Source organism: Nicotiana sylvestris, chromosome 3, assembly GCF_000393655.2.
Source record: "Nicotiana sylvestris chromosome 3, ASM39365v2, whole genome shotgun sequence".
Taxonomy (NCBI): domain Eukaryota; kingdom Viridiplantae; phylum Streptophyta; class Magnoliopsida; order Solanales; family Solanaceae; genus Nicotiana; species Nicotiana sylvestris.
This window is the reverse complement of record NC_091059.1, coordinates 6517562-6653414: the sequence shown is the minus strand read 5'-3', so window position 1 is coordinate 6653414 and position 135853 is coordinate 6517562. Positions and strand designations below refer to the sequence as shown.

Below are 135853 nucleotides of genomic sequence, written 5' to 3'. Positions count from 1 at the left end.
ATACCACTAAGAAAAGAAAGGATGGATTGAATCTCTGAAGATTGCTCTGTTTTTGGGGTGTTTTTCGATTGAGAATCTTTTCTATAGCTGGAAATATAGATTTTGTGTGTTATAATTGAGTTTGTTGAGTTATATTAGGAGTCTATCGCGTTAATTGATTCAATTACCGTTTTTAAATAGCTAAAGATCTTTTTTTCGCAAATTTCCGTTATTGTATTCACGAATACATATGAATACAGTCTATACGTTAGCTGTAATTCCCTTTTTTTCGCCGACTTTTCCTATTGTATTCATGAATACATTTAAATACATCGAATACACTCTATAACAAGTTAAAATATAGCTATAGAAAATAATTTAGTAAATAGTAACTATAGTAAGCTAATAATCACTAAAACATAGTGATTTTTGAAAATTTCTCGTGAAGGTTACAAAGGTAACCAATCCAAGTAACAGAAAATTTCGCAGTGACAATTGGCTACAAAATTTTACGAGATTTATTAGTTATATCTGATGCCGCTTTATTTTATGCGCTCTATACTTGGTATACTCTGCATACATTAGTTTCTTCTTAACTCGATATCTTCTTAGAAAAATTAAAGGAAATCTTACGAAAATGTACGAAAAAAGGATATTATTTATCATCAACTAACCATTTTAACCATGCTACCCAAAATAGCAAAAAATTTGAAATACAATATTGAAAAAAATTAGGCAAAAAGATTTTTTTTTCAATGAGTATGGTTAAAATTTGTTGAAAACATATAGACGAGGCATTATGCAAAATTTTTGCAAGATTGGAGGTGATTTGAACTAGTTTACTATCAAAATACGTAGTTAATATCGAGTTTAAAAAAATTATTCTGCAACAGATATATCAAACATATATTACGCGTGTATCTCACACACGAATATACATGTTATACACATTTGATACATATGTGATACACAAATGATATGTGTGTTACACATATTATCTTTTTCCATGTTCATCTTCTATTTCGAATTTTCAATTCAAACCACCTCAAACTCCACCAAATCATCCCAAAACTGAGATTCTAACTTCTTAATATGTACCCAATCTATTCCAACAACATCCACTCAAAAGAAAGCAAAAATTTGATATTTTCTTGGCTACTAATAGCTAATTGGCTAATATTGGTACATTTGATTAATATTGGTAATATTTTATGAAATAACTAATTTTTGTACTAATTTACTTATGAACTGACATAACTGATAATTTCCCAAAATTAAATTCATTTAGAATTTGCAAGAAAATAGGCGTCTGTCTATTTTGACTATTGCGGTTTAAGAAAACAAACAAAAAGATTGTACCTTTAAACCTCTGAGTTTTGAGAGTTCGCTATGTGTAAAGTTCGATTTCTCTCCCCCCCCCCCCCCCCCTCTTTCCACCCGAGTTTTGCCGGCACTTAACGGGAGAACATCTACTAATCTAAAAACAAAAAATAATTGGTCTAATCCTGTTTGGGAATCGCTAACTATTTTTTCCATCCCAACAAACCAGATATGTTTTGACCTGCAATGTTATTAAAAGTAAATTGGCGAATATTGTTTAACCAAAAAATGAAATTTTAGTCAAAGCTAGAATTTAGAAGAACACAGGTTACTGATAATCGAAAGAATATGTAAAAGAGAGTAATTTGGGTAGCACGAATATAATCAGGAGAAAAACAAGTAAACCAAAGTATATTCCAATAGTATTTCGTGTCCTTACAATTGATCAGATATCTCCCTTTTATAGATATCTTGGAGATATGCGTTTTGCCCAAATCATAATGAGGCTATTATGAATAATTAAAGACATTGAATGCTACGTTACATAATCATTATATTCAATACAAATTCTCTAACGTATTCAGCATTTAATGCCTATTAAATACCGTATCTGCACTCTTTTCTATCGTCAGATCCATTCCTTTTGATTCTTGGATATAAATGACTTAAATAGGTACGGGCACTGAATCCTTCGAATAACTACTCGTGCCTCTTCCTTTGCCTTTGCTCGTTTCCGTTGCTGCTCGTGCCTCTTGGCTAATTGTAATTCTTTGACCATTTGACCAGTCCACGTGTCTTGACACGTCACCTTTATACATAAATATAATTTTTCCCAATACAGATAGTCCCCCCACTTTTCATTTATTCATCAGTTGAATATTTGGGAAGTGGATTTCATTAAAAGAGAATTTTTGTCACCATTAATGCTATGACAAAATTGACTCTTCAATTGTCGCTTCCATTTAATGCTCCGTACACGTGTCATTTTTCCATTGATTCTGCAGTTTTGCAGCCTTTTTCAAGGTTTTTTTATGGCTCCACTATTCACGAAGTGCCAGTTGTCATTATTATGGTCCTTCCATCACTGCATTTTTACCTTTGGCGGTTGCTTATCGATATAAATATAACTTCTTTCCTTGTCTTTTACCACATAAAGCTTATTGAATACTTAATTCTCCAAATCTCTGTTTACTTCTTCCTCACATCATTCTTCTTCGCTATGTCTTCACCAAATCCTAACCCTAGTAGAGTTCCCATTGTTGATACCTTCCCCAATGCCCCCATTAGGCATAGAAGGGGAGGTAGGCTTCGTAGCTTAGGATCTACTCGTGGTGGTTCGTCTATGCCTTCTCCTAGTTCTGGTCCTTCTTCTAGAACTAGAGGTTCCCTTTCTCACAAATCTTCTTCTAGGGATAAAGAACCTTCTGAACCATTACGTGAGCCTTTAGTAAAGGCGATAGTCCCTACAGAACTATCTTTTTACCATGATAGAGAATCTCTTAGAAATCAGGTTTCCGCTTTAGATCGTGCTGATGCTTCCTCACTCAAATTACAGAAGTTTTGACTCTTGTAGTTCATAAAGACTGCCATTGGAGTAACGATTTTCCCATTATTATCCCTAATCCAAATCAGAGAGTTACTTCTTATTTGACTGGGTTCTCTTTTGTTTACACATACCCTTTCACTTTAGGGTTCAAACCAGCTATTGACCCAGTCATTCTTGAATTTTTCCGTTTCTTCAATGTCTGTTTGGGTCAAATTGGCCCAATCATATGGAGGGTTGTTGCCTGTTTAAGGCATTTAACTACTAAAGTTGAAGTTCCTTTTACTTTCCCTCACCTGATTTATCTTTACTCTCCTAGGCTTTTTCGCAATGGTGTTTTTACACTAGTAGCCATGAGCAAGAGGGTTTTGGTGAGCCCTGAAGATGACAAGGACCGTGGATGGTATGCCTAGTTTGTTGCTACCCCCACTGTTGGCTTAGTGGGTGAGGATGACGTTCCCTTCCCTGAGAAGTGAAATTTTGCACGTGAGTCTTTTATCCTTCTCGTATCTTTTCCCTTCAAGTTTATCAATTTCTCTAATTTTGCTTCTTTTTTTAGTAACCATGGGAGTTGTGGAGGATGTTCCCGATTTCCGTGGTTGGGTAGATAAATTGCTGAAGACCGCACCAATGGATGGTAGGTCTTGGAAAATACTTTCTAACCATTTCGGTTGGAAAGTAAAGACTCATGGTAAGAGTTTATATTTTGTTCTTTCAAGCCTATATTTTCCTTTATTGTTCTAACTTCCATCCTTCTTTTTATCAGGATTTGCTATTTGAGGAGTTACTGCAGAAGCAGTTGCGGCCTCTCGTGTCTCTTCGGGACCCCGTACTCCTTCGGGAACCCGTATCTCTTTAGAAAGAGCCCGAGAAATAGTCTTGGGTTCTTCTTCTGCGAAAAGGAAAGCTGTTGAAGAAGAAGACTCTAAAGAAGAGGAAGATGGGGGCTCCCTGGTGACTAGGACTCGAGCTAGGAGACGCATCGTCTCTGATGACGAAGCTGAAGTTTTCCCTCGTCTTTCTGTTTCTCTTACCGAACCTGTTGAAACCCAGTAATAATTCCTGACGATGATGTCACTCCCCATGATACTCGCGAGTCTATTGATCAACTTTTTATCAGTGGATTTGGCCGTGAAGGTTTAGGGCCTGTTTTAGATGAAATACCCGTATCTTCTTTTTCAAATCCCGTGCCTGTGATTCCTTCCTTACCAGCCCCAGCTATTTCTGTTCCTTCCTCTACTGTTTTCACCTCTTCTACTGCCCCTCCTTTGACAATTCCTCCTATCATTCATCATACGGAAGTGGGCTCTTCAAGTAGAAGTGCCGCTATGAGGAGGGTAATTATTGAAGTTCCTGCTGAGAGCAGCCTTTTGAGAAAGTCAGGTCAGGCAGATGTATGGTTGGAGCCTTTAATTGGCCCAATTGAAAAGCCAAGTTGGAGAGTCATAGTTCCCTGACTTTAATAAATGATATCGTGCATGCTACTTTGAAGGTATTTTCCTTCTCTTCCTTTTTTGCTTTATAATTTGACTATCTTTGGTATTCTTATTTTCCCCACCTTTTTAGGCCAATCTTATTGGCACAGAAATGATGAACAAAATCCCCCTATTGGAGAAGATAACACGTGATTCTCAGTTGGAGGCGATCAATTGGAAGGAACAATTCGAGAGTGCACAAATTTGATGTGGAAGACTTACAAGAGAGCAAGAGTACCTTAGAGTCTATGCTGATAAAGTGCGTGATTTGGAGAGCTCCCATGCCTCTCTTCAAGCTTCTTACAACTCCGCCTTGGCTGAAAATAAAGAGCTAAAGAATGAGATTGCTGATTGGGAAAAGGATTATGAGATCCTTGAAGAAAAATCTGTTGTTGAGGTAAGTTGGGCATTTTTGAATTCACGTCGTGATCCCCTAATTGAAGCTGGCCAAGAAAACTTCAACCTGGAGTCGGAGTTAGCTAAGATCAATGAAACCATTGAAAAAGCTCAGTAACTCAGGACTTCTCTTCTCCCGTGGTTGAAGCTCCCGTGAATGTTGAAGCTGATACGGGTATCCCAACTCTTTCAAGCCCAATCGAGCCTGTTGCTGCAAGCAGGTTGAAACCGCATCTGTTGATACACCTGCCCAAATTGAGCCCGCTGCTATTGATGCTCCTGCTTCAGTTCCACAAACTTCTCAGTCACCAGTTTTAATCATTTGAATGATTTTGTTTTGTTTTTATTTTCGAAAATTGTAATCAAACCCTTAGCTTCATTTGAGGGTTGATTTACAAGTCCCCAAGTCTTTTATGGGGCAATCTGTATAAACAATTTCATAATTTATGACTAAGTTCGAACTAGTCTTAGATTTTTTACATATTAAGAAGTTTTTCATGTTATTATCTTAAACTTCTGTTTGCTTTATTCTTGCCTTTATTTTTAAGGACTTACAGAATAATTTGCATTTTTGTTTTTCGAAAATGCTTCTATTTACCTCATGACTAATTAATTTAAACATGAATTTTATAAAAGAGGGCCCTTTTATATTTCGACATTTAATGAAGAAGACGTCTCAACTTCATAATGGTATTATCATACGATAAAAGAAATAGAAACACATGTTTCTTTGAAATAACTTTGACAAGTTTTTATTTTTGAACCTTGTCGAGTTCCAAATAAAACTTTACATGTATTTGAATTACATCTATAACTTTCTCGTAAATATTTTTCTTGTAACAGATTTTTACAAAAGAAGAATAATAGACACGATGTTTTTCCTTATAACCCGTTTTAGTACATAGCCTTTACCCTAACTATAGTGAGGTTTTTCTTTGGCCTTAGCTCGTGGCTCCATCTCGTGACTTTGTAACTTTTACTCTGCACTTAACTCTTTTAGGATTGTTTTTTCCTCAATCTTCTTTGCCTTATTTATACACATGTCTGTGTATATTATGTAGTCCCCCAAGTGTTTGAGTGTTGAAGTATGAAGTCTCGAACACTTGATAGTTTCTCTCATTTGTTCCTTTTCCTGAAAAGGAAAAACAAACGGGACTCGGAGGTGCGATTATAGATAAAGACTGCTTAACCCATTTGAATTTCTATCAGAATAATTGTAACCCTAGTCCAGGATTTTTAGGTTATTCCATGTGCCTTACAGGTCGTGACTCATCATTTAGTACGGGTTAGATTTTTGCCTATCATCTAAAATCGTTAGTAAAATTGTAACAATTCAAAAATTAAATTTAAAATAGTGATACCTGACCGTGGGTATTCCTTAGAAATAGTATCTCTTCAAATGAACAACATTCCAATGTGAAGGTAGTATCTTGCCATCCATTGTCTCCAGTTCATATGCTCCCTTTCCTGCAATATCACGAACTCTATAGGGTCCTTCCCATGTTGGACTTAATTTACCCGTGTTAGCTATCTTTGTAGATGGAAAAACCTTTTTAAGCACGAAGTCCCCAACTTTGAAGAATCTGAGGCGTGCTTTTCGGTTATAATATCACTATATGACTTGCTTTTGTGCTGCCATTCTTATTAATGCAACTTCTCTCCTCCCTTCGAGTAAATCTAGATTGACCCGCATCTCCTCGTTATTAGATTCTTGTGTCGCCTGTCTGAATCGTGTACTCGATTCTCCTATCTCAACTGGAATTAAAGGCAGCTCCATAAACCAATGAAAACGGTGTTTCTCCCGTGCTTGTTTTTGAAGTTGTGCGATATGCACATAAAACTCCAGGTAACACTTCAGGCTAGTTACCTTTTGATTCCTCCAATCGCTTCTTTAAATTGTTGATAATAACCGTGTTTGTTGATTCTGCTTGCCCATTACCCACCGAGTGATAAGGTGTAGACGTAATCCTTTTAATTTGCCACCTTTGAAAGAATTTCGTGATTTGAGCTCCAATAAATTGAGGGCCATTATCACATACGATATCCTTTGGTACACTGAACCGGCATATGATATTCCGCCAAATAAAATCTTTGACTTCCTTTCTCGCACCTGTTTGAATGCTCCTGCCTCTACCCATTTAGTAAAATAATCAGTGAGAACAAGCAAAAACTTTACCTATCCTTTTGTTTGTGGTAATGGACCCACGATATCCATTCCCCATTTCATAAATGGCCACGGCGCAATGGTCGGATGTAATAACTCCGCAGGTCTATGCATATTGTTACCGTACCTTTGACATTTATCACATTTTGCCACGAAACTTTCTGCTTCTTCTTCCATTTTAGGCCAGTAATAACCTGCCCTAATTAAGGTTCATACCAGTGACCTTCCTCCTGCGTGATTCCCGCAATGTCCCTCGTGTATTTCTCTCATTACATACTCCGTTTGCGAAGGTCTGAGACATCTTACTAAGGGACCATTGAACATTTTACGATATAGATTGCCTAGCTTTAAGCAGTACCGAGCAGCCTTTTTTCGAAGCGCATGAGCTTTTTTCTTATCATCAGGGACGGTACCATAATGCAAAAAAGCAACAATCTCGTTCCTCCAATCCCAAGTTAAATTATTAAAATTTACCTCATTCTTATCAGGATCGAGAACTGAATGAAATAAATGTATAACTGAGGTGTTTGCATCACTTGCCACATCAGCTGCATATGCAAGATTAGCTACGGCGTCCGCTTTAACATTTTCATCCCTTGATATTTGTATAACTTTCCAGGTCTAAAATTGCTTTATTAATTCTCGTACCTTTTCTAAGTACTGTTGCATCCTTGCTTCCCTATCTGTATAAGTCCCCAGCATTTGATTAACCACGAGTTGCGAATCACTCTTGATTATAATCTGATTTATGCCAAGTTCTCGTGCCAATTCTAGACCTGCAATCACAGCCTCATACTCCGCTTCATTGTTAGTTATAGAGTGACATTTAATAGCTAGTCGAATGGTTTTACCCGTAGGTGGTACCAAAACAATCCCTAAACCTGCACCTTTTACGTTAGATGAACCATCAGTGAATAAAGTCCAAGTTCCTGGGTTAGCTCCATTGAACACCTGTAATTCCTTCTTTGCTTCTAATTGCATCCCTTGGCTAAAATTAACCACGAAATCAGCTAATACTTGTGATTTTATAGCAGTTCTAGGTTGGTACGTGATTTCGTATTCACTTAACTCTATAGCCCACTTAGCCAACCTACCTGATAACTCATGTTTATGTAATATATTACGTAAAGTGTAGGCAGTTACTACAACAATAGGATGATACTGAAAGTAAGGTCTTAACTTCCTAGATGCCATGATTAATGCAAGTGCAAGTTTTTCTAACTGAGGATACCGCATCTCCGCATCTAACAAAGATTTACTAACATAATAGATGGGGGATTATTTACCTTGTTCTTCTTGGACCAAAATAGCGCTTACCGCTACTTCTAAAATAGCAAGGTAAATGAGTAGTCTTTCCCCAACCTTTGGTTTTGCCAGCAAAGGTGGATTTGATAAGTACATTTTCAAATTCCTGAGTGCCTGTTGACATTCCTCATTCCATTCAAAATGATCCTGCTTTTTAAGGGCTGAGAAGAATTTAAAACACTTCTCTGATGATTTTGAAATGAATCTTCCCAAGGCTGCAATTCTCCCTGTTAATCTTTGAACTTCTTTCTTGTTTGAAAGTATATCGGGGATTTCTTCAATGGCCTTAATCTGTGCAGGATTCACTTCAATACCACGGTTAGAAACAAGAAAACCCAAAAACTTACCTGATGCAACGCCAAATGCACATTTCTCAGGATTTAACTTCATATTAAATTTGCGCAAAATTGAAAAAGTGTCAGATAAGTGTGATATGTGATCTTTTGAATACTGAGTTTTAACAAGCATATCATCTATATATACTTCCATAGTTTTTCCTAAATGCTCTTGAAACATTTTGGTAACTAACCTCTAATACGTTGCACCTGCATTCTTTAGACCAAAGGGCATTACTTTATAACAGTAAGTCCCCCTGTCTGTTATGAATGAAGTTTTTTCTTTATCTCCCGGATCCATTTTAATCTGATTATAACCTGAATATGCATCTAAAAAACTTAATAGCTCATGACCTGCAGTTGCATCAATCAATTGATCTATGTGTGGTAGTAGAAAAGAATCTTTAGGGCAGGCTTTATTAAGATGTGTGTAATCTACACAAACCCGCCCTTTACCGTTCTTCTTTGGAACCACAACAGTATTAGCTAACCAGTTAGGATACTTTACCTCATGAATGGAACCGATTGTAAGCAATTTTTGGACTTTTTCTTGAATCATCTGATTCTTGAAAGTTCCTTGCTTTCTTTTCTTTTGTTTAACAGGAGGGTATGATGGATCTTCATTTAGTTTATGAGTCATCACCTCTGGTGGTATGCCTGTCATGTCATAGTGGGACCAAGCAAAGCAATCCACGTTATTTTTCAGAAATTCAATTAACTTACCTCTCATACCTTGGCTAAGATTGGCCCCAACGTAGACTTTCTTATCAGGCCATTGAGCAAATAACACGATAGGCTATAATTCCTCTATTGTTGTTTTGATATTTTCATTCTCTTCTAGTTCTTGAATGGTATCAGGCCTTGAATCTACATTTGTTTGCCCTTGTTCAGTTGAGGTTTGTGTTGTGGTGTCCTCAACTGCCTTCTGTGATTGCTATTTACCTTCACTTCTCATGCTTGTATCTGCAATGGAGTTGATAGCCCTGGATGTATGTTGATCTCCACGAATTTGACAGATTCCCCGTGGCGATGGAAATTTAATAACCTGATGCAAGGTTGAAGGAACAACATCCATTTCGTGGATCCATGGTCTCCCAAGAATTATGTTGTAAGCCATCTCCATGTCTACTACCTGGAACTTTGTATCTTTGATGACTCCTTCAGTAAATGTGGTAAGTGTTACCTCTCCTTTCGTGACAACACTGGAATTATCAAATCCAGATAGAGTATGCGCCTTTGGTATTACTCTATCTTCAGGTTGCATCTCACGTAATACTCTTAGCAAAATAATATTCACGGAACTACCTGGATCAATCAAAACTCGTTTTACATTAGTATCATATACAATTAAAGATATTACCAGTGCATTGTTATGAGGGGTTAATACGACATCTGCATCTGCATCATTGAATGTAATGTTGTCTTCCTCTAAGACATGCCGCACCCATTTTCCTTGGGTAATTTTCACTTTGGAAATTTTGCTAGCTGCAGTATATGATATACCATTGATGTCTTCACCCCCACTCATAACGTTGACAGTTCTTTTGGGGAAGGTGGTTTTGGAGGCTCCTGTCTGTTCTTCATGTAAGCTTGATTGCCTTTCTTACTGAACAACTTAGTAAGATATCCTTGTTTTAATAAATGATCAACTTCACTTTGTAAAAATCTGCAATCTGCTATTTTATGTCTGTGGTCATTATGAAACTCGCACCAATGATCAGGGTTGTGCCTGTTTGGATTCGATCTCATTTCCTTTGGCCATCGAACCTTATCCCCCATGCTTCTCAAAACAGCCACGTGCTCAGAGTGCTGACGTTGAAGTTGTAACCACCGAATCTCGCTTTTAAATTTCTATCATCATCTCGTGACTCATAGTTGTTTCGCTCGTTCCTGAATCTTGATGAAGAACCTGATTCTCTATTTCTTGATCTGTGATCGTACCTTTGATTGTCCTGCTTTGATCGTGAGTCCTTTCCCACAGGTCCCATATACGGCTCGTACCTGTTTTTACCAAATTTGTTTCGGTCTCCGCACGTCTTGAACTTACATTTTCTTCTTTTTTGAAATTGCAGAACAGTATCTTCTTCGATCCTCAGCTTCGTTCTATACCTGTTATAAACATCATTCCACGTTGTATCTGGGAATTCACGAAGGTTTTCCTTGAGTTTCCTCGTAGCTTCCGAGATTTTCTCATTCAAGTTGCTTGTGAAAGCTATAGCTGCCCAATTATCAGGTACACGGGGTAAGGTCATTCTTTCACGTCGGAACCTATCCACGAATTCTCTAAGCAATTCTGAGTTCCCTTGCTTGATCTTGAAAATATCTTCCATTCTTTTTTCGACTTTTTGAGCTCCCGAGTGTGGTTTAATGAAAGAATCTGCAAGCTCAGCAAAAGAGTTTATAGAATTTTCGGGTAAAAGAGAATACCATGTTAATGCACCCTTGGTGAGTGTTTCACCGAATTTTTTGACTAATACTGATTCAATCTCCTACTTAGTCAAATCGTTGCCTTTTACGCCTATTGTGAATGTAATCACGTGATCTCGTGGGTCTGTTGTTCCATTGTATTTTGGAATATCAGGCATTTTGAATTTCTTTGGAATTGGAAGGGGAGCAGCATTTGGCTTCCAAGGTTGTTGAGAATATTTATCCATATCTACCCCTTTGATTACGGGCGGCACCCCGGGTATTTGCTCTATGCGGTCACTTTGCTCCTTGAGCTGTTTCTGCAATGTTATCTGAATTAACTAAATTACCTGGTTCTCCCTCTTGCGATTCACTGGGAGTTCCACCGCTTCCTGAATTAACAAGCCCGGGACGAGGGTTCTCTAGAGTGTTGTTATTTGGAGTAGGTGTGGGTGGTGCAGCAGGTAACTGGCTAACCAAGGCCTGAACGACTTTATTGACCTGTGCGGTAATAAGTTTTTGCAAAGCCTTATACATAGCTTCAACATTTTCGAATTGAGCCTGTCCATCTGTATGAGATCCCTCAGGAGTTCCTTCACGAAATCGCCGAGGAGAGCCTCGTGGAGAAATAATCAGTGTGTTATTATCCTGAGGGTCTCTCTGAAGTTGTTGGTTTGTATGGTCTTGGTTTTCTTGAATATTGTCATTGTTGTTCGACATAGTTGATGCAACAAGGAAAGTTAAACGAAAAGAAAATAGATTATCAGATTTTCGGTAACGGAACCAATTTGTTTAACCAAAAATGGAATTTTAGTCAAAGCTAGAATTTAGAAGAACACGGGTTACTAATAATCGAAAGAATATGTAAAAGAGAGTAATTTGGGTAGCAAGAATATAATCAGGAGAAAAACAAGTAAACCAAAGTATATTCCAATAGTATTTCGTGTCCTTACAATTGATCAGATATCTCCCTTTTATAGATATCTTGGAGATATGCGTTTTTCCCAAATCATAATGAGGCTATTATGAATAATTAAAGACATTAAATGCTACGTTACATAATCATAATATTTAATACAAATTCTCTAACGTATTCAACATTTAATGCCTATTAAATACCGTATCTGCACTCTTTTCTATCGTCAGATCCATTCCTTTTGATTCTTGGATATAAATGACTTAAATAGGTACGGGCACTGAATCCTTCGAATAACCTCCTGTGCCTCTTCCTTTGCCTTTGCTCGTTTCCGTTGCTGCTCGTGCCTCTTGGCTAATTGTAATTCTTTGACCATTTGACCAGTATGCGTGTCTTGACACGTCACCTTTATACATAAATACAATTTTTTCCAATATAAATATGTCATTATTTTATTGAATTTGATTAAAAAACCATTTAACATAATGGTTTGCAATGTGAAAAAGATAAAGTAACTAGTTGGTCAGGTGCTAAGTGCCAAAAGTTTCCACATAGGGAAAAAATATGCCTCTTAATATAAAAACTTTTCATTCATGATTTTCCAAAAAAAAAATGTTATCCAAGTGAAGAAGGGTAGAGGGGCGGATCCATTATCCATCAAATTTTGAACTATGCATCGGGATTTCGGCTACAAAAAAACAAGATTAGCCAATCTAATCTATACCAACAAAACTGATATCTTTATCGTCAATTATTAAGAATATAGCAACAAGCACATCTAGAAAAATCAATTAGCAGGAAAAACTTTTGCAGGTTTGAAAAACATAAACAACAATGGGAGAGTGAAAAATCACCAAAACTAATCCAGGAAAGAGGGTTCATATTGTAGTAATTGAGAGCAAAAATTTCAATAACACTATTTCAATATTCTTTGTAAGCAGTTACACGAATTAGCGTGAGTCGTGCTGGGTACTATCCTAAAAAATTATTTCAGCAGTGCAAAATATTTCTTCAGGATTAAACTAGCTTACCTCTATTTTATTTAGAGGATACATGAATCAGCAAAATTAAATATTACAAACCCTACTAGCAAGTAGAAAAAGTAAATAAGAAAGGAAACAATTAATGTTTAATATTGGACAACAAAAGAAGAAGGTAGGCGTGAAAGGAAAGGAGAGGAATGATGTTTTTTTGCTGATGGTCACTTCCTTGGCAAGTGACAGCCTATTTATAGTTGTAATTGCATGAAGCTTGAATTTTGCATGGCAAAAACGTGGCTGAACATTTGCCACTTTTTAATCTTCTTTTGCCACTAATCATAACCTTCTAGAAGGGCTAAAACACTTATCCAAAGGGCATTAAAATATTGCCACAGTTCCCCACTATTTAAAGGTCTTTTGAAATAAACTTGCTGGATTTGTATGGTCTAAATGTAATAGGTTTGGTGTCTTCTAGAATATGAACCAAACTTAAATCAATAAAAATTTAACTCACAGAATTACTGGTGAAATTTAATATTTCTATGAACCAATAACTCTCATTTTAAGTCAGAGATTTTATCAATCACACTTCGACCCTCAATATTTTGTTGTTCAACGCGGTTTTCCGCCACTAGGCCATGCGCATGCCTGGTGATTCATGAGAGCTCTAAAGATTTGACCAAAATCTCATAGGAGCGGCCCACTCCACTCTCATATAGGTGAATTCATCAAGTGTATACTGCTTTTAAATACACCATTCATAAGGTCTATGAATTTCATTAATAGTTATAAATCAGCCTCTCAATTAGTAGCAGTCAAACACTCTCTTTTAGTGGTTCAGTTCCAATATCGACTTGTTATTACCCATATGAACCCACTTCATGGGATCTCTAATCACATAGGTTGGGTTACCATTTCTATTGACAACATGTCGGCATTAACCCCATCTCTTTTGAGGTTTGAAGAATTAATTTTCTTCCTATGAGTTTAGTCAGAGGATCAGCCAAATTTATCTCTGACTTCACATAGTCAATGAAAATTATTCCATCTCTCAACAACTGTTTTATGACATCATGTCTCAATTTAATGTGTCTACTTTTACAATTATAAGATTTATTCTTTGCTATATCTATTGTTGCCTGGTAATCACAATGTATAGACACATGAGGCAATACGTCCTTTATTAAAGGGATATTAACTAAGAAGTTTCTTAGCCACTTAGCCTCAAAACCAGCTAACTCTAGAGCTACAAACTCTGATTCCATAGTCAATCTAGCAATGATCGTCTGTTTAGCTGTTTTCAAGATATTGCACCACCACCAAGGGTGAATACATATTCACTCGTGGATTTTGTCTCATCTGAATTAGAGATCCAGTTTGCATCACTGTACCCTTCTAAAGTAGAAGGAAATCCACAATATAGGATACCATAATTCATGGTTCCTCTCAAATATTTCATTAGTCTATCTAATGCAGACCAATGCTCTCTGTTGGGATTATGAGTATATCTGCTCAGTCTGCATACTGCATAGGCTATATCAGGTCTTGTAAAATTCATTAAATACATCAGACTCCCAATAATTTGAGCATATTTAGACTGAGCAACTAGGTCCCCATTATTCTTTTTCAACTTAGAGTTAGCATCAAAAGGAGTGCTCACAGATGTGACATTAAAATATTCAAACTTCTTAAGAAGTCTCTCAACATAATGTTCTTGAGACAATATTATGTCATATTTACTCCTTATAACTTTAACTCCCAATATCATATTTACTTCACCCAGATCTTTCATATCAAAATTAGCAGATAAAAATAATTTATTACTTTGTACAATATTTAAACTTGTACAAAATATAAGCATGTCATCAACATACAGATATATTATCACATAATCATTGTCTACCACTTTAGTATAAACACATTTATCCACCTCAACTGAAGAAAAATTGTCTCTCAGTAAGACTTATTCAAATTTCTCATACCACTGCTTAGGAGCTTGTTTAAGGCTATAAAGAGATTTAATTAATTTACAAACTTTATTTTCTAGTCCAGGAATGACACAGCCTTCAGGTTGAACCATATAAATCTCTTCTTCTAAATCACCATTTAGAAAAGCAGTTTTCACATCCATTTGGTGGATAAAAAGCTTACGGATTAAAGCTAAGGCAATTAAAATTCGAATAGAAGAAATTCTAGTCACTCGTGCAAATGTATCAAAATAATCTATATTTTGTTTTTGAGAAGAACCTTTTGCTACTAACTGAGCTTTATATTTATCTAAAGATCCATCAGGATTAAATTTTCTTTTGAAAATCCATTTACAACCAATAGGCTTTGCACCAGGAGGTAAATCAGTTAAAATCCATGTATTATTTTTCTTAATAAAATCAATTTCAACTTTTATTGTCTCTTTCTAATATTTAGCATCAGAAGAAGATATAGATTCAAAATAATTTGATGGTTCATTATCGACAAGAAAAGTTTGAAAATTATTTCCATATGAAAAATATTATTTCCTAGGCCTTTTACTCCTTCACAATTCCTCATTAGAGGTAATTTCATTATTTGTTTCAACAGGTATATTATAAATTTTATCAGATAGTGGAAAAATATGCTCAAAGAATTTTGCATTCTTTGTCTCAATTATACTATTGCAATCAAGCACATCACTTTTTAAAATAATAAATCTATATGCAGCACTATGTTCAACATATCCAATAAACATGCAATCGGCAGTTTTAGAACCTATTTTTCTCTTTTTAGGTTCAGGCAAAAGAACTTTAGCAAGGCACCCCCACACTTTTAAATATTTCAAATTAGGTTTATAACCCTTCCATAATTCATAAGGAGTTTTGCATGTTTTCTATATGGTATTCTATTTTATAAGTGACATGCAGATAAAATAGCTTCACCCCACAAGTTATCAGGAGCATTAGAACTAACTAACATAGAGTTCATCATTTCTTTCAATGTTCTATTTTTTCTTTCAGCTACTCCATTCGACTCAGGTGAATAAGGCGGAGTTACTTCATGAATAATTCCATTATTTTCACAAAATTTATTTAAAGATAAATATTCTCCACCTTTATCTAATCTAATTCTCTTGATTTTTTTACTAAGTTGATTTTCAACATCAGTATTATAAGAAATAAAAGCATTAAATGCATCATCTTTGTTCCTAAGCAAATACAATTTAGTATATCTAGAAAAATCATCAATAAAAGTCACATAATATCTTTTACCACCTCTAGTCATAGTCTGCTTCAAGTCCGCCTAAATCAGTGTGAATTAAAGATAACAATTCAGTTTCTCTATTTACGAAAAAATAAGTCTAGTACTTTTAGCTTCAACACATATTTCACACTTGTTAATATTATTTGAGTCTAAACTAGATATTAATCCTAGTGACTGCATTTTCTTTATATATGTGACATTAACATGTCCTAGTCTAGCATGTCATAGAGAAATAGATTAAACCATATACGTAGAAGTAGATACATTTCCATTGATAACATCAGAAATATTAAGTACAAAGAGTCCTTGATTATAATAGCCCTTTCCCACAAATACATTATTTATTGTCATTATAGTCTTATCAGATTCAAATGACACTTTCACTCCGGCTCTTCCCAACAAGGATACAGAGATCAAGTTTGCCCTCATAGTAGGAACATGCAATACATCAATAAGGGCTAAAGGTTTTCCCGAAGTGAGTTTCAGGAGAACTTTACCCTTGCCCAAGACTTTGGTAGTACTTGAGTCTCCAAGGTAGACCTCTTCTCTATCATCCTCTAGAGGAGTATAAGAGGAAAATGCTTCTCGATTTGCACAAATGTGCCGAGTAGCCCCAGAGTCTATCACTCATTCTTTTGCATGTGCTGCAATGTTTACTTGAGAAATGGCAGATGCAATAATATCACCTCCTTCAGCTAAGTTAGCCTTAGGAGTATTTAGTTTTTCCTTTGTCATTTCCTGATTTGTACCTGCACTGTGAGGCATGATGGCCCGGTTTTCCACAAACAAAACAAGAGCCTTTTTTTCTTTTAAGGTTAGGATTTTTAGGCTTGCAACCTTAAGACTTATTCTCGTACCTTTTGCGATTGTTCTTGCTGCTTTGCACTAAGTTTGCTTTAAGAGCGGTCATCCTAGCTTTGGCAAATTCTTTTCTATTGGAATCTTTAATTAGGATGTGGGTCACAATTTCCTCAATGGTGAAATTTTTCTGTTTGTGCTTTAAGTTATTTTTGTAGTCACTCCATGAGTCAGGCAGCTTCTCAATTAGCACTCCAGCAGCAAACTTTCTGGTAAAGACATTCCCTCGGCCTTCAAGTCTTCTAACAATTTTTGAAATTCATTGATTTATACGTTCATCTCTTTATCATCTCTCATCTGCCACTGATAAAATTTTCCTACTACAAATTTTTGTTTTGTAGCATCTTCAGTAGCAAATTTTTTAATTAAGGCTTCCCATATAGCTTTTGCTTCTTTATAACTGCAATACACGTCAAACAGTTCATTAGAAATAGTTTGCAATATGGTATGACAGCATACCTTGTTGGCGTGTTGCCATGATTCCACTATTTTATTATCAGCGTTTGCACTAGGTTGTGGATGTAACAGTGCATGTGAAACACCATGGACATCAAGCAGTGAGAAAATACGTTCTTGCCAATGCTTGAAATTTTCATTGGCGAAAAATTCGATATTTGACACATCTGGAAATGGCTTGGCATATGGTAGTGCAACTGGGGCTGGAGCAACGGACGTAATGCCAATATTGGCAGTATCAGTAGTATTTTCAGCATCAATGTTATTTGCCATAGTTTCTTAGATTGTAGTAATTGAAAGCAAAAATTTCAATAACACTATTTCAATATTCTCTGTAAGCAGTTACACGAATTAGCTTGAGTCGTGTTGGGTACTGTCCTAAGAAACTATTTCAGCTGTGTAAAATGTTTCTCCAATTAAACAAGCTTACCTCTATTTTATTTAGAGGATACAGGAATCAACAAAATTAAATATTACAAATCCAGCTAGCAAGTAGAAAAAGTAAATAAGAAAGGAAACAACTAATGTTTAATATTGGACAACAAAAGAAGAAGGTAGGCGTGAAAGGAAAGGGGAGTAGTGATGTTTTTTTGCTAATGGTCATTTCCTTGTCAAGTGAGAGCCTATTTATAGTTGTAATTGCATGAAACTTGGATTTTGCATGGCAAAAACGTGGCTGAACATTTACCACTTTTTAGTCTTCTTTTGCCACTAATAATAACCTTCTAGAAGGGCTAAAACACTTGTCCAAAGGGCATTAAAATATTGCCACACATATCACTTAGAACTAGGACCAATGAACTACCTCTAAATTAGCAAAACTTCCCCAAATCTTCTAGCTCAGGAATAAAAGTTCCAGTATTAGATGGACGAGCCTTGCCATATAATCGTCAACTCTATCTATGCTACCAGCAGTAGGATGTCTTGACTTCAGAATGCAATTTCTGATCTAACTAAAGCTAATGCCACAAGGAGCTGAGCCTTGACGCAAGTTTTGCACTCTTGTAATCGTCGCGAAGTTGAATAAACCTGAGTTTGCAGACACAAGAAATGTTATCCTAGGATGAAAAACAGGCTAGAAATAGAGTAAAAAAGAGCTCAAAAAACTGTTCCTTATGCGAACTTGTACAGGCTGACAAGCATAACGGAATAGAAGTCATTCAACCTTTTTAGTGTTTACTAGGAGTACTAATAAAACAGAATTTTGGTTATTAAAAACTGTGGTGGACATTTCACTTAAACACATGCATAACATGACAAAGAGCAGATCTTTTTTCTTTTTTGGAAAACTCCGGGAAACCCGTAGCCGCTACCTTTCGAGTGTGCACTGGGTAACCTGCTCACTATGCAATAGCTCGCAAACCACATAGAAGATTTAAACCGCACTAGGCAATGCGACGAGCTCTGACTGAGGAGGTTGCTGGTGAGAGGAATCGATCCCAGGTCTCCCATGTGGGACACCACTCCCCCAACCAACTTAGCAACCCCTTGCGGATGTGCACTGGGTAACCTGCTCACTATGCAATAGCTCGCAAACCACACAAGAGATGTAAACGACACTAAGCAAGCCCGGAGCGACGAGCTTTGACTGAGGGGGTTAGTGGTGAGGGGAATCGATCTCAGGTCTCCGTGTCGGAAACCAATCACCCACCCCTTGTGGGCGACAAAGAACATATATTATAGAAGTAATCACGTGAGAATCTGCAGGAAGCACAATGTAGATTTCTGCACACAGTGCACAAGAATATGTATTTTAGTTACCTCTGAGCATCTTTCTTAATGCTTGGAGTTCCCTCAAACAGTGGGCCAAGACTTTCAGGAGCAACAATAAACACATTTGCGATGCTGAAGCAAAAGTTAAAACAGGAAACATTAGGGGAGAATATATTTAGTATAAGGCCTACAATTTTCAGAACACTTGCTACTTACATCCCGAGCTGTTCAAATTTCTCATCAATCTGAGGGGCATTGAAACTACGAACAAACTCCCCATATTCTGTTATATCACGCTTCAAACGCAATCCTCCACTGCACAAGCCAGAGAGAAATTATGTCAATTAGAAGTAACATGATAAGTAGATGAAGCAGCTTTGAGCAAATGCAAATCGTAATTTGAACTGTGCTATGAATTGGCACAAAAAGAACATCAACATCACCCTTCTCTTTCGCTACACTATCATCAGAAGAATCTTTGATTATTTTTTGGCCTTCTTTTTTCTTTTTTCTCTAGTCTTCTTTATTTTATCACAATTTCTGGGGATCAATCTTGATTCACCACAATTCATTCCTCTTGCATAAAGATATGTGCCTGATTACATTACATTGCCTAATTATATCATGGTTAACCTTTTATTTGGCTCCCAAAGCCGATTTAACTATGAAATATTTACATACAACAACAACAACAATAAAGCTTTATCTTAATTATTAATTATGATCTCTGAATTTCGTTAATCCATGATTACAGGTTCAACACGTCAATGAGAGGAAGTCTCTATAGTTTCTTTTTGCACCCATAATTCTACAACCCAAGCAACACTAAATGCACAAGAGAAAGGAATTACCTAGGATTAAAAGTGAGCTTTTGCCAATGGTTAAGCAATGCTTTGTGCAAGCGATTCCCCTATAACAGATTTAAAACATAGAAAAACACAGCGTCAATACTAGAAAGTCTGATACAAAGACTACTAAATACAGCATCAAAAACAGTTGCAGATAATTTAAAGATGGGTTAATTGTCAGACTCAACAGAAACACATAGAACTAAAAGGGATGCAGGGAGCCAAAATCTTAATTTCATCCCAGCATTCATATAACAAATGTATGGAGGCACAAACCAACCCTGCATATCTACTTAGCAGATCAATTTACTCGGTTCCGCTAATTGGTGAATCTGAGAGCTACAAGCTAGGTCATGTGTAATGCCATTAAAGTAGATTATGCCAATTCAAAAGAGCTACTGAACAATTTCCAAAAACAGAATTCCTTGAAACTACAAAAAAAGCCGATTGGGATTTGGGGCAAGGATCAATTGCCATACGTCTAGAAACATCATTGGACCGGGCAATCTCAAGAACATAATTTTACTTGATAGATGATTAAGAGAATAGTTTGAACATCAAGGGGTTGGAAAAAAATAAGAGCATTAGAAGCAAGAAGAATATTAGCATACCAATTCAGTCAGGAACGCTTGTTTGTTAAGCCCTTCCAATCCAGTGAATGCCGACTCAAGCACACGAGAAAGATATGCAACAACACTGGTCAATCGAGAATTATCAGCATATGATAAATGAGGAAATTAAATATATGCATCTTGTAACTAATATATATGAAGCTTCACCATGCACAAGCACTTGTTGGCCGATGGTCGGGGATAATGCCATCATCAGGTGATCGATAATCTGTTGCTTTTTGCTCGGTTGACAGTAGCCTTTCCACCTGATAACAGTCAAAGAAGGGGAAACACAGTATCAAATAAAATGCTTGGTTCGAGAGCACATACACAAAACAACAACAACCCAGTATAATCTCACTAGTGGGGTCTGGGGAGGGTAGTGTGTACGCAGACCTTACCCCTACCCTGGGGTAGAGAGGCTGTTTCCGATAGACCCTCGGCATCCTTCCTCCAAGAATTCCCCACCTTGCTCTTGGGGTGACTCGAACTCAGAACCTCTTGGTTGGAAGTGGAGGTCGAGAGCACATACACAAGAACAGGAAAATTTAAAATAGTTGGTAAAAGTGATCAATAGGATCTTTTGCCTAGGGAAGATAAGGTGTCCACATATACCACATATCAAGCCTATAGTCCTATACAGCAGAGCAGATATTATGAAGCACCAACCTCAGCCATGACAGTTTCAATGCACTGTTGAAGTCCCTTACAGGCAACATTCTCTGCACGCGACATAGCTGTTGCCATTTCTTCACTGGAAGCAGCATGAGCACCATCCACAGGAAGCAAAAGCCGCGATAAGGAGTTCACAAAATACTGAAGAAAAGCAAGACTTTAGTTGCAATTGAGTGTTTCAAGAAGCATAAAAAAAAATCTAATTACAGTTCAAACCAACCCACTTGCTGCAAAATAGCCACACTGCTTCCACAACGTTGCACAGCGAGCATGAAAGATCTGAAACTGCTTTCGCCAGCAGCAGCTGCATTTTCCGCCTATATACCACCAAACATATCATAAGCCAGCTGGTCATTCTCTACCATTTAGATGTTGTACAAAGTACAAACTTTGGATCATAAAAAAGACAGAATAATTACGGCAGAAGCAGCAGCTGCAGCAACTCTTCGGCTAACACTAGTTCCCAGCAAGTGCTTTTCCCTTAAGGCAGCAGCTTCAGTAAGACCATCTCGGGCTCTTTCAAGACCTCCTGTTATGTATTGACTTACCTGCAAAAGGCTAGAGTAAGGCAAACAATTGTATCACAACAGCTACAAGTGCCTTAATCACAAACTAGTTGGGGCTGGTTATATGAATCCTCAATAACCATTTCTATTTGGCTTGTTTCATTCTATACTCAATAATTCGTTCTTTAGCACAAATTAGGTATTATCCGAAACTAGCCATCCCTAAATTTAAATAATATATATACCTGAACTAAAAGGACTCTTGTCAAACACCAGACTTAATGTAAGTGTAACAAGGATGAGGACCTAATGTAAGTGTACATACACAGGACGGGGACCTAATGTAAGTGTACAAATAACAAGGGTAGTCATTATGTGGACATGTTGTGCCTTGCAATCCAACATTTATTTCCATATAATATTGCAGGTTTCAGGAGAATTTTATAGAACTTACCTTTTACTTTGGTAGCTATACTCTTATTGCATAGCTTTGTTGTAGCATTTTTCCATCCCAGTCAATCCTTTTTTAACTCTGCATTACAACTTCATCTATTTGAATTGACTGCATTTAGGCAACACAATGCATCTAATTTCACCTTATATCATTCTTCATATGCTGGCTAAATTTAGGTGTATATTTATTTTTTTGTTACTTCTACTTATCCTAAATCCATTGCTCTCTAGAGTGCTTCTCTATAGTTCAAGATTTTGGTTGACTTCTTTGCTAGTTTCGTCTCTTAACACAATACTGTCTGCAGCTAATATACCATAGAGTCCTATCTTGTATACTATTGATTAGCTTATCAATAACTAGGGTAAATGAGTATGATGCAACCCATGATTATGGGAAAAAATCTTTTATATCTCCACTCTTTTAACACTTGTTAAAGCTCCTTTCTACCACAATAAAGCAAAAAGATATTACAAAAATTGAATGGGACTCTTGCCTTCATCATCAAATATGTTTCTATACAAATTCAAGATAATTTCCGCAGTTAATGACAAGTAAAGAGAACAAAATAAAAATGTAACTCCTTAATTCTTCACTAGAGGAATTTCTTACATGAATTCTCAATCTGAGAGAAATGCAGATTAAAAATCAGCTACAGAAAATTTGGATCTATCATATAAGACGTATATTTTACTATCTATGAAATTCCAATTCAATTCTTCAATACTTCCCAATAACATGATGAAAGAATTATAAGATGGCGTCAACAGGAACAAACTCTAAACATAAACAAAGGTGATGAACTTACTTGGTCCAGAAGACATGTGAAAACAACTTTAACACTAGCAGCAAGTGTCGCAGGCTGTGCACAAAACGTACTGATCAATTAGTTTCTCCCTGTAGGTTTCTAACTGAGAAATAAAACAGTTGAAAAATAGATCAACATGTTAGGAGAATGGATATCTAAAGACGTGTACCAGTGGATGACAAATTAAAAAGATAAGTAACTACGGCTTATTTAATTACTACAAAAATTAATGCTCTAAATTGTCTTTATATTCATATTGCAAATTGAGGACGTGACATCGTGAAGCTTAAATTGAAGACATTGAAAATTTAGCACCGCTCTCCTCAATTTTACATGGATAACTAGCATATGCATCAATGCAAATCCAGCTAGAGTTATGAGGCTGGGCATCAAAGGAGAAACATGATAAAAGTGTGAGATAATAGTCCTTCATGTACTTGTTTACTAATTAATTGAATTCATTCTTCTCAAAAGATGAAGTAACATGCAAGCGGTAATTAGTAAAATTGACAAGACTACTGACAAGGTGTTATTGTCACAAAAGGTAACACTAGTAGTACATTTGTATCCTGTTTGCATAATAATGTTTAACAATAATCACCTTATGCTGAAATAAAACACAGGACACAGTCTTCTACTAAATACGGTGAAGCACTGATGCAACGTATATATAGGAAACTGTATCCAACATTTTTGCTTTTTGGTATCCAGACTCCAGCTGAGATGCACATACTATGCACCTAGGATACGATTATCTGAAGTGTATTTTGCTCTTCATTACTTTTATATCTTTGAATACGGCATCCTAAAAATGGGTACATAAGGGATAGGGAAATAGTCCAAAAATAGAAGAAAAAAGAATATGACTCTAGGACTTGGGAGTTAAAGCAAATAGAAGGTCTAAAATTCTGACCGACAGAGGGATTCATACAAGCAACATTTGGCGACAAATTCTAGAGTGTTGTTCAAAAATTCAAAAAGAAATTGATGGTTGGAAGATACAATTGGGGAGAAACTTTAATGAATGGGAGACTTATAGGGTCAATATGCGACTGCAATTGATGGAGAAGCTGGCATTGGATGTAAGCACAAAAGGCTCCTTTGGTAAAAAGCTAAAGAGGACGGCAGATGCTCACTTAAATCTTGTTATCAAGCTCCTTAGAAAAATTAAACCAGTGAGATTGGGATGTTTAGCTCTACATGAGGCATATCAAGCTGATGACAATTTGCAAAGAAGAGTATTTAACCTATATAGTGGTGATTTATTAATTGAGGATTTGGCTGAATCCGCAAAATGTACTGCCACACTGTAAATTTACTTCGCAATTTCGTATTTTTTTTATTTTTAAATTTTAACTGAATCCAGTGCCGATGCCTTCAGTTTAAAACAAACAGTAATCAGTTGGCTAGGAAAAAAGCTAAGGATCAGATGCTGGCATGGAGAAGAATTCCTTTATATGGATTTTGGACAGTTTTGCTAGAAAGAAACCATGTGTTTCAAGAGTAATCAGATTACTCTCTTGTAAAGTTTAGTTTTTTTTAGAATTAAGAATTTGGTGTAAGATAATGGTTGCAAATGACATATATACAATGCTGGATTTTATAGATTGCCGACAAACTTAAAGGGACAAATCCAGCTCTTTTGCATATAACCAGCGAAATCTTTGTGCTGAGGTCCTTTGAATAAAATGTATTTTTCTTACAAAAGAAAGCATGGAAAAGCCTGTCACTCCCTATGTATGTATAAGTCAAGTATTGGTTTTCGCTATTCTACCGACCTCTCTATGAACTAAATAATTTATTGGTATGATATGGAAATCTGCGCATACAAGATGTCCGACATAGGGAATCTTGCGCTTTCACTATCAGCAGTTATTATACTGCCTAAAATCTTTTCAATCCATATTCTAATCTGACTAGCCCACGGCATCTTTTTTAAGAGAAGAGGTTAAGAACTCGATTGGACTTGCAATGGATATGGTGTCAACAAAATCTACTCAGACAATTCAACAAGCCTAATGCAATAAATAGTTCCGTTTAGTCTGCCAAGCAAAGGCAAAATATTAAGAGATGATGAAGGTGCGGCTTCAGCAAGATCTTGAAACATGTCATATATACCTGTAATGAAAACAAACTGCATCTGGATGTTGCTTCTTCATTCCAACGAACAAACTCTGTCACCACAGCGACAGAAATTTCAGGGTTAGAAAGTGCCATTGAAGCACCTTTTGAGCGTCCAATTGTCCCGGACGACTCTGAGGACAGCTGGTTTTCAGTACGCAGTTCGTCCATCTGCAAATTAAAGCAAGAAGTCCGTTCAATATTGTTCAAGAGCAGGGTTCAGTAGAATGATATGCTATAGGTGGAAAACTTTTATAAACATCTAATAAGTTCAGAAGTGTCTATTATTACAATGACATTGTGGAGTTTCAAGATTGTTTAATGCTCTCCAGAGACAGGTAGCCTTGTCAGCTACCGTGCAAAAATTTCATGCAAACTATGTTTAAATTGGCGGGAGCTTATGTGGAGTAAATCTTTTGCAATTTATATGGAACCTACTTGGTGCTTTGGATCGGAAATATCTCAAGGTTCCCAAGAGCCAGTTTATACCGGAAAATCGACAACCAATAAATTCTTTCTTTTATTTGTTATGATAGATTTTACTTCAGGAGTTTTGATTATTTATATCATGAAAATATCTTCTTTCAAAATTTTCTTCTTCTACCTAAGCAAAAGAGAGAAAAATGGATTCCTTAAACAAAAACTAGAGTGATAGACTGTTCAAAGAGAGAAACTGCCACAAACCTTAGCTTTGTAAAGTTGCTTAAGAGAGGCTTGCTCGCACTCCACGTATATGTCTTTGTGTGGTAGAAACAAAGACTCAGTCAAACCTGAACCAGAAGAAAAATGGAGATGACAAATATAATCAACATAAACAAAGTCAGTCAAAGAAATTAGAAAAGGAAAGAGTCTGTGATCAGGACAATCTAGATTGGCCTTGTGGTTAAAAAATACGGAGTTGCTTCAAAGAATCCAAAGACAGCGGCAGGCCACAGTAAGCGATGTTACAGGACTAGAGCTTTTCTGGAGTTTTTGAAAATGAAGCAAATGTAAAAACTATCTTAGCGTACTACAAGAAGCATTACACTTTCGATTTGATATAAGTTGTCATGTATTTACCATTTTAGTTTATTTCTCTTAAACAGGTAAAACAAAAAAAGGATTCTACAATGTTAATCAATCAATAAATGTCTAAAGCAGTACATGTTTCAAAGGACAGAAAAGAACAGAAGTTGGGTATCCAAGACTTCTCTTTATTAAGAACCAGGCATCCTAGCAATACCTACAACCCAAGTTTCTTCAAGAATCTGTTTTTTCCTTCCACTATGCTGAACACCATGTTCTTCTTTCATCTTGTTAACGTCTTCCAACGGACCCGTGCAATGCAGGGAATGCCTAATAACTCAATCTTTATTTCTTCTAGCATTTAGGAAATCTTACTCTTTCTTTGGACTTACTTGTCGTATTCTATTTGCTAATATTATTCCTTAACGCCATAAGAAAAAAGAAGAACTCTTTCATTTTTCTTCATAACTCGGTAGAATAAGCTGATTAAGTTATCTGCTACTCATACTAATTTATGGTCCCTCTGCCATCTCTGCACACTTTTTGACTAGAAAATGATCTGTCTGCAAGGAAATAACTCCCCTATTATACATCCTATTTGTGTCGCGTCTGCTATATTACCTCTTAAAGGTTCTTCAGAACCTTTCACTAGCTGTCCAAATTGACAGAGATTTCAGAACGAAGACTCAAAGGCTTAATTCATCCATTTACAAGTGTCTTTGTAAGGTAAATCCTTAAAGTACCATTCTGAAGCAGCACGTTCTCTAAATTAAAAGCAGCCATATGATGATTTTGGCACTCGGCACCTCTGTTAAAGGTTATAGCACATGTTATTCAATTTCAACAGCTACATTCAAGCAGCAACAAGATGGTAAATGGTTATTTTTCATTTGTACCTTCAACATCCAAGTCACCACATCCTACACTTCGTAAGTCCTTAGAAAACTCTTGTGTCTTCTCATATGCAACGGCCAGCAATCTGAGATACTTAACAAGGCAAGAAAAGAGTCAAAGCCCTTAGTTTCCCTTTTTGATAAGTACAAAGGAAAAAACAATCTCCGTGACATCACTTACTAATACAAGTCCACCTTCTTCCATGGGAGGTGGGTTAACAAGAGATGGTTTCTGCAAGAGCTTCTCTAGAAGTTTTGGAACACGATCCTCCAAGACACGCTGTTCATAACCTCAATCAATTAGTCATCAGTTCCATAACTGCACTTTCTTTTTGTGGCAATACTCATTCAGAAAACACTTTGCTGGAATGGAAACCATCAGAATATATAAAATACAGCAGACAAATTGGAGGAAGCTCAAGAAACTCATGAGTAGAAATTGCCTGCTTCTAAAATAACTAATGCAATTTCAAAGCACGTATATTACTCCTTTTACGCATATATTGCCAAAGCTCCTTTAACGACATAGCGCATTTTTACTTCATAAATGAAAAACTTGAATCCCCGTTCGATTCACAGGTTAAATTTGGAGAAAAAATAGGCCTATTTCAAAAGAGACTAGTAATTAATCCCTTTCATATCATTTGACCAAATTGTAACTTCTTGAATTCAATAGTTGAAGTATTTAACAAAGACCCAGAATAAGTAAGAATAGAAAATTGAGTTGGCTTAATTTTTGCTGATACAGCACCATCATACAAAAAGAAGATAAAACTAGGACTTAAACTGCCGCAAAAAGTATTAATCAACCATACCTGAACTAATATCGACATTACATCCTTAGGGGAAGGGAAAACTGCTGCTATGGTGGCAGCTTCTTTTCGCACCGTGTCTGGAAGAAAACACAATGTGCTAAAATTTAAAAGGAACATATTTAGAAGAGAAACACCTTTCTTCTAAACTCCAATCAGATTAACCTGTAATCTCTTTAAACATTGAAGAAAGTCCCTTAGCAACATTGCTAGGGCTGGGTTGGGCACCCTCATCACCAAGAACCAATTTGGCATCTGCATTCATCACCTCAACATCAAACATTGGACGTAATCCCACATAGTGTTGCATGGCACTGGTACCCCTGTTAAACTGTTTCGATGAACGAACATGTCAGAAGTTCTTTTTGATATTTGGTACATAATTCAGAGAAAGAGTAAACTGTTTCAGATGTTTCCAATGGAGAACAACCAAAAATTTATGAGACTCTGCCTTGTCCAGAATATGTGCGCAAAGAAAAAGTAATCCCTTTAAGTTATTCATACATTTTGATCAGCTGCACCTTATACCATATTTCCAGTAAGTTTCATGAAGTAATAATCTGATGAAAGAACTTTTGACAGGTCTACAGAAACTGCTTGATTTACCTGTGACAAAATTTTAGCATATTCACCCATCCTAGTCAAATCGCGCTTCTGTGTGGCCGCATCAAATCGAGCTAATAATCTGTTTTCCAACTCTACAGGTTACAAAATAAGAAGATGACTTAGAATGTCCTTCAAGATGAAAATGTGAATGCGACATTAGAGGAAACACACACACACACACAAAAGGGAAAAAAAGAAGAATAGAAATAGATACTTTAGCTAGCAAAAACCATCACAAGTAGAGAAAAAAAGCTAGACATTCATACAGCAAATGTAGAACTCGAGAACCCCACTTAGTTTTACACTTTAGATCTTAAAATGCAGTACTGTCTGTCAATCTCGTAAAATCCATTTGAAACTAAAGAGACAATACCCCAAGTAATCGTTGACAAAATTAATTTTTACAAGTTTAAGCAGATCCACAGATCTTCACAAATGTAGCTACTTCTCCAGATGAAACTTTTTGAAATAAAAACCAGTAACCTGAGCATGAATAAAAGGCATTGGTAACTCAGATGCCCTTTTAATGTACGCTACCCTTCTATGATATGTCAAATTTATGTTTATTGTAAAAAATATTCAGGACTGTCACAAGTTGAGTAAATTCAAGTTAATGGCTTCTAACTCAGAGCTTCAAACTGGACCATCCAATACAAAGATCAGTACAAGTTCAGATTCAGAGCAGTATGATCTTTGAAAGAGCTAGAACATAATATTCTAGCATGCATTATTCCCTTACTTTAAAAACAAATGTTTGATTGACCTCTTTCCTTGTTCTTTTCTCTTCTTAGGGATACAGATGGACTAAACAAAAGTCCCAAAATCCTTATATGAAATGACCTTACATCTTCCAAAAAAAAAGGTCAAGAGACGTGAAAAAGGGTAACACATCGATGATATGAGTTTCATAGTTATTGTGCATGTTCATTGGTCCTGAACATGCTTCGTGCTGGACTACCCAAAGGATAAGAACCTTCTGGCTTAGTTATAATTGTAAAGTCTGTGACTTTAAGTCTTAAGCACTTCCATTGGTGTCAAATATGTTCCATGCCAGACAAGAAAAGCATTGTGTCAAACAACAATGTTATGGTCTAAAATTTGATAAAAATTATTTAGGTGACATAGTTATTGTTTAGTGCCTCCATCATCAATATAGAACCCATTGCGCGATTAGACGCAGGTCTTATTGCCTTGGTGCCTGGGACTTAAGCACTACCTAAGCGAGGTGAATCACTTAACCTGTTTTGAACCTATGTTTAGGGCCTAAAACGCCTTTTTGCGAGCCATTGACGACACTGCCACTTGCTTCCAGAAAAGAATAAAGTAACCGTAGAAGCTAATCAAATGAGGAAGCACAATGTGAGAATGCGCATGTTCTAAGAAGTATCTTAAAAAGGTTCATCTAAGAGTTGTCAAAAGGTTTTTAGAATTCCACATCTCGTGTACTGCTAAATAACCTACTTCTGCTCTCCTTTTTTATCAGCGCGAGTTCAATAAAAAATTCTGCTCCTTTAACATAAAAGCGAAGTTCCAGCTGCGGATTTAGATTCTCCATTTCTCCTTGAGCTAGTTTGTGAATTACTAGCTTGTCAACGAGAACAGCAGTTGCAAAGTTAGCAGTATACAAAGCCATTTTACAGCTCTTGAAGAAATTCATGAGGAGCACTGAACCACAAGTAGTTAAAGAAAAGAATTTTTCACTGTTGTACCATTGCAGTACTCTTGAAGGTTTGAGATAGCAACTTCCAATCCTTTACTTGAAGTTGCATTGCCAACAGCAGAGGAGACAGTTGTTTTTTGTCTTCCAATATCTTCATCAGCAAATGATCCTGAAAACAAATGAAATGTGATTATATCCAGGGGAAAAAATCTTAGTGTTACATATCAAAGAAATTCTCTGTTGTTACTGTGAGAAGGCACGGGAGAAAATATGATATATTGATATTGTGTGTGATGCAATACAAGAGGTGCTATATATAGCTACTCTATACAAAGGGGATACTACTCCTATTCCAATGTGGGACAATTACATAGCTATCTCTAACATTTACATAGCTATCTCTAACACTCCCCCTCAAGCCGGAGCATATAAATCATATGTACCGAGCTTGTTACATATATAATCAATGCGAGGACTAGTGAGGGACTTGGTGAAAATATCTGCAAGTTGATCATTCGATCTCACAAACTTCGTAGTAATATCTCCTGAGAGTATCTTTTCTCTGACGAAGTGACAATCAATCTCAATGTGTTTAGTTCTCTCATGAAACACCGGATTTGATGCAATATGAAGTGCAGCTTGATTATCGCACACAAGTTCCATCCGACTGATTTCACCAAATTTCAACTCCTTGAGCAATTGTTTGGTCCAGACTAGTTCACATGTTGCCATAGCCATTGCTCGGTATTCTGCTTCTGCACTAGACCGAGCAACTACATTCTGTTTCTTACTTTTCCAGGACACCAAATTTCCTCCTACTAAAACACAATATCCAGACGTAGAACGTCTATCAGAAGGTGATCCTGCCCAATCAGCATCCGAGTACCCAACGATCTGCTCATGACCTCGATCCTCAAACAGTAATCCTTTACCTGGAGCCGATTTTATATACCGGATAATGCGGACAACTGCATCCCAATGACTATCACAGGGAGAATTCATAAACTGACTTACAACACTCACAGGATAAGAAATGTCGGGCCTAGTCACTGTGAGATAATTTAATTTACCAACCAGCCGCCTATAGCTTGCAGGATCGCTAAGCGGCTCCCCCTGTCCAGGCAGAAGTTTAGAATTCGGATCCATCGGCGTGTCAACAGGTCTGCAACCTGTCATCCCTGTTTCCTCAAGAATGTCTAACACATATTTCCTTTGAGAAATAACAATACCTGAGCTAGATTGAGCAACCTCAATACCTAGAAAGTACTTCAATCTGCCTAGATCCTTAGTTTGAAAGTGCTGGAAGAGATGCTGCTTCAGATTAGTAATACCATCCTGATCATTGCCCGTAATAACAATATCATCAACATAGACTACCAGATAAATACATAGACTTGAAGCAGAGTGGCAATAAAACACAGAGTGATCAGCTTCACTACGAGTCATGCCAAACTCCTGGATAACCGTGCTGAACTTACCAAACCAGGCTCGAGGAGACTGCTTTAGACCATAAAGTGACCGACGCAAGCGACATACAAGGCCACGAGACTCCCCCTGAGCAATAAAACCAGGTGGTTGCTCCATATAAACCTCATCCTCAAGATCACCATGAAGAAAGGCATTCTTAATGTCCAACTGATAGAGGGGCCAATGACGAACTGCAGCCATGGATAGAAAAAGGCGAACTGATGCCACTTTAGCCACTGGAGAGAAGGTATCACTGTAATCTAGCCCAAATATTTGAGTGTATCCTTTGGCAACAAGACGTGCCTTAAGTCGATCAATCTGGCCATCGGGACCAACTTTGACTGCATAAACCCAACGACAACCAACGGTAGATTTACCTGAAGGAAGAGGAACAAGCTCCCATGTACCACTTGTATGTAAAGCAGACATCTCGTCACTCATAGCCTGTCGCCATCCTGGATGAGACAATGCTTCACCTGTAGACTTAGGGATGGAAACCGAGGACAATGAAGATATAAAAGCATAATGGGGAGATGACAGACGATGATAACTCAAACCAACATAATGAGGATTAGGGTTTAGTGTGGTCCGTATACCTTTTCGAAGTGCAATCGGTGTACTAGGAGTAGGATCCGCAGTAGGAGCCGTGTCAGGTGCAGGACGAGAACCAGATGGGCCTGATGTAGGGCGCGAACGACGATGATAAGTCAAGAGTGGTGTTCCTGTGGCTGGGGAACTAGGAGGGATAACACTGGACTCCTCAAAAGTTGGTATGGGTGAAACCTCTGTGGTTGAAGGTGGAGGAGGATTACTAAACTCCTCAAAAGTCGGTATAGGTAAGACCTCAGATATGTCATGGTGGTCAGCAGAAGTGACATCAGTTGTGAAGAAAGGTTTAGACTCGAAAAATGTGACGTCAGCTGACATAAGGTACCTATGAAGATCAGGTGAATAACAACGATATCCCTTCTGAACACGAGAATAACCAAGGAAGACACACTTGAGAGCACGAGGAGCTAACTTATCTTTCCCCGGGGCTAAGTTATGAACAAAACATGTGCTCCCAAAAACCCGAGGTGGAAGAGGGTATAAGGCTGACTGGGGAAACAATATTGAATGTGGAATCTGACCCTTGATGGGAGATGAAGGCATCCTATTAATCAAATAACAAGCTGTGAGAACTGCATCGCCCCAAAAACGCAGCGGAACACGAGACTCAATTAGAAGTGTGCGAGCAGTCTCAATAAGGTGCCTATTCTTTCTTTCTGCAACCCCATTTTGCTGAGGGGTATAAGGACAAGATGTCTGATGAATAATTCCATGAGAAGACATAAACTGCTGAAACTGAGAAGATACATATTCTAAGGCATTATCACTGCGAAAAATGCGGATAGAGACACCAAATTGGTTTTTGATTTCAGCACAAAAACTCTGGAATATAGAGAATAACTCAGAACGATCTTTCATTAAGAAAAGCCAAGTACATCTTGAGTAATCATCAATAAAGCTAACAAAATAACGAAATCCCAAGGTTGAACTGACTCTACTAGGACCCCATATATCAGAATGAACCAAGGAGAAAACAGACTCTGCATGACTCTCAACACTACGCGTAAAGGAAGCTCGGGTATGTTTCCCAAGCTGACACGACTCACAATCTAATCTAGACAAACTGGATAAACTAGGCACCATCTTTTGAAGTTTGGATAAACTCGGATGTCCTAAACGTCTGTGGATTAGATCTGGAGGATCTGTAACTAGACATGTTGTGGAAGGACTGAGCGAGTTAAGGTAGTAAAGACCTTCTGATTCACGACCTGTACCAATTGTCCGTCCCGTACTGCGGTCCTGCATAATAAAAGAATCATCAATAAAATATATACCACAATTGAGGGCACGAGTCAAACGACTAACAGATGCAAGACTAAAAGGACAACCAGGAACATAAAGAACGGAATCTAGGGTGATAGAAGACAATGGGTTGGCTTGTCCAACTCCTTGTGCCTTAGTTTGACATCCATTGGCTAAAGTAACAGTAGGAAGAGACTGTGAATATACAATATTCGACAAAAGTGATTTATTACCAGAGATATGATCAGAAGCGCCTGAGTCCATGACCCATGGTCCAAGAGTACTAGACTGGGAAACACAAGCAAAAGAATTACCAGCAATAGGAGTGTCAGTCTGGGCAACTGAGGCTACTTGTGGAGATGTTTGCTTACTTGCTCGATACTGAAGGAGCTCATTATATTCTTCTTTAGATACAGAAAAGCCCTGGTTACCTGTAGTCTCGCTCTGAGCAACGTAGGCATTTTTGGGTGGACGGCCATTTAAGGAATAACACATTTCGCGAGTGTGTCCAAGTTTGTGACAATAAGAACACTTGGGTCTAGATCTCCCAAAACGACCGCCTCCTCGTCTATTCTCCATAGCTTGAGATGCCCGAACATCCACTGTCTGGGATGCAAGAATAGAGAAATCAAGTATCTGTGATGAAATCACTAGGTGACTTGGTGCTGCAGCAAGGCGAAGTAATCGAGAGAATAATTCATCAACTGTAGGGACAGTCGGACTCGCCAAAATCTGGTCTCGTACTGAATCAAGATCATGAGGAAGTCCAGCGAGTGTAAGAACTAGAAACATTTTCTGTCGCTGCTCTTGTTGTTTTGACACACTAGCAGAAACTGGCATCAATGTCTCAAATTCCTCCATGACTGCCTGTACCTGACCCAAGTAAGTAGACATATCTAATTCTTGCTTCTTTAAGTTTGTCATCCGTGATATCACATCATAGAAGCGAGATATATCATTAGTGTATAACGTACGAGCCTTTGCCCAAACCAAATAACATGTCTGGAATGGCCGAAACAAAGGCATCAACTTAGAATCAATAGAACGCCACAAGATGCTACATAATTGAGCATCAATTTTTGCCCAAAGCGCTATCGCCTTTTCATCTCCTTCGCTAGACTGTTTAATCAGATGATCTTGCACACCTTGACCTTTACACCACAACTCGACAGATGAAGCCCAAGCTAAGTAGTTTGAACCTCCCATTAAAGGTTCCGAGGTAATCATAACATTAGAGTTTCCAGAACTCATGCTTTTAGACCCAAAAACATCAATTCCCAAAGACATCTTGTAAATTATTACCAAATAAGAGAAATAATCAACTGTAATCCACTGAAAATAGAGTAAGGAACACTGAACCAGAATAGTAAACAACTGTAGCAGTTGGAAAGTTACTGTTGTAGCCGAAAAATATTCAAAGTGGTCGGAATGAAATAAAAACAGTAGGGGTAGGATCGGAATTACCAGAAGACCCAACTGTTCTGAAGGAACTTTTTCAAAAATGGCCGGAAATCAACTTTTTGAAATCACTATTCACGCCGGAAAAATAAAAAACTGGTCGGAATTTGGTGTAACCTGGATGGGTAGGCTCGGAATTGCAAGGGAAACAATCTGTCCTGAAGAGTCGTCGCCAAAAAATGGCTGGAAGGTGGCCCACGCAATGTTGGAACTTCGCCGGAAAATTTTCTTTGGACAACTACAGTACCGCCGGAGATTTTCCCTGGGATTTGGTCGCCGGACAGTGACTACTCTTGTGGTAGTGTTGGATTTTGTGCACAACACTGACCGAGACAAAGCAGACGCAAAACAACTTTGAAAGTCGCCGGAAAAAAAGGGTTCCGGTGACTGATTTTACTTTCCGGAATCGCTGGAATTTATGCACAGCGATAAATCTCTCACGATAGCTCTGATACCATGTGAGAAGGCACGGGAGAAAATATGATATATTGATATTGTGTGTGATGCAATACAAGAGGTGCTATTTATAGCTACTCTATACAAAGGGGATACTACTCCTATTCCAATGTGGGACAATTACATAGCTATCTCTAACATTTACATAGCTATCTCTAACAGTTACAATCCTCAATCCCAAGTATTGAATCAGGGATCAAGACATTGCTTTTAGTTGTACAAAAAGAAGAAGCTAAACAAGTGGACGACAAAAATCCTCTAATATCCTCACATATTAAGGACATGTTGCAAAGTAAATATATTAGTGTTTTTACTGATAATTAAAAACAAAACCTAAAGCAACATCACCAATGGGAGAACAGGCAATTATTAAGAGAATTAAGTCAAACCTAAACCAAAGGGCTATTAAGTTTCTCCAGCGCCACTCTGAAGTGAACTCTCAGGTAGTCCCACCACCTAACCCCAAAAGTAAAAGGACATAGAGCACCCAACCATTTGTGTCAAGTATTCTCATATGTGATGGCACTCCACAGAAAGAGGACTAGTGAACCATTACATTGTTATCACAAAACCAAAACCTGGTATTTGAGATATAAGTTGTCTGAGAGTCAGAAACACTGAGCTTTCTCTGGTAAAAGTAATTAGAGGAAGCAGAATATTGCTAATTGATTTCCAATGAAGGTATCTAAACAACAACATACCCAGTATAATCCCACAAGTGGGGTCTGGGGAGGGTAGTATGTACGCAGGCCTGACCCCTACCTGGGGAGGTAGAGAGGCTGTTTTTGATAGACCCTCGGCTCAAGAAAAGTTGAAAAGAGAGAGAAAGGAAGAAGACGAAGAAGAAAGAGGAAGAAGAAAGAAAGAATAGGGGGACAAAGGACGATAAATGAAGGCATCTAAAGTCACTTTTATTTTTTGTAGGCAAAGGAAAACCAGATGGAAATGCCCCATACAGCCAAGCACTTTAACTATCCAAAACAGGAAAGCTGAAGTAAAAGAAAAAAAAAATGAAGAGGCATAAGCAGCCAAGCAGGGCATTTCCTTAATAGTAGCTACTAGTTACAACCAGTTACCAAGTTTGTCCCTAAGAAGGTGAGCTCAACTGAAGATTGTAAAACAAATTTTGGTGAGGAAACTTCACATTTACAGCTTTGAGAATATCCAGAGAAGGGTAATAATATTACTTAATTTCTGTGCAATTGAAGCAGCTTCAGCAACACGGTTATCATCGGTAAATAAAGGAGAAAGTGCTGTCAGGTCTCCTGGACTTCTATTGAACTCCATCAAGTACTGTTGAATGCAAGTCAATGTAATACCGTCAATTTTTTTTTGTGTAAAAATAAACCAAAAAAAGAGATTCTTAAGCAAAGGATGAGTTTATGCATTGTGCACCATGAATGAGATGACTTTCAGATGGTTATTCATCAAAATGTTACCTTTATGAGCTCTATCGTCTGACTAGCAGATTCTCTCTGCGTATCTGCACTCTGACCGGAAACAAAGGTTCATTAATACCAACTTAGTCTCAACTAACTTAGGAAACAAATTGATATAGGGAAAATTAAAAAATTTAGAAGAAATGTTTTTCTTTTTGTCCTCGGAAAAAGTGGTTGTAACGACCCGACCGGTTGTTTTGAGCTTTTGCACTTTGCTCGCCAGTTCTCGGGCATGACTTGCCCCGCGTGATGTATTATGACTTATGTAAATCCTTGGTTTTGGTTTTCAGGGTAATCGGAATGATTGGAAGAACAGTTCTCACCTTGAAGCTTGAAATTTGAAAGGTTTGACCAAGATTTGACTTGTTGGTATATGATCTCGGATCGGAATTTTTATGATTCGATTAGCTCCGTTAGGTGATTTGGGACTTAGGAGCGTGATCAGAATGCATTTTGGAGGTCCGTAGAAGGTTTAGGCTTAAGTTGGCGAAATTGAGATTTTGGCGTTTTCCGGTTGATAGGTGAGATTTTGATATAGGTGTCGGAATGGAATTCAAGAAGTTTCGGTAGTTCCGTTGTGTCATTTGGGATGTGTGTGCAAGATTTCAGGTCATTCGGACGTGGTTTGGTTGGGTTTTTGATCAAAAGCGGAATTCGGAAGATTTTAGAAAGTTTGGCTTGAATCCGAAGTGTTTTGGGTGATTTGATGTTGTTTGAGGTGTTTTGATAATTTGAACAAGTTTGGACAAGGTATTAGGATATGTTTGTGCTTTTGGTTGAGGTCCCGGGGGCCTCGGGGTGATTTCGGATGGTTAACGGAGAAGTTTGGATTGTGTTGCAGCTGCTGAATTTGCTGCTTCTGGTATTTTCGCACCTGCGGATTGGGGACCGCAAGTGCGGCGCCACATAAGAGGAAGAGTGACCGCAGAAGCGGAAGCTGAGAGGTAGGCTGGAAACCGCAGAAGCAGTGAGATGGCCGCATCTGCGAAGTCGCAGATGCGGATGAGGGATCGCAGATGCGGAGGATCGTAAGTTAAGTGATTTCCGCAGAAGTGGAGGAATAACCGCAAATGCGGTACCGCAGAAGCGGGTATGGGACCGCAGATGCGAAAATGCCTGGGTCAGAATGCATATATTGCACCCTTCGCGATTTTGAGAGGGTTTTCACCATATTTCATTCGGGAAAAAGCTTGGGAGAGCTAATTGAAGAGGGAATTCAAGAGGATTTCACGAAGGAAAGATTTTTGGACCCTAAACTTGTTTCTATGATGAATTTTAACATTGTAAGCTTGAATCCATGGAAAAATCAGTAGCAAAAATGGGTAATTAGGGCTTGAGATTAAGAGATCTTTGAGTGGGGATTTGAGGGGCTATTTGAGGTCCGATTTTGATGTTCTTGATATGTATGAACTCGTGATAGGATGAGGATTCCATTGATGTTAATTTTATCGGATTCCGAGACGTGGGCCCAGGGGCCGGGTTTGAGCAATTTTGGGATTTTGATGTTAAATTGGATATTTTCGAGTGGGCTTCGTTCCGTTAGCATATTTTAATTATTATGTAGTGATTGTGGCTAGATTTGGAGCATTCAGAGGTCGATTCGTGCAGGCAAAGCATCGCAAGCTAGAGTTTGGACCGGATCGAGGTGAGTAATGATTGTAAATGATGTTCTGAGGGTTTGAAACCCCGAATTGCACATCGTAGTGCTATATTGAGGTGTGGCACACGATTGATGACGAGCATGGGGTCGTGCACTATTAGGGATTGTGACTTAGTCCGTCCCGATTGAAGATTTTACTGTGTATTTGACTGAAAACTATTTGATATCATCATTATTTAGACTGAATGCCATATTTGGGCTTCGTGCCAACTATTTGAACCCTTCAGGGATTTTTGTTGATATTTCCTCACTGTTTTGACTTTATACTTGAACTCAGTCATGTTATTTTTCACTATTTTCAAAACTCAGCCATGTTTACTTTGCTTTAACACTTGAAATGATATTTCAAATAATATTTTCGGGTTGAGCATCATGTTTTACTGTTGCCCGAGTGGCTTATGTGATTTTTGACTGAGTAAGGCCGAGCGCCTGTGTTGTGAGGATATCTTATGGGTCGGGCTGCACGCCGTAACGGTGATACACTGATTGTGATTATGAGGCCGAGGGCCTGAGATATGTACGCCACGAGGTGGCTTGTTGATATGAGGCCCAGAGCCTAGAGATGATGCCACGAGATGGCTTGATATTGCGCTTGGGCCGTAAGGGGCCCCTCCCGGAGTCTGCACACCCCCAGTGAGTGCGGGTACCCATTGTGATGTGAGATATAGCCCGAGGGGCTGGTATTGTTCTATGCGATTGGCCGAGGGGCTGGTATTGTTCTGAGATATTGCCCGAGGGGCGGATTTGTTGACATTGTGCCCGAGGAGCGAACCTTATGTGTTTATCTTTCTTATTTGCCTGTCATTTACCTGTTTAATTGTGTATTTGTGCCCGAGGGGCGGATTTTCTGTGCTTATCTGCACTAATTGTTTTGCATTCATTTGTGCAACTGTTGAAAAAGTCATTTTTTTAAAGAAGTTTAAACTGAGGTAAGATGTTTTAAGAGATTTCACAGCTTTATTGCTTTCTTACTGGTTTTTGTACTACTTCTATACAGCATGTTGATGCACTTTTCCTGATTTCTTACCACTCAGACTTTAGTTATGATTATTACTTACTGAGTTGGAGTACTCACTTTACTCTCTGCACCTTGTGTGCAGATTCAGGTATTTCTGCACTCGATAGCAGGTATTGACTGAGCTGAGGCAGAGTCATTGCAGTTTTAGCGAGGTAGTTGCCCGACGTCCGCAGCACAGCTTTACTCCCTCTTGATGTCATTAGACTATTTTGAGTATATTTCCAGAATCCCGTTGTATTTTAGACCTTAGTAGATGCTCGTGACTTGTGACACCCCGGTTAGGGCTGTGTTGGGTTGTACTTCCACATTTTTATCGATATTATCTGCTACTCCGTATTATTAATCATGTCTTAAACTGTTTTACTGCTGTTTTAACTGTTTAACGTCGAATTGGGAATAGTTGGCTAGTCTTGTCTTCACGAGAGGCGTCATCATGACCGAGTCCGGGTTAGGGTCGTGACAGTGGCATTCTTTTAATGGAGGAAGAACACTTAAGTTTTTCTGGGAGTAATCAAATCTTACTTTCTTACTTATGTATTAGATAAATGTAACCCAAGTCATGCATCAAATCAATTTCTTGCAACACTAGCAAAGAACAAAATAGCCGAGTTAATTAAGCAAAGATAATATTTACCTGCAAGTGATCTCCTATTTTGGCTGCAGTATGACCCACACTGGATATACGTGAATCTAGACGTGCAAAGCTACCAAACAATCCATCTACACCTTTTTCCAGCTGCACAATTTAATACTAATCAAAGCTAAGCTCTAGGCTTTCGTTAGATCAATGTGTATATAAAGAAGCTCCATGTACCACCAAAGATAATGAACATGATTAGGTGTTCAACGTAAATAATAGATGATCTGAGAGGCAAATGAAGAACCAAATGGTTCACATCAAGTACATCAAGAAAGAAATATCGTAAGCACATCAAGTAATGTTTCACATCATAGTGTCATTTAACATGTTTACTCGGACACAACTTCGTTCTTTAATTAGTCAAGTCTAGTTCCATGAATCCCATGTTCTTCCTCTCAAAGAAAGAGAAGGATTCCATTCAAGGTGAGATAACGTTTCCAAGCAATAAACGGAAAGGTTTTCCATTATCAAGCTAATGATTTTATCTCGTAACGCCAGAACTATACATATGCGTGAATTTCCTGGTCTTACTGACCTCAGCAAGTGTCTTACGGTGCTTCAAGTCTTGGACAGCAACTTCTTTTTTGAGATTGTTTAGTTTACCATCAACCTTACACCAAAGATAAGGGCTTTAGATAAAAACTATTCAGAAAGAATATACCTCAGTGGATCAGCACAATGTCCTTTATGAATACCTGTCTTTTGAGATCAACCAATTGGGTGCTTGAATTCTTAAATAAAGATAATAAAGCATCAACTTCAGGGAACAATGGGCTTGATAGTCCTTGAGCCGATTTTCCTGCATTTGACCGCAAATTCCCATTTGATAGTGCATCAATTCCAACGATGTTCCCATGACTTTCTGATGAGTCTGCTTCTTTTTCCAGATAAGAAGGCAATAGCTCAGTCACCAAGTTACCAAACAAATCATCAAATGAAAAGTTTCCCTGCATAATCCAACATAGCACATTGCTAACAATTAACAATTGAATATTTTAAATTAAGTTTGGATTATTTTCCGCTCTAAATGATGACTGAGACATCACCTTGAAATCATCAACATCAAGAACTAGTGGATTAGAGTCAGAAGATGCAGATTTTGACATATGATTAGCCTGCGATCCATCTCTAATCTCTTTCATCTAGTCCACATGAAACATGATCATTTGACAAACAGCAAAAGTGAGTAAAAATTAGTACAAATATGGTGCATCAGAGAGAAAGCATCATTATTCTCATTGGCACCAGAAAATTCATTACTAAGTGATATTAGGGCATGATTGACAGCCAGTAGGAACTTAACAATAAAGATAAAACAAATGCCACAAAAATTGAAGAAAATATTGAATCTGCCCAAATACTTCTTATGTCGGGTAAAAGTCGATCGGGTGATTGTAGATGTAGATCTATTTTATGTCAATTTCATCTCTTATTTCACATATTCTTTGGAATAATGCATTTTCATTTGAAATCTTCCCTTTTTTGCTTAACCTTATCATGCTTGTCCAAGTAGCTGGTATTACACAAAAGTTGAACATCATAAGGGCTTATAACAACATTGTTAAGAAAATGGATCCCGCACTTAACTCAACTCCAATAGCTAGCTTAAGCAGTGAGAGTTGTTCAAAAACCACATAAGAAGACACTTAACCGATGTAGGATTCTAACACCCCACATAGTCAAGACTGGACAAGTGGAGTATGTACTCTTAATTGATGTAAAACTCTAGCATACATGAATTGGAGGGTCCCACTGCTCTCATAGGCTTGAATTGGCTTTAATGATAGAGTGTAGTAGAATAATGGCTTGCATCCTTTGCCTGGACTACTTTGGTTACCAACGGTTCAATTGAAGATTCTTCTACTCACTCTCCTTTGAGATAAAAGACCCTTTCGTTCATGTATTGCTTACACCATGTTGAAAGGGAGCCTTGGCGTAACCGGTAAAGTTGCTGTCATGTGACCAGAAGGTTACGGGTTCGAGTCGTGGAAATAGCCTCTTGCACAAATGTAGGGTAAAGTTGTATACAATAGACCCTTGTGGTTCAGCCCTTCCCCGAACTACGCGGATAGCGGGAGCTTAATGCACCGGGCTGCCCTTTTATTGCTTATAACCATGTCATAAACTGTGAGATCCTGTTAAGAAAATACACATTGGGTCTAACTCAACAGTAAAAGCTAACTCATAAAGTGAGAAATTTCCTAAAACTATATAAGGAGACAATGGCCCATTCCCCCAATCAATATGGGACATATAACACCCTGCATACCCAGATTGGACATTTGAAGCATGGACAACACAACATGAGGGTCCCATATTGAGTAAACCAAGAATGGAGTAGGGTCTAGCTCTGATATCATTGAGAAATAGAACACGAGAAATAGTTTATGGGAATGCATACGCACAGAGTAATAGAGAAACCAGACCCAAAAAAGTGAACTACTTAACTTGATACTTATATTATACTCCTGAGAATTTCAACCAAGAGCTGGTAAAGCATATTCTCAACAACCATGAACTACATTGTATTTGGAGACGGACATGTAATCATTATAACCCGACTACCCACGTATAATTAGCCTTGTTTCGTACTAGATGTGGCAAAATGGTTCAAAGAAAATAGTTAACCACCCCTATTATCCACTAAAAAATGGGTTGGATAATGAACTTTTCTAAAATGGGTCAAATATGGATAAGAACCAGATTATCCATTTAGAAAATGGATAACCAATGGGTAACCAATGGATAACCAATGAGTCTAACTTTTTCATTTGTAAAACCTCAAATTGGGGGTTCCTCAAGTGAGGAGACTAAGAATTCTCCCAAAAGTGATCAATATGCAAGAAGTCATGATCCGCCGGTTAGCCCGTTTTTTATCCGTATTAAATATGGTGGGGTCGGATAATTTATTCATTTTTTCATTACCCGTTTTCGACCCGAACCATATCTGACCTGACCCGCCCGTTTGCCACTCCTATTTCGTACATAGAGTAAAGTCCTTATATGCATTGAATCACAGGTTTTATAAAAATTGATGCTACAGCATAGCCCATTAAAATTGTAAATTTGGAGATAGCAAAATCACCATCAAGAAGTGCATTTTCTATGGTAATTGCCTGGCGAAATCATTTGTATTTTGATTTTTGAACAAATACAAAGCTTATTTAACTTGTCCATCTAAAATATAAATACATAAACAATAATGCATAGGAACTTTTTAAACTTAAATTTGTATTCTCACCGTACGTTATGCAATTCTTGATTCTTCTTAAATTGCTGCAGTGTTAATCTCTACTTAGCAATGATGAAGAAAAAGGGACGATGAGAGGGTGCAACATGATGACATATTGAATCTGCAAAGTACGAAAGTTTCGCGGAATCGTAATACTATTTCAAACCCATTAAAAATGTCCCACGTGTTATATATGTGAAGCTAGCTAGGTTTAATTTATACTTCTACAGAAGAAACTTTATTTGTATTTTGCATAACAAACAAAAGTTACGCTAGGCATCTCATTATTTGACAAGTAAAGATACTAATACATGAAAAAAATCAATTAAGAAAAATAAGGGTTGATGAGGTTCTTCAACTTTTAGCTTTTAAATTTTATCCATTTTTTTAATTATAATTTCAACCTTGCTTTTATGATAAAACGATTTGTCACCCTTTATATATTGAAGCTCCTTTAATAAAAATGGATTTTATTGGTGATGAATTTTAAAAAGGGGCAAGTGCAAAAATAACCATTCTTATGGATGTTCTTTAGAAATTAACCAGTACTTATTTTGTCCTGAAATCTTAAACTAAAAATCTTAACTTCAGGATAACTCAGGACATTTTAGTCCTGAAAATTTGAACTGAAAAACTGAAATTTAGGACGCAGGGTAATTCTTAAATAGCAACCTTTTAAAGTGGCTACCTAGTGTCATTTCTACTTCTTTTTTTAAAAATAAGGTAAAAGAAATTTCAAAATTAACAAAAAAAGAAAAGCTAATAAATGTGTGAGACACAAAATAAAAAAAGTTTTCTAATCCTCAAGTTATACTACATCCATAACTCAAGTTGCTTCTAACTTTAGTGTAAGGTCTACAACTAGTACATGCATTTTACACAACACTTGTTCTATAGTAGCTATAGCCTATAAGATCCGGAGAAGTACAAGTGGAGTATACAGCAGGGAGAAACTTTCATAAACCACTATATTTTAGTAGTTATTAGTTAGTTGTAGCTATCATTTACTATATTACTTCCTATAGCTATGTTTTCAGAGTTTTTAGAGTGTATTTGATGTATTTAAGCTATTGTATTCATGAATACAGTAGTATTTCTAGGCGTGAAACAGGGGATTACAGTTAGACAGATTTTTGTATTCGACTGTATTCACGACATGAAATAGGGGATTACAACTGTTTTTAAACAAAAAGTGAATCAATTAACATAATAGACTCCTAATATAACTCAACAAACTCAATTATAACACACAAAATTTGTATTTCCAGTTATAAAAAAGATTCTCAACCGAAAAACACCTCAAACACATAGCAATCTTCAGAGAAAATATGCTGAATATTTTTCCCAGCCGATAAATACAACAATAACAGAGCAATTTGAATACATATATACATTTGAATACATAAATTATATTAATTAAAAAAAACATATGAATATATTCATGGAATACAACGAGACAGTAAAAGTTCTTCTCATTACTTCTTTTTTGTATTCGGTAAGTGAAAGTTCTAAGTACTAATATAATGAGTGCAAGACATAACAATACAAGGAACTCCAAACCAAGAGAAAATTTCAAATGGATAAAAGAAACATGACATCAACAAATGGGCAAAAGCAAAGTAGAGCATTTTTTATAACTGAACTTTTCATTATAAACAACAAGAATGAACTTAAAAAACATCATCTAAACATCCTAGTTTATACTCCTAACATAAGTCAATGTCAGAATCATGCTCCTAAATTCCTAAGATCTCACAGATATACCAATTAAAAGTACCCTAATTTAATTTTAAAAAAATCTTGGATTTCAAAGAAACTCCAAAATGAAAAATACCCTTTTCAAAAACATCATTAAGGTCCAATTTTCCAGAATTAGTAAACCAAGTCATTCTGCATAAAACCATGATTATCAAAATCCAAAACAGAATCCCAATCAAATTCTTCCAAGAAACCTTCCTGATAATAGCATTCTTGATTTTCCACGTTCACCATTCCAAAGAATTCATCAGAATCAGTCTGAACCAGCATTCCATTATTTTGTTCTAATTGTCCCATAGAGAAAACATTAGAGGAAGTGCTCTCCAACATCATAGGACTGTTCTTAGAGAAAATCATAATACTCTGTTGTGAGGGTTCTGAGTGTTGCGGAAGCCAAATATATATAGTGTGAATGAGTCACAATTACTATACCAAAAATTATGGCAGCCATCAAATAATAAATAAGACAATAAAGCAACAATAAAAAGAATACTAGAATTTACGAGGTTCGGACAATTTTGCCTACTTCCTCGGATACAACAAATATTTTATTCCACTCCAAAAATACAAGTGAAATAATACTAAAAGATAGAAGATTCAAATACCTTAAGAAGATAAGAAAGCAAATGAGAGGTGTGTTTTAATCCTAAACATTAGGCCTCCTTTTATAGGTGAAATTTCCATAAACATTTTGCCCACAACCGATGTGGGACTTTGGCAATCAACAAATCTCCACCTTGCAAAATTCCACATCTTCAATTTTCTCTCAGTAACAAATTTTGGTTGTGTCTTCATCTTCAATCTTCAGTGTTCAACAATGTTGATCAAATCCAAACAATATTGAAACTTGACCGCAGTCACCACTTTTGTCAGCATATCAGCAGGATTCTCTGTAGTATGAATTTTCTTCACCGTGACTCCACCTTCTTCAATGATTTCTCGTACGAAATGATATCGAACATCAATGTGCTTCATCCTTGCATGATAAACTTGGTTCTTCGCTAATTGAATAGCACTTTGACTATCACAAAAAATTGTGATACCTTTTTGTTCAACACCAAGCTCCTTTAGCAATCCTTGAAGCCAAATTGCCTCTTTCACAGCATCTGTAATAGCCATGTATTCTGCCTCTGTTGTAGACAAAGCAACTGTTGACTGCAAAGTAGACTTCCAACTAACTGGTGCCTTTGCAAAAGTAAACACATAACCAGTAGTTGATCTTCGTTTGTCCAGATCACCCGCAAAATCTGAGTCACAATATCCAACTATAGACTGATTGCCTTCTTGCTCAAAAACTAACCCAACATCTACAGTATTATGAACATACCGTAGAATCCACTTCACAGCTTGCCAATGCTCCTTTCTCGGATTATGCATATATCTACTAATAACTCCAACAACTTGTGAAATGTCAGGTCTCGTGCAGACCATTGCATACATCAAGCTACCAACAACATTTGCGTATGGTACCTTTGACATATACTCTCGTTCAGCTTCATCTTTTGGCGACATAGTAGTACTTAGCTTAAAATGGGGAGCAAGTGGAGTACTAACTCGCTTAGTATTTTCATCTATGCCAAAACGTGTAGTACTCTTTTCAAATATTCTTTCTGAGATAAACAGAGTTTCTTTGAACGTCTATCTCTTATTATCTCCATGCCAAGAATTTTCTTTGCCTCACCCAGATCCTTCATCTCGAACTCCTTCTTTAGTTGAATCTTCAACTTATCAATTTCTTCCGAATTCTTAGAAGCTATCAACATATCATTAACATATAGGAGAAGATATACAAAAGAACCATCTTTGAGCTTACGCAAATACACACAATGATCGTACTTGCTTCTCTTGTACCCTTGCCGCAACATAAACTTGTCAAATCTTTTGTACCATTGTCTAGAAGATTGTTTCAATCCGTACAACGATTTTTCAAGTTTGCACACCATATTTTCCTTTCCAGCAACTTTGAATCCTTCTGGCTGAGTCATGTAGATTTCCTCCTCCAAGTTTCCATGTAAAAACGCAGTTTTTACATCCATCTGAACTAGTTCCAAATCCAACTGTGCTACCAAAGCCAACATAATTCTAATGGAGGAATGTTTTACAACTGGAGAAAATACTTCATTGTAATCAATTCCCTCCTTTTGAGCATATCCTTTGGCCACCAATCTTGCTTTGTAGCGAACATCTTCTTGGTTAGGAAATCCTTCTTTCTTTGCAAATACCCATTTGCACCCAATTGCTTTCTTTCCCTTCGGGAGATTGGCCAATCTCCATGTATGATTCTGATGAAGGGACTGTATTTCATCATTCATGGCAATCCTCCACTTATCTTCTTCTGAACTTTGGACAGCATCTTTATAAGTGGTAGGAACATCATCAGCTACAATTGAGGTTGCACAAGCAACTGTCTCTATGAGACGAACAGGTTTCGTTATTGTTCTTTTTGGCCTGCTGGTTGCTATTGATTCAAGTTGTTGTTGAGGTTCCTGAGTTGGAATCTCCTCTACTGGCTCTCCTTCCAGAGGGTAATCTTCATTTGTTTCCTCCTCTGCTTCTTGTGTAGGAAAAATAAATTTTCCCTCAAACTCCACCTGCTTAGAAGCACCCTTCATTTTGTTTGGTATCTTCTGTTACCTTATTTACCATAGCAGATTCATCAAAGGTAACATCCCTGCTGAATATTACTTTCTTTGTCATAGGACACCATAAGCGATATCCTTTGACTCCAGAAGTAATTCCCATAAAAATAGCCTTCTTTGCCCTTGGATCCAATTTTGACTCTGTCACATGATAATATGCAGTTGAGCCAAACACGTGCAAAGAGTCATAATCTACAGCAGGCTTTCCATACCATTTTTCAAATGGTGTCTTGCCATCAATAGCAGCAGATGGTAGACGATTAATGAGGTGGCATGCATATGTAATTGCCTCAGCCCAAAATTCTTTGCCCAAGCCAGCATTGGACAACATACACCGTACCTTCTCCAGCAAGGTCCGGTTCATACGTTCTGCCACTCCATTCTGTTGTGGTGTATGTCTAACAGTGAAGTGTCGGACGATGCCATCATTTTCACAGACCTTATTGAAATGATCATTTTTGTATTCACCTCCATTGTCTGTGCGAATACACTTGATCCTCCTGCCTGTTTGATTCTCCACCATCGTCTTCCATTTGAGAAAAATTCCCAGCACTTCATCTTTGTTTTTCATTGTATACACCCACACTCTTCGAGAAAAATCATCAACAAAGGTTACAAAATAGTGCTTCCCACCCAATGAAGGTGTTTTGGAAGGACCCCAAACATCAGAGTGTACATAATCCAAAATGCCTTTAGTATTATGGATCGCTGTACCAAATTTAACCCTTGTCTGTTTCCCTTTGACACAATGCTCACAAAACTCCAAGTTGCAAGTCTTTACTCCTTTTAACAATCCTTGATCTGATAGAGTTTTCAAGGATTTTCCTCCAGCATGTCCCAAGCGCATGTGTCATAGCCTGGTTGCTTCTGCCTCTTTGTCGTCATTGGACGTCACTGTCGTTGTCCCAATAACTGTACTACCACGATAGTGGTACATGTTATTGTTCTTCCGATTAGCCTTCATTACCACTAGTGCACCAGAGCATACTCTCATCACTCCATTTTCTGCAATGATTTTGAACCCTTTTGATTCTAGGGCTCCCACAGAGATGAGATTCTTCTTCAAATCCGGTACATATCGAACATCTGTTAATGTTCTGATCATTCCATCATGGTTCCTTAATCGTATTGAACCAATGCCATATGAGGTAAGAGGGCTGTTATCCGCTGTGTGGATGACTCCATATTCTCCTTCTTGAAATTCCACGAACCAGTCCCTGTTGGGACACATATGATAGCTACAAGCCGAGTCCATCAACCATATGTCTGATGATGTTGATGACTCTATTGTAACTAATGAGAAGTCTGAATCATCACAATCAGCTACATTTGAATCCATAATGGCCTTTCCATTGTTATGTTTGGCCTTATTCTTCAACTTCAGACAGTCTTTCTTCCAGTGCCCCTTTTCTCGACAAAAGGCACATTCATCTTTGCTGGGTTTAGATCTTGACTTGGATCTTCCCTTCTTTGTCCTCATTTGATTTTGAGGACGACCCCTCACAACCAGTGCTTCTCCTTCTCCGCCCTTTTGTTTTTCTCCCTTTCTTTGTTCATAGCTGTACAAAGCCGAATAAACTTCTCTGAGAGAAATTTCGTCATTCCCATGGAGTAGAGTAGTTTCAAGGTATTCGTACTCATCAGGAAGTGACCCCAATAACATCAAGGTCAAGTCACCATCATCAAATGTTGCATCCATATTTTGTAAGTCTGTGACCAACTTATTGAAACTGGTGATATGTTCGTTCATTGTGGTACTAGGAACATAGGTGAAGCGAAACAGTCTCTTCTTCATGCACAATTTATTTTGACTGTTTTCTTCAAAAATTTATCCTCCAGTGCTTTCCATAATTTACTTGCAGAAGTTTCCTTTGTGTATGGATATTTCTGCTCACTAGAAAGGTAGGATCGAATGGTACCGCACGCAACACGGTTGATAATTCTCCAATCTTCTTCTCCAATAACATCTGGTCTTTTTTCTTCAATGGCAAGATCTAGCCCTTGTTAAAAAAGGACATCTAGAACCCCGCCTTGCCACATCCCAAAATGTCCTGATCCGTCAAATATTTCTACCGCAAATTTCGCATTTGACACAATTCTTGTCATAAGAGAAGATGTCAACGATGACGTATTATTGACACTTGATGTAGATTCTTCTTGTTTATTGTCTCCCATTTTGACACGAATATTATTTAATAGCTGACGACACGAATCAAGATTATTTCCTTTCTGGTGTGGAAGATCAGACTAAGCTGCAACCACAGAGCATACTAAGACATAACCTTGACACAGTTACCAAGATAAATTTTTTTTGATGTGGAAGATCAGACTATGCTGCAACCATAGAGCATACTTAGACAGTACCTTGGCTCTGATACCAATTGTTGCGGAAGCCAAATATATATAGTGTGAATGAGTCACAATTACTATACCAAAAATTATGGCAGCCACCAAATAATAAATAAGACAATAAAGCAACAATAAAAAGAACACTAGAATTTACGAGGTTCGGACAATTTTGCCTACTTCCTCGGACACAACCAATATTTATTCCACTCCAAAAATACAAGTGAAATAATACTAAAAGAGAGAAGATTCAAATGCCTTAAGAAGATAAGAAAACAAATGAGAGGTGTGTTTTAATCCTAAACATTAGGCCTCCTTTTATAGGTGAAATTTCCATAAATATTTTGCCCACAACCGATGTGGGACTTTGGCAATCAATACTGAGGTTTGGAGATGAACCCCTTCTTGCATGACACGATCAATTAACCTCTTATACTCTGAAATAGTAGCATTGGTGTTTCCTCTGATTTTTGATCCGGGGTTCTTCTTAATCGCACATATTACAAACATTTTTGCTTCCTCATATTTCAATTCCTGAAGAAGAGAGTCAGCCAAGAAATACTCCATCATCAACCAACGGCCATTCAAAGAGGAGTCTTTCTTGTTCTTGTAACTCAAGCTTCTTTTATACCTAATAATCAGACTTCCATCTTCAACAAGAATTTTCTTGCCTTTATTCTGCTGTGCCCAACTCCCATATTTTATTGTTTCCATATTTTTATTTCATTCAAGAACTTAATTGATTTGATTAAAAAAGTTATTATTATTAGGCCAATTCTAAATCATCTAAATATTTTCTAGTGATGAAATTTAAATCATATTACTTGTTACAAAATCAAACAATTTACACTTGTTACATGCACAAATTCATATTAACTACCATAGATCAATTGTGAAGTGATAAAACTTACGTAAAAATATATGGCATACATTTATTGATTTAATAAATGCAACAATGCAACTAATTAAATCTTATTATTAATAAAAATCAATAGAAACAAAAAAGATATTGATATAATGTTTTTATTTTATTTTTTTACTATTATTAAAAATTGATTCCAATCGCGCTATGAATACGAGCATAAAGAGAATTAAACTTCCATATAGTTCCTCTTGTGGATTATGCGTTAAATTGCTTTTTGTTTTTGTTTTTAGACTACACACAAATTAGCCCCGGTTCTCTCTTTAGTGTTCGCATATTAGGCGTGCATTCACTAGTTTAGCTTCTAAGATTGGTATGCTCTACATCTATAAAATAAACTCTCGAATATTGTTTTGTCTTTACTGACACCAAGCTTGGTGAAGTGAATGTGTTAGTTTATATGAATCCACCAAACTATAGAGTACCTGATGCTCTATGAGTTTTCACTGAGAATACTAATTAAAACAGTAAGTAAAATGAGACACGGGATTTTTACGTAAAAAAATCCCAAGTCAAGGGGACAAAAACTACGACCTACACTTGTAGGCTTTCAACTTCACTTACTTGTAAACACACTATTACAAGCTACTTTGTAATGACTCTATTACAAAGACTTCAACTCAACTGACTTGTGATACACTTATCACAAGCCACTTTATCACTCACTAGTTATAAAGACTTTAACTTATGACTAACTCTATTCACAACACAAACTCAGAAGATTTATGATTTTGAGTTTTCTAAAACAATGCTTCTAAGAAAGCAAGATAGGAGATACAATGAAGAACAAACAACAAGATTACAACTCAATTACGAACGCACATAGACTCATTGTGGAACTGATCCTTAGTGAAGTTGTCTTCTTGTTCTTGACACACTGGTGACTTCAATGTTGGATGCGATCTTTAATGCTTGAGAGAATATCACTAAATGCTCAAGTGAATATCTTGTGCCTTGCACCATATTGTTATACTACTAAAGACATCCCAAGGATGATGTCAATTCTTGGTTGGTACACGCCTCTTCCTAATGGGAAGTGACTGCTGCACTGTCGCGTGTACAGTTGCAGGCAGTCACTTCTGCAGTTGCTTTCCAGCTGTATAGTTGACTTGTACTTCCCGTCAGAGAATCACCAAGGGATCAGGTCTCTATCTTGTTCCTCTATTCTCTATACTTGTAGTAGTAACTATAGCTGGAGTTTAGGCTGGAATGTGTACCAAGTGTGTAAGGTTCCCTATCTGGTTCTTGACAGTAAGTTTGTTAGATCATCAAAACATAAGGCAAAGACATTGAAAACCCATCAATTTCCCCCTTTTTGATGATGACAAACTTAGACATTGATAACATATATTTAGAGCAGAGATAACCAGATGAGGTAACATGAACTTCACAAGTTCCCCCTGACTTTATGCTTCCTTCTTAATCAGATCCCCTGTTTCAATTCCAATTATACTTCCCCATTTTGGTATCATTAAAAATACACAAGCAGGCAAACATCATAAAGAAGTCTAACATAGCCAACTCATGCCATATATGTGCACACAACATGACAGAAAAGAGAAGCAAAAGGAAAACAACATTGTACAAGTAAAAGGAAGAGTTGTTTTATTGATATGAAAATGGACTAATTAAACATGAGCAATAGCGGTGAAATCCAACATGCCATCACAAAAAAAAAACAAAAAAAAAACAATAACCACAAATCATTATAACAGAAGACATCTGGTCACTGAGAGGTTTCTAATTGGCACTAGAAGAGGGAGACTTGGAGAAGGAGGTAGCAAGGGTTTTGAGAACCAGGTCCATACGGGCATTTGCAGATAGCCGCTCTTCAAGAAATTTTGTGTGAATCTCATCATTTTCCTTGGTCAAGCGTGCTACTTCTTCATAGGAAGAATTAACAGAACCAGGTTCCCCAACAACTTGACTAAGCTGAGTTTCCAGTATGGCATTCTAAGCCCTCAACCTCTTGATCTCTTCGGTAGCAGCATTTTGAGCATTGATTAGTTGAGAAATAGCCAAGGTGCTGCCACCAACCTTTTCTACACACACACACTCTTCCAGAGTAGTTTTAGAGAAGGTTTGCTTGCGGGTGCCCACTTTGGGATTGGCCAAAGGAACCTTGTAGAACTGAAACACTCGAGTGAGAAGAAAGCCATATGGAAGCCCGAGATTGCCACCTTTAAAATTTGCCACCTTTTGCATGTGTTCTATCATGATTGCTGGCATATTGATTGGGGCAAACTCCTCAAGAGCCTCCATTAAGACTAGATCAGACTTTGAAGCAATAGACCGTCTCTCAACACGAGGTAAGAGCACCTTATTAACCAACTTAAAGAGAAGCTGATACTTAGGAAGTAGTGCCTTCTTATGCACCCGTTCCCCCTGCTGAATAGCTTTCTCTTTCATAATAGCTCTCCTAAAGTTAGCTCCATAAACACCCTTGACTGAGGACATCCCTTCACATGGAACTTGGAGAACTTTCCCCAAAGCTGAAGCGTCAAGCACAATGTGTATTCCATTTACTAGAACACAGATGTAGTACCCCTCAACTATGAAAAGAGATGCGTAAAAGTTTTGTACCGCATATTCGTACACTTTAGGCACATCCTCTTGAAACAAAAGATCCCATTGTTGAAATTCCACCATCTCCAGAACTTGCCTCATACCTGCCATCTCTGAGATTGTAGGGTCAAACATACAACCCCACAAGACTTTCTGAGTTCTCAATCTCTCCTGCCACAGACCACTGTCACTGGGTATGGTCTTCGTAGAACCACGTCCTCCTACAGTTTCCCATTTTCATTTTCTAGACCCTTCATCAGACTTCCCTTTCCAGCTTGCAACCCCCACAGTATCTCCTTCAGACATAGCTTGCTCAACTAACACCTTCTTAGACTTACTGCTACCCTTCACAGATGTTCCACTTTGTTTCGCAATAGCTTCATCGGAAGCTCCAACCATAAACTTCTGGAATTTTATAGATCGTTTCACTAAGGAACTAGGTTCCTCTACAACATCTTTATCAACCTCAACCACTGGAATGCTTTTGTCAGTCACAAATTCCCCCTATTTCATCAACCTCTTCTTCTTTTTCTTGATACTCCTCTTACTTTTCTGCAAGGCAGACTCGAAAGCCTTTTTCTACTGTAACCTGGTAGTGGGTCGCTTGGAAGAGGATTCAGGAGTCACTGCTGGTTTACGTATCTTAAACCACACACTGAGAAATCATCAACATGGACCTCACTGGGTGGAATGGATTCCAAGGGCTTAGGATAAACAAGAGGTTCCTAGGTTGTTTCAACTAGAAGAGAATTAGGTTCTCCAACAGGTTTTTCTGTGACTGTTTCATGGACTGGAGACTCGAAGAGTACCAAAGTTCTTTCATGCCCTAGGAATGGAGTTTCTCCCCCCTGAGACTCAGACAAAAGGGAGGCTCCTTCATTCAAAAGACTCTCAACAGTGATAGCCATGATATTGTGTGCTACTTCCTTTTCTGGTGACTCCATAGGAGCCAATGAGTCCAAAATGGAGGAGTTCAAATACTGATCAGGATCATCCTCAGAGACCTCTGACACCTGAGGTGTAACACTTTCTAAGCATTCTTTGGTGAGATCAGAAGAAGGGGAAGACATGGGGTTTTCAACACATGGAAGGGTGACAGAGTTTGACGGAGAAAGAAATATGATAGGAGATGATGAGGAAACATATGTGGGTGTAGTGGTATTGGGGATAGTAGAAGAGTGGGTTTCCGGGGGTGGCGAAGTGGAAATGGTATTGATGGCAGGAGAAGGAAAAGACTGTTCGTTTGCCATTGTAAGAGGATTTGGTAGAGAAATTTGAGTGAGAGAGAAAGGAAGAGGGCATCACAGAGATACAGAGAAGATGAAGGTTCAGGACTACTGAGAGAGAGAGAGAGGGTTTTATGGGAAGAAGGGCTAATAATAGGAGGGGAGAGGAACGATTCTGAAAGATTTTAAAATGGCGGTAGATTTGTGGGAATACGTAATGTGCAGAGGAGGTGAAAGGATTTGAAAGATAAGACGTAATATGCAAACTCTAAAAAGTTGGATGATGTGGAAGTTGAATTAATTTTGTCAACCTTTTTGAAAAAGCATGTGAAACACACATTACTACTAACCTGTGGTAGAGGAACCTAGTTCCTGACCGGTTTTTGTAAAAGATTTTTGCAGCTCTCTTTCATAGTTCAACATTACACCTTTAGCTTCTATGATCGTCATGCGTGTTTACCTACAACGGTATAGATGTGAGTTAGGCCTAGTCAGAAAACACTTTAGCCAATTTTACCTGAATGAGACTTTCATGGTCATGTGAGCAGAACCAGGTTCTCACGTAGGTTTAATTAACTCAAGTGCCACCCTATTTCTCTCAAAGTGTTCCTTGCTCACAACTTTTGTGAAGGTGTCTGCAATTTGATCTTCTGTGCAGCAAAATCTCATACAAATAGTCACCTTTTTCACATTATCTTTGAGACAATGGTATCTGACATCAATATGTTTGGTTCTGTTGTGCTGGACTGAGTTCTTTGCCATGTTAAGAGTGTCTGCTTTAGCTGTTGAGAAAGCCGCTGGGTTGTGTTTCCTTGTACCCCATAAGATTAAGCATGATCTAATAGAATGAGCCATTCCAGATGTGCTCTTCTTAACCACCAGATAACTTTGTTTCTTTCAAATTGATGCAGTTCCTCTTGCATTACTGTAATCCAGTCAACATCATTCAAGGCTTCCTTAATATTTTTGGGTTCTATCTGGGATAGAAATACAGAGAAGACTAGGGAATTTTTGGCTTTTGGTCTTGTCTGAATCCAGAATCAAAGGGGTGATTATGTTATCAAGTAGATGGGAGCTTTTGTGTTTCCAATTGGGGACTGATGTTTGATTAGTAGAGGAACTGGGTAAATTAGGTGGATTTTTCTGCACTCCTTGTTCTGCTACTTGTGGAGTGCCTTGCACTACATCTCCAACTCTTTCTTCAGCTTCAGTGATAGTAATTGAAGTACCAGGTTCCTCTTGAGAAGTGGAAGAGGATGTTGCATTGTCTTTACCTGTCTCCTTCACTTGACTCATCATATCAACCTTGCCATTTGAAACATCAGATATTTCTCCAGGAACCAAAAGTGGTTCATTATCTTGATCATCATTGTTCCTCCTTTGTTAGAGGAGGGTGTCTCGTTGAATAGCACATGAACACTTTCTTCCACACATTGTATCCTTTTGTTGTAGACTTTGTAAGCTTTGCTTTGAGAGGAGTATCCTAGAAAGATTCTTTCATCACTTTTTGTATCAAACTTCCCAAGCTGGTCCTTCCCGTTTTTGAGAACATAGCATTTGCATCCTTTAGTTCTCAGATAAGTTATATTTGGTTTTGTTTAGGAGGGACCTGATCATACACCTGTCCACCAAGTAGCAAGCAGTGTTTATTGCTTCTACCCATAATTTTTTTTGGTGATTCCACTGTCAATGAGCATTGTCCGTGCCATGCCTTCCCGAGTTCTATTCTTCTTTCAACAACACTATTCTATTATGGAGTCCTTGGTACTGAGAAGTTGTGAGTGATCCCATTTTCATTACAAAACTCATCAAATTTGGTGTTGTCAAATTTTGTCCCGTGGTTAGATCCGATGTATGCTTCCTTCAATTCCATTTTTACTTGGTCTTCTTGACAAAGGCCACAAATACCTCGAAAGTACTTGCTTTCTTCGGAAGAGTGTAGAATGCCGGTTATGGATCTTCGGGGCGAGGTGAGTCTCCTTTCTAACCTTGTAAGAGGGAATTATCCCCATAGGTGAATTAATTGGATTTGTGCTTCTATTTGTGGGGGCACGAGGTGACGAGAGTCTGTGCGTAGCTACTATTATGTTTAAGTCCGGGTAGTTTAGGACCCAAAAGCATGCTATACTTGGAATATTTGTAATCTTATGGACAGTTTGAATTGCTTAAACCACATCGAATTAGTAAATGAATTTCTAAAAAGGATTAAACTTCATTTTCTTAAATTGTTAAAAGAGAATTGGCTTTTCTTTAGATAATCATTCCCTGTTGACTTCTTGATTGACTGTCTATGTGTGTTTAGTTTCGGAGAGCCGAACGCCTCGGTAAATTAAAGAGATGCATCTATGGTTCGCGCCATTTGACCCTCTGGCAGTGCACAGTTTAAATATTGTTGGATCGGGCCGTACGACCTCGGCATGATTTGTGCATGCTTGTATTGCTTGCCTTGAGATTTATAGAAATTGATATTTTCTCTCCCTGACTCGAGATAAATTGATAATTAATAGATTATGAATTCGGAGACTTTTAATATAAAAAGGAACGTTTACCTGTTTCGTGACTTATTTAATTTACTGCCATTTTTAATAAATCCATGATTATTCGCATTAGTAATATACTTCTATTGGACCACTAGTAAGTGTCGAAGTCGACCTCTCGTCTCTATTTCTTTGAGATTAGATGAGATACTCACTGGGTACACGTTATTTTCGTACTCATACTACACTTGCTATGCATTTTGTTGCACATGTTCATGTGTAGCTAGTGGCTTAGTAGCATAGCAGTATGGTTGATACGGGGATTTAGGTGAGCTGCATTTGTCGAGACGACCCGCAGCCAGCAGAGTCCCCTTCAGAGTATTGTACTGTATTTTCATTTCTATCCACTTTGTATTCCGGACGGTTACTGTATTTTATTTTATTCCTAGTAAATGCTCATGCACTTGTGACACCGGGTTCTGGGATGATTATTGGGTATCTTGTATTTACTTCTAAACATTCTTTTATTTACTTTGTAAAAATTATCTTTTACTAGTAAAATTGAAGGAAAATCATAATTTTCAAAATTATTAAAACAAGAATTTAATTAGGTATTTTTGTTGGCTTGCGTGACAACGGTGTTCAGCGCCATCACGACCTTTAGTGGAATTTGGGTCGTGACAACATGGTATCAAAGCACTATGTTCCCTTAGGTCTCACGAGTCGTGAGCGAGTCCAATAGAGTCTTGCGGATCAGTACGAAGACGTCTGTACTTATCTTAGGGAGGCTACAGGGCTGTTAGGAGCACTTCCCTTCTTGATTCCTTATCGTTCGTTTTGATTCCTTTGAGGTTTATGCCCTTATTTCCTTCCTATTCAATCTTACGCGACGTGAAGCGCTTGCTATCAACTGGGAATTGAAGAAATGTAATGATACTATAGATGTGGTGCAGAATGTTTCTCCCTACATAGTTGATTGGGATATTGTCGTCGCCTTGCAGAAGGATACCTTATCATTTCAGCTTAGTAGTTGTACTTCTAAGAGCTTTAAGTTTATGCATAGGTTGCTATGATGCTCATGAATGTTTATTGCACGGTAATGATGTGATGGTAGGATGATTGTCCATGCATGGAAGCAGTGTATGACTTGGAAGGAAGTTCTCTCAGTGCATGGTTTCGAGATTCAGTATCTTATTTTTGGTGGAGGAAAAGCAATTGGCCTATGAATGTCCAGAGTTGGGTAGGGGAAGTAACGAGACTTGGTATTTTCGAGCATGGTGGAATTTTCATCTGTGATGTGGTGTCATCATCCTCGATTAAATGTGTTAAGTTTGCCGGTGTTATGGTCTTCTGCATTTCGCCTTTGGGGCAAGATATTGTGAAATAATATTGGAGAAACGACTGTCAGAGATCGCAGGGTGCGGTGGTTCAGGATTGAATCGGTGTTTCTAATGTTGACGTCTCGAGAAAGATGATCTTCGGAAAGGTTTAAAGTTAGTAGCGATTTGTGGGTTCAAGTGCTACGGAGATAGATTTTATTTAAGGTAACAACTGAGCAGCAAAGGATGAGGAAGGACATGTGGGGAGTGTCAGGCGGTGGTTAAAATTTCTAAAAGGCCAGGTATAAGAAGCGAATGTGGAGTAGTTGTTTAAAGGAGTGAGTTTGACCAAAGTGGGAGAGTGGCGAAGTCGCATATGGGTTTTGTGATAGGATGACAACACACCTTAAGAAAAGTTTGGAATGATTTGGGGATTTTAGCTGACGATGATTAGGTCTACAGATTTAATTTGAAGTATTAGCTATTATGCGGCGGGACATTAGATATGACAGAAAGGAGTTGCTTGATATGGAGAAGGATACAACATAACTTTGAATCAGAAGATATTGTCGCACATTTGGTTGATGTCCACGAGGAAGGAATGGACTTGTTCAGCTGGTGAATGAGCACAGGCTCAGGTGGGTTATTTCCTGTGAGCAGGTCAGCGGTTGCGTGGTTGGCGAAGCGTCTGCGAAGGATTTTATAGGCTATCGGCAAGAGGTCTCGAGTGTGTTAAGGTTGCTAGCGATTCATAGTGTTCATGAGATTCTAAAGGAAGGATTCCGAGGAATCTGGCAGTTTAATTGCACAAGGTCATGCCAATAAGAAATAAAGAATCTTGGTGGGTTTTAGAGTTGTGTAATAGTGGCTTGAAGCTAAGTGGGAGAGTCTCACCGCCTACGGTTGGATTGCATGGTCGTCTATTTATGAGATTTCTGGTTATTAGCATATTGATGGATTATTTCAGCTAAGGGAGAGGAACATAAGAGATGATTTGAGCAAAGGAATTGTTAAAGGTGTGCTATGGTTGGCCTTATTGGCTCATGTTCAGACTTGGGGAAGGATTCCGGAATTTATGCCTTGTATAGATGCGGGTTCAAGGGAAGTGATTCGGCCGGGTGCTTCGTCGAGAGGGTACTCATGTGGTAGAAGATTTAGGGAGTTGATTATATTCGGGGCCAAGTCAGAGCGGGTGGCTCACAACAATGGTCCTAGTGGATCCAAAGGTATAAGTGTGGTGTCTAAGGAGTTCGAGTACATAAGTATGGTTAAGAATTGAGCTTTTGCAGTGGATCATGATAAGAGAATCGAAATGCTCTATGAAACTTTCAGCTTGCAGTGTAGCATTTGGAGGAATGGGAGGAAATAGACTTCAGATCTAGTGGGATCATCGGAATGGGTATACCGATTGAGGATGCAGATATGTGCACAAGGAAGGTAAGAGATGGTTCATGGGTTTGAGATAACATGGTCTCGTGATTCAAGGTCACTCGGGGTGAGAGCGAACAGAGTGTGTTATGTGTTGAATTGAGATATTATTAATTCTGAGGCAGTTGAGGATAAATTAGAAGAGGTTGGATTGGTTAGCCATGGTTGAATTGGCATACTGATGGCAGTGATTAGTTCCTTCAGTGTGATTTAGTTATGTATATGAATTGTGACAGTACGTGTGAGACTTGACGGTCTCCGTGATTGATCTTATTTGGAAGTATTCAACTATTATGGCCTGTTATGGGTAGGCATATCTCGGAAGGGCTATGGTGGCTTAGACCATTACTTGATGATTTGCATGTTCTACATTTATGAGGATTCACTCGCGCGATGCTATGGTTCTCCTGAATGAGCTAAGTGAAAAGTTTTATATGATGAGGCACTAATCTATCAATGGTCCAGGAGTTATGATGAAATTCTACGGCTATCGCATATTGGCGTGTTAGGTGCGGGGAGTGGTATGAATTTGAAATTGAGGATCAAGGTTGCGGTTCGGTGTTGACAAGGATGTCGCAAGCTCGGATGAGTAGGAAAGGAGTTTGGAAGTTTAAAGTAAGTTGGTATTATTTTCAGCGTCATCTGAGATCAGTGCCTTGTACAAGAGGCTTTGTGTATTGATTTGCGGATTCTTGTTTTACTTTGTAGCATGGTATGATCGGTGGTGAGGATGTGCAGATTTGTTATCTGGTGTGCAAGGTCGTGGGAGCGTGTCCCATGGGAAGATTGTAAAAGTGTGGCATGTAGTCACATAATTGATTGAAGAATTAAACCAAATATGAAGATAGTGGTGATATCATTAATTTGAGAATTTATGCCTGGAGGACACTTGGTTTATTGTGTTGTGGACTATGGAGGATTGCTCCGGTTATGATGGTTGATCTTGTGTGTTATGGGAAAAAGGGGTTATTATGGACCCATGAAAGGTTATTAGCCTAGTTCTGTGCGATCAAAATCGGCTTGAGGTCTGTGGATGGATTTAAATATAAATATGGGCTCTATACTAGGCCGAAGGTGTCCATATCAGCATAGCTCTCCTTATGAAGGAGTATTCGGACGTTGGGTACTATTTTGTCGTCAGCTATTTCTGCTAATGCTACATTGTGTCGTGTGAGTTGTGAAACGGCTTGATAAATTTCTTATGCATTGAAGTTTCGTGTAGCGATGGTGTCACATGAGCAGGATGGCTCTTGAGATTCATATCATATATCGCACCTCAGTTGTACTTGAGTTTTGTAGCTTATGGCGCTATACGTCTCTCCAGGTTTGGTATTATGCACTTCGCGTACTTATGACCAATATTCGGTATTTTGTTATAATGAGTAATTTAGCTCGATGTGTATCTCCTTATGTGAATTTTATGTGTGGTCGGGTGGCACGTCGCCACGGGTATGTTATTTGGATCGGGTTGCACGCCGCAACAGTGTGATGTTGAATACAGCTTTCTATATCCTATTTTTGTGTGTCTTGTTTCCCATTTTCTGAGGGAAGTTCATATTAGTGTGTGAGTCGAGTAGTCCCTTCCAGAGTTCGTTTCTCTTTTGTATTACGTTCGAGTTGGTAGCCTATTGGCATTGTGGCATCATATGGGACTTTTGGTCATGTCTGAGTGGCTTATTTGCTGAGCAGTTTGTACTGGGTAAGACGAGATTATTGGATCTAAGATCAGTACAATCGGATTATATGAAGAATATTAAAGGGCAAATACCATTATTTGGTTCAGAATGAGGTGACGGTTCTTGTCAGGGGTATAGACTCAATGAATTATTAACTCGACAGTTGGTTATGAATTTCTACGCGCATCTTCCGTCATGGTGGTATTGTAAGAGTTAGAGCAAGATGTATATGGTCGTGAGATGCATTGGGAGTGTCAGATTCATGGAATTTCGACTAATTATGATCAGAGGATATTATTATGGTTATGTGAGTTGTGCACAACATAGTGTGAATTCAGCAAAGGTATGCAATCTTGTATCGGTGCATCATGTGGTGATTGATGTGGTGTTCATATGTTGGAAGCAGGCCTGGCAGAGAGTTCCGGATGTTGGAACTGGGCTATAAGCTTATTTGCTTGAATAAAAGAGAACATCTTCAGATTTGCTCGAGCTAATGCGCTCAACCGAGTTGTGGTAGCACGGGTAGGTGCACAAGGTGTTAAGAAATGATTTCAGACAACTCCAATGCAGTTCTTAGCATGTTCGAGGATGAACGTATGTTTAAGTAGGAGAGAATGTAACGACCCGACCGGTCATTTTGAGCTCTAGTACGTTGTTCAGCAGTTTGAGGCCATAAACAACTTCACTTCAGGTATTATGACTTGTACACATGGTTGGAATTGAATTTTGGAAAGTTCGAAGTTGATTTGGGAAGAGAATTCCCATTTTGAATGCCTTAAGTTGGAAGAATTGACTAAGATTGGATTTTTGAGTAAACGGCCTTAGAATCTGGAATTTGAAGGTTCCAGCAGGTTCATATGATGGTTTTAGACTTGGGCGTATGTTTGGATCGGGTTTTGGAAGACCCGAGAAGGTTTCAACACCTATTGTAGAAGTTAGCATTTTTGGAAGAATTTCATAAGTTTGGGTTGAAGTGCATTTCAGTGTTGTCGATGTCCGTTTGGGATTCCGAGTCTGGGATTAGCTCCGTATGGTGATTCTGGTGTTCAGAGTGCGATTGGAAGTGAATTCGGAGGTCCACATGTCATTTTGGAGTCATTTGGCTAAAGATAAAAATTTGAAGGTTTTTGAGAAGTTTGACCGGAAGTGGACTTTTTGATATCGGGGTAAGATTCCGATTCTGGAAGTTGGAGTAGGTTCGTAATGTCAAATGTGTCTTGTGTGCAAAATTTGAGTTCAATCGGACGTGATTTGATATGTTTTGGCATCGAATGTAGAAGTTTGAAATTCTAAAGTTCATTAAGCTTGGATTGGAGGTCGATTCATGATTTTAGCATTATTTGATATGATTTGAGGCCTCGAGCAAGTCCGTAATGTATTTTGGGACTGGTTGGTGTGATTGGACGGGGTCCGAGGGGCCTCGGGTGGATTTCGGATAGTCAACGGATTGAAAATGGAATTGGAGGAAGGGATGAAGCAGTTGGGCTTCTGGTGTAACCGCACCTGTGTGAGGAGCACCGCAGGTGCGGGGGTGACCTGCAGAAGTGGCTGGAAGTGGATGTGTTAGAAACCGTAGGTGCGATGGATTTCCCGCACCTGCGAGGTCGCAGATGAGGTCTGGGCAGCGCAGAAGCGGTTTGGGGCAGCTAGAGGAGGACCGCAGAAGTGGTATTGGAACCACAACTGCGGAATTGCAGAAGCGGTCAAGTGACTACAGGTGCGAGAGGTCAGGCTGGGCGGTGTGTTCTTTAAAGAACGAGTTTTGGCTCATTTTTCACACATTTTCACTTGGGTTAGGCGATTTTGGAGCCTTTGAAGAGAGGAACTTCATCATCAAACATGAGGTAAGTTAATCCTACCTCTTGTAAGTTAAATACATGATTTTATTGCGGATTAAAGTATGGAAATTGGTAGAAACTTGGGGTTTGATGAAAAGACCTAGAATTTGTATTTTTGGATTTTGACCACGATTTTGGGTATGAAATTGAAAGTAAATTATATATTTGAGTTCGTGAGCCTATGGGTAAACTTAATCTTCGAAAAATTTCGGAATCTGAGCATGTGGGCCCGAGGGCGTATTTGTTAACTTTTCGATCGGGGTTAGGAATTGTTATAAATTGGATCATTAGGGGTAATTGAACATATATTAATGGATTTGCATAATTATTGGCTAGTTGTGGAGCATTGTGCATCGATTCGAGTCTTCGGAAGGGCGTGGAATGCCGGCTATGGATCTTCAGAGCAAGGTGAGTCTTTTTTCTAACCTTGTAAGAGGGAATTGTCCCCATAGGTGAATTAATTGGATTTGTGCTTCTATTTGTGGGGGCTAAGTATGCACGAGGTGACGAGAGTCCATGCGTAGCTACTATTATGTATAAGTTCGGGTAGTTTAGGACCCAAAAGCATGCTATACTTGGAATACTTGTAATCTTATGGACAGTTTGAATTGCTTAAACCACATCAAATTAGTAAATGAATTTCTAAAAAAGATTAAACTTCATTTTTTTAAATTGTTAAAAGAGAATTGGCTTTTCTTTGGATAATTATTCCCTGTTGACTTCTTAATTGATTGTCTGTGTGTGTTTCATTTCAGAACGGGCCGAATGCCTCAGCAGATTAAATAGATGCATCTATGGTTCGCGCCATTCAACCCTCTGGCAGTGCACAGTTTAAATATTGTTGGATCGGGTCGTACGACTTCGGCATGATTTGTGCATGCTTGTATTGCTTGCCTTGAGATTTATAGAAATTGAGATTTGCTCTCCCTGACTCGAGATAAATTGATAATTAATAGATTATGAATTCGGAGACCATTAATATAAAAAGGAATGTTTACCTGTTTCGTGACATATTTGAATTTACTGCCGTTTTTAATAAATCCATGGTTATTCGTATTAATAATATATTACTATTGGACCACTAGCAAGTGTCGAAGTCGACCTCTCAACTCTACTTCTTCGAGATTAGACGGGATACTCACTGGGTACACGTTGTTTTCGTACTCATACTACACTTGCTGTGAATTTTGTTGCACAGGTTCATATGTGGCTAGTGGCTTAGTGGCATAGTGGCATGGTTGATACGGAGACTTAGGTGAGCTGCATTTGTCGAGACGACCCGCAGCCAGCAGAGTCCCCTTCAGAGTATTGTATTGTATTTTCATTTCTGTCCACTTTGTATTTCGGACAGTTACTGTATTTTATTTCGTTCCTAATAAATGCTCATGCACTTGTGACACCGGGTTCTGGGATGATTATTGGGTATCTTGTATTTACTTCTAAACATTCTTTTATTTACTTTGTAAAGAGACAGCAGTGTCCGGCGCCATCATGACCCTTAGTGGAATTTGGGTCGTGACAAGAATCCTGTTTGAAAGGAATTTTATAACCCAACAATGCCAACGTATGGCAGTACACAAGGCTGAATAAAGAGAGAAAGCGCGACTATCTAGCAGGAGCCGTTTCGGTTGTAAGCCATGAGCATCAACATCGCTAAGTTCTAACATATGCGACGAATATTCAGTTATTAAAATATTTTCTTTCTATTTGGAAAAAGATTCTTGTGATGACCCGATAGGTCATTTTGAGTTTTACCCTTTATTTTCGTGTGTCCAAGACTTCAATTAGCTTCGTTTAGTGTTTCTCAATTTGCGTGCGTAGTTTATGTCTAATTATGAAAATCTTTTATGTGAAAATTGAAGAAAACGGATCCGGATTGGTATTTTGACGATTTTGGTGGGTCTGTATCGTAAGTTTGGACTTGGGCATACAGAATTGAATTCGGAAGTCCCTAACTTGTTTTCACGTGATTTGTTGAAAACAAGTAATTTGAAAGTTTAAGGAATTCCAAAGTTTGACCGTAGGTTGACTTTATTGCTATCAGGTTTGGATTTTGGTTTCGGGCTTTCGGCGCTCGGTTGTGAATTTGAAAGTTCGTGAGTTTTTTTGAAAATTTCATGCTTTTTGATGTCTGATTCATAGTTCTATGTGTTATTATGGTATTTTGATCACGCGAGCGAGTTCGTATGATGTTATTACACTTGTGTGCATGTTCGGTTTGGAGCCTGAGGGGCTCGGGTGAGTTTCGGATAGGCTATGGGTCATTTTGGACTTAGAATTTCAAGTTTCAGGCATTCTGCTGGTGTCTGGTGCAGTGTACTTTGCAATCCCAAGAGGGAACTTGGGGCTGGTGTGGTTTTCTTCTACACGAACACGGAGAAGCGACCACGAATGCGAAGCATCAGAGGGATTACCCTTCACGAATGCAACCATTCACTTGCGAACGTGATGGGTTATGTGAGATTCTGGGGAGGCAGGGGTTGCTCTACGCGAGCTGTAATGACCCGGCCAGTCATTTTAAGAATTTATGACTCGATACCTTATTAACTGCTTTTACCGTGTTTGTTTCTGTTGTTGTTGAGTTGCCGGGGAGAATTATTGGGAGTTTCGGAGAGCTTTGGGACACTTAGTCCTTAAATGAGAGCTTAAGTTTTGAAAATTTGACTGTAGTCGGACAATGTGAAGATGACATCGAAATGGAATTTTGATGGTTCCGTTAGCTCCGTTGGGTGATTTCGGGTTTAGGAGCGTGTTCAGATGGTGTTTTGGAGGTCCGTAGCTAATTTAGGCTTGAAATGCCGAAAGTTGAATTTTTGAAGTTTCCGGTTTGATAGTGAGATTTTGATCCGAGGACTAGAATGGAATTCTCCATAGTGTTGAATGTGACGTGTGTTCGCACGAGGTTTGATAAACTTTTTGATCGAAAGCGTATTTTGAGAGTTTTTGAAGTTCTTAGGCTTGAATCTGATGCTAAATTGGTGTTTTGATGTTGTTTTGAGCGTTCCAAAGATTAGAACAAGTTTGAGGGATGTTTTAGGATTGGTTGGCATGTTTGGTTGAGGTCCCGGGGGCCTCGAGTGTGTTTCAGATGCTCAATGGGACATTTTTGGAATTTAGAAATTGCAGAAAAATATTGCAGCAGTCAGTTCTGGTTTCCTTCTTCGCGTTCGCGGGTGGGGTCTCATGTTCGCGTAGAGGAGTTGAGGCTAGTGAGGAATTTTTGCTTTGCGTTCGTGAAGTGTCTCCCGCATTCGCGAAGCTAGGAGTTTTATACCTGCGCGTTCGCGATGGTGCTCCCACGTTTGCATAGGAGGAGGAAGTTTTGCATCGCGTTCGCGACCTGGGCATCGCGTTCGTGATGAATAAATCTGGAGCTTCGCGAATGCGAGGGGCCTTCCGCGTTCGCAAAGATGGAATATCTGGGTAGTATTTAAATAGCCCATCCGGGACCCTTCTTCATTTTTCCACCATTTTTGAACGGGATTGAAGCTTTTGAGGTTGATTTTTGAGGAAACCAAAGGGGAATCACTTGGAGGTAACATTTTTGACTTCATAACTCGTTTATATGTGATTAAAGATCTAATTAGTGGTGAAAAATTTGGGAAAAATGGATAATTAGGGGTTGAGATTAAAAGACCTTAACATGGGTATTTGTGGGGCCAATTGAACTCCGATTTCAGTGTTCTTGTTATGTATAGACTCGTGAGAGTACGAGGTTTCCAAAAATGTAAATTTTATCCGATTCCGAGACGTGGGCCCATGGGGCGTTTTGGTCATTTTACCTAATTTCGCGTATTAACTTAGAATTTATTTGTAGAATCAGTTACTTGAAGTGTTATTTATATTATGCAATTGAATTGAATAGATTTGGGCGATTTGGAGTCGAGTACTCGTGGCAAGAACGTGATTTCGGGTTAACTTTTGAGCTGGTTCGAGGTAAGTGACTTGCCTAACCTAGTGTGGGAGACATTCCCCTTAGGATTTGGTATTGTGGTAATTGAAATGCCTTGTACGTGAGGTGACGAGTGCGTACTTATACTAATTGTTGAAAATTCCTATTTTCACTTAAGTAGCTTAAATTGTGTTTTCCTTTCTTGCTTACTTTACTTGAAATTTAAATCTGCTGTTAGCTTAGAAAAGCATGTTTAATTTACTTAATTCCTTTATTATTTAAACTGCCATAATTGTATTATGTGAAGCATGTTAGGTTAGAATTACCTGTTTTACTTGGTACAAAATTTAGCTTAATTGAGTATTCCTTGTGTTGTTGTTGCATGTTTAACTTTGGGAATACGGGACGGCATCCCGGGAGATCCCCTGTACATATTGATGATTTGAGTTGAGGTGCGGGATACCGAGAGATCCCTAGCACGTATATTGAGGATACCAAAAGATCCCTAGAATATATTGAGGATACCAAGAGATCCCTGGCATATATTGAGGGGTACTAAGAGATCCTCGGGATATTTGGAGATCCCCGATTATTGTCTTTGAGAAGAGTGGTATTCCTGGTGATTGTTTTCTGTTTCTGTTTCTATTTCAGTTGTAGTTATCCTCATTATCCTGTATTGATTCTTATGGTTATCTTTCAACTATACTGCTTTATCTTATACTGTCACATCTTATATTTTATTTAATCTCAGTAGGGTCCTGACCTTCCTTGTCACTACCCGACTGAGGTTAGGTTTGACACTTACTGAGTACCGCTGTTGTGTACTCACGCCCTTTTCTGTGCATGTTTTTCATGTGCAGATCCAGGTACCTCCACTTAGACTCATCACGCTTGAGACGAGGTGCCTCTAGAGACTCCAAGGTATATCTGTCGCGTCCGCAGTCCGAAGAGTCCCTTTCTACTCCCCCTTTTTAATGTTAGCCCTTCTGTATTTTTCCTTTCCTTTGTTAGATATTCTGGAGTTAGATACTAGTAGACATTCAAAGGCTTGTGATCATGAGATTCCGGGTTTTGGGAAATGTGTTCAGATTTCGAGAGTTGTTATTATGTATGTCGAGCATCACTTTTAAACTCTATTTTATTTCACTATTTTGTTCTTATTATTTTCTTCCGCAAATTGGTTTATTTTTTTCATTGTTAGGCTTACCTAGTTGTAAAGACTAGGTGCCGTCACAATGGTTCACGGAGGGCGAACCGGGGTCGTGACAAGTTGGTATCAGAGCTCTAGGTTCATAGGAGTCATGTATCACAAGCTAGTTTATTAGAGTCTCGTTAATCGGTACGGAGATGTCTGTACTTATCTACGAGAGGCTATGTAACTGTTAGGAAAATTTCACTTCATTTGATTTCCTTGTCGTGCTCGATTTTTATATCATAATTCTAAACTTTTGTCTTCTATTCTCTCACAGATGGTGAGGACACGCACTACCCGAGATGATCAGGCATCTGCGCCCCCTATTGCAGCCGTCAGAGGGTGGGGCCGGGGTAGAGGCCGAGGACGAGCATGTGATGTAGCCAGAGCATCTGTGCGAGTTGCCATCGAGGTACCACCAGCAGTTCCAGCTGGAGTCCAGGCGCCTGATACGCCTACTGCTACTACTACTCCAGCACTTTAGGAGACTCTGGCACAGTTCATGAGCATGCACACCACTTTGGCTCAGGTAGGGTTGTTTCCCCTTGCTGCAGCTACATCTCAAGACGGGGGAGGAGCACAGACTCCCGCTGCCCGCACTCCTGAGCAGCGAGCGCATGTTGATTAGGTCCTAGAGAACATTCTTGTATAGCCTGTAGCCCCAGGTCAGCTTGAAGACATGGCATCGGTTTCAGAGGATGAGCAGCGGAGGCTTGAGAGGTTCAAGAAGTATGATCCTCCTGTATTTAGTGGGTTAGCCTCAGATGATGCCCTGGGATTTCTGGAGGAATGTCACCGTATCCTCAGCACTATGAGTATATCAGGATCGAGTGTGGTGTATTTCACTGCCTTCCAGCTTCGAGGAGCCGCCTATGAGTAGTGGCGCACCTATGAGTTAGACAGTCCGGGTGAGGCAGTTTTACTGACTTGGACTCGGTTTTCAGATATGTTCCTGAGAGAGTTTGTTCCTCAAAGCCTCAGGGATGCATGGTGTGTAGAGTTTGAGCATTTGCGTCAGGGCGCTATGACTGTCTCGGAGTATGCTGTCTGTTACACCAGTTTGGCTAGACATGCCCCAGCCTTGGTTTCTACTGTTCGCGAGAGCGTTCGCCGGTTTATTGAAGGGCTTATTCCCAGCATCAGGTCTATCATGGCTCGTGAGTTAGAGATGGATATTTCTTATCAGCAGGTGGTGAGTATTGCTAGGAGGATTGAGGGTATGCATGCTAGGGAGAGAGAGGAGAGGGAGGCCAAGAGGTCTCGAGAGTCGGGCCGTTATTCTGGTTCTTGTGCCTCAGCTGCAGGTCGTCATGGTAGGGGTTATATGAGTCCCCCTATTCATTCAACCTTTCTAGCATCCAATGGTATTCCAGCCCCTCCTAGGCCTCAGGAGCCTTATTATGCACCTCCGGTATCTAGCGTGCCTCCTGCGCGAGGTGTTTTCAGAGGTCAGTCCAGCAGACCTGGCCCGAGCTAGTCACAGCCGCCACATCCTCCCAGAGCTTGTTTTGTGTGTGGTGACACACGCCATGTGGTGAGGCATTGCCCTAGACTTGGGAGGAGTGCGCCTCCACAGAATTCTCAGCCAAAGCGTGCCCCGCAGAGTTCTCAGGCTATGGTTACAGCTCCAGTTGCTACCCCACCTGCTCAGCCAGCTAGAGGTGGAGGTTGGGGAGGTAGAGGTCGCCCTAGAGGAGGAGGCCAGGCCTGATACTATGCCCTTCCTGCCCGTACCGAGGTTGTTGCCTCCGATTCTATCATATGTGGTTTCCACTTAAAGTCTTGGGACCGCACCTGCGCTCATCCACCAGCATCTGCGGTCTCGTAGGTGCGTCACACCTCCCGTACCTGCAGTTTCTGGCTTTCTCTCATATAGCTGCATCTGCGGCTAATCTACCGCTTCTGCGGTCTCGCACCTGCGGTCCCCAATCCGCAGGTGCGGTTATGACAGGAACTCAACAGCTTCTACTGCAAACTCCAACTTTCAATTTTCCGATAACCATTTGAAATCATCCCGAGGCTCCCGAGACCTCAACCAAAAGTACAAACAAGTCATATACTACTATTCAAACTTATACCAATCTTCGAAACACTTAAACAACATCGAATCATCAAAACACGCTTGGATTCAAGCCTAAGATTCCCAAAACTTCCGAATTCCGCAAATGATCAAAAAGTCTATCAAACCTCATCCGAATGACCTGAAATTTTGCACACACGTCACAAATGACACAATGGACCTACTCCAATTTTTGAAATTCCATTCCAAACCCGATATCAAAATTTCGACTACCAACCAGGAAATGCAAAATTCCAATTTCGCCAATTCAAGCCTAAATCTACCACGGACATCAAAATTATATTCCGACCATACTTTTAAGTCCCAAATCATCTCACAAAGCTATCCTAACCATATAAATCATATTCTGAGATCGTTTACACACAAGTCAACTTTCGGTTGACTTTTCCAACTAAATAGCTAACTTAAGAGACTAAGTGTCTCATAACACTCCGAAACTACTCTAAACCCGAAGCAACCGACACGATACGATGAAATGAAGCTGAACAACACATAAAGAATCAGAAATGGAGGAAACAGAGTGGCAGCTCATGAAACGACCGGCCGGTTCATTACAACGAATGTACAAAATAAAATTGTGAATAGAAGTGTGTTAGTATTTTGAAGGAATCTCAAAATTGAAAATATGTTATATTAATTGGAACAAAAGAAAGCAGTGTTTTACTCATATAACTGTGCAAGAGTTTCATGTTCAATTTCTTGTTATATTTTACATTTCCTTGCTAATGCTTTCGCTCTTCAGTTTTGTGCTGAATTCATTCTATTTTTTCTGTTTTATGTACTCCATTATTTTATGCTATCGTCTTTGTTTAATTAAAATCATATGCTTCAGCATTAGGTAAGGAGTGCAGTTTTAATTGCTTCAACTTTCACCTTTGTCATTGTTAAACTCATTGATCCTTCCCTCATGTTCAGCTGATTATTAATCAACTTACATTTGTTCGAATCACTCATTAGCTTGTTTCTCCCTAACTAACGAAAAGATTGTTCTTTTTGTCAAAATAACAGCTTAAATGTATCTTGGAAGTGGAAAACATAAAAAGGAGGAGTGACCTAATAATTTTTAAGAATCCAAATTTGTGTGACACTAATCTAGCATAGTACTCTTCTAAGCCATAAATGGTTGCAATTTTGTTGTTTTGTTAAGGTGTGATACATGAATATTCGTCACGGACAAAATAATTCCAACCCTGTGGAACGATGATGTTTGATTTCGAGCATCGTACCAAATAAACAGTTAATTATAGCCTAACATGCTCCACATAATGCAATTAAGTCGGTTTAAGCAAATAGGCAATTAGGTCAACTAAACATGCTTCTCTAAACTAGCAACACGCTAAATTCACAAGTAGAATAAAATAGGAAAAAGATCTCAATTGAAATACTTAAGGAAAAATCGGATTTTCAACAATTAGCTCAAGTACGCGCTCGTCACCTTACGTACAAGGCATTTCAATTACCAAATATATCATATCCTAAGGGGAAGGTCCCCCACACAAGGTTAGACAAGCCACTTACCTCGAACCGGCTGAAAAATCAATTCGAAACCACACATTTGCCACGCGTATCTGACTCCAAATGGCCCAAATCTATTCAATTCAATTGCATAATATAAATAACACTTCAAGTAACTGATTCAACAATTAATTTCTAAGCTAATACGCAAAATTATGTAAAATGACCAAAATGCCCCTCGAGACCACGTGGTAAATATCCGAGGTTCGAACCAAAACCCGATTACTCATTCTCCCACGAACCTAAATATATAATTTGTTTTGAAATCGGACCCCAAATCGAGGTCAAAATCCCCAATTTTTGAAAAACCTAGGTTTTACCCAAAACTCCCAATTTTTCCCATGAAAATCTTTGATTTTAAGTTGAAATCATGTTAAAAGATGTTAATGATTGAAGGAAATGAGTTAAATTAACTTACAATCGATTTGGAAGAAGAATTATTCTTGGAAAATCGCCCAAAGGAGTTTGTGTTTTGAAAAGATGCGAAAAATGGGTTTAAAATCGTCTAAGTATAAAGTTGCAGGTCGCAGGTTGCGAACCCCGACCCCTGATAAGCTGGGAAATGCGAAACAGGGTTCGCATTTGCAAACCCTTAAGAAATCCCAAATTTTCGCATTTGCGAAACTAACGTCGCATTTGCGACTTCGCATTTGCGAAGAAGACATGCATTTGTGATCCCTGGCCAATAGGCAAACCTTCGCATTAGCGAAGAAAACCTCGCATTTGCGAGCCAAGGAAGGCCTGGGCTGGTTTCGCATTTGCGATCCAGCCTTCGCATTTGCGAGCTCGCATTTGCGAGCCAGGCTTCGCATTGCGAAGCCTGCAGGCCAGTTCATACCAGCAAAATTTTTCTGCAATTTCTAAGTTCAAAATGCAACCCGTGGCCTATCCAATACTCACCCGAGACCTCGGGTCTCCAAACCAAATATACACACAACCTCAAAAACATCATACGAACTTATTCGTGTAATAACATCACCAAAATAACCTCAATAACAACGAATTAAACCTCAAAATCATAGAATTTTCTCAAACTTCTTAAAACATCAACTTTAGCAATTAGCTTAATCGGGTATTCTTGTGTTGCTGCTGTGTATTTTACTTTGGGACTACCGGACGGCATTCTGGGAGATCCCCTGTACGTATTTATGATCTGGTTGTTGTTGTGTGTTTTACTTTGGGACTACGGGATGGCATCCCGGGAGATTCCCTGTACGTATTTATGTTCTAGACTGAGGTACGAGATACCAAGAGATCCCTGGCACGTATATTAAGGATCATGAGATCCTCGGGATACCAAGAGATCCCTAGCATATATTGAGGATACCAAGAGATCCTCAGGATACCAAGAGACCCCTGGCACATATATTAAGGATACCAAGAGATCCTCGGGATACCAAGAGATCCCTAGGATACATTGAGGATACCGAGAGATCCTTGGGATACCAAGAGATCCCTGGCATATATGGAGGGTACTAAGAGATCCTCGGGATACTGAGAGATCTCCGGTTATCATCCTTGTTATGAGTGGTACTTCCTTGTGGTTTGCCTTTATATTCTGTTTCCGTTATTGTACTCTTATCATACTGTATAGATTCTTACTGTAGATTCTCACTTATACTGCTTATTTGTCCTATCATTATTATTTATTTATCTCAGTTGGGCCCTGACCTTCCTCGTCACTACCCGACCGAGGTTAGGCTTGGCACTTACTGAGTACCGTTGTGGTATACTCATGCTCCTTTCTACGTATGTTTTTCATGTGTAGATCCAGGTACCTCTACCCAGGCTTATCACCTTTGAGGTAGGGAGATCTTTCAGAGATTTCAAGGTACATCTGTCGCGTCCACAGACCAAGGAGTCTCTATCTTTATTTTATCTTGTAGTGTTAGCCTTTTCTATCTTACTGTTGATGTAGACATTCTGGAGATTAGAACACTTTACTGTATTTTGTCTAGCTTGTGTTCTCGTGAGTTTCCGAGTTTTGGGATAGTGTCGTAGAAGTTGAGATGTCGTGATGTATATACCGAGCGGCTTTCTATATATTGCTTCCCTTTTTGGTTATTCTTGGTTTTCCTTTATTAATATTTCCGCAAGTTTCAATTTTATTACCGCACTTGTTAGGCTTACCTAGTCATAGGACTAGGTGTCGTCACGACAGTTCACGGAAGGCGAACTATACGTGTCGTCACGATAGTTCACGGAGGGCGAACTAGGGTGGTGACAATTCTTTAGCATTTGTTGATGTTGTTAAATCAATTTGGACTAGATAGAGTTATTTAGAGGTGAATTCTAAAGGAAAAGCGGTGTTTGAGGCTTGAGTTGGCCGTGGAATTTGAGGTAAGTGTTTGGTCTAACCTTAGCTTGAGGGATTAGGAGTCGAGTCCTATTTGCTATGTGTTATTTGTTGAGTATGACGTATAGGCATGGTGACGAGTATCTATACGTTGGTGTCAAGCATGCCCGTGAGTCTTAAATTGACATTGTTGTGATTTTTTAACAAGTACTACAAATGCTTAAGTTGTTGATTCTCTGTATTGGACAAGAGTTATGATTAATATCGTGAAAATTGCTTATGGTTGAATATTGGTTCTAGACGAGGGTTTTGTTGTGAAGTTAAAAATTGAAACAAGTTTGGTTATAGCTGATTCTCATGTAGGGATGTATTTACTACTTACCGTCGATTCCCTTGCCAGGATGTTGTCGTTTCCTTATTGTCCCTTGCCGAGACTCTTTTGTGATTGGTGTTGAATTGTATATTGGGATCGGGTTGCACGCTGTAACAATATTATATTTGGATCGGGTTGCACGCCGCAACAATACTATATTTGGATCGGGTTTCACGCCGCAACAACACTATATTTGGATCAGGTTGCACGCCACAACAATGTTTATATATATGATTTGGATCGGGTTGCGCACCGCAACATTAAAGGATAAAAGTGGTTGTTGATTTGTTACAGTTTCCTTATTCTTTCGGCTGCGAATCTTAAATTGTTCTTTATGCTTTTCTCCTGAGTTACTGTTGGTAAATGATATTCCCCCGCAGTATATTTCCCCCTCCCATTCTTAACTGTACATTTCTGCTTTATTTTCCACTGTATATGATATAATTGCACAGGTTTATTTGGTAGTCTAGTCCTAGCCTCGTCACTACTTCGCCGAGGTTAGGCTAGGCATTTACCAACACATGGGGTCGGTTGTGCTGATACTACACTCTGCACTGTGTGTAGGTCCCGGAGCAGCAACATTCGGACCTTAGCTTGGGTGGTTGCCTTCAATCCAGTCGGAGATTCCGAGGTAGTCCTGCAAGCATCCACAGGCCCCGGCGTCTCCCTCTATCCCTTCATCCTGTTTCATTTACATATTTCACAAACAATGTATTATTTATTTTTCAGACCTTGTTTGTAGTAATTCTAGACTATCTGTGAAGCATGACACCAGTTCTGGGTAGTTTTGTTCAAGAAATTATGTTGGGATTATTTAAATGGTTTAATAATTTCTTCCACTTGTTTTAATTTCCGTTGTCTATAAACTGTTACTTCACACTTGTTAAAGAATTAAAATGAGAAAAAGATAATTTATGCAAATGGTCGACTTGCCTAGCTTTCACTAGTAGGCGTCATCACGATTACCGAGGGGAAAATCCGGATCGTGACATTCATATTCATATTCGTATTTCCTATTTGGCCAAAGTTCCATATGTGTATTGTTTTCTATGATTAAAGGGAGTTACTACTATAATTTTTAACATTTAATTGTACTTACTTTGTAATGTCAGGAGACAATGCCTATTCTATCTCTCTTTATACTATAAGCTAATTTTAAGTATTTGGTGTTTGTGACTTTTTTTCCCACCCAAATAAGCTATTCATGGCCCTACCTGGCCCTACGGTTTAATTTCAGAGCTATCTGAAAGACAAATAAATATTGCACGACTATCGATTGATTATAGTAGGATCGAAAATTTAATCACAATGAAAATTGAGTGAAAAGGCAACATATTGTCACGACCTGGAATTCCCACCGTCGGGACCGTGATGACACCTAACATTTTACTTGTTTGGCAAGCCAACATTAGAGAATCATTAAGCCAATTCTTATACATTTCAATAATTAACAGCAAATAAGCTATAGCGAATTAAAATGAAAGCAGAAATTCATAACAACCTCTAAATATATTTCACTACCCGGATCTGGAGTCACAATTCACGAACTTCTAAGATTTCACTACAAGTAAATATCTCAAAGAAATATAACTATTTTCAAAATGAAAGAAATAGTAAAATAAAATGTCTAGAAGGGGACTCCAAGGTCTGCGGACGCCGGCGAATCTAGCCTGTGTCTTCTATCGGAAGGATCCAACAGCTAACCTCGCGATCAGCTCGGGCCAGTACAAAATCTGCATATGAAGTGCAGAATGCAGTATCAGTACAACCGACCTCATGTACTGGTAAGTGTCAATTCAAACCTCGGCGAAGTAGTAACGAAGCTATGACAAGACACCTACAAATAAACATGTGCAGTATAACAATATATGTACAAATAACAGAAATGAAAGAAATCGGACAAGTAATATCAGGAGGGGGACATGCTGAGAGTGATCACAAGATAAAGAAATACAGCAGTAATAAGAACTTGATCACCCAATATACCTTGAATAGATAAGAACAAGCAAACACAATAAAGGAAAATGCACACCATCACCCTTCGTGCTTTAACTCTCAACCTCACCATATGAATCAATAGAAACGACACGGCATCACCCTTCGTGCATTAACTCTCTCATAACATGGCACGACATCACCCTTCGTGCATTAACACTCACAATATGGCACGGTATCACCCTTCGTGCATTATCACTCACAATATGGCACGACATTACCTTTCGTGCATTAACATTCTCTCCCACCACAACAATGAACAATGACAACAGGGAGGTAGAAATAACAGAACAAGTCTTGCTTTAACATTTGATTCTACAATGTCAACCTCAACTTTGAAACAATACTCAACTATTAGCAAAAGTCCATAAACATAATAAGAACGATCAACATAACGATTAACTAATTTAAGCATGGATAATACGATCAAGGAAATCAAAAATTACAAGAATAAGACCCACCCGCATATTTTAACCAGACATCAATGCATAGGCACTCGTCCCATCACCTATACGTTGTACCCAATATTCAAACACATAGCAAATAGACAGTTAAGTCCTAATCCCTCAAGCCAAGGTTAACCATGACACTTACCTTGCTCCAATGGCCAAACTCAAAGCTCAACCACGGCTTTTCCTCTCAAACAACCCTTCGACCAATAGAATCTAGAAATTTACCAATCAAATGATTCAAATTAAGTCTTAGGAACTATCCACGATTTCAAAGAATTTAATTTAGGCAATTATTGAAAAAGTCAACACCCGAGCCCGCTTGGTCCAAACCAGAAATTCGGACCAAAATTCAATTACCCATTCACCCCCGAGCCCGATTATATAGTTGGTTTTGGAATCCGACCTCAATTTGAGGTCTAAATCCCCAATTTTCCAAATCCCTAGTTTCTACCCAAAAAACCCCCAATTCCACCATGAAAACTCTAGATTTTAGGTTGAAAACTTGTGAAATGTAGTGAAAGATTGAAAGAAACTAGTTTAGAATCACTTACCAATAATTTGGGGGTGAAAGGTTCTTTGGAAAATCGCCTCTTATTTTTCTAGGTTTGAAAATTTGGAGAAAGAATCAAAAATCCCGTCTGAGTCATTTTTACCCAGATGCAGATGTCGCAAATGCGACCTGGGCTCCACAAATACAAAACTCCCATATTTCTGCTGCCTTCGCAAATGCGAACAAAATGTTCATAAATGCGAAACCTGTGTGGCCCAGCTTCTGTTGGCATTTAAGAAGCTCGCAAATACGAATACCTCAAACGTAGCAAACACGATGCGAGATTAGAGGCCTGCAACAAGATCATATACACCAACAATTTTTCCATGTCAAATTTCACTCCGTAGCCTATCCGAAACTCACCCGAGCCCTCAGGGCTCTAAACCAAAATAACACCTAGAATTATGAATTGAACACCAAATCATATGAAATTTTCAAAAAAAAATCTTAAAACATCTAATTTCACAATCGGACGTCCGAATTACGTCAAACCAACTCCGTTTCTCAATAAATTTCACAGACAAGTCATAAATATGGTATTGGACCGATACTGGGTTCCGAAACTAAAATAAGAACCCGATATCCAAAAAGTCAAACATTTTCATTTTATTAAGCCTTTAACTTTCAAATTTTGACAACGTCCGATATCTCGGGTTAGGGACTTCTGATTTTGATTCCGAGCATACGCCCAAGTCGCAAATTACAATACGGACCCACCGGGACAATCAAAATATGAATCCGGGTCCGTTTACCAAAAATGTTGGCCAAAGTCAACTCTAATAAAGTTTTAGCCAAAATTTCTTATTTTTAACAGTTTTTAACATAAAAGCTTTTTGGATAACAACCAGACTGTGCACACAAATCGAGAAAGGCTAAAACATGAATTTTAAGGCTTCAGATTACAGAATTAGGTTTCAAAATATGAGATGACCTATCGGGTCATCACACATATTCTTTAATGAAACTTGAGTGTAGCAAATGCACTTGATCTTAGTCAATAATCAAGCTAAAAGAAACGAAAACAAGCTACAAGGAACGTAAACAAGCTAGGAAGTTTGTGAATATTATTACTATATATCTCAGAATTCTTTGTATAATTAAGTAAATGAGAAAATTTAAAGTTTGCGAATGCCCAAAATAAGATTGTAAATAGAATTGTGTTAGTGTTTTGAATGAATCTCAAAATTGAAAACGTGTTACTATATTAATTGGACAGAAAGAGCAGTGTTTTGCTCATAAAACTATGCAGGAGCTTCATTCTATTTTACATTCCCTTGATAATGCTTTCGCTCTTTAGGTTTTGCTCGATTCATTCTAATTTTTTCTATTTTATATACTTCACTATTTTTATGCTATCTTTGTCTGATAAAAGAAATCCTAGGATTAGGTAAGAAGTGCACTTTTAGTTGTCTCATCTTTCACCTTTGTTATTGTTAAACTCATTGATCTTACTGTCACGACCCAAGCCGATGGGCCGCAATGGGCACCCGGTACCTTACTCAACCGAGTACCAATATAACGTATCGTTCTTATTACATCATAATATACATATGACATATGGGCCTAATAGGCCAACATGATCCTTTATAAACTCAAAACATAGGCCGACAAGGCCGTGCAGTCTTTCACGTACAAGACATATATCTACAAGCCTCTAAGAATACATAAATGTAATAAAGGTTGGGATAGAGTCCCGCCATACCAAACAATACATGTCTAAATTATACTAACCAAACGAGCAACTCCGAAGTAAATGGAGCGCACCAACATCTTTTACTGAGTTGATAGCCTACTTGGAGGGCTCTCGACCTGTCTATCAGGACCTGCGGGCATGAAACACAGCGTCCCCAGGCAAAAGGGACGTTAGTACGAATAATGTACCGAGTATGTAAGGCACATAAGTAAGTACATCAGAGACATGGAAGAAATATAGAGTACATGACTCAACCTGCAAGTATGAATAACTTTGTAAATCATAAATTACTTTTAGCGTCATGCATGTGCGTATGAATGTCATGTCGTGCATAGGTACATGTTTCATAACATCATCAGCCTCTGAGGGCATTCCATTATATCATACCGGCCATTGTGGGCAAAATCATCATCGTATACCAGTTGATCAGGTGGTGGTGCGTATATAACGCCATAACCTTTCTCATATCCCATATATATATATTTACATATATACGCGTATATAACGCCGTTTGAGTACATACATATATATGCGTATATAACTTCGTTTGAATCATATTTCAGCCACTGTGGGCAACATCATCATCATATACCAACTGATCAGGTGGTGATGCGTATATAACGCCGTAACCTTTTCCCATATCCCATATACAAATATTTACATATATACGCGTATATAACGCCATCTGATCATAGGTCAATGCATATGAATGCAGTACATAAAAAGTACGTCAATAAAATTATTCGGAATGTCATAAGACCATTTGCCTCTGAGTAATATTATAAACTAAACTCTTTTCCACTTTCGTATTTTTCTGAGACCCATGAACAGATGATAAGACATTATAACACACGGGAATTCAAGACCACAGATATCTCTAATACTTCTATGAATAGAGTCATTCACGGGATTTGTGCATTTGCACGTTCCGTTCGTATCGTATGGATCATGCCAAAAGAAAGCAGGGATAACCTTAACATACCAAGGAGTAGGAAAAAATCCATATAATATTCTTGGAACAGATTGTACCGTACTCCTTTAGAACCACAAATTTTTGACGTTGCTACGGATTTAACAATTCTCGTTGGAATTGTTTGCAAAATTTTGTTGGAAGCCTTTTCTTTTAAGATCAGCTTAGCGTTCTTGCTGTTGAATATAAAGAATGAGGAGCGAAGACTTTTCATTTCAGTTTTGATCTCTGCCCAAGGTTGAATTAAACTTTTAAAAGAGATGAAATTTTTAAAAGAAACCAAACGTTTACATACACCTTTAGTGATTTAGTGTTTTACACGTAGATGCTAGGTGGCCCCTAACCTTATATGACTTAATTAGTCATATGCTTGGTAAGCTTTCTTGCTGTCACGTTGAAATTATTAATGGTTATCCCCTTATTAGTAAATTAGGTAATGTTCTGTTACCCAATAATTAACCAATTACCCGAAATATTGAGAATTATTTCCACTTACTTAAAATATTACTCACTTTTCACATACCTTATACACTTTTATATTATGGTCACGTAGCACCTTGTATGACACTAGTCCATAAATACCGGGTATTTTAGCTCGGGTCGTACCCCAACATGCCAAACTTCGACAAAATTCGTTTTCTTCGATATTACTTACCCTCTTACCTTCACAAATTTACTCATCACTTATAATCCTTATAATCTCCAAATAATATTTTCCTTGGACTGATGTCAATTACCTTACGACAAATTCAACGTACAACACTACAGGGTGCAACATCATCATAATGTAGTAATGCGGGACGTGACATCTCACTTCCCGACTCTCATTAATTTATTTATGGCGTATTTTCATGTACGAAAATATGAGATGTAACATCATTCCCCCCTTTGGAACATTCGTCCTCGAATGTTGACTAATGTGCTTATCATTCTCATATCCCATAGCTCTTGCGAATACTTTAGTAGTCCTTTTGCCAACTAGGCAACTGTTCTGTGAATAAGTTCAAAGGCCACGGCATTCCCCCCCCCCCTTTAGGCCTCTTTTCCACGTCATGACTTGTGTTTTAATTCCTTCCAATCTCGTAACTACTGCTACTTTCCATTATGCGGTTTCTACGACACTGACCTTGTAAGTGTGCCTATGCGACTCTCTTCTCCTTTTTCCTCCAGCTTTTAGCCAATCCTGATGTTCTTCGCTTGATATTTTGTTTAACTTACGAATACTGCTATATCTTATTTTATAGACATGGTTATCCATTCGTATGAATTTACTGCATCTACATAGGTCATATTATACCATAACACTTTCCTCGATTTCTCGTTATTGAGGTCTGCTACAAAATCTCATGTTACTTTCATTGCTCATCTCATACGTATAAATATATGTCCTCTAATGCCTCCACATTACTGTTCATCTTTAAGAATGACGACCTAATCTCCTCTCATACTTTGTAACTTTTATCCATCCATTGTTGATTCACTTCAATTTTGATCCATAATCCACCCCTGATAACTTAACTTTTTATGTAATATTGCAGATAGGATTCACGTTTTATCGGGGAACATCTGAAATGATTAGATTGACCCGCTTGGGGCGATACCCTGCTTTCATAACCGTATCTCACGACATCCCAATGTGATTCACCTTGCGTGGGTATTTTAATCATGTCCAATTCATGAGATCCCTTTCTTTTATCTTTCAGATCATTACTTAATTGAAGGCCCAAACGTCATTTTTTTTGTCGATAATAATTACCCCTCATTCTATTAACAGGGTAAATTTCATTTTTTCTGAATGCTATAAATCTTAGATTCCTTTGAGTTCATTCAGGCTATACTGAATTTTCAATAACTTAGAGAAACCATTATCTCTCTTGTTTTCATGGACTTAATCCTGAGGACTTATCCATTCTCGTCGCCTTTTCACTTGTCTTTCCTCATTTTTACTCATGTTTTCTTAAAACTTTATCGCTCTACCATACTTTAGTTTGCGACCTATAAATATCCATTTATAATACTCGCAACTTTCCTTCAACATGCTTACACCATATATTTCCTTATATTATTCTAGAATGTCAAGCGATACATCACACCGTCTCCAACTCTTCTCTATTCTCTTAACTAGATCTTTCAGTACTTAGAAACCATAGGTTGGAAGACATGCCACTGACGATGCCGTTATCATTCCCGGTTACTGGATCCCCGTGCTGATAGCCTTCTATCTAAAGTATGGACTATTCACGATCTTCTGCCTTTGAGTATCTTGTACGTTGTTCACCTTTACCTTACTTACATTAAAATCTCGCATCGTATCTTTTATCTCTTTCCTGACCTCCCTTCCACTTAGGTGTAATTCACGTTCATAACTTGAAGCTCTATTATAATACTCGCACCTCTGGTACATACACAATCCAGTGGGAGCTTCGTACTGACTTCTTATGAGGCTGATACTTCTTCTAATTGGCTTCCTTGTAAAGCCATTATAGATTATGGTTGTTGTGTTATTTCTTTTGAACGTCTGATATTAAGAGTGATTCTGTCATGTTCTCAAGCACAACTTCTATAATTTTTCTAGGTCCAATAATCAGACTCCTTATTTACTTAAGTGACGTAATTCTTTAGTTTCCTCTTCCTTCTGATCAGCCTTTACGTAGGCTTAAGCTATCTTCCAATCCGTGGCTCATGGTATCAGTTATTACCTTAGCCTTTCATGGGCATTATGGAATATCCATGATACAATCTTCTAATAATTCAATCCTTTGTCTATGCTCTAGGCTCAATTCTTCCTTTTAACTTATACTGGAGTCTTCTATGGCTTATGATTGTCAACAAATATGTTGCTTGGACAATGCTCCAAAATCTTGAGTGTATCCATCACGTACTAACTCTAGATCATTGATCAAATAATTCTTTCGTTCCATCTTAGCTTTCTCTCAACGCAAGCTATTACTTTTCCTGGTCCTTCCGCCCCTTTGTTGCGTCCATACTTATCTCACCTTAGTGCCCACACTTGCCAAAGTTTTCATACAACTCATATGATCTCGAATATTACTTTTAATTCTTACTTCCCATTCATTAGTCACGGTAGGTGCCACTTTCCTTTGGAATGCTTACAATGTTGTTGCGAGATTGTTGTTACATGACCATTTCCTCTTTAGGCAGTTGTGTTTAGGTTGAAGCCTTCTTTCTTATCTCCTCAGGTAGTCTTTCGTTGTAGTACTTAGGGAGAACCCTTGACTCTCGTAAAGTTGTGGGCTTATTACGGACCTTTTTAATGTCCTTACTTGCCTATAATCATCCGTAGTTGCTTATTTCCATGCCCTTGTGCTTGTATGGTTGCTTCTAAACTGATATTTTGACTGCCTTCCTAGTGGCACTTTTTTTAATCCCCGTAACACTCATACGGTATCTTTAACTATCCCAACTTTTGTTTGAATATATCTCAAGTATTATAATAATATTCTTCGAAGCTGAATTCTCCATGTTAGGTTCTACTATGCTTATCATAAACGATCTGATGACTCGTCTGTAACCTCCTGTTTTGCCATAACTGGGATCTTACTAACCAATTACTAACTACTCGTTGGCCTATTCTCATACCAATATTCCTCGTAATATTTCTTGGGTTAATCCCTTTGTCTTAACTTATGTCTTGCACTGGCTCTTTATTTATTAATAACAGCTCGGGCAGGAATTTTCACTTCCTTTTTTTTGATGTCGTGCTTGCACAATATTCTTGAATCGTAGCGTATTTGTAAGATTTGGATAAGTGTCATCTCATTCCTCTTTCATTTATCGCATTCTTCCTTTACCACTCCATAGTCACTAGAATCACTTAACTCTGACTTAATGCCACATCACTCCATATTCCCCTCTTTAGGGGTGTACTAAAGCTGAAGCCATGAGGATCTACCTATAGTTGTTTTACCTCTTCATCTTTGATGTCGTTTCTCAACATCAATGATCCTTACTCGCCTTGCGACAATCCTTCTGTACTAAGGATGACAAATACCCTTACTCGCGAGGGTGACACTTTGCGTAACTAGCACATACAGTCTCTTAAGCTTAACTTTGCTCACATTGCTTGCTTTAGGGAAGCATCTCCCTGAATGAACATTCTCGGAATTCATCATGAATCTTCTTCTGTGATCCATTCTATTACCGCCAGAACAAAATCTGAAATTACCATGATGCCAAGTACTTTCCAATCATTCAGTCCTTAATTTATATTTAGTTTGTTTACCAGTCCATACTGATTTCTGCTACTCTAGGGATTAACTCTCCCCTCTGGTAGTCGCGTTGGAGTTACAAACTTATTTCTCGAAATGAGGATATGACTTTATGGCCTATATTCTTTTATGGTCTCAAGGCCTGTCATCTTTTGTCTTTTCTTTCACTTGATTGTAAACTCTGTAATACTGTCATCATTTTTTTTTCACCAACCGTTGTCATCCGTGTATCACATCTTACTTATAATACTTTATTAACTTTCTTCTCATCTCTCGCTAATTATCTATGTCCACTGCTTTACTCTGAAAACTCGAACAAAATATTCGTTTGCTTTTGGCTCCACTTGCTCTATCCCTTGGCTCTTCCAGTTGCCTAACATTCTTTCTTTGCTGGGGGCGGAAGCCACACTAAGGTAATATTTATTCCTTTAAGGTTTCCAGTGCTCATATCTAGCTTTAATATTTTAGGGTGCACCATCTAGGTGTCTCACGAGGATATCTATTAGCGCATTTGCAATATCCTTCAGAAATATCAACTAAAGCAAACAATCCATTCACTATTTTAGGCCACTCTAACCCCATCCAGATCATGATATCTTATCCTTTTCTTAATCTACACCTATTAGCCCCCAATATGGTATAACTAAGATGGGTGTGGCCCATTATACATACCCTCTGTTACTGTTGAATATAACTCAAAAAGCTTATGTTCCTCTACCTCAATCATAAACGTTGTTAACCTTCATTAACTAGGCGCCTCGTACCCTTCTTCATCTTGCTTCTTTTGCTTGTTGAAACTTGTATTTATCCTTTTAATCTCTCATTGTCTTTCACCATAAAGGTGGATAGGCATTCTTGCCTTAAGTCTCCTTATCAAGAGGCTTACACCTTTCAATACGCACATGATCTGTTGAATACCTTATATTTACTTATCATAAGCATGATACATAGTTGAGTTCCTCTAATTCAACACTTCCACAGCTATATCTCTTATCGATCATCTTTTTGAACATAGGCATCGTCTTATTACGAATAAAAATAGAAGCTCGGGACTTGAAATCTTATAAGTGAGCTCTACCACACGATCTAGAGTAAGAAGAAAGAGTGACAATCCTAAATGCCCTTTAGCCTCCTGCTTATAAGTGTGGTGCACGACACACCCATAAACAAGACTCTACTAGACACGACTTGTAGACTTCCTAGGATAGAACTGCTCTGATACCACTTTTGTCACGACCTAAACCGATGGGCCACAATGGGCACCCAGTACCTTACTCAACCGAGTACCAACGTAACGTATCGTTCTTATTACATCATCATATACACATGACATATGGGCCTAATAGGCCAACATGATCCTTTATAAACTCAAAACATAGGCCGACAAGGCCGTGCAGTCTTTCACGTACAAGACATATATCTATAAGCCTCTAAGAATACATAAATGTAATAAAGGTCGGGATAGAGTCCCGCCATACCAAACAATACATGTCTAAATTATACTAACCAAACGAGCAACTCCGAAGCAAATGGAGTGCACCAACATCTTTTGCTGAGCTGATAGCCTACTTGGAGGGCTCTCGACCTGTCTATCAGGACCTGCGGGCATGAAACACAGCGTCCCCAGGCAAAAGAGATGTCAGTACGAATAATGTACCGAGTATGTAAGGCACATAAGTAAGTACATCAGAGACATGGAAGAAATATAGAGTACATGACTCAACCTGCAAGTATGAATAACTTTGTAAATCATAAATTACTTTTAGTGTCATGCATGTGCGTATGAATGTCATGTCGTGCATAGGTACATGTTTCATAACATCATCAGCCTCTGAGGGCATTCCATTATATCATACCGGCCACTATGGGCAAAATCATCATCGTATACCAGTTGATCAGGTGGTGGTGCATATATAACGCCACAACCTTTTCCATATCCCATATATATATATTTACATATATACGCGTATATAACGCCGTTTGAGTACATACATATATATGCATATATAACGTCGTTTGAATCATGTTTCAGCCACTGTGGGCAACATCATCATCATATACCAGCTGATCAGGTGGTGATGCGTATATAACGCCGTAACCTTTTCTCATATCCCATATATAAATATTTGCATATATACGCGTATATAACGTCATCTGGTCATAGGTCAATGCATATGAATGCAGTACATAAAAAGTACGTCAATAAAATCATTCGGAATGTCATAAGACCATTTTGCCTCTGAGTAATATTATAAAGTAAACTCTTTTCAACTTTCGTATTTTTCTGAGACCCATGAACAGATGATAAGACATTATAACACACGGAAATTCAAGAACACAGATATCTCTAATACTTCTATTAATAGAGTCATTCACGGGATTTGTGCATTTGCACGTTCCGTTCGTATCGTATGGATCATGCCAAAAGAAAGCAGGGATAACCTTAACATACCAAGGAGTAGGAAAAAATCCATATAATATTCTTGGAACAGATTGTACCGTACTCCTTTAGAACCACAAATTTTTGACGTTGCTACGGATTTAACAATTCTCGTTGGAATTGTTTGCAAAATTTTGTTGGAAGCCTTTTCTTTTAAGATCAGCTTAGCGTTCTTGCTGTTGAATATCAAGGATGAGGAGGCAAGACTTTTCATTTCAGTTTTGATCTTTGCCCAAGGTTGAATTAAACTTTTAAAAGAGATAAAAATTTTAAAAGAAACCAAACCTTTACATACACCTTTAGTGATTTAGTGTTTTACACGTAGATGCTAGGTGGCCCCTAACCTTATATGACTTAATTAGTCATATGCTTGGTAAGCTTTCTTGCTGCCACGTTGAAATTATTAATGGTTTTCCTCTTATTAGTTAATTAGGTAATGTTCTGTTACCCGGTAATTAACTAATTACCCAAAAAATTAAGAATTATTCCCACTTATTTAAAATATTACTCACTTTTCACATACCTTATACACCTTTATATTATGGTCACGTAGTACCTTGTATGACGCTAGTCCATAAATACCGGGTATTTTAGCTCGGGTCGTACCCCAACATGCCAAACTTCGACAAAATTCATTTTCTTCGATATTACTTACCCTCTTACCTTCACGAATTTACTCATCACTTATAATCCTTATAATCTCCAAATAATCTTTTTCTTGGACTGATGTCAATTACCTTACGACAAATTCAACGTACAACACTACAGGGTGCAACATCGTCATAATGTAGTACTGCGGGACGTGACATCTCACTTCCCGGATCTCATTAATTTATTTATGGCGTATTTTCATGTACGAAAATATGGGGTGTAACACTTACCCTCATGTTTAGCTGATTAATCAACTTGCATTTGTCTGAATCTTTATTTAAAAGTTCTAATTCAACTATCTTCCAGCACCATTCATTAGCTTGTTTCACCCTGTAATTAATAAAAAGATTGCTCTTTTCGTTAAAATAATAGCTTAAAGGTATCTTGGAAGTGGAAAACATGAGAAGGAGAACATACGTGAGTGACTTAACTTTAGAGAATCTAACTTGTTTGGTAAGGTGTAACACTAATCTAGCATAGTACTCCCTCGGCCATCAATGGTTGCAATTTAGTTGTTTGTTAAGGTGTGATACATGGATATTAAGTGAATTCTGCGTTCCGAGGCCTTAAAAACCTCTTTTAGCATCACCTCGATTTACGTGCGCAGTCCGGGCGCGTAGCCGGAAAGCCTATATGTGAAAATCTGTGAAAAATAATAAATTTTGACTATAAAATGAGTTAATTTGACTTCGGTCAACATTTTAGGTAAATGGACCTGGACCTGTGATTTGACGGTCCCGGAGGGTTCGTAGGAAAATATGCGACTTGGACGTATGCCCGAAATTGAATTCCGAGGTCCCAAGCCCGAGAAATGAATTTTTAATAAAATTATTTTCTGAAATTGTTTAAAGGATTTGGAAATGAATTTTGATTAGAACATGTTAGTATCGGGCTCATATTTTGGTTCTGGCACCCGGTACAAGTCTTATATGTGATTTAAGATAATTCTGTGAAGTTTGGTAAGAAACGGAATCCATTTGACGTGATTTGGACCTTAAATGCAAATTTGATGTTTAAAGAAGTTTTGAGAAATTTCATTAATTTTGAGGTTTAATTCATAGTTGTTGATGATATTTTAGTGATTTGAATGCACGAGCGAGTCCGTATGATGTTTTCAGGGTGGTGTGCATCTTTGGTATGGAGCTCCGAGGGCTCGGGTGAGTTTTGGATAGGCCGCGGGGTGAAATTTTGGAAATACGGAATTGCAGGCCTGCAGGCTTCGCATTTCCCAACCTTCCTTCGCAATTCCCAGTTCGCATTTCCCAACCTCCCTTTGTAATTCCCAGTTCGCATTTCCCAACCTCCCTTCACAATTCTCAGTTCGCATTTCCCAATCTCCCTTCGCAATTTCCAGTTCGCATTTCCCAACTTCCCTTCGCAATTCCCAAGCTTTGCGAACCCCTATTCGCATTTCCCATACTTGAGACCTACAACTTTTATACTTAGACGATTTTAAATCCATTTTTCATATCATCTCAAAACATAAACACATTAGAGCGATTTTTCAAAGGCTTTTGCTTCTCCAAATCAATTGTAAGTCATTTTTAGCTCATTTTCTTCAATCATTAACATCTTTTAACATGATTTCAACTTAAAATCAATGATTTTTATGGGGAAAATTGGGTGGTTTGGGTAGAACCTAGGTTTTTCAAAAATTGAGGATTTGGACCTCGATTTGAGGTTCGATTTCAAAATAAATTATATATTTGGGTTCGTGGGGGAATGGATAATCGGGTTTTGGGTCGAACCTCGGGTTTTGACCATGTGGGCTCGGGGGCAATTTTTGACTTTTTGGGTAAAACTTTAGAAAACTCATTTTCATGCATTGGGGTTGATTCATTTAGCGTTTATTAATGTAATTAAGTAACTTGTGACTAGATACGAGCGAATTGGTGGTGGAATCAATGGGTAAAGCTATAGTTGAATCGTGAATTGTGTTCGTGGCATCGAGGTAAGTGTTTGGTCTAACCTTAGCTTGAGGGATTAGGAGTTGTGTCTTATTTGCTACATGTTAATTGTGGAGTACGACGTATAGGCATGGTGACGAGTATCTATACGTTGGTGTCAAGCATGCCCGTGAGTCTTGTATTATAATTGTTATGACTCTGTTGTGGTTTATTGCGCTTCATATGCTATTATCACCATTGTTCCCTTGCCGGGATGTTTGTTTGATATTAATGATCCCTTGTCGGGATGTTTGTTTTGATAGTATTGTTCCCTTGCCGGGATGTTTGTTTGATATTATTGTTCCTTGCCGGGATGTTGTTGAAATATCATTGTTCCCTTGCCGGGAAGTTATTATATTGCTCTTGTTCCCTTGTCGGGATTCCTTGTGACTATTGTTGGCTTGTAACTGGAGCGGGTGGTATGCCTACCACAAGATATAATGAAATGGGAGCGGGTGGTACGCCTACCACAATATATAATGACATGGGAGCGGGTGGTACGCCTACCACAAGATATAATGAAATAGGAGCGGGTGGTAGGCCTACCACAAGATATAATGAAATGGGAGCGGGTGGTAGGCCTACCACAAGATATAATGAAATGGGAGCGGGTGGTACACCTACCACAAGATATAATGAAATGAGAGTGGGCGATACACCTACCACAAGATGAATGAAATGGGAGCGGGTGGCACGCCTGCCACGAGATACATGAAATGGGAGCGGGTTGCACGCCTGCCACGAGATACAGAAAATGGGATCAGGTTGCACGCCTGCAACAAGATGTGAAAAGAAAGTGAAATTTGCGTTTGTTTTCCTTATTCTTGTTAGTGGTTGGATTTTGATTCCTTTATAATTCTCTTGATATTCTGTTTTTACCTGTTGTTCCCCGAAACATGTTTTTCCCTCCCATCTTTACTTGTTTATTCCTATTTTACTTTCCGTTGTATATTATATAACTGCACAGGTTTATTTGGTGGTCTGGTCCTAGCCCTATCACTACTTCGCTGAGGTTAGGATAGACACTTACCAACACATGATATTGTGCTAATACTACACTCTGCCCTATGTGCAGATCCCGGAGCAGCTCTTGGACCATAGTTGGAGGCTACCTTCAGTCCACGCGGAGATCCAAGGTAGACCTGCAGGCGTCCGCAGGCCCTGGCATCTCCTCTATCTTTTATTTCCTGTTTCATCTTTTTGCTTCAGAAACAGTATGTCTTTTATTCTCGGACCTTGTATTTAGCAGTCTTAGACCGTCTGTGACATTAGGTTTTGGGTGATTAAGGCTTAAGTAGTTCTAATAGCTACAAATTCAGATATTTTATTGTTTTTTTCCGCTTAATTAAATATTCCACTGTTTATACGTTATCACTTTATATCTGTTAAATAGAATTAATTAGATAATGGAGTAATTAGTTTAAAGGATTGGCTTGCCTAACTCACATTAGTAGGCGCCATCACGACTCCCGAGGGTGGAAAATTTGGGTCGTGACAATATTTGTCTCATACACAGAATCCCAACCCTGTGGAATGATGACGTTTTACATCGAGCAGTTATAGAAAGCCAACCATAGCACAGTCATCTGATAGATCTTTTGAAGGACTAATTAATGGAACGAGCATAAAGATAGAGTGTCGTTCCACATGTCGATACCGGCAATAATAAAATTTATAGTAAGAGGAAAATCTGTCGACTTTAAAAATCCCGAGAGTTCAAGTCCCTCTGTATCCCCAAAATTACTATTTCACTACCCAACTATTTATCAGACCCCCTTTCTTTAGCGGTTCAAATTCCTTATCTTTCTCATTCACTCTATTCTTTTAGAAATAGATTTGAGCGTAAATGGCTTTCTCTTATCATTAAGTCTTGTGATACATATAATACACATATAAATGAACATCTTTGAACAAGGAATCCTTAATTGAATGATTCCCTATCCTGAAACCTATTTTTTTTTAAGATCACAATAATTTTGTGGCTTTGATAATAAAGATTAATCTAGTTTTGTCCTTTAATTGACATGCACACCAGTTGTCAAATAAAACGAGGATACTACATCGGGAAAAGATAGGATAGCTCAGTTGGTAGAGCAGAGGACCGAAAATTCTCGTGTGACCATTTCAAATCTTGTTCCTGGCACACGATTAATTTGCATGGGTCTCTCTTCCCTCAAATTAATTAATATGAATCAACATGCATATTCTTTTACAGTCTAGATGAGAACAATAGCTTAATTCAGTTTGGCGAGATATACCCCATCTATGTTCTAGATGGGTAGAGTTTCTTAGGTAAAATATCTAAAAGAATTGGATTCTATCTCCTCTCTTTTTCCTTATGTTCAAACGAATTTAAATACATAATACATATTCGAAAGGTTAAATTGGTTAATTGTTGAAAGGTTCAAAAGTCAAATTCGAATCTAGGGGAATTGAAAAAGAGAAGATTCAGCTCAGATCCAAAAGAAATAGAATTCAATATCTCTTTTTTCTTTGTCTTTTCTTTCATATTCAATTTCTTCATTCCAAATCCATCTCTTCCTTTATGTCTTTCTAGAACCCGTTTAAGTAGTGTGCGCTAGATTGTTGGTCTACAACCCCATCCTATAAGAAGAATAAGGAGAGGCTTATCAATGACCCCATCGAACCACTCTTATACTACTCCTTACCTCACACCAGAGTCCTACTCGAGACGAAGTACTTATCGTCCCCAAACCAAAAGGGATAAGGGAAAAAGTGAAGGTTTGTCCAGTTACAAAAATGACATAGTTGTTGAAACTGAAATCACTTCCTTAATCCTCCTTGTTATGTAATATGCCCCATCAATCTGTCTAAGATCCTGCATGTACTGATATGATACATATCTGCAGACTCTGTATATATAAAAGCAACACGATTACTTTATTTATGTTGGATTTTGCATTTGTTACTTGATGTTTGGCGATAATTCCATATTTTTTAGTGCATTACATACCTTACATTTTGGGGCTTTAATGCTAAACTATACTATATTTGTGCTTAATTGAGTTTATTTTATGTGTAGGTACGTTAAAGACGAAATCGGTAACAAAGTAAAGATTTTATGTGTATTTTATACACTACAAGAATGAAATTATGATTATTTCATCAGTGGGTATTTAATTACAAAGGAAGACATAAAATAAATCACAAGAGGAAAAAAAAATAACAATGGAAAAAGACAACAATTGAAGCAGCACACAAATGTAAAGGCAGCAGAAGCAAAAGCAGGCGAAGCGACATTTGCATCCTCGCGTTTGAGCTTGCGAGGCGAGGTACTTAGCTCGCGACAGAGCTCGCGTTGCGAGGCTTGAGGCGAGCTGGAGCGGGCGACAGAACTTGCGGCGCACGGTCTATAGCAAGCGTGTTCCCAGTTTTAAAAGCCTATTTTGTATCCTATTTGGTTTTGGACTTGGATATTTAGTTCCGGTCTTTTTCCTACACATATAAATAGTCATTAAACACCATTTTTAGAGGAGTTCTGTGACCGGAGGCAAGGACATCACGTGGACAACTTTTGGAGGAGAAAATCATAGAGTTCTTCATCCCTTTTTCTTTTCTTTGTAATTTGTTTATGCACAATACGTGGAAAATTGTTACTACGAACATGAGTGGCTAAGCACTCTACGTTCTAGGGTTGTGGTTGACATGATTATTAACGTTTATTAATTACATCCGGATTATCATCTTGTGGTTATTTCTTTAATTCTAGTTTTAATTTGTGAATTGTTGTAGCTACCAATTCACCCTACTATCTATGCTATGCTAGGGAAAGCCCTGTTTAGATTAGAGTAGAATTAGAGGGGGCTTGTTTCTGAACCCGTGGCACGGGGAACGATTTCAGTCGGAAATTATGAATTTATATTTATTTTTTAAAATAAATTAACAATTTGTTACAATTTACAACTAATTATTTAACTAAATAAAATTATTATTTTTCTATATTTCCGACCGAATTCGATCGGAACTTGAAAATAAAAAAAAATTAATAGTTACCGACCTATTTCGGTGGGAAATTAAAGTTTGACAGTCAACTTTGAAATTTCCGACCGATTTCGGTCGGTACACGTTTGCGACCATCATTTTCCCGACCAATTAAAATCGGTGGGTACACGTTTGCGACCATCATTTTCCCGACCAATTAAAATCGGTCGGAATTCGGTCTCAATTTTAGTCTTTGCTGGACTTTATGTTCGTTTGACTGATTCGCAGGCAACATACAGAGATGAATGATATGAAAGGAGTTCGTGAAATGGTAAATACAGATTCACCGGACGCTTTTGGAAGGTCGCGCGCATACATGCGAATGAAGCCTCCTACTTATAATTAACTATAGAGTATGTTCTTGCCTGAGCTCTCTGAAGTGGATCATATCTCTTTGTCCACATACAGTGGATGTTATCATAAAAATCTGCAAAAATCTTTGGTAAGTACAGGTTGATCCTAGCCTTGTTTACTTTGGTAAGTACTGGTGTGAGTGTCCGACACGGGTAAGGATATAGGGGTCGGATCCTTTGAGATGCAAATCCAAGGGTTCGGGGATACGGATCCTAGTACGGACTCGTGTGCAAAAAATTAATTCAAAAAAAATAAAAGTAGCCTAGAAATAGAAAGAAGCCACTCCTCAACTACTCTGCTTTTTGTGAATATATCCTATGTCCGTAAATCAAATGTTGCACCTTCATTTCCTCTGTTAATTAAAAGTTTCCAGACATTTCAGCTCATATTTGTTAATAGAAAGTTCTAACAAAAATCATACAGTCATGTCTTTGGATTAAAAGGTATGTCAGAAACAAAGCCAATAAGAAAAGCTGAAGTACCTATTTTAACATAGTCACTATTCTTTCTTGTACCGTACATAGACACAAATTACATATAGTGCCATATCAAAATATATAAAGTTATATTACATCTAGGATTGACTACATCATAAGAACAATATATATTAGCAATTGAAAAAAAAAATATTCGCACTGAAATACTACTACATACAAAAATACAGAAATTTTAATGAAGAACCAACTCAAATTTTATTACCACTAGAAAAGAGCCTGTCGAAGAATGTATACATATACAGGTTAGCATTAATATTAGCTGTCTGTGGCTCCAACATCTAGTAGACAACCCAAAGTAGTTGGTCATCCTTTGCAGAACAACCTTGTTGTTGTTACACATCGTCGTTGATTCTCATTGTCTATCTGGACAACACTCAGAAGTTGCTCGTCATCCTTTGCATCATAACCTTATTGTCATGTGTTGTTGATCATCACCATCCTTCTGGACAACACTCAGATACATCTAGATACATCTTCTAACATCCGATTAAACTCATCTAACTCCATTATATCCCATGGATCCAAGCCAAGCACATCTTCAGGCACCGACTGATCAAAATTGTTGAGCATGGCTGTGGCTTCAACAGAATGTTGTCCACAAGTATAAGTCACCTCTGGTTCTAGTACTGCTGCTAATGGCTCAACAATATCCGCTGCTACATCAACCTCGGGTACACAATCTAATATCTGATTTAATTTGTCCAATTCCTGTCCATCCCATTGATATAAGTAGTCACGAACTTCAGCTGGTTCGGCCACTACTTGTAATGGTTCATCAACACTATTATTCATCACCATTGATTCTTGAAAAGCCATCGTATCATAGTGTTCCAAATTCTTGCACATATTATAATAACCCTTGCAATTATTAGTAGCCAACAAGTCATCAACAGAACTTGTTACCTCATCCGTTCCTTCGGAAACATTATTCAACGTTGTTATTGTTGAAGTTTCGGATGAACTGTTAACGTGCTTCAACTTCTTGATGGCGCAGAGAACATAATCTCTACGGTCTTGGTCGAACTTGTGAAGAATAACCTTAGACAACTCGTACTCCTTCATGAGCCAATGTCCATCTTTCTGATCTTCAGGGTAAAACTCTTTATTCTTGTAAGACAAATTTGTCTTGTATCCAATATTAACCACTGAAGATGCGTTTCCCATATTTTTGTAGTGAACTGGTTTCCCCTTGTTGTCCTGTTTCCAAGTTCCCTTGTTTCCGACAGAACGATGATACCTCGCGTTGCTTTTCTTCTTCAGCTTTGTGATGAAATAGCGATAACTGGTGTTGTCCTCATCATCACCACAGGGTACTCCGTCGTCGTAAATCTCCCAAGGTTCTTGTTTGCCATAGACGTCAACGTTAGTGGTAATAAATCCAGCATCATGCAACTCTTGTCCAGCGACGAATCTCAACAAGTACGTAAGTCCTTCTGAATCGGTGGGACGGAAACGGAAACCCTCTTGACCAAGCTGCTCCATAAGAACGTAACTTTGTTCTGAATATTTTAGCTTTGAATGACAATGAAACAAAATTAAACTGGGAAGAGAGCGAATGAGGTTTGAGAGTATTACGTATACTGAATTTATAGGAATTATTTCTTAGGCAGCAAGTAGGGCTTACATTCGTTAATTGTTTCTTTAACCCAAAGTAACAACTTAATTATGGAAACTTTTTGATCGTGGAAATTATTTATGGAAAATTTTTGTTTTACAATCACAAGAAGTAGTTTCCGTTAGTTAATTACTCCATGTTTCTTCCGCCCAGAAGCAATAATATGGTAATTAACATTCTTTTTCACAAATATATATGGAAAGTTTCTCAGTCTCCATTTAGGAAATTGAGTGTGCAACAAGTAGGTTTCATTGGTTAATATTATTTTCTTTCGCCCAAAGCAACAATATGGTAATTTTCTTTTCCATGAATACATATGGAAAGTTTCTCAATCTACGTTGGGAATTAAATGGGCAACAAGTGTGTGTTAATTTAATTTCTTCCCATTGAAAATTTTCTTTTTAGGTCTTTTGAATATTGTATATGATTGTTAACCTTTTATTGGACAAAAATAGTACTAAATGGTATCCTATGGCTCGTAAACATTTTTATATTTTGGTATGTTTCTGTAAATGTCTCAATTTAATAAATATGCTGGTAGACAAATAGGGTCAACTAATAAATTGAGAAATATATATTTTAGTAGCTCTCAAAAATAATAGCAGACGAAATGTATATTTTTATGTATGGGTATTATATTTTATATTTTTGACTAGCTAATGCAATTAATTTCGGCCGATCTATTAATTTTCTATTTTGCCCAACTAAATTTTTATAGCAACATTTGGTCAAAGATGCTGAATTGCTTAGTGAATTTCAATTTTCAATTACATGTGCAGAGTGGATTCCTAATTTGCAACGAGAGATGACTTCAATCCCTTGAGAAATCTCATACTTTAAATATTGTCTTGGAGAAATTTTGGGGTATTATCACTTTTAACCCGTGCCAGAAACTATTACATTTAGTAGCCGAAAAGAGTATAAAATTTGTATATAACATACATAATGTATATATATACAAAAAATATATAAATTTTATACATTTTTCGGCTATTATTTTTACAGCGGCGATACAGTATCATTTTTCCAGAAATATTCGTGATTTTTGTCCAAAAAGAAAATGTTTACATAATAATATCGGGTTAATCTGTACATACATACCATATGGAATTTTCAACTATATATTACAACTTTACAAGGTTACTTTGTGGAGAGTACCCATAAGATTTGTTAAACATAGATAGGTTAAAACTATACTAAAATTAGTCCTTTTTTTTCTTACCGATATATCAAAAAGCTTATTTTTGGCTCACAAGAGCTAAGTTAATATACCATAACAAATATATTTCCTCCATTACCACCTCTTTAATAAGTGCACACTATCTCCCGCTAATATATTTTTCTGCTAACTCTGTCCATCAAAGTCTAGACATATGTGATTCTTCCCTTCCTACTTTTTGCTTCCTTGCCTGAGCACCAACCCCCCCCCCCCAAACTAGCCCCGCAAAAGGAAAAAAAGAAAGATAATTGCCATCAAAAGTTGGACTCGACCCTACCTCCAAGGATTTGATTCAATGGTCGTGCTTAAAATGAAGGTTAGACATATGTCACGAGTTCGAACCCTGTAAATGATTGAAACCTGGTATTTTAGTCGGAGCAAGATAGAGAGACGAGCCCATAACCTTTTGAATTCCGAACCTGTAAGCACATTAAAGTGGGAGAATTCAAAAATAGCCAGATTTACAACTGGTCGTTCAAAAATAGCTCAGTTTCAAAAGTAATCGAAATTTAGCCATTTTTCATGTAAAGATAAATCTGAACGAAAACACTGTTCAAAACCCGGAAAATACGTCAGTATATTATGCTGGAGTTCCAGCATAAGTATACTTGAACTCCAGCATATTATACTGGAGTTCCAGGATAAGTATGTTGGAACTCCAGCATAATATGATGAAGTTCCAGCATAAGTACACTAGAACTCCAGCATAATATACTAGAGTTCCAGCAAGTATACCGGTCCAGCATAATATACTGGAGTTTGGAGCATCGGTGCTCCAGTCTCCAATATATTTTACTGGAGCCAGCAAAGTATACCGATCCAGCATAATATACTGGAGTTCATACACAGGTGCACTGAACTCCAGTATATTATGCTGGACCGGTCTCTGTTGCAACAAAATAGTGGCTATTTTTCATTAATTTGGTAAACGCTAGCTATTTTTAAATGATCAGTCCGAAAACTGGCTATACCATGCTATTTTTACCATTAAAGTTAGGCCACAAGGTATTCTCGGTTTTGAAAATAAAAAAGAGAAATTGGACTCTTATCACTCCTCCAAAGAAACAAGGGTTGTAACCTCCTAGTGTAATTCCTGGATGCAGCGCGCAGTATTAAACAATCACTAGGCCGACTACCAAAAACACGACCAAGTCAGTACAACATTCTCACTTTAAATTCTCCATGAACAAAGTTATCCCACAACATCTTTCATATAACACTTCCATTTTTGTAGACATAAGACCTTGCAAAGTACAAGTATAAAGCGAAAGACAAAACACTAAGTCCAGAAAGAAGACAATAGAAGTAATCAAGATGTGCTCGATTCAAGTTGTCTGAGAACCAACTATCCTGACCGTTTTTGGCAGTGGCTTTCACAATAAAAGAGATGAGAAAACTGCTCAAGAAGTTTCCTACACCAGCTAAGCTGAGATACAGAGCAAGACCAACACTTCTCAGCTCTACCGGCACCTGATCATAGAAGAACTCCTGCAGACCAACCAAGGTGAATATCTCAGATATTCCATAGAGTAGATACTGAGGTATTAACCACCAGATGCTCATGGGAATAGTTGCTTTTGGATTATCAAGCAGCCCATACTCCAGAGCAGTTTGTAGACGAATCTTCTCAACAATTGCAGCAGTTACTATGGCAAGTATAGATACGAAAATTCCCGTTCCAATCCTTTGAAGCATTGTGATGCCCGAAGGTTTCCTAGTTATAGATCTTGCTAGAGGAATCAAAATACAGTCATATATAGGAATGAGGAAAACTGTAGAAATGCCAAGAAAACACTGCAAAGAAGCAGCTGGGATTTTAAAGTTTGAACCAATAGATCTGTCCATGGTAACACCCTGTTTGGTGAACAAAGTAGATGTCTGTGAAGACACAAGGGCATACACCAAACATGTACTCCAAATTGGGATCAATCTAACAACTGATTTAGCCTCTTCAACCTCATTGAAGCTACAAACACTATTATTGTCCTTGGAACCCTCAGGTGTAAGCAATGCTTTGTGAAGGAACCTGTGATGAATAAACATGCGTCAATTTGAAAGATTTGTCTCTTGATTGCAGTAGATAAAAATCTTTCAGTTGAAACGAAAGAGCATACAAAATACTTCAGTGTGGTATCAACTACAGCACTGGACTGCACTGTCAATACCAAACTCAATATTTTGGAAGTCACATATGGACATCTTCAGGAAGTACTGTTATCCAGTGTCTAGGGGAACTCAGTTTACTCTGTTAACTCTTGAAAGGTCACTGTTTAATAGTGGAGCCTTACGAGTCTATTACCCCAATCTAGGACATGCTTGGGAGTCAAAACGCTCGCTTTGCAGTAGTAATCAAGTTAAACCTACTAGAGTAGCTATATCAAAATAATCAACCATCCTAATGTGTGTGACAAATCTAAAAGTTATTGTCTACTTAATTTCCAAAATGAGCGATGAATGTAAAATCAAGAGCTTTAATTTGTTCAAACAAGATGACAACAGTAGATCAACTTACTTTAATTGTTGAGAACCTTCATGTGGTATAATACCCTGCACTTGTAGTTGCGTGGACACTGCTGATGTAGTCCTTCGCCAGTTCCTAGCTGCATTTATAAACACCCCACCTATTCGGACAAATGCCTTCTTTTCATCACAATTTTGACGGATACGGTAAGTGAATGTACCAAATAAGAAAACAGTAAGTGCAAGAACCATTACAATACAGGGAATTCCAAATCCAAGAGCCCAGCTAAGATTGTCTTGGATGTAACTCAAAATTAATATTGCCACCAGGGCACCTGCAGATAATCCAAAATTCCACCAATTAAAAAACGAACTTTTGGCTTTACATTCTTCTGGGTCTTGTGTATCAAACTGGTCTGCTCCAAAAGCTTGTACACAAGGCTTGTGACCTCCCTGTGCAAATGCTACCAGATACAGAGCAAAGAAAAATAATATAACTTGGATCTCAGGAGGTGAACATGCCTTGATAGTATCAGGACTTTGGCAATCAGAACTGTTGAAAGGAATAACAGCTAAAATAGTCAAGAAGCAAAGTCCCTGCAGTTCAGGAGTACCAGGACCCAAATCAATATACTGTTACCATTTCCAATGAAAAGCACTACCAATAAAATTCTTTTGCAAATGGATAATAGCAGATTCCACATACAGGATGTCAGGAATTTTTAGTCAACACGAGTCCATGATCATACAATATCATGTCAAAGCTAAATTCACCCATTCAAGTGGTATAGTATTGATCTGATCATTCCTTTCATCACTCTTATCATGGTTGAAGATTAAGCTTGGGAACTGGGAAAGTGAGGAACGTGTTGTGCTACTTGGCGAGGACAGTGAGGGAGAAAATGGACAGGTTTCAGCCCAAGCACTGAAGAAACTCCAACATGTAGAGTGGTTCAAGACTTCAAGTTGAAGGTACCAGTAGGCCAATAAATGCATTTCCAGAGATCCTTCCACCCAGAAATATTGCTGTTCGGAAGTGTGGATCTTTTCACAGTCGAAGCCAAATAGCCAATGCGTTTGTTAGTGTGCATCATGTTAGAAGTTAAGAGCAATCTAAAAGTTTACGCGGCTATTGCTGCATGCTATTTTACTTTTCTCTTCTTGAGCCAAAAAGTAGTCAATTCTTTATCTTGTTTCTCTACCCATTGTGAATAATATGAGCAATAAGTCAATAATTATGCTACAAGCTGCAGTACTGAATGACTAAACTCGAGACTTATATCGTTTTAAGTGTAGGTAAATTCGAGGATGAAATCCTTAGCACCATGACATGTTACAAATCTTTCCTCTTCCTTTTCCTTTCTTGTTACCTGTCTGCTGTTCCCTAGCCCGGTAAGCCTATAATCCCCCCCCCCCCAATCGTTTCTTTTGTATTTTGACTAAAATAAACCATGAAGTCCAAGAAGTTAGCTCAAAAAGGGTGTCTTTCCGATTGCAGTAAAGCAAGTTCTTGTAAAACTAGGATTTAGTTTACATTTGTCACAATTAAACTTGGCACTTATTCTTTCAAATATAGAAAGGTGTCAACTTTTTGGGGACGAACGAAAAATGAAAGTGTCCTATAAAATGAAAGGGAGGGAATATAGATTTTGTAGATTGGCTGTTTGAAATTAATACAAGATCCATTCAAAATAAGTCTTATGCCGTAAACATCCTATCTAGTAATCATAAATCAGCAAACCAGCGCCACAAAATAAGGTACTACAATTCAAACACAAAGTACAACCATGTCAAAGCAAAAAAAAAATTGGCAAGAGTAAGGAGTACCAACCAGGACATAGAGCACAGAGGCGATGATAATGGTACGGTACCGACCCAAAAACGAATCTGCGATAAACGCACCCAGTAGCGGCAAAAGGAACGCCGTTCCTGACCAGGCGTTCACATTGGCCGCTGCCGTCGCCGTTGACTGGCCAAGTGGGCCCGTCAAATAGTTTATCAAATTCGAACTTATCCCATAATATGCAAATCTCTCCGCCACTTCCACTCCTAAGAATTAGTTGTTGTTTCAAAAATGCAATCCAATAAAGAATTGTTTGCTGCTTTTAAAGATACAGATGGTAAAGTTTGTTCAAGTTAATTACCAATGATGAAGTATGCGGATTTCCATCCACCCGATTTGGATCGGACCACCTGATGACCCTTAAAGTCGACGAAGCCTTCAACGACTTCACCGAGAAATGGTGTTTCGGCGTCGGAGATGTTGGCTCCATTGGCCATAGGAACGACCAGGACAGTCAGCTAGCTACTGCTTCCCTTTGAGATAAGAGCACTTTCTAAGAATATACTAATATTTTACACAACCGAAAAAAAGAATTCAATTTAGTAGGCATTTCAACATAAAAATGTAATTTTTGAAAAAATTGGAGTTAAGTTAGAAAAATGGTATTTAGAATTTGAAATTATGTTTACGTGCATTTCACTTGAGAAACTTTTGTAATTTTGCGAGTAAGGGTGTATTGTGGGTTGGGATCGGCCCGATACCGCGGGCCAAACGGGCCGGTCTCAAATGGGCCGGTCTCTAATGGTGCATAAGCTCGTAGCGGGCCGGTCCAACCCAAATAGCCCGTGAGTCCGGGACCGGCAGGCGTGCCTGGGCCGATTCAACCGGGCCTAACGGGGCCCAACGGCTATTTTTAAAAAAAAAATTAAAAATGACCAACGGTCAGATTTTTAAAATCTAGCCGTTGGTCTTCAATTTTTAACCGTTTGGGAGTTTAAAAAATAGCCATTTGGCCCCAACTTTGTTTTAACCCCAAACTTTTTATAATTACATTTTTTCCCAATTCTCAACTATAAATACCCCCTCATTCTTTTATTTTTACTCACAAATTCATCAATCTCTCTCAGTCTCTCTCTAATTTTCTTCTATAATTGCTTACTTTATTATTGCAATTTCGTGAAAAATTGTGAAGTTGGTGAATTGAAGTATTCAAGTCTTCAACGATATTCAATTTTCAAGAAGTTGTTCGTCAATTCAGTAAAGTCGTTCCAACTCTTAAGTTTTAATATTATAGTTTTTTTTTTGTTTTATTTAGTATAATTATAATTAATATGGACTTTTCTTTGAAAAAAATATTTGGTGATAAGGGTAAGGGAAAATCTAAAATTGGTGAATTTAGTCGCCAAGCTACTACTCTTCCCCCGGCTCCCCGACCCAAACCTGTTACCCGTCCTCCTCCACCTATTATTCTTGATAGTGATAACCTTTTTTTTCAATTTTTCGATAGTCAATTTTGCCATGATGTTGTATCAGGTCAACAATTAAATGAAGAAGTTATGAATGCTCTTTATCCTAATCAAACTATCTTTGAAAATGATGAGAAAAATGATGATTTAGATGAAACGTAACCGGATTTAGATGATACACCTACTAGTCCTGTTAATAACCCAACTGATGCCCCGCCTGACCCTCCTGTAGTAACCCCTACTTTTAATAGACAACCTTCTAAACGATACGAAACATCTCTTGTTTGGCACTTTTTTACTTTCAGCTGAGGAATTTGCTACACTTGGAGATGCAAAAGCCTCAGTTAAAATAAATGCTTATCAACTTGCCTTAGATCATGCTAGACCAAATGTTCCAACTCCTACTTCGTCTAGTTCGCAATCATCTAAAAGAACTGCGAGCCTAAAAGCTCTTAATTCTTGGACGGAGTTCAAGGGTTCTCAAGGTGATAATTTTGGTGATAGTTCACAACTAAATGAGCTTCAAGTTTATTTGTCGCAGGGACTTGAATCAGAGAATCCCGACGGCTCCTTCGATGTTTTGGAATGGTGGAAGGACAAACAAAAACACTATCCGATTCTTTCAAGGATGGCTCGAGATATTTTAAGTGTTCAAGCTTCAACAGTGGCATCGGAGAGCGCTTTCAGTCAAGCGAGACTTCAAATCGGTGATCATAGAGCATCTATAAGGGAGAGCTTGGAAAAATCAATACTCTTCAGAGATTGGATCCGTTCGGAAAGAAGAAATTTTGGACTTGCAGAATCACAACCGGAGATAGATGAAGCTTATGAAGAAATGCTAGCGGAACTTGCGCAGAATGCTGCTTCGCCCGGAAGCGATGATGAACAAGCTTCTTTTCCACCACCACCAACGGAAATTCCTCCGGACCTTGAAGGATTTATGAGATTTGTTAAAGATAATACATAGACTAATATGTAACTTGTATTTTGGCACATCTTCCTTAGTTTTTTCCTTTTAATGGTGGTATTAGTACCTTGTTGTGCTCATTCCATTGCGGGGAGGAAGACTAAGAAAGATATTGATATTCTTTGTTAATGTCGTAATAATAAAAATTATAAGACATTCCCTTGAATATTTTTTTGCAATTTATTTTGTGTTTAAATTTGATATAGTATATATATTATATATCTAATACATATAAACTATATATATATATATATATCTAATACATATAAACTATATATATATATATATATATATATATATATATCTAAGACATATAAACTATATATATACTCTCACCATGTGGTCGACAATCCATTCCCCTTAGTCATAGGTGCTCGTTCTATTTTGATTTGAATGGGCCGGGGTTCCCGAGGTACATATGGCCGGCCCTTCGGGTGTCTCGGTGATACAAACAAAGAAAAGACGATGGTTTTTAACATACCCTTGAACAAAAAGCGGGATCGTGGAACTATCGCTCGAGAAGTAAGAAGCTGATCCTTGTTTGGTCATAAGGACAATAGTTCTTCTTAGGTCAGGGGCGGCCGGACCGGGGGTTACCCGCGATTATATATATATATATATAGAACATATATATATCTAATACATATAAGGCACTATATATATATATATATATATATATATATATATATATATATATCTAAGGCACTATAAGTTATATATAAGTATATATATATAAGCTATATATTATATGAGGCAATATATAATTATATATACACACAATACACCCCTATATATACATACTATACATACTATATATATATAGCTATATATAGGCAATTTATATTAATATATACATATATAGTTTACAAGAAATTGCCTTAGATAAAAAAAAATAGTCCGGAATGAAAAAATCCATTAGGCCCGTGGGCCCAGCCCATTTAGCCCGGGACCAGGTGGGCTTAGGACCACCCTGGGCCGGTTCCACCCATTGAGACCGTGAAGACCGGGACCGTTTGGCCCGGCCCGGCCCGTTTGGGCCCAGCCCACAATACAACCTTATTTGTGAGTGGGAAATTTTTTTAAAAAAAATTTTGAAGTTTTTTTATTTTTAAAAAATTCATTTTCGAAAAATTTCTAAATTTTTGACAAACACATTTTTTTAAAAAAATTCGAAAAAAAAAGAATCTTTTTTTATTAAAAAGGAAACGGGCCCTTAATTCCTTTTTTACTGGAAATTTTATTAAAATTGGAGAAAGTTACGCTTATGGTCTGCGGGGATTTGCATTATTCCTGATTGGTGCAGAGATTTGCATTACTAATGTAGGGTAATGGCTTCGACAGGATTGGATACTGAGAATATAATTTTAAAAAGCCCGAAAACTGAAATGAAGACAAATTACGTGATGGCCAGGATTAATTCTTGATTAATGAAGCTGGACGGCTCAGATTTAAGCTGCTAGATGGCAGATAGCAAGAAGTCCCGTTAAGGATGTTCAAACTTTTTTTTTTTTTTAGCAAACAAGAAATATATATATTAATAACTAAGTAGCGTTCAGTAAATGACTTGCATACTTGGTGTCACTGAGGACACTTTGATTTCCTAAGCTTGCTAGAGTATTGCAAGCATCAGAAGATAGAAAATCAAGTCTGGTTGATGAAGTGTGGCCATGAGACCAGAGCGTGATTAACCGCTTCGGTGGCCCTTGGGCTTCTACGCAGAATGGATGTTCAAACATTAACCAAGTCAATAAAGGTTTTTGTTGATGAATGGTGTATCATAGAACTATAATTTTATAAATTAAAATTAGCATAAAAAAACAAACAATAGAAATTTTACAAATAAAAGTAAGCATAAAACCAAAGGAAAGAGAGAGTCGAGACGATTTGTAGTTTGTACAGAAAAAGAAATCTTTGTAGAGCTTGACTTTAAATTATAAAACTTAGTTAAGAAATAACTTTTAATTAAAAAACTACTTTAAAAATTAGTTGTTTATTTTTTATACAAATTTTAAATTTTAAGAGTTACTTTACTAGAAATTTTGTTAGATTAAAAAAGAGTCAAATAGACCACACATGATGGTATCCGTTACAGTTTGGCAAACAAAATGGGCAGACGACTTTGAACTAGTAAATAATACATCCCTTTGAAAAGGGTTAATTTCACTAAGGGTCACTTAACTATGTTTCAATTTTACTAAAGTTACTCAACTATTTTTTGTCACTTAAAAGTAACTAAACTTTTACATTTGTCACTTAAAAGTCATTTTGGCTCAAAACTCTACCATAAATATGACATGGCATAAAATTTAATGAGAAAAATCCAAAAATAAATGCTACATAAGCTTAAATGGACTATACCCACTTTTACTAAATATCTAAGAAATAAAGAAAAGAATTAATGTTTGAGACCATTGTTATCGGGACCGTATTTTGGTTCCGGAGGAACCCCTCCTCCACCTTCTCCCTCAAATTCATCCTCAAGTACTCCACCCAGTGAATCTCCAAAACCTAGGTTTCGAAGGCAGAAAATGCTTGCCCGAAAAATTGTAGCATCTGGGGCTTTGAGGATGGTTTTAAACGAAAGGTTGAAAGCTAGACAAGTGAAAGAAAGTCCAGCTCAAAATTCTGATTCTAGCTCTGAGACTGAATCTTTTCAATCTGTGACTGAGGGAGATGGACATGGGTCTTATGACTTTGAGAACACTCAAGAATTCCCTACTGAGGTAAGTTCATCTGTTATTGAAAAATTAGAAATTGTTTTGTTCTGGTTGGACCCATTAGGTTGTTATGTTGGCTGAGATTAGTAGGAGTGGAAGTAAAAAGAAGTTTGAAAAAGAGAGAGAGGGTGTATGTGGAAAAGAGAAGGGAAATGGGAAGGGATCAGTTCTTGCTATATGTGGGGTTGCACAAGAGAGGTTAGAAGAGAGTGGCATGAAGTCAGGGGAAGTGGGTCTGGGGAGGCTGCTGAGGGGTTGGTTCATCTGAGCAAAAGGAGAGATGAACCCGTTTCATCTACTGAAGAGACCCTAGCTGATCTACTAAGAAAGATTGGGGAAAGTTATGACCCAAAGAAATGCAAAGCTACCACACCAAAAGCCTCAAATGTTCCCAAGTCATCCAAGAAAAGAAAAACTCCATCCACAAAACCTACTGCCTCTTCAATGCCTAAGGGAAGAGCCACAAGAAGCAGGGTAAAACAAAGTAAAGCTGACTTACAAAAGGCTCTAGAAGAAAGCAAGAAAAAGAAAATGGAGAAGGGAAAGGGAAAGGTTGCAGAATCCTCTTAGGTTGTAGATGAAGAGGATTTCTTTTGTCTAAACAATTGCAATAGGTTGTCTGTAATTGCATGTTTATCGTGAAAATAGACTCTTATTAGCCTTATTATTATTATCGTATGCTTATGATGCATTAATATGTTATGTAAGATGAATACAATACTATTTTAATTTGATCACTAGAAAATTATAGATATGTTATGTGAGTTGGATACAGACGTATTTTAACTTCAGTAGATTTATAAAACGACTTAGATGGGGCATACAGACAAGATAAGAATTTTTTTAGTATAGAATAATTATAAAATAGGCATTATGTAACACAAAGGCAAGAATTTTGTAGTATAAGATAATCATTTTAAATTAATGCGAAATTTAATTTTTTTTTAATTGAATGCATTTGGGTTATGAGTCAAATCACATTAAGGAAGAAATGGATCTAAAGTGAGTATAATCCATTTAAGTTTATGTGGCATTTATTTTTTGATATTTCTCATTAAATTTTATGCCATGTTATATTTATGGTCGGGGTTTGAGCCAAAATAACTTTTAAGTGACAATATGAAAGTTTAGTTACTTTTAAGTGACAAAAAATAATTGAGTGAATTTAGTGCAATTAAATTTAGTTGAGTGACCACCAGTGAAATTAACCCATTTGAACACCCTGGACCGTTGGACTGCGTCACTCAACTGTGTTAAGGTTGCTCAAAATATAATATATATAATCATATAAAGTAGTATATTTGAATTATATATACAGTATAATTTCCTGGTGACCTTAACCACCCTTCGTATGGTGTGGCTACGCCATTGTTGCTAAAGTAAAGAAAGGTACAACTTCTCTCTCTATTATATTCTATATTCAACTCGAACCTATGATTGTTCGTGGGAGTTGATTGATTAGATTCTTTCGTTTCAGATTTAGTTCCATTCCAGTTCTTTCCTTTTCATTTCTAATATGTAGTTATTGATTAATGAAAACATGAGAAAATTGTTCCAAGGATTATTTGTTTCCATTTTACTTCCTGGAAAATATTAGAGCCTTCGCTCCTACAACCTGTGAGGTACAAATATGACAGAAGGAACTCGAATTAAGTCCGTGGATGAAAAATTAGCAATGCATGACGAAATATTTGCATCACGAAATATTTGGTTGGTATAATTCGTTTGTACTGACTAACGGATTGGTGAATTGGATAGCATTCAAAGAGGAAACTTGTAAGAGGTTTGGGAGGATTTAATAGAAGACAAAGTTAATTAGGGATTCCACAAACTTTCACAACATAATTGGATAGAAATAGAGAAATTTTCATAAAGCACTATCTTTTAGTGGTAATTAGCTATCTATAGATACTATTTGCTATATTACAGATTGTAGATGTTGTTATAAGATGTATTAGATGTATTTAAGCTACTGTATTCATGAATACAATAGCAAAAATAGCCGTGAATCAGGGAAGTCCAGCTAATCAGTTGTTGTATTCGAATGTATTCGACTGTATTCATGGCGTGAAACATGGGATTATAGCTAGGTAGATTATTGTATTCGACTGTATTCACGGCGTGAAAGAGGGGATTACACTGTTTTTAAACGAAAATTGAATCAATTAACATAATAGACTCCTAATATAACTCAACAAACTCAATTACAACACACAAATTTTGTATTTCCAGTTATAAAAAAGATACTCACCCGAAAAATACCCCAAAAATATAGCAATCTTCAGAAAAATTATATAATACATCTGAATACATAAATTGTATTAATTAAAAAAACATATGAATACATTCATGGCATATAGGACAATAAATACAATGAAATACATAGAATACAACGGGATACATTGAAATACAATGAAATAAAAGACAGTGAATACAATAAAATACATGGAATACATCGAGATACATTGAAATACAATGAAATAAAAGACAGTGAATACAATAAAATACATGGAATACATCGAGATACATTGAATTACAATGAAAAAAAAGACAATGAAATACATAAAAATACAGCGTGATACGTTGAAAATACATTGAAATATATTAACAGCAAAATCAAGTTGTTCAGCCCCAAACTCCATCGTCGTTGTTCAAGAACAAACCCTAATTTCCGGCGAAACCGCCGTCGAGCAAAAACCCTGAATCGCCACTAGCTATAAGGGTTAATGATGTCTAGACACCCCACTGGGAGATACTCGCCACGAGTCATCCATCACGTTAGTCATGTATCATGGTCGTATTTTACCAATAGAGTTTAATGATACAATGTTTGGAATTAACTAGCTTGAATAATTCGAATCTGAGCAAGTAAAGACAACAAGGGGATAAAGAACCATCTAGGGAAAGATTTTATGATTCCACAAGCCCGAATCATACTTAGAACCTCGACTTTGTCAGTTTAGCCACACCCATTAATGGGTCTTTGTCGATACCTGGTTTAACAAAGGTCGCCGTCGAGGGGCAGCTTGAAAGTATAGTTCACGAAATTGAAGACATGATTTGATTTCGACATTGATTCAGAGCTCCATGCCACTGACAATGAAAATTTCGTTCGACAATGGAGATGAATCAGTGGAGAATCATGATTGTATTCATGGAGAAAGACTGGCGTTAGAGAGAGAGAGGGTGGAGAAAAATCTGAAGAATGAGAGAGAAAAATAATACAAAGCATACTTTTTATGACTTAAGTGTAGGAGGTGACCATAAATAGATATTTGGCTATAAAAATCAAAAGGTAGCTACAAAATATATTTAAAATAATTTTTTAAAAGGGTATTTATTTAAAATAAATAAGGTATCAACCTTTACTACATGACGTAAAAATTCCATAGAAGTACATACACTTCTCAGCTCCTCAGGCACCTGATCATAGAAGAACTCCTGCAGCCCAATCAAGGTGAATACATCAGATATACCATAGAGTAGATATTGACAGTGGTGGAGCCAAAATTTACGTTAAGGGGTATTAAAATATATAAAAGTAAATATATCAGAAAATTAAGGAAGTCAATACATAACATATATATATATATAATTTACTTTTTTGCCTACCCACACAGTATATTTGACACCCCTTCCTATAAGGTGGCTCCGCCATTGGATACTGAGGTACTAACCACCAGATGCTCATGGGAACAGTTGCCATCGGATTGTCAACCAGCCCATACTCTAGAGCAGTTTGTAGACGATATTTCTCAACTATGGCTGGAGCTACAATGGCAACTATAGACACGAAAATTCCCGTTCCAATTCTTTGATGCCCGAAGGTTTCCGAGTCACAGATCTTGGTCGAGGAACCAAAATACAATCATATATAGGAATAAGGATAGAAATGTCAATAAAATGTTGTAAAGAAGCAGGTGATATCTTAAAGTTTGAACCAAAATAGACCTGTCCATTGTAACACCTTGCTTGGTGAACAAAGTGGATGTCTGCGAAGACATACACCAAACATGTGCTCCAAATTTGGCCAAGTTTCTTTTTGGTCAAAAGTGCTTCTTCTTTTTTCAAAAGTACTTTTGGCCAAAAATTAAGGTGTTTGACCAAGCCTTTGGAACGAAAAAAAGTGCTTTTGAAGAGAAATAGAAGCAGTTTTGGAGAAACAGAAAAAGTAGCTTCTCTCCAAAAAATACTTTTTTGAGAAGCACTTTTGAGAAAAATACACTTAGAAACAGTTTTTTAAAGCTTGACCAAACACTAATTGCTGCTCAGAAGTGTTTTTCAGACTAATTAGTCAAACATAAAATACTTTTCACCAAAGTACTTTTGAGAAAAGCACTTCTCAAAATAAGTTAATTTTTGCAGCTTGGCCAAACGGGCTATTAGCCTCTTCAACCTCAATGAAGCTACAAACATTATCATTATACTCAGAACCATCAGGTGCAAGCAACGCTTTGTGAAGCGACTAGTAGATCAATAAATGCCATTTTAGAGCTTCTTCCACTCAGAAGTATTATTGCTGTTAGGAACTATGGATCTTTTCTTGCTCCAATTCAAATAGCCAAAATTAGTACGCTACATTCCTCTTTCTTGAGCTAAAAAGTAGTCAATTCTTTCTCTGCTCTCTCTCTACCTGTTACAAATAGGAGTGTCAAACGGGCGGGTCGAGTCGGATATGGTTCGGCTCGAAAACGGGTAATAAAAATGGATAAATTATTCGATCCGAACCATATTTAATACGGATAAAAAACGGGTTAACCGGCTGATAATATGAGTAACCATATTATCCATGACTTCTTGCATATGATCACTTTTGGGAAAATTCTTAGTCTCTCAAACATGAGGAACCCCCAATTTGAGGCTTTACAAATGTAAAAGTTAGACTCATTGGTTACCCATTGGTTATCCAATTTCTAAATGGATAATGTGGTTCTTATTTATATTTGACCCATTTTTAAAAAGTTATTTTCCAACCCATTTTTTAGTAGGTAATATGGGTGGTTACCTATTTTCTTTTAACTATGTTGCCACCCCAGTGACAAATAAAATGATAGGAAACAACTACGCTACTTACTGCTATAGTTAATGGCTCAAAACCAAAACTATATCCTTTTAAGTGGAGTCAAATCCAAGGATAAAATTCTCAGCATAATGATCAGTGTTATAAAATGTTGTAAACTGCGTGTGCTCTTTGGCAAGTTAACTATCAATTGCACAGTGCACGGATAACTACGTTGATGTTTGGCTAAAAATATATATTTTTGTATGCGAATTGTCTCACATTTTGCCCTACTTTTGTTAATTCTAATGTGTGTTAAGACGACTTGAGCTTAATTTTGATGTTTATATGTGTAGGAGTCTGGAAGCGATTTGGATTGAATGCGCACAAGTTGAAATTAAAATGGAAGAAAAATATAGAGAAAGATGAAAAACTATGTCCATGATGGAGCAATACACCGCCCATAGACTCGTGCCCAGGTCAGCATGGGGAAAAACTTTTCCGCACCAGGTGTAACACCAAGTCAATAATTAAATGACACTTATCGCTTTATTTAATTATAAACCAGTAGTATTTAACCGTAGTTAACTCTATCTAATTCTTATATAATAATAATAATAATAATAATGATATAATCTTTAATGTTTTCAAGCTATTCTGTTGTTGGCAAATATCGTATGGGAGCAAATCAAGGCCAACAAGTTTCTCATTAACCACCCAAATTCTCCTTCTTTCTTCTTAAATAAATTTTTGCTCCAAATACACTCTCATTGATTTTTTCAGGATCTTATAAAGCCAAAAATATACTAGCTTCCACCTTTCTACACTAACTTATAGTCGATCATTCAACTCATCTTTAACATAAAAATTAGCTATAAAATCACAGAACAAATCACTATTTAAGGCATTCAACAAGGCAGCCTAAGATAATTGTTCTACTTTAACTCTAACATGTAGAAATTAAGTTAACTACAAGAAAACTTAGCTTTCGGAGGAAGTATCCTATAAGGTTATTCAAGATGTCTAAGATCTTCTTTATAAATACCATCATATTATATCACCGTCCCTCCGGATAAGTTTCATAAGCTTAACCAAAGACTTGAAAATCTAAAATCGGAAAAACACGAAGAGTAATGACAACATTCAGCTTTACTAGGATTGTTTATTATCTTTTATTAATTTTTTTTAAAGAAAAAACTCTAGTAGATATTGTAGTTATTTCCTATGGTTAATTTAACTAATTTGGTGTATACATCGGGTGCGGGTAAGTTTTTTACTTCAGCATGGCGCGCCACCTGTGGCGCCTTAGACAGTCCTGCAAAAAGTCCATAGCACCTGTGGGCATACAAAATTTATTGAATTTAAATTCAATAAGTAAGTTGGACTATATTTAAATTTATTAGTCCAAATAAATATTATGGGTTAATATAATTGGATTAATTACTTAAGTCCAACAAACATTGATTGGGCTAGCCCATTTAATCGGGCTACAAGCGATGTGCCCACTTCATTAGGCCCAAGATGTCATCTTCCTAGAGGCCCAGTGCCATGTGTCAAATAACGTGGCACACCAAGTCAAACGGATGAGCCAATAGGATCATGCCATATGTTAAAATGACAAGGCATGCCAAGTCACATTAAAAGGCCAATGAAACTGCGCCACATGTGCAAGTGACATGTTCTGGCCAATCAAATGCGGCCTTGTCACACTTCATTTTGATTGGTCGGAAAGAGTTTGTTCTTATCATAACTCTTCCCTCCCACAACTATAAATAGGGGTCTTCATAACCTAGAAAACAGACCAGAAGTTACAACAAGAAGACACAAGGAAGCTCGTGTATCAAATATTTAAGGGATCCTCATTGAATATATATATTACGTCCCCACATATGAAGATGGAGTATCTATGAAGTTTAAGCGCGACCAATCAGATGGAGACGCATTACCAGCAGAGGAGGCAACTGCATGCGACCAGATTCAGCCAGCTGTCTCACCGGGCACGACAGCCAATGCGGTGCTACCCACTTTGTATGTGAACCCGACAGAGATTCCTATGATTGGTACCTATATATAAAGGCAGTAAGATTCATTCTATCTCATTTTCCAGGAATATCACTCACCACAATCCATCAAACGCTCTCACATCTCTTTTGAGATTCTATAATAGACTAAATTAAATCAGAAGACGGTTCTATTAGGAATTAGCTTGAAGAAACATTAGAATGTACTGCTGTAACATTTATCATCTAGTGGTATTAGTTCTAAAGATTTGATTGAGGCAAAGTTAATCACCATAGAAGCGTAATTAGGGCAACTTTCTTGGCATGAGCTAGTGTAAGTCTCTCCTTCCTTCTGAATAAATCTTACACTGTAAGGTTATGTAGTAAGCTTCGGTCAATAATGTTGTTATGTTCTTGTACTGTCGTGCTGGTAGCATTTCTTGTGGAAACTAAAATGTTCCAGTTGGTATCTTGAGGTTGGAAAGTATGATTCATTCTAAGTTTAAACTCAATACCTTTTGAAGTTGATTCTGCATTACACTTATCTATGTATATGTATCTATTTCTCTTTATCAAGCCACACTATAGACGGATGGGTATGGCACCTATCGGTTGGCTACAATGTGGAATGCTACCGAGCTCTTGTATGCCCGGGGATAATCGAGCTCTTTATGGGGCCGGGTATGGAACAATGTAAGATAAGATACTACCGAGCCCTGGTGTGGCCGGGTACGACCGAGTCCTCTATGAGGCCGGGTATGACCGAGCCCTTGTGTGGCTGGATACGACCGAGTCCTCTATAAGGCTAGGTATGACTGAGCCCTTATGTGGTCGGATATAATGATGTGTGAAGTGAGGTTATCGAGCCCTCCTATGGTCAGATACGACCGAGTCCTCTATGAGGCCGGGTATGGAGTGATAAAATGTGCCCAAATAGTGGTTAATGACATGTATAAATATGTATAGTATAAGCTAAAATGCTTGACTCCAATGAGTGGCTTGGTTTCATAAGAGTTGCAAACATTTATAATTCTTGGTTCATAGTCTCCCCAGTGGTGATGGTTGTCCTCGGTACCCAGGTTGAAAATCATGCGATCATATTTCTTATATCATGATTTTGATTTACGTGCTTTCTTAGCATTACATACTCGGTATATTTTTCGTACTGACGCCCTTATCTTTTAGGCGCTATTTTCATACCCATAGATGCAGATAGGCCCGGTGACGTTCTTCCCAGCATGGTGGTGTTCTAGTTGACTGGTTGTTGTTGTCTGCTCCTTCGGAATAGCAGTTCAGAAGTCAATAGGTACTGAGGCAGAGATACTAAACGTTTTGGGTATTTTGAGGCCCTTTCCCGACCAAGTCATATAAATGTGAACTCCTTTTGGTACTCTTAGAGGTTTGCAAACTAGAGTTTGGTTGTATGCAAAAGAATGGGATATAACCTTGTTGGGTGCGGTTATGAATATGCATGAAGTAATTAGTTATGCACATGTTAGTTCTAATGTTATTACTTGAAGGCCTCAATGGTTTGGTTTTATAGATAAAAGAGTGCAAGAACAGACATCAGTTCGCACGGGCCTTCAGGCATCATGTGCCGGCCGCATCTCCTAAGGTCGGGGTGTGACAATATAGATATATATGATTTATATATATAATATTTTTACCGAGGCTAACGGGTTCTGGTGACTCCCTCCCCCTCCCCTCAATGTAGGTCCGCCTCTGACTATTAGTCTCCATCTTAAAACAAAACTCAATCACCTTTAACATTGGCAGTCATCTCCAACCACCTCCACCATAAATCATCACCACCAGCCTTCAACTTACAATCATCATAAGACAAAAACCACCATCAACCATCTCTGCCACTAGTAATGATTATATATTCACCGCCATCGTACATCCCTAATATCTGATCACTATCAAACATTTATCACTATTTACTATTGTACAACTAGCATCACTAGCCTCTTTCACCGATTACAATGGACCACTATCTTGCAACATCATCAGTAATCGCTATTATCATCGTCGTTTATAGTGGGCTCCGACAAAGAAATAATTTTTATAACACCACTATCAATTATTTCTCTAATATTCAGTAGATACAATAATTAGTTATCAAGTTATTCTAAATTATATTTTAAATTTTAAATTGAATATAATTTATATACTTTTGTTCTAAACAATCCTAACTGTACGTTAAGTTTTAGATTTCTCAATTCTCATTTAGGATTCTTATTAATGTACTAAAATTGACCTACCTTGACAAAGGAAACGTTCGAAAACGTACTAGGAGTATACCCCGCTACCGCCTGCAAACAAATTGGGGACAAAGTGTGCTTGCGCTTGCACTGATGTTTGGACTGGGTGGCAATGGCGCAACAAAACATCTCTTTTCCATCAGATTTCAGCTCTTTTACTCCACAGCTGCAGCAACTACATTGGTGGACTTTCTGGTAAATTCACTTGGCTTCTCCAACAAAGAAGCCATTTCTACAAGCTCCAAGGTAACTCGTTCGAGACTCCGAAATTATGAGCCACAATTGTTACTTGATCTCTTTCAAAAAGTGGGTATGAATAAAACCCAGATCAAAACCCTCGTTTCTTCTTCCCCTGAAGTGTTGTTTTCTCATATTGATAAAAACCTAAAACCCAAAATTAAGGTTTTACAAGAAATTGGCTTATCTGGGTCTGACCTTGTTACATTTATCAATAAAAGCAATTTCTTGACAAGAGGTTTACATACTACAATTAAACCCAGTCTTGATTATCTTCGGGAGTATTTGGGCAGTTATGATGCTGTAGCTAGGGTTGTTAAGAAAGAGCCTAGGCTGCTTTCCAATAATCTCCCTAAAGTAATACCACCCAATATATTGTTGTTGCAAAATCTTGGGTTTTCACGGGTGGATATTGAGACGGTTTTTCATCGGCGTCCTAGGTATCTGCTTAATAACCCTGAGTGGCTTGAGAGAGTAGTAAATCAAGCAGAAAAGAATTTTAACGTACCTCGGGAGTCACGAATGTTTCTTCATGCCATTGAAGCACTTGTGTCGCTTGATGAATCGAAATTAGAAAGGAAATTAGATATTTTCCGGAGTTTTGGATGGTCTGATTCTGATATCTGCGCAATGGTGCGAAAACTTCCTTACTGTTTGACTTCATCAGAGGCTAAGATAAAGATAACATTGAAGTTTTTCATGAATGAACTGGGGTATGAACCTAGTTATCTGGCATCTCATGCGCCACTTTTAAAGTACAGTATGGAGAAGAGGGTCAGGCCAAGGAATGAAATCTTGAAGTTTCTTAAAGAAAACCAGCTGATAAAAGGGAAGCTAAGTCTTTACACTGCCGTGTCATCTCCTGAATCACGATTTCGTAAGAAATATGTTCTTCCTTTCAAGGAGAAGATGCCCGAGTTGTATGATTTATACATCAAAAATTCAAGCTAAAGAGAGGTCTTCACGGTGAGACAGTGGCTGCAGAGCAGTGTTTGGTTAAGAGGTTTATTCACTTCTTGATAATTTTGTTCTTTCATTTTTTTTTTCAAGCATGTTGCTAGTTTACCTTTCATTGTTGATTATACATGTATCAAAAAATTACTGAGCTATGAAAACTAGAAATTGAGGCTAGTCTCATTTTCAAATCAACTGATGTTTCTTGTTTAATGGGAAAGAAGCAGTGTAGAAACCAGACTTGATGTATATGACATTGATAAGGCCTATCTCAATGAAGACCGTGTTTGTTGTTGTTGTTGTTGTAACTGAAGTTTCTTAATCCAATATCTCTTCATGATAGGACTGTATTGCTCCTCAACCTAATCTTGACTTAAGGACTATCCGTTGTTGCCTTGTCTAGGTTAGTGGGTCTAAAATCTTCATTATATTCTGAAAAGCACCTTCTTTCAAGCTTGGTCAACAGTAGGCATGATGCTCTACATGTGGCATGTACCTATTGTTGAGAATTTTGAAAGGAGTTGCAGGCCATTGCCTGTTGTCAAGAAGAAATGGAATTCTATCTAAAGATCAGATACAAGTTAATTAAGGATTAATTCTGTGAAAGTTGCTTCAGAAAACCAATTTTAGTTTCAGTGTAAGCTTTATTTCATTTGTTTTTGCCATGGTCATGTCTCATATATATGGAATTTGGCGTTGGTCGACTCTTGGTAATGTACTTGTCCTAGGAGATTGGGGTGGTTCATGGGTGTACAAGTAAAAGAGAACCTAAAGCATCCTCTCAAGTACTTCATGGAATCAGCATATACGTTTTAAGTGTTCTAGCTTAGCTGACACATCAACTATATGATATCCACTTTTTCCTAATTGGAGATATTTGACTCATCTTTTTACTCTCAAGTCACTCATGGTTGTGTAGCACGCTAGGCCCTCTGTCCTACAAACCCTACACAGTGTCTAATTTTTTTGTTGTTGTTGAAAAGATAACTATTTTACTGCTGTAGCACAAAGGTTATGCAATATGTACAGGCATTACATAGCAAAAGAATTAGTCCCATTCCTGTACTTGTAGGGTCTCTATGAGATTCTATCAATGGTTCAGCTTCATTTACAATTTTTTTTTTACATAAAAGTGAAAAACAAGTCTGCACTTAATCTTGATATTCTGTAGAGAGCTGACTTTGTCTTCAAAGCATCTTACATTCCTCTATCTCCAAACAGTCTACTTTGTACTTGCAAGAATGGTATTCCACCATTTCTAGCCTACAATTTTGGCACCCAAGGGTGTGGCCTAGTGGTCAATGAAGTTGGTTAAGAACCATGTGGTCTTAGGTTCAAATTCCAGGGAGGAAAAAACACTAGGTGATTTCTTCCCAGCTGTCCAAGCCTTTTGGACAGATTCACTTGGTATGTATGCTGGTGGGAGGTGGCAGGCACCCCGTGGAATTAGTTGAGGTGCCCGCAAGCTAGTTCTGACACCATGATTATTAGAAAAATGAGACATCATCTGTTTTATCTCCTTTGCTTTCTTTTTCTCCCCAGCATTTGAGTAGTTCATTGGTGCTCCTAGGCAACACCCATTCAATACCGACCATATTCATGAACAACTGTCGCCAATTATGCATAATAGGGCAATGGTGGGAGAGATGATTTAGTGTCTCTGGTTTTCCTCCACATAACTTACATCTGGGACAAAACTGTGAGCTACTTTTCTACAATTCTCATGTGTTGAGCGTGATTCTTTGGCTAGTAGTCTAGAGAAACATGCAACGTTCTGTGTTATGTCCACCTTTCATCTCTGTTTTCAGGTCAAGAGACTGCTTATTGGCTTATGTCCCAAATTTTGAAAGCACTAGAGCATTTTTAAGGTTTTAGCAACTACGAAGATAAAGTAAAGCTCACTGTAAAGGTTCATAGTTGTTAAAACCTTAAAAATGCTCTGGTGCTTTCAAAATTTTGCACCCTTGCCTATTTCCTAGTTAGTCAACCTTCTTCAAAAGTTGAAGTTCCAGCCATGTTCTTTGTAGGAGCTCAAAGTAATTTATGGTTGTTGTACAAGGTTGAATATGTCAGCGAACTGTTCTTTCAAGGGACCCATGCCTACACAATTGTTATTCCAAAAGGACACCCTCCTACCATTACCCACTTTGGTATCAATATTTGATCTAAAAGAGGGCCATAGATTTTCGATATTCCTCCATACTCCCACTTCATATGGAGAAGATGACTGTTTCGATCATCGGGGGTTGTCTTGGCCATATTTCATAGTGATAACTTCTCTCAATAGTTCTTGTTCTGAATTGTATCTCCATAGCCTTTTCATAAGAAGGCTACTATTATGTGTGCCTCAGATTCCTGATCGCCAATCCTCCTCCTCGGCAAATAGATGTAGAGCTCCATTTGACGGAGTGAAAAGATCCATCCTTGTTACTTTGCCACAAAAAGTTTCTCTGCAGGTCATCTAATCTATTGACCACACACAGACACACTAGCTGGCATTGAGTCAAGTACAGCATTAATCAGGACCAACCTTCCACCCAGTGAGAGGTTTTGGTTGTTCCATTTTGCTTCTTTCTTCACATCTTTCTGTCACCTCTTGCCAAGTTCCCTATGACATGTTCTTTTCACCTAAAGGGAGACCTATCACCTATCTAGTTGGTAAGCTACTGAGTTGACATTCCAGTAAGCGAGCAAGTATTGAAACATTGAGCATTTGATTCACAGAGAACATAATACTCGTCCTCCAATTTACTTTTAAGCCAGACCTTCTTCAAATACAGATAATATCAACCTTAAATGCCTTGCTCCACACTAGCATAAAAAACAACTAGTGTATCATCAGCATATAAAAAGTTTGGATTTTCCATAATATTGAACCCAATGTTAGCCACTTTAAAGCCCCTTATCCATCCACTATGACTGGCTATCCTTAGCATTCTGCTAAATCCTTCCATAACCAATACTAACAGAAAAGGAGATAGATGGTCATCTAGCCTAAGGCCCATTTGTGAAGGAAAGAAGCCCACAGGAGAACCATTAATCAAAACTGAAAATCTGACCATGCTGATATAGAAGAATACCTATTTAAGTCATTTCCTACTGAATCCCATATCTTTTAAAACACTGATTAGGAAATCCCAATTCACATGATCATACGTCTTTCCTATATTCAGTGTTGTGAAGAGCGTGAAGCGAGGAAAAGCGACAACCCCCATTTCGCTTAAAGCGAGAAGCGAGAAGCGAAGAGCTCGTTTTTTGAAGTGAAGCGGAATTTAAAAAAATTAAAATAAATACTGGGCAGTAATTAAATTAAAATAAAATAAGAACTAAGAATAAAGGATATAAAAATTAGAGGAAAGGCAGTAATTCTCTGTTAAAAACTGGGCAGATAAAGAAGAACCCAAGGATTGGCATCAATTCTGAGAAAGCATCGAAGGTAAAAAAAAAATTCGCCAGCATTTCGCTGCTATTAACCCTACTCGATGCTATCAGATGCTCTGCTTTAAAGCCCTAGTGGCTGCTGTTGTTGTTCGTTTAATGAAAGACACAACTGATTTCGTTTTTAGTAAAATAGGGCTGGGTTTATTTTAGAACACAGAAGCGGTCGCTTCCTTCGCATCACATTGCTTGATCGCTTCTCGCCTTTTTGTGGGAAGCGGTCGCTTTTTTATACCTGAGTCGCTTCACCCATATGAAGCGTGCACCTTCTCGCTTAAGCGCTTTTTTAAACACTGCCTATATCGAACCTGCAAAAGTATTTTAGGTATCTTGCTTTTTGTTCTGGTATTCCATGGACTAGTTAGTTAGACGAAGAAGAAGAAGAAGAACCCTAGTCGATGCTATCAGATGCTATGCTTTAAAACCCTAGTCGCTGCTGTTGCTGTTCGTTTAATGAAAGAGACAACTGATTTCGTCGTTTTTAGTAAAATAGGGCTGGGTCTGTTTTAAAACACAGAAGCGGTCGGTTCCTTCGCATCACATTGCTTGATCGCTTCTCGCCTTTTAGTGGGAAGCGGTTGCTTTTTTATACCTGAGTCGCTTCACCCATATGAAGCGTGCACCTTCTCGCTTCGCATCGCTTCTCGCTTAAGCGCTTTTTTAAACACTGCCTATATCGAACCTGCAAAAGTATTTTAGGTATCTTGCTTTTTGTTCTGGTATTCTATGGACTAGTTATCTATTATGGCAGCATCCATGATCTGCCTCCCCTTGATGAATGCCATCTGGTGTTTGTCAATTAAGTTGTGCATGCACACTCTTAGATCTGTCAGTCAAGAGCTTAGAGATGGTTTTGTATGCTCCTCTACAAAACTGATAGGTACAGAATCCTTCATTGCCAAGGCTCCATTCTTTTTTGAGATAAGAGCAATGTAAGTGGCATTTATGCTCTTTCAAAATTACCTTGTCCGTGAGAGTACTCCACTGCCTTCATAATGTCTCCCTTAATGATTGGCCAGCATGTTTGATAGAAGCTCATAGTGCAACTGTCAGAGTTGGGGCATTGTCATTTGCACTGATTTTGATAGTCTCTGGTACTTCCTCTCCTCCAAAAGGACCTTGGACATTCATTCATGTAGAACTTGAACCTTGGTCTCCATCTTGCATTCTGAGTGTAGAAGTTCTAATTGAACTCTAAGATCTCTCTTCTGATGGCCTTTGGATGTTCCTCTGTTTCACCCTTAATATCCAACTTGCCGATGGTATTTTATCTTTGCGAACATTAGTCATTACTTAGACAAACTTATTTTATCTTTGCGAATATTTTTCACATTCCTCGGGAATCACAGATGTTTCTTCATGGCATTGAAGCACTTTTATCGATTGATGAACTGAAAAAAGAAACAAAATTTGATATATACTGGAGTTTTGGATGGTCTGATTCTGATATCTGTGAAATGGTGCGAAGGCATCCCTACTGTTTGAATTCATCAGAGGGTAAGACAAGACGCACATTGAACTTTCATGATGGAATTGGTGAATGAACCTAGTTATCTGGCTTTTCATCCGACACTTATAAAGTTAAGCTTGGAGAAGAGGGTCATAACAAGGAATGAAATCTTGAAATTTCTTAAAGAAAACGAGCTGGTAAAACGGAAGCTAATAAGTCTTTACTCTGTCGTGTTATGTTTTAAAATCAAAGTTCCTAGAGAAATATGTGCTTCCTTTCAGGGAAAAGATGTCTGAGTTGTATGATTTGTACATGAAAACTAGAAGCTAGAAGAGAATTCTTTACAGTGGAGACAGTGGCTGCAGAGCATTGTTTGTTTCAGAGATTTATTCAGTTCTTTGGTAATTTAGTTCCTTCATTGGTGTCTTTTAAAGCATGTTGCTAGTTTACTTTTCATTGCTGATGATACGTTATTGAGCAATGTCTGTTCATATAATTATCGAGCAATCAAACCTCGAAGCTAAAACGTTGGTTTTAGCATCATAAGTTTCCTTGAAATCACATCTGTAAGAAATCTCAATCTTTAATGCTTGTTTATAGTCCTTGGGGAATGGGTGGATGGTTTTGGGATAGAATTTTTGAGGTTTCCTCAATGCTGAACAATAGTTGAATAATGTCCATTTCATATACACCAAGATAAGGATAGAAGTGCTGAATTGGTGTCCTATGAGTTTTTCCTCACTTGCTATTTGGTTTATTCTTGTAAAGATGTGATATCAAGTTGTTGTGTTCAGGTCAAGTTGCTTTTTCAATCGTCCCTGCTTGTCACTGGTTTTCGGTATGAGATTACTACCATAAAGTACATATGTTCTTACCTTTTAATTTTGAATTCTCCCAACTGTTGTGATGTAGAACCTCTTGACTTTTGTGATTTATATCTTCTTTGTTTTGCATTCTAAACCAGTCGAACACCGGTTACTGAAGAACAGTAACCAGATTGAATTTTTGGAGTTCCATCATCTTTTCGGTTCATTGCACTTGAAATTATTTGTTCTCACTACTGAGGTAGTGATCCTAGTTCCCAACTTCCTCTTAGACCTCATCTGTTTGAATCTTAATCATTCAACTTTTCTAGTCATTAAGGCCATCTCCAACCCTTTGCCTCCATTTTCTCCTCCAAAATGGAGTAAAGTTACTCCAAGATGGCCGTTGAAAACATCTCGGCCTTGCAGTTGAAGAAGGGGGTCAAAAGACATGAACCTACGTTCCTGGCAACCCTCTGCATTGAAGATGTAGAACGCTCCCCGGGTCCCATTCCTGAGCCCGTGAAGGAGCTACTACTAGAGTTTGAAGATGTCATGCCACAAAACATGCCAAAGCGACTACCGCCTAGGCGCACTGTGTACCATGAAATTGAGCTGGTGCCGGGCGCGAAACCACCTGCCCGGGCGCCTTACAAAATGTCACAACCCAAACTCACCGAGCTTCGGAGACAATTGACGGAAATGCTAGACATAGGGATCATCGTGCCTTCCAAATCCCCATACGGGTCCCCTGTGCTATTCCAAAAGAAACATGATGGCAACCTACGACTCTGTGTGGACTATCGGGCTCTAAACAAAATTACTGTGAAGAACAAAGTACCCTATTCCGCTAATGGCAGACTTGTTCGATAGACTGGGTGGTGCGACGATGTTCACCAAAATAGACCTGAAGACAGGTTATTGGCAAGTTCGGATTGCAGAGGGTGATGAACACAAGACGACTTGTGTGACAAGATATGGGTCGTACGACTTCCTGGTTATGCCATTCGGCTTGACTAACGCCCCAGCTACATTTTGCACTTTGATGAACCAAGTCTTCCGAGAGTACATTGATGAATTCGTGGTGGTCTACTTGGATGACATTGTGGTATATAGCCAAACATTGGAGGAACACCTGATGCACTTGCGGAAGGTCCTAGCTCGATTGCGGGAGCATGAACTATATGCGAAGCTATCTAAGTGCTCCTTTGCTCAAAAGCAAATTGACTTCCTCGGACATGTCATTGGGGAAGGGCGGATCAAGATGGACCAGCAGAAGATTCAGGCAATCACAGATTGGCCGCCACCTAAGGATATCCACGCCTTGAGGGCGTTCCTTGGTCTATGCAATTTCTATCGGCGATTCGTGAAAAACTACTCCCTCATTGCAGTACCATTGACAGAACTCCTCAAGAAGATCACGCCTTGGGAATGGGGACCCAAGCGAGCGGAGGCCTTTAACGCATTGAAAGCGGCTATGTCTAGTAGCCCCGTCTTGGCCCTTCCTGATCTGGCCAAGCCATTCGAAGTACAAACAGATGCATCTGACTATGCCCTCGGTGGCGTCTTGCTACAAGAAGGGCATCCTGTGGCGTACGAGAGCCGGAAGCTAAAAGATGCAGAGCGGCGCTATGCCGCCCATGAGAAAGAATTATTGGCTGTCGTCCACTGCTTGCGCCTCTGGAGGCACTATCTGCTGGGAACCCCGTTCGTGGTCAAGACAGACAACACAGCTGTTAGCCATTTCATGACCCAGCCGAAGTTGAATGGTCGACAGGCCAGGTGGCAGGAACTCCTAGCTGAATTCCACTTCAACCTGGAATACCGAAGTGGGAAGACCAATCATGTTGCTGATGCGCTCAGTCGGAGAGCTGATCTAGCATCAGTGTGCTTACTCGCCACCCTAAGGGGGAGCGAGGTAGCCACCTCCATCAAGGACCAGATACAAGATCTACTCATCAGAGATCCTGCTTCACAGTATTTGGTTGATTTGGTAGGACAAGGCAAGACTCGCCAGTTCTACATGGAAGATGGTTTTCTGAAAGTGAAAGGGAACCGACTTTATGTTCCTAAAGGAGGAGATCTACGAAGGACTCTTCTAGCGGAATGTCATGATACTCTGTGGGCCGGCCATCCCGGTGAAGAACGCACCATGGCGTTACTTCGCCGTGCATATTATTGGCCTCAAATGGCCGATGACGTTGCTCAGTATGTGAAGACTTGTCTAGTATGCCAGAAGGACAAGTCAGACCGCTTAACACAGGCGGGACTTTTGGAACCACTAGCTGTCCCAAAGAGACCTTGGGAAAGTGTTTCCCTGGATTTCATCACCGGATTGCCCAAGGTCGGGGATCTAACAACTATCTTGGTTGTGGTAGATCGGTTTTCCAAATATGCTACCTTTATTGCTGCCCCACAATATATATCAGCAGAAGATACAGCTCGACTCTTCTTCTCTCATGTCGTCAAATATTGGGGCCTACCCAAAGATATTGTTAGTGATCGTGACTCACGCTTCACTAGCAACTTTTGGACCCAACTCTTTAAGTGTCTTGGGTCGAAGCTGAATCACAGCTCAAGTTTTCATCCGCAATCTGATGGCCAGACGGAGCGGTTCAATGGTATGTTGGAGGAATATTTGCGTCATTTTGTAACCGGATCGCAGAAGAATTGGGTGAAGCTTCTGGATGCTGCTCAACTGTGTTTCAATTCACAAAAGAGCTCTAGTACAAACAAAAGCGCTTTTGAAATTGTTATCGGACATCAACCGCTACTCCCACACACAGTCAATGCACCAAATATGTCTAAATCTCCTCGAGCTGCTAGCTTCTCTAAAGAGTGGAAGCAAAATTTGGAGATAGTGTGGAGCTATCCTGTCAAGGCTCAAAAGCGGATGAAGAGGCATGCTGATCAGAATCGCCGCTTTGTTGAATACCAAGTAGGAGACAAAGTGATGGTCAAAATTCCAAAGCATTACTTATTTGCGGGGATCCATGACCCCCGCCTATTGCAAAAATACATGGGACCCTTGTCCATTGAAAGGCGCATTGGGAAAGTTGCATACTGGGTGGATACCCCAGCTTGGTGGAAAATTTATCCTGTCTTCCATGTCAGCCTCCTGAAACCTTTTCGGGATGACACAGAGGACCCTTCAAGGAGCCAGCTCACAATACCCAGTATTCGAGGGCCCAATTCAACCGGGAAAAGGCGTGTTAAAGCTATCATTGATGATAGAGTGATTCATGCCTCAAGGAAAGATCACCAAGAGTTCTTGGTGAAATGGCAGGGCTGTGATGCAGAGGAGAACACTTGGGAGAGGGGAACAAACCTCAAAGCCTACAAGAGCCTAATTGAAGATTATCTTGCAAGTAAGGCGCCGAGGACGTCGCCAACTCAGGTGGGGGAGAATGTCATGGGCGGCTTTCCAGCCGTGCCCCATGACCCCTTGGGCGCGCCCCGTGGCGTCCTAGCAAGCCTTCCAATGCCTAGCGCCACGGACGGCCCCGTGGTCTTGGTCGCGCCAAGTGACAAGCGCGCATGTGCCTCTGTCGCCCCACCGATATCCCTCGCCAGCGCCCAACCGCAGGCAGATGCCAACAGCGCCGCGCGCGCAGACAATGCCGCGCGCGCAGATCCTGATGCCAAAGACTATGCTGCCGACAACGGCCATGTTTTCTGCCTTATAGCAAACTAAGTCTTTTTCATTGTAAATATAGAGTAGTTTTATTCCATGTAATTTCATTATGTTTCTCTAGCTTAATCAAGTCTAGTCTTGTAGCTTTGGATTATTTTTTTTAAGCATTATTAAGGGGGACCAAACAATCAAAACTTTCTAGCAAGCAAACAATTCTCTGTACTGGTGTCTCTCCCCCTCGACACCGCATTTCCTTTCTGTAATAGCTTTCATTAATGCAATCAAGCTTTCTTTCATTCTCAATTCTCATTCCTGTTCTCTCAATTTCTCTTGACATTGGTTTTCCCGTACGGCACTGACAATCTAGTCTAGCGTACGGAGGGGACCTCAGTTGGCGGACAGCAACTGCACTGACATCAGTTGCTTAGCCTTACGTCGCCCTTCCAAGGAATCTCAGGAAGGCGCCGCGTAACAGTAAGTATGAACAAATTCAGACTGTGAAACTGCGAATGGCTCATTAAATCAGTTATAGTTTGTTTGATGGTATCTACTACTCGGATAACCGTAGTAATTCTAGAGCTAATACGTGCAACAAACCCCGACTTCTGGAAGGGATGCATTTATTAGATAAAAGGTCGACGCGGGCTTTGCCCGTTGCTGCGATGATTCATGATAACTCGACGGATCGCACGGCCATCGTGCCGGCGACGCATCATTCAAATTTCTGCCCTATCAACTTTCGATGGTATAAATACGCATCACTTCCTCAATTGTAAACCATCCTCACAACTTCTTTTCTCTTCAATAATAAAAAGATATTTTCTGTATGGCCATGGAGTAGGCAAAAATTGTCGAACCACGTAAATTTTGTCTTGTCTCGTTTTCTGAAATTTATTGCTTTTCTCTTTTAAATATTTTTTTCCCTTCAATTAGCCTCACATGCTTCCTAATAACTGGTACCGAAGCACGGACAATGTAATTCTGGTGGAAGAGTATGGTATTGGTATAATGTACTATTTGCGAGAATAGTGCAAAATTATTGTTCATCAATACTAACGATATTCACAATAGTAAAAGTACTATTCATTAATAGTGAAAGTACTGTTCATCAATAGTGAGTGTTGTCTACCTTATACATTTGAGATATTTTTTCTACACAGGGTAATATTGGTGGTTGCTATTCATAGATACTATTCATATAAAAAAGTATTTTTTTATGAAGAAATGACATCGAAAGAAAGGAAAGTTAATATTGAAAATTTTAATGGCAAAGATTTTGGATTTTAAATTTTGAAAAATGCAGATAAAGGATTATCTATACTAGAAAAAGCTACATTTACCTCTTATCAGGGTAAAATAAGATAATACGGGCAAAGTAGATTGGGATTTTTAGATCATCAAGCTCTTGGTATGATTCGTTGGACGTGACATGAACTGTGGTATTCAACATTATTAATGAGAAGATCATTGCAGGCCTGACGAAGGCGTTATCAAATATGTACGAGAAGGTATCTGTTTCAAATAAAATCTATTTGATGGGCCATTGGTTCAACTAGAAGATGGTAGAAGGCGGATATGTTACGAAATATATCAATGAGTTTAATATAATATTAACTCAGTTAAGATCTGTTAACATAATATTTGACAACGAAGTCAGGGCGTTGATTCTACTATTATCTCTATCAGGAGTTGGTCTGCAACAGTAATTGCAGTTAGCAGTTCATCGAAAAGCACCAAACATAAATTGGATGATATCAGAGACTAGGTTCTAAGTGAATATATTCGCCCAAAAGAATTAAGTGATTCCCCAGGATGTGTTTTCAACACAGAAAGCAGGGGAGAAGTAGCCAAAAAGACAAAGTCATAGTCGTGGCATATCAAAGTTAAAGAGAAGGGAAATCTAAGAATTGGAAAGACATTATTTGTTGGAATTAAAATAAAAAGAGTCATTATAGTAGTCAGTGTAGAGAATCTAAGAAGAAGAAGAAGAAGAAGAACAACAACAACAAATACAAGGATGATAATTAAACAAATGTAATTACTGAACAAGTTGGTGATGCACTAGTTTGTCGTGCAGACAATCTAGTCGAATATTGGATTTTGGAAGTATGTGCATCTTTTCACTCTATCTTATGCAAAGAATTATTGCATAACTATGTCACTAAAAAAGTTGGGAAAATTTTATCTAGCAGATGACGAACTTTGGATATTGTCGGTGAATGTGAAATCCATATAAAGACTTCACAAGGGACGCTATAAAAATTACAAAAATGTCCGATATATTCACCTCAAGAAAAATCGGATATTCATGGTTTAGATTGACAGTGAGGGATATACAATAGTACTCAGTAATAGATCATGAAGATAATTATGGCACGAAGCTCCAAGAAAAGAATACTGTATGCAATTGCAATACAAAAAGATATTTAGTAGTGGTTGACCACGATCGTTACTCAATATTATAGCACCGGAGGTTTGGGAATATGAGTGAGAAGGGAATGAAGATGTTGGCATCCAAAGAAAAATTGTCAAACCTCAAGCATGTTGAATTAGGTTTGTACGAATATTATATCTACGGGAAACAAAAGAGATTCATATTCTTAAAGGCGGGAAGGACACTAAAGAAAAATAAGTTGAAACTAGTGCATACGGATATGTGGAGACCAGCTATTGTAATGTCTCTTGGAGGCTCATGCTATTATGTTACCTTCATTTATGATTCCACGAGAAATGTATGAGTTTATTTTTTTTAAAAATAAATCTGACGTGTTTGTGATCTTTAAGAGGTGGAAAACTGAAGTTAAAATCAGACGAGCTTAAAAATAAAATATCTAAAATCTCATAATAGATAAGAGTATGATAGTCAAGAGTTCAAAGCATTTTGCTTTGAGAACGAGATCAGAATGATCAAGACAGTTTCTTGAACACCAAAACAAAATATCGTAGCGGAGATGATGAACAGAACCCTGAAGGAACGAGTTAGAAGTATGAGAATACATTCTGGGGTTTTGAAGTATATTTGGGCTGAGACTATTTATACGACAGCTTACCTCATAAATAAGGGACCGTCTGTACCCCTGAACTTTAAAATTCCTAAAGAGGTATGGATAGGAAAGAAGGTAACTCTCTCACATTTGAAATTTTTTGGTTCTGTTGCTTATGTGCATATAAACTCAAAAATGATAGATATAAGCTTGATCCTAAAGCCAAAAAATATTTCTTTATTGAATATGTTAAAGATAATTTCAGTTATCAATTTTGGGTTGATCAAAATAGAAGGATTATAAGACACATGAATGTCAAATTCAACGAAAATACAATATACAAGGACAGACTTGGAGTAGCACCAACCACCAACAACGGACATGCATCTGAAATAATTGAGTTGGAAGAAATCTGAGAAAATAAAGTGACTAGAGGGATTACAACTGATTCTTAAATTGAACATGTAGAACCAGAAGTTGAATCTAGATCAGAATCAGAATCAGAACTACAACCAAAACCAGAAATAGAATGAGATACATAATCAAATCTGGATCCAGGACTTGAATCAAATTTGGGATCAATTACTCTTGAACCTACATTAAGGAGATCTAAAAGAGTCACTAACGCCCAGATATGATATCTCCCTCTCTCCACTATTTACTTCTGATTAATGCTGGAGAACTACAATATTTTCTTAAAGCAATGCAGGTGATAAACTTTGATAAGTGGAAGCTAGCCATGAAAGAAGAGATGAATTCTCTTCAATTGAATTACAGAGTTACCAAAAGGAAAAAAGGCATTACAGAATAAGTGGGTATATAAGATCAAAGAAGAACATGATGGTAAGAAGAGATACAAAACACAATTAATAATAAAAGGCTTCCAACATAAGGAAGGAATTAACTACACCGAGATCTTCTCTCTTATAGTCAAATTATATTACTATTATGTCTAAAGTTCCATATATTTTGGCAGTAGGAAGTTTGATGTATGGTTTACATTAGACCTGACATAGTTCATGCAGTTAGAGTTGTTAGTAGATAGTATATGCCAGATCCAGGAAATGAGTATCGGCAAGGTGTAAAATAAATTCTGCAATATCTCAAAGGCACCTCAGGTATGAGACTTTTTTTTTTGGTAATTAAATTTTTTATTACCACGTAAAATATTTACAAGTCTAAACAGATTCCTAAATTTGGACAAACGGCCCCAAACTCAGTAGACTCTCATCCTATCTATCATCATTCCTTCTATGGGTTTCAAATTTTGCATTTCTTTCCTCAAACTACTCTGCACATTGCCAATTCTTCGATTCCTTTCCATCCACAAATGATAGACAGCACCTGTAATGCTCATTCTATAGATCACAGCTTTTGGTCCTTTGCCTTTGACATGTTCTGTTGCCCACTTAATCTCCTCAGCCCAATCATATGTCCTTCTTGCAATCCCTCGCCATGATAACAGTTTCCCCCATGTGTCTGCTGAAATAATACGTGTGAAGAAGAGATGCTAATGGCTTTCCATCTCTTGATCACATAAAGGACATGTTTGATTAACTTGTATCCCCCACTTACTTAGTCTGTCTTTAGTATACAGCTTTTCCTAATTATGAGACTTTATTTTAAAAGGAACTATATTATCTTATAAGGTTTTACTAATACAAACTTAGGCGGTGATCTGGATAGCCGAAAAAGTATCACAGGCTACGTATTCACCTGGGTGGTACTGTTGTTAGCTGGATATCCAGACTTTAGAAAAATGTTATTCTATCAACCATGAAATCAGAATATATGACTATCTCAGAAGTTGAAAAGAGATGTTTTGACTCGAAAACTTCCTGAAAGAGCTAGGTAAAGAACAAGACATGTGAGCTTTGCTATGATAGCCAAAATGCAATTCATCTTGCCAAAAATACAGTGTCTCATACAAGATTGAAGCATATCCAACTGAAGTATTATCAAATTTGAGAGTTGATAAATGAAGGAACTCTTTCTTTGAAGAAGATACTAGGATCGAAGAACCCCGTGGACATGTTAACTAAAGTTGTCGGTGTTGATAAGCTGAGGCTATATACTGCCTCAGTTGGCCTTTAAAATTAATAATATGAAGGCGCCACGCTAGGGAATAACAATTTTTTTAATTATTTTCTTGATGTATATAGGTCTAAGGGGGAGATTGATGGGGCGAACTCATGTGTGTAAATAAAGAAGTCAAAGAGAAGAAAAAGACAAGTGAAAAAGAAAGAAAGATAAGAAAGAAGAGTAAGAAAAGAGGCTATGAAAGAAATAATTTGGCGCGCAGTTGTGGTGCCATCCTGTCGCATGTTCATATTTTTGCTGAAGATTTCAACTGATCTTTATTTTTAATGTTGTAATATGCTATTTTTTTTTATTTTTTTTTAACTTTTTCAATTGTTTATTGAAACATTTAAAATTGACATGTCAATAAGAGTTGTTCATGTATCGATTAAATAATACATAATTTTTATCAATAAAGCTTATTAAGGAGTAAATTCTCTTATATTAATGCTTCAGCCTCTAGGTAAATGGACTGCTTAAGTCACTTACTTTTGGAACAGTTTCTTTCTTTCGTAACCAAAATAATTTTGTTTCTCTAGTACAATTTCATTTCTAGCGTTGGGTTATTGCAATTTGCAATTTCAGTTAGCAGTAGAATTAATGAAAAATTAATCATAAATATTGCATATATATCCAAACTGTCCTACACTCACTTGTTGCTTTTCTTTTATTTAATTACTTTATTAATTATGGGGTACTTAGACGTTAAATGCTTTTTCAGTATTGCACGTGTATGACAGTTATTCAAGATCAACATCCATGAATTTTGTTTATAACAACGTTAATCCTTGTTTGTTACGATTCAGTGATCAAGTAGTAAAAAACAAGAAAATATTATGGGTTCACCTATTTTTAATCCGACTGGAAAAAAAACTTGAATCTTGCCCTGCTGTAATGACTCGGGCGGATGTTTTGAGAGTATGAGGCCGGATTCCCTATTTATTGCTTTCTCTATTTCATTTTGTGGTTATATGACTTGCCGGGAGGATTTATTTTTGGTTTCGGAGTGAAATGTGACACTTAGTCCCTAAAAATGGAAGCTTAAGTTCTAGAAAATTGATCGTAGTTTGAATTGTGTGAAGACGATGCAGGAATGGAGTTTCATCGGTTTCAATAGCTCCGTATGGTGATTTGGTCTTAGGAGCATGTCCGGATGTTGATTTGAAGGTCCGTAGATCATTTCGGAGTTAATAGGAGAAAGTTGGAAAGTTAGATGAATTTTGGAAAGTTTTACCGGGGGCGAACTTTTCGATATCGGGGTCAGATTTTGATTTCGGAAGTTGGAGTAGGTTCATAATGTCAATGATAACTTGTGTGCAAAATTTGAGGTCAATCGGACTTGATTTGATAGGTTTCGGCGTCGATTGTAGAAGTTTAAAGTTTTAAATTTATTAGCCTTGAATCGATGCACAATTTGTGTTTTAGCATTGTTTGATGAGATTTGAGGGCTCGACTAAGTTCGTATGATATTTTAGGACATGTTGGTATAATTGATTGAGGTCCCGGGTGCATCGGGTGTGTTTCGGAACATGTTCGTCGCATTTCAAAACTTTGAAGAAATTTTGAAGTTGATGGTTTTTCCCAGTTCTGGTGTCCTTCTACGTGTTTGTGATGGTTCTCCTGCGTTCGCGTAGAGAAGTTTGAGTGTTGCAGAGAGATTGCCCTTCGCGTTCGTGAAGGGGCAGAGCCTTAGTGCTACGCGATCGCGAACAGGGTTATACGTTCGCGATGAGGAAGGCAGCCTGGGTGAATCTCACGCGTGGCCTACGCATTTGCGAGAAGAACTTCGTGATCGCGAAGCTTGTGAACCTTTGAAACGCGAGTGGCCACTCGCGTTCGCGTAAGAGGAATTTGGGCAGTAAGCTTCGCGAACGCGAAGAAATTCCTGCGTTCGCGAAGATGGGATACCTGGGCAGCAGATTTAAATCCCAAAATCGAGGGTTTATTACATTTTTTCAGTATTTGGACTTGAGAACTCGGATTAAGGCAATAATTTGAGGGATTGTTAGGGTAAGTGTTCCTAACTCGTTTTTGATTAATTTGCACTAATTTATCTTCGATTTCTTTATTTAATTAAGGATTTGGGTTGAAAATTTTGGGGGAAAAGGTGTAAAGTTCTTAGACCAAATTTTGAGGTTTTGATCGGGATTTTAGTATCGGATTTGAGTAACTTTAGTATGGGTGAACTCGTGATTAAACGGGTGTTCGGATTTTGTGACTTTTACCCGATTTCGAGACGTGGGTTCGGGTCGACTTTTGGGGGTGATTTTCTAATTTCTTGTTAAAGTATTAATTTCATATAGTAGATTAGTTTCTTATAGTTACATTTATAGTATGTAATTGCTTTTGACTAGATTTGGGCCATTCAGAGTCGGAAAGTCGAGGAAAAGGCGTTCTTATTGATTGATTGAGCTTGATTTGAGGTACGTGACATGTCTAACCTAGTGTGGAGAAAATTTTCCTTAGGTTTTGGTATTGTTATGATATTTGAAATACGTGAAGGTTGTGTACACAAGATGACGAGTGTGTACACGGGTTATATGTTGAAAATCCGATATTTGCTAAGTAGTTTTCTTTTAATTCCTTAACTGAGTTTTCCTAGCCTGTATAGTCATCATGTTTAGCCTAATATCGCATGTCTACTTGCTTAAACTCTTGCTTGCAATTCGTGCAATATGCTTAATTGAATTACCTGCCTCCTTGATTTGTATTCAGTCTTTAATTGTATGATTTCTTGCTGTAAATTGTTGCTTCTTAAGTTATGAGTTGTGTATTTACTTTTAGGACTACGAGGCGGTACCTCGGGAGATCCCCTATTGCATATTTTACTTTTGGGACTACGAGGCGGTACCTTGGGAGATCCCCTGTTCCGTATTTACTTTTGGGACTACGAGACGGGTACCTAGGGAGCCCCCTTGTTGTCTACCCGTATTTGCTGTGTAGTTTTCTTTCTGGATTTCTCATTGTTAAATTCTCAGTCTTTCATTATGTTATATTATATATTCTGCCTTGTTTCTTTTTTATTTTCAGTGGGGCGCTGACCTGACCTCGTCACTATTCTACTGAGGTTAGGATTGACACTTATTGGGTACCATTGTGGTGTACTCATGCTACTCTTCTGCACATCTTTTTGTGCAGATCCAGGTACCACCTACCAGACCTGATATTAATGAGCTGTGAGTACGTGGAGACTTCATGGTATATCTGCCAGACCTCGAAGTCCCCCTCTATCCTTATTATGTTGTTTTCCCTTATTCTCTTTAGACTTTGATATATACAGACACTTAGTATTTCTCTTAGAAGTTTGTAACTTGTTGCTACTGGGTTTTGGAAGTTGTAACTATTTGAATCGCAATTTATATTATGTTATATGTTGAGATTTGAGTTTCGGATTATTATTTTCGTTATTCCGCATAATTGTTAGGCTTACATAATTTTAAAGACTAAATGCTATCATGACATCCTACAGAGGAAAATTTGGGATCGTGATATGTACTCACTCCATCCTTCTCCTGAAGGAAAAGGGGTTAAAACAACCGAGGTCTTGGTTGAGGTTTCACTTCGTGGGTTTTGTGGTTTGTGGTTAAGAGAGGTGAAATTTAATTTGTATAGTCATAAAAAAGAAGAGGAAGAGAAGTTGAAATAAAAGAAGAAAGGGAGGGTGAAGGTAAAATGACGCCAAATCGGCAATGGGGAAGGGGGCTTGCCCGCGACGAGGGATTGGTGGGGGAGGGACTTTCATTTCTTAAAGAAAGAATTACAAGAAAATACATATGACTTTACACCATAACAAAAATGGCCCATGTTTTTAAGCTTTATGCGACCTAGCCCACATTGTACATATTTTGAAAGCACCAGCAAATTTAAAATATGTGTTCTTACAATCATTGCTTCTAAAAGCTATGGAGTTAAATCTATGTTCTCACAACCATTGCTTTCACTTTCTCTTCTTCTCACATCTTCTACATATGCTTCAAGGTCCATGTATTTTCTGCTTCTCCTCTTATGTCACCTGATTGCAATGTAAGAAAATTGAAGAGTAGAAGTCCACCATTGAAGACCATTCAAAGCTTTGGTTTCGAAAATGAGTTTTTTTGAATTTGTTAATTGTTTGGATTGGGTGTTGTTTCAATTGATTGAAAATATCAAAAAGAGTTCAAAATTTA

At 38.1% G+C, this 135853-nt stretch overlaps 3 protein-coding genes and 1 long non-coding RNA gene across 7 annotated transcripts; all 4 read right to left on the bottom strand.

Moving 5' to 3' along the window:
• Positions 1 to 11832: 11832 nt before the first annotated feature.
• On the bottom strand, positions 11833 to 13011 carry LOC138886840 (uncharacterized). Its single transcript, XR_011405757.1, has 2 exons — positions 12871 to 13011; positions 11833 to 12245 (listed from the first exon to the last, which is right to left on the bottom strand). It is a non-coding gene; the product is annotated as an uncharacterized lncRNA (long non-coding RNA).
• Positions 13012 to 17657: 4646 nt separating this feature from the next.
• Positions 17658 to 43423, bottom strand: LOC104218930 (exocyst complex component SEC10b). 4 transcript variants are annotated; one of them, XM_070170653.1, is made up of 25 exons: positions 43312 to 43423; positions 41112 to 41207; positions 40761 to 41012; positions 40601 to 40675; positions 40060 to 40161; positions 36748 to 36798; positions 36496 to 36601; positions 30126 to 30245; positions 28417 to 28508; positions 27976 to 28141; positions 27814 to 27890; positions 27180 to 27278; positions 27002 to 27092; positions 25785 to 25870; positions 25098 to 25271; positions 22980 to 23033; positions 21634 to 21762; positions 21439 to 21531; positions 21209 to 21355; positions 20708 to 20805; positions 20540 to 20624; positions 19932 to 19990; positions 19297 to 19395; positions 19129 to 19212; positions 17658 to 18396 (listed from the first exon to the last, which is right to left on the bottom strand). In XM_070170653.1, the coding sequence occupies exons 2-25, from the start codon at positions 41205 to 41207 to the stop codon at positions 18327 to 18329; spliced, it is 2505 nt and encodes an 834-aa protein (XP_070026754.1). In that variant the 5' UTR covers positions 43312 to 43423; the 3' UTR covers positions 17658 to 18326. The 4 variants fall into 4 exon arrangements, with proteins under 4 accessions (XP_070026754.1, XP_070026752.1, XP_070026753.1 ...); XM_070170651.1 differs by having other exon boundaries at positions 43307 to 43422; XM_070170652.1 differs by lacking the exon at positions 43312 to 43423 and adding an exon at positions 41800 to 41906.
• Positions 43424 to 45169: 1746 nt separating this feature from the next.
• On the bottom strand, positions 45170 to 96100 carry LOC104231434 (NAC domain-containing protein 1-like). Its single transcript, XM_070168705.1, has 4 exons — positions 95843 to 96100; positions 89121 to 89134; positions 50440 to 50731; positions 45170 to 45418 (listed from the first exon to the last, which is right to left on the bottom strand). Exons 1-4 carry the CDS (start codon positions 96098 to 96100, stop codon positions 45170 to 45172), a joined length of 813 nt encoding a protein of 270 aa, XP_070024806.1.
• A 2504-nt stretch (positions 96101 to 98604) lies between these two features.
• LOC104231432 (protein NRT1/ PTR FAMILY 5.10-like) lies at positions 98605 to 102253 on the bottom strand. Its single transcript, XM_009784433.2, has 4 exons — positions 102057 to 102253; positions 101744 to 101961; positions 99965 to 100509; positions 98605 to 99478 (listed from the first exon to the last, which is right to left on the bottom strand). Exons 1-4 carry the CDS (start codon positions 102190 to 102192, stop codon positions 98662 to 98664), a joined length of 1716 nt encoding a protein of 571 aa, XP_009782735.1. The 5' UTR covers positions 102193 to 102253; the 3' UTR covers positions 98605 to 98661.
• Positions 102254 to 135853: the final 33600 nt, after the last annotated feature.

What these genes read in the sequence shown, in the direction of transcription:
- LOC104218930 (XM_070170653.1), bottom strand. Translation starts at nt 41,207, where the DNA reads ATGAAAGAGATTAGAGATGGATCGCAGGCTAATCATATGTCAAAATCT. An exon ending in GTGTGGCTATTTTGCAGCAA is followed by an intron (nt 21,356 to 21,438) that starts GTGGGTTGGTTT and finishes GCTTTTCTTCAG; the next exon opens with TATTTTGTGAACTCCTTATC. An exon ending in ATTAAGAAAGATGCTCAGAG is followed by an intron (nt 18,397 to 19,128) that starts GTAACTAAAATA and finishes CTGCAAACTCAG; the next exon opens with GTTTATTCAACTTCGCGACG.
- LOC104231434 (XM_070168705.1), bottom strand. Translation starts at nt 96,100, where the DNA reads ATGGAGCAGCTTGGTCAAGAGGGTTTCCGTTTCCGTCCCACCGATTCA. An exon ending in ATCGTGTCATGCAAGAAGGG is followed by an intron (nt 45,419 to 50,439) that starts GTTCATCTCCAA and finishes CCCTCACAACAG; the next exon opens with AGTATTATGATTTTCTCTAA.
- LOC104231432 (XM_009784433.2), bottom strand. Translation starts at nt 102,192, where the DNA reads ATGGCCAATGGAGCCAACATCTCCGACGCCGAAACACCATTTCTCGGT. An exon ending in ATCCGCATACTTCATCATTG is followed by an intron (nt 101,962 to 102,056) that starts GTAATTAACTTG and finishes ACTAATTCTTAG; the next exon opens with GAGTGGAAGTGGCGGAGAGA. An exon ending in CCTCTGTGCTCTATGTCCTG is followed by an intron (nt 100,510 to 101,743) that starts GTTGGTACTCCT and finishes CCTGAACTGCAG; the next exon opens with GGACTTTGCTTCTTGACTAT.